The sequence below is a fragment of the Somniosus microcephalus genome, chromosome 2 (genome assembly GCF_052327205.1).
Source record: "Somniosus microcephalus isolate GS21.2 chromosome 2, FLI_Smic_1.0, whole genome shotgun sequence".
In the NCBI taxonomy this organism is placed as follows: Eukaryota; Metazoa; Chordata; class Chondrichthyes; order Squaliformes; family Somniosidae; genus Somniosus; species Somniosus microcephalus.
Genome location: NC_140988.1, coordinates 81,870,876 through 82,015,054, shown reverse-complemented (window position 1 = coordinate 82,015,054; position 144,179 = coordinate 81,870,876).

Below are 144,179 nucleotides of genomic sequence, written 5' to 3'. Positions count from 1 at the left end.
TAGATGTGCAGTATAACCCTGCCAATCCATCATTGGTTTGGAGTTGGGCTTCATTTGCGAGACCACATGGAAGGCTTGCATCACTGCTAGTCGCGCTGCTCACCTGCTATAGTATAAGTCCAGCCAATAAGCCAAATTTCTAGAGAACCTCACCAACATGGACTCTGCCATGTATATTAACAACAAAACATCAAACTGCAGACTGCTCGGCATTTGCTCTTTAACTCCTAATTTAATTCTAATAATGGTTTGGAAACCTATATCACATTATCGCTTTCTGTTTAGATTGTTGTGGAGCAATGCAAGGCAAATAACTAAAACTAAACCAAACATAAAATACTGTGGTTGCTGGAGATCGGAAAAAGAAACAGAAAATGCTGGAAACATTTAGCAGATTATGCAGCATGTGTGGAGAGAGAAATAGAATTAACATTTCATATTAATGACATTTGATCATTAAGGGGGCCACACCAATAATTTTTTGCCATGTTTTACACCAGAATTCTTCAAACAATGACCTTTTGGCATTAGCACGCTTACCTTCTTCTCAGTGTGGGCACAAATACATATGTCTGCAACCACCTGATGTGACAACTTCAGCACTGCTCTTCCAAGAGATCAAGGAAGCTGAGCCCCTGTCCGTAAACTCTATGATGTGAGTAGTGCCGCCTGTGACCTTGGTCTCCCTCCAGTGCACCTCCCTCCAGTGCACCTCCCTCCAGTGCACCTCCCTTCAGTGCACCTCCCTCCAGTGCACCTCCCTCATGTGCCCCTCCCTCATGTGCCCCTCCCTCCAGTGCACCTTCTTCCAGTGCACCTCCCTCCAGTGCACCTCCCTCCAGTGCATCTCCCTCCAGTGCACCTCCCTCCTGTGCCCCTCTCTCCTGTGCCCCTTCCTCCTATGCCCCTCCCTCCTGTGCAACTCCCTCCAGTGCCCCTCCCTCCAGTGCCCCTCCCTCCTGTGGTCCTCCCTCCTGTGCACCTCCCTCCTGTGCCCCTCTCTTCTGTGCCCCTCTCTCCAGTGCACCTCCCTCCTGTGCACCTCCCTCCTGTGCCCTTCCTGTTAAGTCTGTGTGTTATATTGCGAATTACTACACAGACCACAAGAGTAAACTTTAACAGGACTTTACTGGTTGAAGGTCAGGGCGGAATTGCCCAATAAATCATTACACAGCACTTATATACCGGTGTGGTCACCACCGGTATTACAGTATACAGCAGCCAAGATAAAGTAGTGCAACCCTTAAAATAGTTCTCTTAAAGGTGGAACGGTTACATACACTACAATCCTCCCTTTTTAGGTTAACAGTATATATTCCCATTAAACATAACATCATAACATATATACACAACTTAATGTAAAAACAGTTCACAGATTCAATCTCTCTGGAGGCTTCCTGACTCGGTCCGGATAACGCCTTGGTGGTGTAGTAGTTTTCGGTGGTGTAGTAGGTTCTTTTGGCAAGGTCGATTCGGCTTGAATGCCAGTGTCTGGTTCATCTGCTTCCAGTATCACCGGATCGGAGGTAGATACTATGGGTATCGCTGCTTCATCATTAGGCGTATAGAGTTGTGGAGTAGGTTGTTCCTTTTCGGATGACTCTATGATCTGGTCAACATGGCGCCTTATTATGCTTTCACCAATGTCCACAGTATACATCAGCGGTCCTAGTCGTTTGCAAATAGTTGCAGGCTGCCATTTCTCGGTACGGTAGTCCCGGGCCAAAACTGGTTGACCTATCTGGAAGGTTCTAGTTGGCCTTTCATTCATGCCTTGAAATTGCCGGTTCTCTACGTCCCTTCTGACGTTTGGCTTGATCAAATCCAGCCGGCATCTTAGTCTTCTATTGAAAAACATCATGGCGGGAGTTTGGTTCGTAACCGCATGTGTTGCATTCCTGTACGCCAACAAGAAGTTATCTACCTTATGTTGTAGATTTATGTCTTCATTACCCATGGCCTTTATGGCCTTCTTGAAGGTCTGGACAAACCTTTCAGCTAATCCATTGGTGGCGGGATGGTATGGGGCGGACGTGTAGTGCTTAACTCCATTGTTTTTTAAGAACTTCCTGAATTCTTCGGCCACAAATTGCGGTCCATTATCAGAACAGATCTGTTCCGGCAGCCCATTCCTGGCAAATATGGTCCTTAATACTGTGATGGTTTTTTCCGTGGTGGTGGAGGACATCTTTATTACCTCCGGCCACTTGGAGTGTGCATCCACCGCGATTAAGAACATTGAGTCCATAAATGGACCAGCAAAGTCGATATGTACCCTTTGCCATGGAGATGAGGGCCACTCCCATGGATGCAGAGGAGCTTGTGGTGGGGCGTTTTGGACCTTCTGGCATCCTACACAGCTCTTGGTCATTTCTTCGATGTCTCCATCGATACCTGGCCACCACACGAACGCTCTGGCTAGGTTCTTCATTTTCACTCCACCCAGATGCCCCTCGTGAAGCTCCTTTAGCACTTTTTGCTGGAGTTTGGGTGGAATCACCACTCTGGATCCACACATCAAAGTTCCTCGGCACACTGATAGCTGTTCTCTTCTTTGCGAAAATGCTGGCAACAGTGGTTCGCCATGTGCTGGCCATCCCTTCACCGTTAAATCGTAGACTCGTGAGAGAGTCAGGTCATTTCTTGTTTCTTTTTCGATCGTCGAATTTGTTACTGGTAGACATTCCACTATTGTTGAGTGGAACATCTCCACTGGGTCCACTGTAGGCGCCTCTTCTACCGTTGGCAACGGTAGGCGTGATAAACCGTCAGCATTCCCATGCTGTTTTGATCCTTTGTATTCTATGTCATATTGGTGTGCCCCTAGGAAAAGGGACCACCTCTGTAGCCTTTGCGCTGTCATACTGGAAACGCCCTTTTTAGGGTTGAATATGGATACCAACGGCTGGTGGTCTGTCAGCAGTGTAAACTTCTGGCCCTGCAGGTAATGATGAAACTTCTTTACTCCCCACACCAGGCTGAGAGCCTTCCTATCTATCTGACCTTAGTTGCGCTCAGCGGAGGTCAATGATCTGGACGCAAATGCGACTGGCCTTTCCGAGCCATTTGGCAACTTGTGTGAGAGTACTGCTCCAATACCATAAGGGGAAGCGTCACAAGCTAAACGAATAGGTAACGTTGGGTTGAAGTGAGCCAACACTTCCTCTGAGGTGATCAATGTCTTGCTTTTGCGAAAGGCCTTCTTACAGTCCTCGCTCCACTTCCATGGTACTTCTTTCTGTAAAAGAGCATTCAGCGGGTGCAGCACCGTGGATAAATTTGGCAGAAACTTATGGTAATAGTTAATCAACCCTAGGAACGATCTCAACTGGGATACATTTTCCGGAGCGGGAGCCTTCACAACAGCTTCGATCTTGTCAGGTGACTTGTGCAGCCCCTCCTGGTCAATGACATGACCACAGTACGAGATCCGTTCCTGAAAGAACTCACATTTCTGGCGATTAACTCGAAGGCCATATTCCTTCAACCTGGTGAGCACCAGTTTCAAATTTGCAAGGTGTTCCTCATCGTCATCTCCTGTAATCAGGATATCGTCCAAGTAGCATTGAGTGCTTGGAATTCCCTGTAATACCTGTTCCATGGCCCTCTGCCAAATTGCCGGAGCCGAAGCCACTCCAAAAACCAGCCTATTATATCGATACAAGCCTCTGTGCGTGCTGATTGTGAGATACTGGCGCGACTCTTCCTCAACTTCCATCTGTAAGTACGCTTGCGCCAGGTCTATCTTGGTGAAGCGTTTCCCGCCAGACAATGAAGCAAAGATATCCTCAATCCGTGGAAGCGGATATTGCACCGTGTGAAGCACCGGATTAACTGTGATCTTGAAGTCTCCACAGATGTGGACTTTCCCCGGTTCCCCTGGCTTGTTACTCGATGAACGCTTCATGACGGGCACAATGGGCGTGGCCCACTCACTCCAGTCCACCTTAGACAGTACTCCTGAACGTTCCAGCCCTTCCAGCTCAGCTTCCACAGCGGGTCGTATCGCATACGGTACCGTTCTGGCTTTGAAAAATTTTGGGTTTGCATGTTCTGCAATCTTGATTTTTGCCTTAATTCCTTTCAGTGTTCCCAGTCCCTGTTGGAACACCTCTTTAGCCTCATCCAATATTCTGGACAATCGTTCAGGTTTGACATCTTTCTTTTCGGAATCTATCGTTATTGCGTTTAGGGAGTGCCAGTCCATATTTATTTTCCTGATCCACTCCCGTCCCAGAAGTGGTGGACCTCCCTCAGGTAGTTCATATAAGCCCATTCCTTGGTGTTCTTTGCCCTTGTGTATCACCTTGACTTTTATCTTTCCGATGGGGTATACTTTTTGCCCCGTATATGTCTGCAATACTATCTCCGTATCCCGTAGGGGAATATGTTTGAATAACTTTTTGTAATCTTGCTTATTCATGACCGTCAACGCCGAACCGGTGTCCAATTCCATCTTCACTTGGACTCCTGCTATCTGTAGTGTGACCCAGATAGTTTGTCGGTCAGCTTCCTTACTCACGTTGTGAATTCTGAGACTACCCAGTTCCTTGCTGTTGGAGTCTGAATCCGAATTCTGTTCATCCGAACTCTTCTCAGCCACCTTATGTACCTTTCTGCACTTTTCCTGTGGTGACTTTTTGTTGCTGGTCTTCTTCCCTGACCAGCATACTTTAGCTATGTGACCAAGCTTGCCACATTTTCTACATTCCTGGTTTTTAAACCAGCATTGGTTCTTATCGTGTGTTGTCTTCCCACAACGATAACATTTCGTTGTACCCGAAGCCATTTGATCTACGCTGAGTACCGCTGCCTTCCGCTGCATTTCCGCGGTGCCTCTCGCTGCGGCTTCGTGCGATGCTGCAATAGTGACAGCCTTATCAAGTGTAAGATCATTCTCTTCAAGCAACCGCTTTTGTGTTCCTTCTTTCGACAATCCACACACGAATTTGTCTCTCAGTGCCTCTGTCAGGCTTTCCCCAAACTGACAGTAATTCGCTAGCTTGCGCAGTTCAATTAAATACTCCGCGTTGCTTTCCTCTTTCAGTTGCGTTCTCGCATAAAATTTAAATCGTTCCGCTAACATCAGCGGTGTGGGGTTCAAATGATTCTTCAGGACAGCAACAATATTAGCGAAAGTCTGATCCACCGGTTTAGCTGGTGATAGAAGATGCTTCAATAGCCCGTATGTCTTCGCACCCATTGAGTTTAGTAAGGTTAGTGCTTTATCTTCATCTGATATTTTATTTGCCTTACAATATATCTCTATGCGTTCTACATAAGTAGCCCAATCTTCAACATCGGGATCGAAATCGTTGATGTTACCACGCTTAGGCATCCTCGTGATCTTCTTGAGAAACAAAAGAATTATTATTATTTTTTTTTTTTACAAAATGGCGGTTTCCCGCGCTCGTCTTCTTCCCCCGCCTCCGAAAATGGCGGCTTCCCGCGTTTGCCTTTCTCCCCCGCTGGCTGTAATGGCGATTGCCGATTTGCTGCGTTTGCCCTCCCCCAGCGGTTTCAAATCGTGCCTCCCAGCCCCTCTTGCAGTCCGGTCCTTTCCCCCCCGGCTGCGGCTGAGTTCTCTGCGGTTTTATTATTTTCTCCCGTGCCTTACGATCCCGGTCGCTGCGCCTCGCGGCCTCGGTAGCTGCCCGGCCTTATTCACCGGTCACGGTCGAGCTCTCTCTCTCGACGCTGTTGTGTCTCCCAGCCCGCTATTTTCTCCCGCGCCTTACGCTGTCCCGGTCGCTGCGCCTCGCGACCTCGGTAGCTGCCCGGCCTTTTTCACCGGTCGTGGTCGAGCTGTCTCTCGACGCTGTTGCGTCTCCCAGCCCGCTTGTAGCCCGGTCTCTCACACTGGCAGCGTTCCCGCTTGTAGCCCGGTCTCTCACACCGGCTGCATTCCCGCTTTCACCGCGGCTTCCATGCCCTACGCTGCCCCAGTCTCAGCGCCTCTGGCCCCGACTTCTGTCCGGCTCTTTTCCCCGGCCGTGGTCGAGTTCTCCGCCCTTATATCCTCCATTTTTGTTTTTGTTTTATTTTCTCCCCTTCTCACAGTCAACGTGGCCGACTAGCTGCTCGTCGCTGATCGGCTTACCACCACCGTGATAGAGGGATGATCACTGCCTGTTGCTGATGGAAGGCTTCGTGTCAGAATTCTTCCTTCTTCCTTTGCTCTGCAGACCCGAGTCTTTTCTCAGCAGAATGATGAGGGCGGATGCCTCCTCTCGACGCCCGTTAAACTGCCTTGGATGTATCTCTGCCGCAGGGTAAGATCGAACTCGTCGCCATTGTTAAGTCTGTGTGTTATATTGCGAATTACTACACAGACCACAAGAGTAAACTTTAACAGGACTTTACTGGTTGAAGATCAGGGCGGAACTGCCCAATAAATCATTACACAGCACTTATATACCGGTGTGGCCACCACCGGTATTACAGTATACAGCAGCCAAGATAAAGTAGTGCAACCCTTAAAATAGTTCTCTTAAAGGTGGAACGGTTACATACACTACACCTCCCTCCTGTGCACCTCCCTCCTGTGCACCTCCCTCCTGTGCCCCTCTCTCCTGTGCCCCTCTCTCCTGTGCACCTCCCTCCTGTGCACCTCCCTCCTGTGCACCTCCCTCCTGTGCACCTCCGTCCTGTGCCCCTCTCTCCTGTGTACCTCTCTCCTGTGACCCTCCCTCCTGTGCACCTCCCTCCTGTGCACCTCCCTCCTGTGTACCTCTCTCCTGTGACCCTCTCTCCTGTGCACCTCACTCCTGTGCACCTTCCTCCTGTGACCCTCCCTCCTGTGCCCCTCTCTCCTGTGCCCCTCCCTCCTGTGCACCTCACTCCTGTGCCCCTCCCTCCTGTGACCCTCCCTCCTGTGCACCTCTCTCCTGTGCCCCTCCCTCCTGTGCCCCTCCCTCCTGTGCCCCTCTCTCCTGTGCACCTCCCTCCTGATCACCTCCATTCTGTGCCCCTCCCTCCTGTGCACCTCACTCCTGTGCATGTGCTGATCCCACCGCAGCACATTGCCACTGCCGTGGATTGTGATGGTCTTCCTCTTCTGATGTGCTGTCAAACACATCCAACGTGCCTCCCATCCTGATCTTATCAGTTTGAAAGCCTCCAAAGTTTATAAAAATCTGTATCCGCACAAGAACTCTCTGCCAAACGCTTGCCAGAGGGAACTGAGATACCAGCTGTAATAAGTGAGCTTTTATTCAGATGGGGCAACCACAAGTTTAAATACACAACTGGACTGTGGCTCAATCTCGCCTCGGTTTCACTGGTCAGTTTCCCGAGTCACAGGAAACTGTCGCTGGAGAGGTTAAATTTAAACCAAATAAAATTCAATTTAAAAACACCTCATTAACCTCCCCCAAGGACGTTAATTGCGACAATAACTACCCACCATCCTGCAATAATGAAGGTCCCGACTGCGAAAACTAGTTTACTCACAGTTATCCAAACGCACATCCGTTAATCACAGAAGTGGGTGCATTGGAGCCAGGTTGCAGTCATGATCCAAAAATAATTATTTTAACTACCCACCAGCTCCCAACCCACCCGTTCTTGGGGGTTAAAATTCCCCCCAATAATCTTAGTGATTCTGTCATTAAAATTGTGTAAAATTATACTGTGGCCTTTATCATGGATTAATGTTTACATTTTGGAAACATTTTCATCAAAAGCAGTTCAGCACTGACTAGTCCCACAGCAAATCCACCATTTTGGAATTCTATCAGCAGAGGAATGTGACAAGGACAAACATAGCTGCACACTCCACTACATCCTTTCCACAACAAGCAGACACACATATTCCCGTTGTAAGATATGCTGCAGAGAAAAATGGGCCTCTGACCCTGTGTGAGTGCATAGCTAATGGGATCAGCCATTTAAGTGTATATTTAAGTTTTTAAAAAAATAAACCTCTCTTAGAAAGAAATGTGAGTAGCAAATCGTGAAGGCATGAAGTACAATGCATGTAAATGAGTATTTTATTTTTAGAATGATGGATTTTTCTCAAAGAGAGCAGACAGGGGGACAAATTCAGTGAACAGTAAAAAATTGCCCACTTAGAGGGAGAGCACCAATAGCATTGTGATCTAAATGTGAGTGGAAAGGTTAATTTGGAGAAAATGTTCAGTCAAAGCAACTCAATGTTAGGATAACATTGGACCTGATTGTATATTGTGAGCACCAACACTGAAAGAAAATGGCCCAGGAATTCAGGTCGGGGGCTTCCCGCGGGTGCAAGCCCCCGACCTGCACTTACCTAGCACGCCGGCCGTTGAGCTGTGGGCCCCTGTGGAATTCCGATCCGGGGCCTGGTCCAGCTGCCGGCGCGCAGTGCTTGCGTATCCCAGGGGCGCAGTTAGTTCGATGCGTCCCCTGGGATCACGTGGGCCATGGGCAGCCAATCGGAGCAGGGAATGCTCCATTCATAAGTCTGACAGGAAGTGCTGTCAAACTTAGAAATACTACAGGCCCTTTTTTCTTACAAAACATCACTAAATCTTCAAATAAATTTTTTAAAAATCACATTTTTTAAATGAACTATAAATTAAATGAAATAACTATTTTAAACAATAATTTAAATGTTTGAAAAAATGTTTTTATTTTCTAACGGGGCTAAAAATAAACTTACCTTGCTTTAAAGTATTTAAAAATAAACCTATGGAAAAATTGTTTTAATTTTAATTAATTCACCACTTACCTTGTAAAAAGCAGGCCTTACAACTACTTTTTACATTTCTAAATTCTGCAGGCTTACATTCCGGGGAAAACCTGTAAAAAAGACCAAAGTTCGATGCGCACATGCAGCCCCTCCTGCGCACACGTTCGACCTCTGAACCCCTTCGTTCAGAGGAACGGAAGTGCCGGTTTCCCGCGCATATTGGAAGAAAAAAAGGCCTTCACTCGTCCTAAATTAAACTATTGTATACAAAGCCATTCAATACACAAAGACAAGAAGCTTGAGCTTTTTAAAAAATGTTGCTGCATGTCTTTAGGCATTCATGCATCGACACATTTTGGATGTGCATTGTGACACATTGTAATTCAGTTATTCAGGTCAGAGCACATTGCATCATCTCATATATGCTTTTGATAATTGTGTATGAAATATAAATAGGGTGAAAAGAGATTGAAGTGTTTGTTAATGGTGCAATAAAATACTGCAGTCAACACCGGGGTCTCCAAACTATGACGCAGCTAAAATGTCAGAGCATTTCAGTGGTGATAATGAAAGGTCAAGCAGCAGAAAGGCATATTTTTAATCATTCTGAACTGCTATTTAATGCAGCAAGAATGCGGGCCAAAAGAAAAACTGCATAAGAGTGTTGTCTAAAATTCAGGCAGCTATACCCTGCTGTCTGAACATGGGCTTTGAAGTGCAAAGAGAGAGTAACGATAAATCAATCTAGTGGAATGACTTGAATCTAGTGGAGAAAAGTCAAATTAGTCTGTGCCAAGTACAACTATTGGAGAGCCATGTTACCCTCCACCAAAGAGAGTGACGCCATCTGATGCTAAAACAGATTAAGCAGTTGGTCACCTGACTCTTCTGTAGGGCCAGTCACAGTGGATCAGATAAACATAGAAACATAGAAGATAGGAGCAGGAGTAGGCCATTCGGCCCCTCGAGCCTGCTCCGCCATTCAATGAGATCATGGCTGCTCATCCAAATTCAGTACCCTGTTCCTGCCTTCTCTCCATATCCCTTGATCCCTTTAGCCTTAAGAAATATATTCAACTCCTTCTTGAATATATTTAATGAATTGGCCTCTACTGCCGTCTGTGGTAGAGAATTCCACAGGTTCACCACTCTCTGGGTGAAGAAATTCCTCCTCATCTCTGTCCTAAATGGCTTACCCCTTATCCTTAGACTGTGACCCCTGGTTCTGGACTCCCCGACCATCGGGAACAACCTTCCAGCATCTAGTCTGTCTAGTCCTGTTAGAATTTTATAAGTTTCGCTGAGATCCCCTCTCATTCTTCTAAACTCCAGCGAGTACAAGCCCAATCGACCCAATCTCTGCTCATACGTCATTCCTGCCATCCCAGGTATCAGCCTGATGAATCTTCGCTGCACTCCTTCCATGGCAAGAACATCCTTCCTCAGATAAGGTGACCAAAACTGCACACAATACTCAAGATGTGGCCTCACTAAGGCCCTGTACAACTGCAGCAAGACATCCTTGTTCCTGTACTCAAACTCTCTCGCTACAAAGGCCAACATACCATTTGCTTTCTTAACCGCCTGCTGCACCTGCATGCTTACCTTCAGCGACTGGTGCACAAGGATGCCCAGGTCTCGTTGCACTTCCCCTTCTCCCAATCTATTGCCATTTAGATAATAATCTGCCTTCCTGTTTTTGACACCAAAGTGGATAACCTCGCATTTATCCACATTATATTGCATCTGCCATGCTTCTGCCCAATCACCCAACCTGTCCAAATCATACTGGAGTTTCTCGGCATCCTCCTCACAGCACACACGCCCATCAAGCTTTGTGTCATCTGCAAACTTGGAGATATTACATCTAGTTCCCTCATCCTGATCATTAATATATATTGTGAATAGCTGGGGTCCAAGGACCGATCCCTGCGGTACCCCACTAGTCACTGCCTGCCACTTGGAAAAAGAGCCATTTATTCCAACTCTTTGCTTTCTGTCTGCCAACCAGTTCTCTATCCAAGTCAATACTTTGCCCCCAATCCCATGTGCCTTAATTTTACACCTTAATCTCTTCTGCGGGACCTTATCGAAAGACTTTTGAAAATCCAAATACACCACATCCACTGGTTCCCCCTTATCTATTTTACCAGTTACATCCTCAAAAAATCCCAGTAGATTAGTCAAGCACGATTTACCTTTTGTAAAGCCATGTTGACTTTGTCCGATCAGGTCACTTTTTTCCAAGTGCTCTGCTATTACATCCTTTACAATGGACTCTAGCAATTTCCCCACTACCGATGTCAGGCTTACCGGTCTGTAATTCCCCGTTTTCTCTCTACCACCCTTTTTGAACAGTGGGGTAACATTAGCTACCCGCCAATCCATGGGTACTGTTCCAGAGTCTATCGAATTCTCCACATAATATCTCCACATAGCTCCCTGTTTCCAGCAGTCACACTCCAGTCATGACACAACTGTTGAGCAAGCTAAACAAAAGAGAGTGACAGTTGTCACCACTGAGATAATGCCTAACTATACAGCATATGGTCAACATAAGAACATAAGAATTAGGAGCAGGAGTAGGCCATTCGGCCTATCGAGCCTGTTCCGCCATTCAATAAGATCATGGCTGATCTGATCTTGGCTTCAACTCCACTTTCCTGTCTGTTCCCCAAGTATTTCCAATTGTCAAATGCCTTTTTACTGATAGAGACAAAAAAAACGTAGCACAGTTCATGCAGACTAAAGAGCGTTGACTTTGTAATCCGTAGGGTACTAGGTGCCAGCACACAGCAGCCATTTGTAGGATTCGCAAAATTTCCACATTTCCCCAAAGTTATTAATAAAAGGGAACCTGCATGGACATTTTAAAAAGGGTACCCAAAAGATGGCGTCCACACCTCGTGGCCAAAAGCCTGCAAGATTTTTAAAGCTTGGACTCTATGGCAGCACAAGCAGCCTGTGGGGAAATCGAAACCTAAAATGCAGTTTCTGTGAAAAGGACTTTGTGTTTACAAAAAGCAGACAGCAAACTTGTAGGGGGTTTCTCTTGCTCTTTCTGGTCTCCTGCCAGGCTTCGTGCAATAATTACCCTTGAGTGGTTCGACCCACTCCCCCCTACGGTTCTAGACCTTGGACTTAGGTGCAGAGAACAGTAGTGCAGAGAAAGAACTCAATAGACCGGGTTGAATAGCACGAAATGGATGCTTTTATTTTTAAACAGTTTGAAGCATTACAAAATACATGTCATAGGCACAGATTAAAGTTACTACAATCATGCACAAATTTATGAACTTGACTCTATGGAAATGGGGAACACACGGCACATCGAAAAAGGGGAAACACATTACGATTTCCCTTAACTCCCTCCCCTATACCTAAACTAAGTTTCGACCTGGGGAACTTGGGATCATGCTCACCACTCTCGAAATCGCGAGAAAGGGGGTTCGCAGCCTTTTTGGCACCGCTTTCCGTCGTCACGTGGATTTGGAAACTTCTGGCGCAGTCGATATTCTCTCCTCCCTCGAGGCGGTGGGGTAGACCCAGCCTCGATGAGCGCTCGTTAAGGTTGAGATCCACTAAGTCAATTTGGGTTCATGGAGCAGACCCAGATGCAGGCTATGCACTTGGGAGAATCTTGTGGCATCGATCGCCGGTTCTCCAGAGGGTTTCTTCGCCGTCGGCCTGGGTCGTCGATGATCTCCCGACCCCAGTACCCGGGCCACCCTCGTCGTCTTCTCGTCGTGGCCGAGCCTTGTTTGGCTGAACACCGACCACGTTGTCCTTTTACCGAAACCGTCCGTCTTTAAAAAAAAGACGAAAACGTTTTCATCGATCTGCCGAAGTGGAAGAGGCGCCGATCCGGGCACCGTCCGCCCTTCGTTCGTTCCTCGTAGAAGAAAGTTCTTGAAGAAATGGAAGCCTGAAGTCGCCCAACAAGAAGCCGTGACAGTGAAGAAGAAGTTGTTCAAGTAACCCGGAGTCCGAAGTAACTTAGATGGACTTTCAATCCATAGTTATACTCTTTTGGGACAGTCTTATCTCCCGCCAAATCATAGTCCTGTCTTTGTATTAATTTTGGCGGGCAGAAATCTCTGCAGGGGCGCTTTGTCTTGTAACGGAGCCGGTGATAACTTAAACTGGCCTTCCTGGCCGATAATGTCTTTCAATGTCTTTTGCATTGTCACCGTGGCTCGGTTCGCATATTGATCGGTCCGGACATTTTCCTTGATGGCTGCTAAACGGTTTTTCCTTTGTACGATAAATGGGTATAAGTGTTTTTACATTGTCCGCCCATATCTTGATGGGCCCCATCCTGTACTTATAATCCATTGAATATGTATGCTGTTGCCCTGAGTTTCGGTTCCCAGAGACTGGCTTTCGTGGGCTCACTGTCTTCAATCCACAAGCCTGTCTGGCTTGCAGTAACAGAAATAAAATGGTTCATAAACTGATCACGGGGCCTGGCGGCCATTTTGTATGCCCTTTTATCAAAGGTTTTTCTGTGCAAGCTTACTTTGGTCAATAAACAGTCTTATTTTATCCAGTTTTCTTGCGTGATTTTTGCTGAAAATTGCGAATCTTACAGGCCCCCCTGTGATACTGATAGCTTGCTTAATGTATCAATAATCCTTGATGAGCAAATTTTCCCTGATTCCCCGCATCCAAACATTCCTGGCACTTAACTATCTATGCCCCTCACGACACATGCAGTTCCCATTTCCGGAGAAAATGAAAATTACCTCATGCACATTTGGAATCATAGACAGCAAAACTTAAACTATAACATCTTCACCTGTCAGATGGGCAGGGGTTGATACCCTTTTGCGCCATCTGCATGCATCTTTTATTAATCCAAAAAACTTACTAACAACTAATAACATAACCATACTTATTTCCTTATAACCCAAAACAATCAAAAAAAAAAAAAAAATTTTAAATGGAGGGACGCTTAATCTTATACTAGCAGCTTAGAGTGGGGTATCTGCTTCCCCCATCTGCACATAGCGTTCTCTCCATTCTCCTGTGTTCTCGTGCCTCTGGAGGCGTTTGCCTCTTTTGCAATGCACGAAGAGCAAAAATATCACAATCAGAACCTGACATACTACTAGGATATGGGATGCTATTCTAATCCAGGCGGGGACCTCTATGTTGGTGAACAAGTCCCACCATGGTGGGATGGTTATGTCCAATATGTCTTTTCCTATCTCTAAAGTCTTCTGCTCCAGTGTATAGAAATGTTTCTGCGAAACTATAACGGCTTTTAAAACCTTGGTGAGGTGTTCGGGAAGAGGGGGAATGACATAACCAAAATGCGCGACAAATCGTTGTAAGTCTGTGAAATTCTCTTTGATAGTGATGTGTACAGTGGAGGGTGCAGGAATGGGAACAATTCGTTGTTGTGCCACTTGAACCTCGGCCCTGGGTTTGAAACAGAAACTGCTATCACCGACCGAACACCACTCGTGTTGTCCATATCGGTACTGAGGCGCTGCAGTGGTGACGCAGTATGTCCCACCCCCGATATATGCTACCTGTGGGGGCACATGGTCCTCTGCCATTGCCTCCATGGTGCAATTCACCGGCTTCGCGCTAGCGGTTCTGAACCCGCACTGTGGTTTCAAAAAGGCATTCAAGTGCTGGGGACACAGGATGATGTGTGCTCCCCGGCTCCGACATCCCGAGAGGTCGGTGCCTGTCATCGTACGCTCCCATCTGATGACGTAAGGCGGGACCACTGCGTAACGAATGTGTGCGCCCCCCTGAATGACTCCAATGTTCTCTACTCTGTATACCGGGGCGGGCTTTGCTGCGGGACCCAACACCGGCATTCTTACTACTATTCCCATAATAGTGTGATTCGAATGTCCGCAGTCCACTGGAACTGGGTATGCTTCTGCGGCTAGTCTGAGCTGGCACGGGCTTAATGCATTCTCAAAAGGGTGGAGCGCTTGCAAGTGCTTGTTGCTGATCCAGGACGGGACCAAACCCTGTTTTAAATCCTCAAGATTACTGCGGCCCTCGCCCAATAACCACGCCCCGTACAGCACACAGGCCTCGTTTTGCGCAGCTTGATCGGACGCATTCCGATCCTCCTTAATGAGTGCATTTACCGTTCTCGCGTGTTTCTCCAGCTCAGCAATTATGTCCTTAAAGTGTAGTGTCATGGCCTGGTCCTCATGCAACTCAGAACCCACGACCTTGTTTTCGTCTGTCAATATGTTCCTTAACTGGGCTTTTAAACCGTTGATCTGTGTCTGCAGTTCCACGTTATCTAGAGCGTTGACAACAGATGTCCCGGTATTAAAAGCAGTGAATATGTCATTTACAGTACCCCTTCTTTGCCTCCCGACTCGATCCAAAACTTCTGGCGGTGTGGTGTATAATTTGTCTCTGTCGATGTCGGCAAAGTCAAATTCGTAAAATTGTCTAAACATACTGGTTAACAGGACCTGGTATAATTGTTCCGTTTCTTTGGGACACCACTCCGGCAATCTTACCTCAGTGAGATTTAAAATCACTGAGGCCACCGCGTAGTGTACCCCTTGGTACAGCACCTGACCGGTGGGTACCAATACTAAACCGTTCCCGGGTCCCTTGGTGGTGGTTGGGCACCCTCCTTTCTGGGCTAGTGCTACCGGAAGCGTGGGCAGGGGCTTGCGTGGGCGGGTGATGAGTTCAGTGGCGTTCACCGGAATAGGGGAGTATGGGGCTCCGCACGCTCGAGTGCTAACATCCCATCTCATCCCCTTCCCTTCATCCTGCCACTGCCTCTGGAAGAAGATGGACACGCCCTTGGGGCAGACGCGTCTCGAACCCCACATACAGACATATATTCCCTCATCCGGTTCCCACCATTTGTCCCAACACACACGTAATTGTCCGTGAGTTCCCGTAATAGTCCGATGGGTATTATTACCCAGTCGCTCCCACTCGACCGTAGAGTTTCTCATGTCCTTTCCCAGCTTTCGTAGCCACCACCATCGCCTTGGTGGTACGTTCCCATTGCACACCAGACAAATCCTCTTTCCCACGGTGACGCTGACTCTGGGCGCTAGGATCCTCACTCGAGGGCACGTTAATGAAGTCTCTTGGTAGGCAAAACCAAAATTGCTGGAATATTCCGTAGAATTCGTTCCCAGCCAACCTGGCCATCTCCCTTGGTGGAAGTAGGTGGCGGTTTCCTCTACCTCTCGCTCCCCCGTCCCATCCGTTGCGATGGGGGCCGTGTCCCCGGAGCACCCGAAAATGATGACGTCCTTGGTGCGGCCTCGGTAGGCCCACCCGCACCCGATCGCCATGAACGCGACGACAATCCTTTCCATCGTATCCCAGGTTTCTGTAACCAACAAAATGATGTAGCCGGGCTCCCGATAGGTGCTGGCCTAAATTAATTGGACGCGCGGGTTCCTGGACCCCGCTCCCTAACAAACACACATACCGGGCAGACTTCAAAATTGTACTCTTAACACCATATACTTTACATTCCTTAAACTATGACCATAATTACCTATCTTAACTTATGTACAGCGCCGCCCTCCGTGGGGCGGCTTTCCGAATCCCTGTGAGGTCTGTCGTGTGCCACACCCTGCGGTGGGGCTGCATTGATCTTTGGCCTTGATCCCCCGCAGCCTGTCGCTGCTGAACGGGGATCATGTCTTCCTGGGGCTGCTTTAAACCGTGGTTGGGGAGGATGGGGAGAATCTGGCCAAAATTTTCTGGGCTGGGGCGCTCGAGCTGACCTACGAGGGGCTGCTTTGGGTTGGGCTCCCGGGGCCGATGGACCTGGGGTCGTGACTGTTACCGTCACAGCCTGTGGTTCCTCCACAGCTGCCGGCTCCAGCTCCCCTTCCTCAGGCTCCGGCCCCCGGGGTCGGGATCTGTGGCTTCCGACTCCACCTCACCTGTCCCTACAGGTAACGAGTCTCCGCCCCCACTCCCTACCTCCCCCAAGCTTGAGTCGAGGGCGGGACTGCCGTCCTCTGACTCTTCCTCCTCCGTGATTGGGTCTAAAGCGAGGTTGAGCTGTTCGGGCTCTCCCCTGCCTAAATCCCACTCAAAAGATGAGACCTCCCACTCCAATGGGATGGCCTCTCCCTTCACGCAGGCTACTGCTCCAGCCTGTGTGGTCTGTGACTCTGTTACAGGCTGAGGATCTTTGTTCTCAGACCTGGTCCCCTTTGGTGGCCCTGGTGTACCCGGTTTAAACAGTTTACACTGGTTGATGTGAAACCATTTGGTACGTCGGGGCGTCTTCACTGCATAAACCATGGGGCTGGCTTTGTCTACAATGCTGTATGGCCCCATGTACAGTGGTTCAAAACTCCCTACCCTGGCGTAGTTTCGGACCATGACCTGGTCCCCGACTACCCACTCTTGTTGTTTCCGAGGTTCCAACAACAGTTTATTTCCCTGGTGCTGTCTTCCCATGTTCCCAGCCGCCTGCCCATAAATCTGTCTCAGGCGCTCCAAGAGGTTTTGGGCGAATTTGTCCCGTTTCACCTCTCGGAGCTGGCCCTCAGTGAGCACCGGGGCTAGCACATGGGTGGGTGTTCGCATGATCCTTCCAGTCATTAACTCGTGCGGGGAATACCCCGTGCTTTTGGACTGGCTGGCTCGGATCCCCATGAGGACTAAAGGCAGGACCTCCGCCCATTTCTGGGGCGAGCCCATTGTCTCTTTCCTCAGCTTTTCCTTGAGGGTCCGATTCATACGCTCAACAATCCCGGATGACTGGGGATTGTATGCTACGTGCCACTTTCCCTCAATGCCCAAGAGCCTGAGGGCGTTCTGCATTACTTGACCGGTGAACTGACTCCCTTGGTCGGACTCTACAAAACGGGGGAGTCCCCACCGTGAGAACACTTCCCGAATCAAGATCTTAGCAGTACCCAGTGCCGTAGCTGTTCTGCACGGGAAGGCTTCTACCCATTTGGTGAACACATCTACCAGGACAAGGCAGTACTTATAGCCTCCCTGGGCGGCGGGCAGGGGCCCTATGTAGTCGACCTGAATCGACTGCCATGGTCCCTCTACCCTCCTGATGTGCCCCATGGGCACCTTCCTTTTGTGGGGGTCTGGGTTGTTAGCAGCACACACAAGACAGCTTGCGCAGAACTCGCGGACATCGTCCCGAAGTCCCGGCCACCATCCCGCCTGCTCCACCCGTTGCCAGGTGACCTCAGGTCCGGGGTGTCCCGCTCCTGGACCCTCGTGGGCCAATTGCAGGAATTCCCTTCGGTGCTGCTGCGGCACAACCCACTGCTCCTTTCGGAACAGCATACCTTCTTTGACTGTGAGGGCTGCCGTACTGTACGGACCTTCTACCTGTTTGCCCTCTGTGATGGCTTTTAGGACTGCTTTTAGGGCGGGATCCAGGGTTTGGACGGTCTTTAGGTCTGGGGGCGGTGTCACCCCTGTGTTCCCGGGAATTCCCTCCCTGCCTTGGATCGCCGCCACGGGTCCGGGTTCGTATGGGTCCCAGAGAATGCCGCTGCGGGCACCCTCCCTGGCTAGCGCATCCGCCTGCTGGTTGCCCTGACTGCGGGGTTCTGTAATGGAGTGAGCCTTCACCTTATGGATGAACACCTCTCCTTTCTCCCCCACAGCTCCTAGGATCTTCTCCAGCAAGGGCTTAACTGTTAAAGGCCGCCCGTCCGCGGAGGTGTACCCGCGTCGGGACCAGATGGCGATGTACTCCGTACACGAATTGCACGTGAACATGCTGTCTGAGCAAATCGTGTATGGGGTTGGGAAAATCTCGGGGTGGGTAACCACGTACGCCACCGCGGACAGTTCAGCCTGCTGCGCGCTCATAGTGCTGGGGAGCTTAATTGCCAGGGCAATGTTTGCCGCAGGGTCATAAACTCCACACCCTGTGAGTCGCTTGCCGTCAGCTACAGTGCTAGAACCGTCTACGTAGATCTCGCGGCCCGTGGGATGTATCCCGGCCCGTAAACCTATGTTAACTTCCCATACCCCTTCTACGGAACATTGATGGGCTGTCCCGGGATATGCCATATTGGCTGCGAGCCTTGGCGCGCAGAGGCCTTTAACTTTGAGATCCATCTGGGAAAGGAGGAGGGTCCAGCGCGCAATCCGAGCGCTGCTTACGGTCCCATCCTTAATCCTCCCGTCCAGAAGCATCTTCGTGGGGGTGTGATGGGTGAGGAGCGTAATGGGAGAGGTCCCTGTGAAGATCACTGATCTGTTCACAGCCCAATGCGTGGCCAGGAGATGCCGTTCGCAATTGGAGAAACTCCTCTCCACATCCGTGAGCACCCTGGAGGAATAAACTACTGGTCTTAGCTTGCCGTGCCGCTCTTGGAGCAGTACTGCGCTCAGGCTGTCCCCACTAGCGGCTACCTCCAGAAAGAACTCCTCTCCCCCATCTATGGCCCCTAGGGCTGGCGCGGTCTGCAGATCTCTTTTCAACTTCTCGAATGCTGCCTGGCACCCCTCGTCCCAAGACCACTCGACTCCCTTGTGTAAGAGTCGAAGTAGCGGGGCCGCTGTGGCAGCATAGTCCTCGATGAAATCTCTGCAGTACCCGGTCAATCCCAAAAAGGACCTTACACCCGTTACTGTGTTGGGAATCGGCAGATCTTGTATAGATTCCCGTCTGGCCTTATCTATGGCTCTTTCCCCAGCGCGGATGGCCAGACCCAGGAATTTAACTTCCTGCTGGCCGATCTGGGCTTTCTTTGGGTTTACTTTGAAACCCTTCCTTTCTAACAGTTCCAACAATTCGGCTAACAGTGGGCCGTGCTGCTCCCTTGTATCTGTGAACAGGAGTAAGTCGTCCACATACTGCACTATCTGGTTGGGCTGGCTGAACTCTTTCAAACTCCCCGCCATACACTGATGGAAAATGCTGGGGCTGTTGTGAAAACCCTGTGGTAAGCAGTTCCAGGTGTACTGTTGCCCTTTGAAAGTAAAGGCAAACTTGTACTGGTCCTCCCGCCGCAGCGGAATGGACCAAAAACCATTCGAGATGTCCAGCACCGTGAATGTGGTCGCCGATGCTGGAATACTCCCTATTAAGTCTGCAACTGCTGCTACCGTGGGCGCGCAGGCTGGGATATTACTATTGAGGACTCTATAGTCCACCGTGGCTCTCCACGAGTTGTCCGGTTTCTTTACCGGCCATAATGGGGAGTTCACGTGGGTGGCTATCGTCCTCAATACGCCCTGCTGTACCAATGAAGATATTGCTGTCTCCATGTCGGGTTCTGCCTCCTTGGGGAAATTATACTGCTTTTGGGGTCGGATCATGGGGTCCCCGTCTACGCTGACTTCGAACCCAGTGACTCTCCCGCAGTCGTGCTTGTGGGTGGCGAACGCGGTCAGATTTTCTGACACACGCGCCTGCAAGTCCGTTGGGACGTTTGTTATCATGAGCTCGAGATCGTAACCTCCTGATGGCTTCATAGTGCACAGGGCCCCCTTTTCTTCCTTCCCCGGGATTACGACTACCTTACCTAAACCGCCCTCGGCTCCCCAGAGACAGTGATTTCTCAGGTCCACGAGGATCCCGTGTTCCACCAAGAAATCAGCCCCGAGGATGCCTTTCCCCCCCCCCTCTTTCCACTTCAATAGGATGCACGTCCATGTGGTGTGGAGCGCTCCCAACTGAATGGAGAGCGGGAGGGAGTGCGCGCCAGCCTGTGCTCTACCTGTGAAACCCGCTACTAAATATGGAGCCTGGGCGGACAGAGGTGAGGCAAAAGGTTTGTCCGTGTGGATCAAGGTACACGAAGCTCCCGTATCCAACAGGTAACTACCCCTTTGTTTCTCCACCTCCATCTCCACCACAGGTCTTCTCCAAGCGTCATAGCGGAGCGGACACAAGTAGATGGGCTGCGCGGGCGTCAGTCATTTAGGTGTTTCGGCTGGGGTCTCGGGGGCGATAGGGCTGTTAGCAACCGCTACCTTCCCCTGCCAGGTCATCAGAGACCGCATAGTCTCCAAGACTGACTCGATCGCAGCGGGGTCCACAACCGCACCACCCCCTTCATTCGGGGCAAAGGCTACGGTTGGGTTCTGGACTGGTGTTGGGGCAGCGGCCTGCACTTGTGGTTGTGCTGGTGTTGGGGAAACTCTTGGGCCGTTGGCGACTCGGGCTTGGGCTCGATCTTGGGCTGCGGCGAACGCTCTCTCCCTCTTATCCTTCCAAGGATTCCTACAGTCCTTGCGCCAATGACCCTCCTTCCCACACCCGTAACAACTGCTATTTGCTTGGGGATGGCGATTTCCCTCCTGACGCCATTCCTTTTTAGCAGAGGCTGCGGGTCTCACCTCATGCACCTTTCCTTTCACAACAGGCGTTTTCTTGCCCTTGTTGTTTCTATAACTGATCGTGAGCTGATCTAGTACTACTTCCTCCGTGGAGCGGGCGTTAGTGGGGTCAAACCATGCTTTGGCCTGTTCCTTCACTACTGGCAGGCAACCTGCTACCAGGCACCGAAGCCAGTGAGCCCTTTGTTCGCCATCCAGCCCGGCCCGGGCCGGCCCGCCCGGGCAGCTGCGCCGATACACTGGCCACAACCTGTCGGCGAAAACCCGTGGGGGTTCTCCCTCTAGCTGCACTGTCTTTTCTAAACGGAGGAACGGAGTTCCGTCCCCCTCTCCCATGATCTCCAGAATCTCATCCCGTAGCAACTCATAGTCCCTGTGCCCTCTCTTGCTCTCGTCAGGGAGACACTGGAGGAGCGAACTGTCCAGGGAGAACAGCAGCATTTTAGACTGTTCAACCCCGTCGCAGTCATTGACTGCTGCGGTCTGCTCCACGTCCCTGAAATGCACGGAGGGATCTCCTGACTCGGAGAGTTTTGGGATGTGACTTATCATCTCTCTTAGCTGTCGTGCGCTATGAGGCATTATGATCTGACTCTCAAGGGGTCCGTCATCGCCATTTTCTTCATTTGGACCGATCCTCCGGTGTCTCATTGGACACATTGGCGCCGACCCCGACTCTACTGTCTGGGGTTGCTCTACCTCAGGGCTCTCTTCCTCTACCATCTCCGTCTCCTGTCCCGGAGTCCAAGACTCCTCATAGGCAGGAGGCGCAGAAGGTTCGGGGGTTGGTACCCCAACTGCCTCTTGTGGAATCGGTCTTTTGGATTCCTTGGCTAGCAACAGCTGACTCGCTGGTGGATTTATGAGACACACCAACCCGTTTGCCTTCGCTAGGGCCTTTCTCAGGTCCTCTAGCTCCCGGCGGCAAGTGCTGTGGTCGGTGTTCTCAGATCTATCCTCCATGGCCATTTTATATGCTGCCCTGGCTCCCAGGAGCTTTTCCTCTTGGGCATCTACTTGTTTGGCTAGACGGGAACACCTCTCTCTCATTCTACCTTCACTGGCCTTGGCCTCAACGACCTGACATTTTAAATATTCTACCCGGGTTTCGTGGCAGCGAATTACAGAGCGGCGTTCCTGGTTCAGCGCGTCAAGCGATTCAATCAGTTTTTGACCTCCCGCAACCTTTTCCTCCACGCCTTTAAGCAAGCCGTTGATCTGGACTGTCTGTGCTGCAACTACCTGGTCCAAAAGCTGGACTTGCTTTTTGTAGCACATCAGCCAGACCGCCTTTTCTACAGAATTCTTATGCTCTCTACCCGCTGTCCACTTGATGGCTGCGTCTAGCGGGCGCCTATCCCTTAGTAGATCAGATATCCATTGTTTTGTGAGGTTGACTTTTCCGAAAACATAATCTGCTATTCTTTCATCCATCACATTTCGTTTATTCAGATCTTGATCTAACACACTACTTTCCTGCTGCCAAGGTCCTGCCGCGGTCGCCATTTCTGCAGGGGGTTTCTCTTGCTCTTTCTGGTCTCCTGCCAGGCTTCGTGCAATAATTACCCTTGAGTGGTTCGACCCACTCCCCCCTACGGTTCTAGACCTTGGACTTAGGTGCAGAGAACAGTAGTGCAGAGAAAGAACTCAATAGACCGGGTTGAATAGCACGAAATGGATGCTTTTATTTTTAAACAGTTTGAAGCATTACAAAATACATGTCATAGGCACAGATTAAAGTTACTACAATCATGCACAAATTTATGAACTTGACTCTATGGAAATGGGGAACACACGGCACATCGAAAAAGGGGAAACACATTACGATTTCCCTTAACTCCCTCCCCTATACCTAAACTAAGTTTCGACCTGGGGAACTTGGGATCATGCTCACCACTCTCGAAATCGCGAGAAAGGGGGTTCGCAGCCTTTTTGGCACCGCTTTCCGTCGTCACGTGGATTTGGAAACTTCTGGCGCAGTCGATATTCTCTCCTCCCTCGAGGCGGTGGGGTAGACCCAGCCTCGATGAGCGCTCGTTAAGGTTGAGATCCACTAAGTCAATTTGGGTTCATGGAGCAGACCCAGATGCAGGCTATGCACTTGGGAGAATCTTGTGGCATCGATCGCCGGTTTTCCAGAGGGTTTCTTCTCCGTCGGCCTGGGTCGTCGATGATCTCCCGACCCCAGTACCCGGGCCACCCTCGTCGTCTTCTCGTCGTGGCCGAGCCTTGTTTGGCTGAACACCGACCACGTTGTCCTTTTACCGAAACCGTCCGTCTTTAAAAAAAAAGACGAAAACGTTTTCATCGATCTGCCGAAGTGGAAGAGGCGCCGATCCGGGCACCGTCCGCCCTTCGTTCGTTCCTCGTAGAAGAAAGTTCTTGAAGAAATGGAAGCCTGAAGTCGCCCAACAAGAAGCCGTGACAGTGAAGAAGAAGTTGTTCAAGTAACCCGGAGTCCGAAGTAACTTAGATGGACTTTCAATCCATAGTTATACTCTTTTGGGACAGTCTTATCTCCCGCCAAATCATAGTCCTGTCTTTGTATTAATTTTGGCGGGCAGAAATCTCTGCAGGGGCGCTTTGTCTTGTAACGGAGCCGGTGATAACTTAAACTGGCCTTCCTGGCCGATAATGTCTTTCAATGTCTTTTGCATTGTCACCGTGGCTCGGTTCGCATATTGATCGGTCCGGACATTTTCCTTGATGGCTGCTAAACGGTTTTTCCTTTGTACGATAAATGGGTATAAGTGTTTTTACATTGTCCGCCCATATCTTGATGGGCCCCATCCTGTACTTATAATCCATTGAATATGTATGCTGTTGCCCTGAGTTTCGGTTCCCAGAGACTGGCTTTCGTGGGCTCACTGTCTTCAATCCACAAGCCTGTCTGGCTTGCAGTAACAGAAATAAAATGGTTCATAAACTGATCACGGGGCCTGGCGGCCATTTTGTATGCCCTTTTATCAAAGGTTTTTCTGTGCAAGCTTACTTTGGTCAATAAACAGTCTTATTTTATCCAGTTTTCTTGCGTGATTTTTGCTGAAAATTGCGAATCTTACAAACTTTAGAATATGCATTATGCCAGATCGTAGACAGATCAGAACTAGTTGGGCCTATACTTGAGGCCATTAAGTCATCTGCATAAATAATCAGAAACAGCTTAAGGAAGCCATCGAGGCCGGACAGGCTGATTAGAAGGCATTAATAACAATATAGCTTGGACATCAGGCCATTAGCTGCGATAAACGGCCATCTAAAAACAGCTCATTTAGATTGCTGTAATTATTTAAAACAGCCCGCCAAAATTGGAACAATGAACTAACCTGATTTGGCGCACAGATAGGGGATGAAACAATGGGTATAACTGCAGGCCCCGGGTAGCAATCTAGCTCTCTCTGCTCTCTCTTGCGCTTGGCCCTCGCTCTTGGTTCCTGGCTCACTCGTGCCCTGGCCTCGTGGCGGGTCTCTCCTCGCTCCCCGCGGTGAGATTTCAGCAGTGAAGTACACCATACCAACAGCCGGGGAGGAGAACGAGACCCGAGTCCCTCATCATCTGGGACGCCCAGGCCGCAAAAAGGGGGCGAGATGAAATTCGGGCAGGTAGCCCGAGATGAGACGAATAGAAACGACGAAGACGATAAAACTCAATAAGGGCAGAGCAGGGCAGCGAAAAACATATCGATAAAGACCAAGCGCCGAGTTATAAGCTGGCGCTTGGGAAAACGAACATCTTGTTGAACATTGTGATAACGCAGGTGTCTACACCACGATGAATATATTGGTGTTTGACGCATGGGTAACAAAATCTAAACGACAAAGACTGTTAACTGTCCGATAAACATAACGTTACCACCGACGACTGCCCGAGGGAGAAGAAGAGGAGTACCCATTGGGACGCGACGGCGACAACAGTAGCGGAGGAGAAGAAGGTGCATCGCAGTAGCAGCTCCCGCACCATGCCCCTGGAGACCACGTGGCGACGGGGTACCTAAGAGGACAGAGAACCAAACCTCAAAATCTGCATTTAGTTACCAGTTGGCTTTGCTTTGGATTGGTGAGCATGAGTTCTGGCCCCTCATAGCTTAATCTAGATAGGTATAGGGGGTGGGATAAGGATAAGGGGATTGTTAATATAGTTTGTCTTCCCTCGATGTGCCATGTGTTCCCCATTCCCTGTATAAGTATAGTTATTTTGTATTTGCCTGTATTTTATGCTAGTAATTTCTCATAAGACTGTTATTCTCTGTTTTAATAAAATCTTGGTTTCCTTACATCCAAATCACCTGTCTACTCGAGTCTTTCTGTATCGCCGCCTGTACCTAAATCCGGTGTCTAGAACCCAAGGGGTGTGGGAGCGATCCGAACCACTCACAAAACAGTCAGGGGCATAACTGACTGGGCGCACACACCACACCCACCACCCCCCTTACAGAATAACGACCGCGGCAGGACACCGGCAACAGGGTTGCGATACGGTAGACAATGGCTCGGATGAGCAAACCATGATGGAAGAAAGGATTTCTGATTATGTGTTTAGCAAGGTGAATATCACTAAGAAGTGGATCACCACTCTGTTAAAGGCTGGGCGTCTGGTAGATGCAGCAGCGAAGTGGACGGAGGGAAAGGAACACAAGAGGACCTTAGAGAAGGCAGATTGGCTGATGTGTTTAAAAAAGCATGTCCAACTTTTGGACAGGCTCATTGCAGCACAGGCAGTCGAGTTAAGGGAGACAGCCCTGGAGATCCAGGTTAAGGCTCTAGCAGGGGAGAAGTTATTAGTAGCTTTGCAGGCCCTAAATCAGGAGAGAGGACATTTAATGGGGGAACACAAGGCTCAGTTGGAATACCTATGGTGACAAATCACCGAGGCCAAGGGAAATGAGTTAAGGTTGCAGGAGAAGAACGCCCACTTGGCAAGGCAGATTAGGGAAAAGGAAGAGAAAGTATAGGAGGTAAAGGCCGCTTACAAGCTAGCGAGCAGGGGTTTGAGGAGGCAGGCCACAGCCCCTGTAAAGAGAGGATAGAAAATCTGAGCCGGGCCCTCCGGAAGGCAAAAGCCCAAAGGCAGGCCAGGCAGATTTTATGGGGAACGAGGGGAGGACAGTTCCAACGTCACCGGTAGTGCCCAGGGACGACCCGGTTGAGAGAGAGGAGGTCTCACGACCACCACCCATAGCGCCAAGTTTCAGCGAGGTTTGGCAGCAATGGGGGGTGGAGCCAGAGGTGGAGGCGGAGGTGGAGCAACCCCCGCCAGAGAGGTCGGAGCCAGGGCCGATGTGCCCAGCACGGCATCGGAGGTTCAGCCCACCCGCCAACGGCGACAATGAGGGACCCCTCCAAAACCAGTTCGTATTATCCTTTAACACCCAACAGCTTAGGGTTATGGTCAACCATATCCCGAGGCTCTCCAAAAAGGGAGACCCCTCGATCCACTTCAGGGAAGTAGAGCAGACAGCCAGCGTCAACGACTGCAATGGCCCTGAGAAGGCCAAGATGCTGCTATTCTCCCTGGAGAGTAGTCTCCGCCAATCCATCTTTGACGAGTGTAAAAGGGGGCAGAGCGGGTACGAGGAACTTAGAGATGCAGTTCTGGAGGCCATGGGGATGAATGAGGGAAGTCCTTTCTCCCGTGTGGAGAGACGATCCAGATCCCAGGGGAAACCCCGCAGGCTTTTGCGGACCGGCTGTGGCCAGTGTACCGGAGGGCCTGTCCGGGGACGCCGGACCGAGTGTTCCTGAACGGGGATCTCCTGGCCCATTGGCTTCGTTGCCTGGTGGCGAACAGCTTGCCACAGGTCCGGGCCAAGACAGAAGTCTGGTTCGACCCCAAAAATCCCCAGACCACAGAACTCACGGTAATTAGGCAGCTCACTCTGGCCTAAAAACCGGTAGGGGAGCCGATGCACACCCACCCAAGGGAAAGGTGCATGAGGTAAAACCCAGACCGGGTAGGAAAGAGTGGCACCAGGAAGGGAGTAACCCCCCCAACACAAAGACCAATTGTTACGGGTGTGGGAAGGATGGTCACTGGCGGAAGGAGTGCAAAAACCCTTGGAAGGATAACAAGGAAAAGCATTCCACAGCCCCAGCCCAAAAGGCGGGGGCAGGGATCCCTTCCGCAGAGGTCGAGTCACTTTTGGACACCATGAGGTCCTTATTGACTGGCCAGGGGAGAGTAGCAGCCGCCACCGGTGCTCTGACCCCAACAGCCCCATCCAACCCGCAGCCCTGACTAGAGCCAGCGCAGCCTGTTTACCTGTGTTCTCTCCGGTATGATGAGTGGAAAAGACCCCTTTTGGAGGTGGAGGTAGAGAAGGTGATGGGGACCTATCTGTTGGACACGGGGGCATCATGCACTGTGGTCTACTCAGCTAATCCCAGCACCTCACCTCCCTTTAACGGGGTCCCATACAGTCTATCGGGGTTCATGGGTAAAGAACAGGCTGGCTCGTTTTCCATCCCGCTCGCCATTCGGTTAGGACCGCTCCGTTCCAAGTGGACCTGTGTCCTGATGAAATGAGAAGTGGAGGGTGGAAGAGGGGTCCTGGGGGCCGACTTTATTGTGGGCCACGGGGTCCTAGTGGATTTGAGAAATCATTGCCTATGGGGGGCAGGTAAAGTTAAGAACGGAGAGGTAGTAGTAATCCCAGGAAAGGAAGGGAAGGGGACCCTCTGCACCATGAAGCCCAAAGAGAATTATAACCTCGAGCTTATGGTCAGCAACACCCCACAAGAATTCCAGGCATTTGTGCAGGCCCACCTGGCCACATTTGCCACACACAAGCACGACTGCGGGAGGGTCAACGGGTTTGAGGTCAGCGTAGACGGGGACCCCATGGCCCGACCACAGAAACAGTATAACTTCCCCAGGGAAGCACTCCCATGTCCTCGTTAGTGCAGCAGGGAGTTCTGAAACCGATAGCTACCCACGTGAACTCTCCATTATGGCCGGTCAGAAAGCCGGACAATTCCTGGAGGGCCACGGTGGACTATTGGGTGCTCAATAGTAACATCCCAGCCTGTGCACCCACAGTAGCAGCAGTTGCCGACCTCATAGGGAGTATTCCAGCATCCGCGACCACTTTCACGGTGCTGGATATTTCCAACGGGTTTTGGTCCATCCCTCTAAGGAGGGAGGATCAGTACAAGTTTGCCTTTACGTTTAAAGGGCAAGAGTACACGTGGAACTGTTTGCCACAGGGCTTCCACAACAGCCCCAGCATTTTCCATCAGTGCATGGCCAACAGTTTAAGGGAGTTTAGCCAGCCCAGACAGTTGGTCCAATATGTGGATGATCTGCTCCTGTTCAGCGATTCGAAAGAGAAGCATGGCCCGCTATTGGCCGAACTGCTGGAGCTGCTAGGGCAGAAGGGTTTCAAGGTAAATCCAAAGAAAGCACAGATCGGCCAGCAGGAGGTAAAATTCCTAGGCCTCACCGTGCGCGCTGGAGAAAGGGCCATAGATAAGGCTAGGAGGGAGGCGGTACAAGAGCTACCAGTCCCCAACACAGTAACGGGTGTGAGGTCATTTCTAGGGCTAACCGGGTACTGCAGAGACTTTATTGAGGACTATGCAGCCACCGCAGCCCCTCTGCTCCGACTCTTACAAAACGGAGTGGAGTGGCTTTGGGATGAGGGTCGCCAGGCAACATTTGTCAGGCTCAAGAAAGACTTGCAGACCGCGCCAGCTCTAGGGGCCATAGATGGGGGGAAAGAGTTTTTCCTGGAGGTAGCTGCCAGCGGAGACAGCCTGAGTGCTGTGCTGCTCCAAGAGCGGCACGGCCGGCTGCGGCTGGTGGTCTACTCCTCCAGGATACTCACGGATGTGGAGAGGAGCTACTTCAACTGTGAGCGGCAGCTCTTGGCCACACATTGGGCTGTGAAGAGATCACTGATCTTCGCAGGCACCTCTCCCATCACCCTCCTCACCCATCACACACCCACCCAGATGCTTCTGGATGGGAGGATCAAAGATGGGACAGTGAGCTGTGCCCGCATTGCCCGCTGGACCTTGCTCCTCTCACAGATGGATCTGAAGGTGAAAGGTCTCTGTGAGCCAAAGCTCGCAGCCAACCTGGTATATCCTGGAACAGCCCACTGGTGTTCCAGCGAAGGGGGTTGGGAAGTAAACATAGGTTTACGGGCCGGGATACATCCCACAGGCCGCGAGATCTATGTAGACGGTTCTAGCACAGTATCTGCTGGTGAGCGTCTCACAGGGTGTGGAGTTTATGACCCAGCGGCAAACATTGCCCTGGCGATTAAGCTCCCCAGCACCATGACTGCCCAGCAGGCTGAACTGTCCGCAGTAGTGTACGTCGTTACACACCCCAAAATCTTCCCCACCCCCTACACGATTTGCTCGGACAGCATGTTCACGTGCAATTCATGTACAGAGTACCTGGCCATCTGGTCCCGCCGCGGATCCACCTCCGCCGACAGGAGACTCCTCACAGTAAAACCCCTACTGGAAATTATCCTAGCCGCAGTGGGGGATGAAGGGGAGGTCTTCATCCACTAGGTGAAAGCCCATTCCTCCACAGAACCCCGCGGCCAAGGCAACCAGCAGGCTGACTTGCTCGCCAAGGAGGGTGCCCGCACCAGCACTTTCTGGGACCCATTTGGGTCCAGACCAATGGCGGTGGTCAGAGGTAGAGACGGGACCCAAGGGAGTGTAGGGGTAGCTTTAGCCCCGGACCTTACGACAGTCCAAGCCCAAGACCCCATCCTCAAAGCAGTCCTCAGGGCAGTAACTGAGGGAAAAGGGGTAGAGGGTCCGTACGGCACTGCAACCCTCTCCGTAAAAGAGGGCATGCTGTTCCGGGGGGAACAGTGGGTTGTGCCGCAGCAGCACTGGAGGGAATTCCTTCAACTGGCCCACGAGGGTCCAGGAGCGGGACACCCCGGGCCTGAGACCACCTGGCAGCGGGTGGAACAGAAGGGATGGTTGCCGGGACTCAGGGACGATGTCCGCGAGTTCTGTGCAGGCTGTCTTGTGTGCGCTGTGAATAATCCTGACCCCCACAAAAGGAAGGTACCTATGGGACATGTCAGGAGGGTGGAGGGACCATGGCAGTCGATACAAGTCGACTACATCGGGCCCCCTGCCCACCGCCCAGGGAGGCTATAAGTACTGCCTAGTCCTGGTGGATGTGTTTACCAAATGGGTAGAGGCCTTCCCCTGCAGGACAGCCACAGCTCTGGGTACTGCCAAGATCCTGGTCCAGGAAGTGTTCTCGAGGTGGGGACTACCACAGTATGTGGAGTCCGACCAAGGGAGTCACTTCACCGGACAGGTGATGCAGAACACCCTTATGTTGTTAGGCATTGAGGGGAAATGGCACGTGGCCCACAGCCCGCAGTCATCGGGAATTGTGGAGCGTATGAACAGGACCCTGAAGGAAAAGTTGAGGAAGGAGATGGTGGACTCGCCCCGTAAATGGGCCGAGGTCCTACCGTTGGTTTTGATGGGGATCCTGGCCAGCCAGTCTAAAAGCACGGGGTATTCCCCGTACGAGCTAATGACTGGCAGGGTTATGTGGACCCCCACCCATGTACTAGCCCCGGTGCTCATGGAGGGTCAGCTCAGAGAGGTAAACCGAGACAGGTTCGCCCGAAATCTCTTTGAGCACCTGAAGCAGGTCCATGAGCAGGCGGCTGGGAACATGGGAAAGCAGCATCAGAGTAACCGATTGCTGCTCGAACCCCGAAAGCACCACGAGTGGGAGGTAGGAGATCAGGTTATGGTAAGAAACTATGCCCGAGTAGGAAGTTTGGAACTATTGTACATGGGGCCCTGCAGCATTGTAGATAAAGCCAGCCCCATGGTATACGCCGTGAAGATGCCCCGGCGTACAAAATGGTTTCATATCAACCAGTGTAAGCTGTTCAGACCTGAAAGGGGAAAGCAGCCAGTTGGGGTAAGGTCTGAGGATAAAAGTCCTCAGCAGGAGCGAGTTCACAGACTGCACAAGCAGGCGCTGTGGCTTGCTTAAAGGGAGGGGCCATCCTGCCCATCGATTGGGACACTCCCCCACTCTTCTGTGATCCAGATGAGGGGGAGGGACCTGAGGGCGAAAACCCCGCCCCTATCCCAGGTGAAGAGAGGGAGGGACCTGAGGTCGAAAACCCCGCCCCGGACCCAGCCACGGGACTTGGGGGCGGAGACTCTCAGCTCGCATCAACAGGCTGCGAAGAGTTACCTGCCCCGGCCCAGGTTCGGGAGAGGACAAGCCTGAGGGAATGGCGGTTCGGGCTAAAGGCCCATCGGCCAAGAAGGCCCCACCCACCAAGGCCCCCAGAAGGTTCCCACGGACGCCCCAGCCGAGAAAGCCCTGGTCACCAGCTCCCCAGGCACCAAGGGCCACCACTCAAGTTAGGGGGAGGTCCAAGGACAGAGGTCCTCATCTAGCAGCCACGGGCTGCGAGGGACCAACGGTGCAGGACGGTGCAGCCACGTTGGAGGTAGTGGTGAGCCGCAGTCCAACCAGGAATTAGCCTGGCCGCCCCGAAACGGGCGGCGGATGTACATAGTTTAGGTAATATAAGTTTATATTGTTAAGTTTAAATATTTAGCTTAAGTTTGGGTGTTTTAGCTTAAGTTAAATAAGGTGATAGGTAGTTTTAGGTTAAGTAGTAATCTGCCAAGAGTGTATATATTTGGGTCGAGGTCGCGAGACCCGACCATGCTTCACCAAGCCAGTGAATCTCTTGGGGACCTGGCTGCATGTTTTTGTATCTTTTTGCAGAAAGACTGTCGGGATGAAGGGGATCGTAGTCCTATTCGCCCTGATTGGGATGAGCTTCGGAGGGCGAGGCGATGTGCAAGATTCCCACATCTACGGGTGCTCGGGAGATAGGGCGCCCATAGCGACCGACGGAAGCAGTGAACGGGATGCGGAGGAGACCGCCGTCTACGTCCACGAGGGAAGGTGGCCAGGATGGCTGGGGTCTAATTCGTCTCAGTACTCCAGCCAAACCGGGTTCACGTACGGGGAAGCCTCCGTCCTGTGCCCCAGGGTACGGGTTGTTACCACAAGGGTCAGCGTCACCGTTGGAAAGTATATATGTTTAACGTGTAAAGGACACATTCCTCTGGATAAGAACATAAGAACATAAGAAATAGGAGCAGGAGTAGGCCAATCGGCCCCTCGAGCCTGCTCCGCCATTCAATAAGATCATGGCTGATCTGATCCTAACCGCCAATCCACTATCACAGAACCATCTCCTGAATCTAACAGAATTAGACACACAAAATAGGAGCAGGATCAGGCTACACGGCCCCTGGGCCCGCTCCGCTACCCACAGGGCCATGACCGATCCGAACCAAGACTCATGTCCAAATTCCTGCCCGCTCCCCGTAACCCTTAATTCCCTTTACTTCTAGGAAACTGTCTATTTCTGTTTTAAATTTATGTAATGATGTAGCTTCTACAGCTTTTTGGGGCAGCATATTCCATGGACCTACCACCCTCTGAGTGAAGTAGTTCCTCCTCATCTCAGTTTTGAAAGAGCAGCCCCTTATTCTAAGACTATGCCCCCTAGTTTTGTTTCACCCATCATCGGGAACATCTTCCCCGCATCCACCCGATCCAACCCCTTCACAATCTTATATGTTTCAATAAGATCGCCTCTCATTCTTCTGAACTCCAATGAGTAGAGTCCCAATCTACTCAACCTCTCCTCATATGTCCATCCCCTCATCCCCGGGATTAACCGAGTGAACCTTCTTTGTACTGACTCGAGAGCAAGTATGTCCTTTCTTAAGTATGGACACCAAAACTGTACGCAGTATTCCAGGTGCGGTCTCACCAATACCTTGTACAACTGAAGCAATACCTCCCTATTTTTATATCCTATCCCCCTAGCAATGAAAGCCAACATTCCATTGGCCTTCTTAATCACTTGCTGCACCTGCATACTAACCTTTTGAGTTTCGTGCACCAGGACCCCCAGATCCCTTTGTACTTCAGTACTTTCCAGTTTCTTGCCATTAAGATAATAACTTGCTCTACGATTTTTCCTGCCAAAGTGCATAACCTCACACTTTCCAGTATTGTATCCCATCTGCCAAATCTCTGCCCACTTACTTAGCCTGTCGATGTCCCCTTGCAGGTTTTTTATGTCCTCCTCACTCACTACTTTCCCTCCCATCTTAGTATCATCTGCAAACTTTGATATGTTACACTCGGTCCCCTCCTCCAAATCGTTAATATAGATTGTAAAGAGTTGGGGACCCAGCACTGACCCCTGCGGAACACCACTAGTTACTGATTGCCAGTCTGAGAATAAACCATTTATCCTAACTCTCTGCCTTCTGTTAGATAGCCAATCCTCTATCCATGCCAGAATATTACCCCCAATCCCGTGATTTTTTATCTTAAGCAATAATCTTTTGTGTGGCACCTTGTCAAATGCCTTTTGGAAGTCTAAATACACTACGTCCACTGGTTCCCCTTTATCCACCCTATACGTTACTTCCTCAAAGAACTCCAGCAAATTTGTCAAACATGACTTCCCCTTCATAAAACCATGCTGACTTTGTCCTATTAAATGATGATTATCCAAATGTCCTGTTACTGTCTCCTTAATAATGGACTCCAAAATTTTACCTACCACAGATGTTAGGCTAACCGGTCTGTAGTTTCCAGCCTTCTGTCTACTGCCCTTTTTAAATAAGGGTGTTACATTAGCAGTTTTCCAGTCTGCCGGGACCTTTGCCGAGTCCAGGGAGTTTTGGAAAATTATTACCAATGCATCCACAATCCCTACCACCACTTCCCTCAAGACCCTAGGATGTAAGCCATCAGGTCCAGGTGATTTATCTGCCTTGAGTCCCATTATTTTACCGAGTACCACTTCCTTAGTGATTTTGATCGTGTTTAGCTCCTCCCCCCCTTTAGCCCCCTGTTTGTCCAGTGTTGGGATATTCTTAGTGTCTTCTACTGTAAAGAATGATGTAAAATATTCATTCAGTGTTTTTGCCATCTCCATATTTCCCACCATTAATTTCCCGGTCTCATCCTCTAAGGGACCAACATTTACTTTAGCCACCCTTTTTCGTTTTATATAACTCTAAAAACTCTTACTATCTGTTTTTATATTTTTTGCTAATTTACTTTCATAATCTATCTTCCCTTTCTTAATCAATCTTTTTGTTATTTTTTGCTGTCTTTTAAAGTTTTCCCAATCCTCTATCCTCCCACTAGATTTGGCTACCTTATATGCCCTTGTTTTTAGTCGACTATCCTTAATTTCTTTACTTAGCCATGGATGGCTGTCTTTTCTTTTACACCCTTTTCTTCTCAGTGGAATATATATTTTTTGGAAGTTGTAAAATAACTCCTTAAATGTACACCACTGATCATGTATCGTCTTACCCTTTAATCTATTTTCCCAATCCACTCTACTCAATTCCGCTCTCATACCTTCATAGTCTCCTTTATTCAAGATTAGCACGCTTGTTTGAGATCCAACCTTCTCACCCTCTAATTGAATATGGAATTCAACCATGTTATGGTCACTCATTCCAAGGGGATCCTTTACTCGGACATTTTTAATTAATCCCGTCTCGTTACACAGGACCAGATCTAAGGTTGCTTGCCCCCTGGTCGGTTCAGTTACATACTGCTCAAGAAACCCATCCCTAATACACTCAATGAACTCATCCTCAAGGCTGCCCTGCCCAATTTGATTTGTCCAATTAATATGATAGTTAAAATCCCCCATAATTATAGATGTTCCCTTATTACAAGCCTCAACTATTTCCTGATTGATACTCCGTCCAACAGAGTTGCCACTGTTCGGAGGCCTATAGACTTCGCCCACTAGTGTTTTTTTCCCCTTATTATTCCTTACCTCCACCCAAACTGTTTCATTATCCTGATCTTTTGACCCAATATCATTTCTCTGTATTACAGTGATTCATTCCTTTATTAACATAGCCACCCCACCTCCCCTTCCTTCCTGCCTGTCCTTCCTGATCGTTAAATAACCTGGTATGTTTAATTCCCAGGCATTGTCACCCTGCAGCCATGTTTCTGTAATGGCCACAAGATCATACCCATATGTAGTTATTTGTGCCATTAACTCGTCTATTTTGTTACGAATGCTACGTGCATTCAGATAGAGAACTTTCAAAGATGTTTTGTGACACTTAGTTCCTGCTTTTGCCCTTTTTATTACTTTACCTTTTACTCCATACCTTCTGCCCCTTCCTGACATGCTCTGGTTTTTAATTTCCCCACTGCTACCTAAGTCTATGACCTTCTCTGTTGTCATTTTTATTATTTGCTCTCTAGGAACCTCCCCCCCACTAGTTAGTTTAAAGCCCTCTCTACAGCCCTAGATATATGATCCGTCAGGACTCTAGTCCCAGCACTGGCCAAGTGAAGCCCGTCCCAACGGAACAGCTCCCTCCTGCCCCAGTACTGGTGCCAGTGTCCCAGGAAGCAAAACCCATTTCTCCCACGCCAGTCTTTGAGCCACGCATTTAACTCTCTAATTTTATTTGTCCTAGCCAAATTCGCTCGTGGCTCAGGTAATAATCCAGAGATTATTACCCTTGTGGTTCTGCTTTTTAATTTGGCCCCTAGCTGCTCAAACTCCCTCAGCAGAACCTCCTTCCTTGTCCTATCTATGTCGTTGGTACCAACATGGACCACGGGAACTGGATCCTCCCCCTCCCACTCCAAGTTTCTCTCCAGTCCAGAGGAGATGTCCTTAACCCTGGCACCGGGCAGGCAACACAGCCTTCGGGACTCTCGCTCTCGGCTGCAAAGAACTCTATCTATCCCCCTAATGATACTATCCCCTACCACTACAACATTTCTTTCAACTCCCCCCATTTGAATGGCCCCCTGCTCCACAGTGCTGTGGCCAGGTTGCTCATCCTCCCTGCAGTCCCTGCTCCTGTCCCCACAGGGAGTAAGAGCCTTGAACCTGTTGGACAAGTGCAAGGGCTGCGGCTCCTCCAACACTACCTCCTGGATCCCCGTACCTGCCTCACTTCTAGTCACACCATCCTGACCCTGGCCACGGACTACATCTGAATTAATTAATCTAATTGGTGTGACTACCTCGTGATACACAGAGTCCAGGTAACTCTCCCCCTCCCTGATGTGTTTCAGTGTTTGAAGCTCGGACTCCAGCTCTTCAACACGGAGCCAGAGTTCCTCGAGCAGCCAACACTTACTGCAAATGTGATCACCGTGAGCATCAATGGTGTTCACCAGCTCCCACATATTGCAGCAGCAACACATCACCTGATCTCCCATTCTATGTAATTAATTAAATTTATTAATATTATTCTTAAATATCCTCTGCCCCGATTCTAGATGGTGAATATCACACCTTAGAACTATAAACCAAAGAGATTTAAGCTTAAAAGGGAGAAATACTCACCAATCAATCACTTACCCGCTTTCTGGTGACGTCACACTTGGATTACTTTTTACCTCTCTCCTTCCAGACTGGAGACTGGTACGCCTTACCTGGTCTCTGGGGACTTTTATACCCCGCTCTGCCGCTCAGGATTCCCGCCGACGCTGTGAGGCCTTACCTGGTCTCTGGGGACTTTTATACCCCGCTCTGCCGCTCAGGATTCCCGCCGACGCTGTGAGGCCTTACCTGGTCTCTGGGGACTTTATAGCCCCGCTCTGCCGCTCAGGATTCCCGCCAACGCTGTGAGGCCTTACCTGGTCTCTGGGGACTTTTATACCCCGCTCTGCCGCTCAGGTTTTCCGCCGACGCTGTGAGGCCTTACCTGGTCTCTGGGGACTTTTATACCCCGCTCTGCCGCTCAGGTTTCCTGCCGACGCTGTGAGGCCTTACCTGGTCTCTGGGGACTTTTATACCCCGCTCTGCCACTCAGGATTCCCGCCGACGCTGTGAGGCCTTACCTGGTCTCTGGGGACTTTTATACCCCGCTCTGCCGCTCAGGATTCCCGCTGACGCTGTGAGGCCTTACCTGGTCTCTGGGGACTTTTATAGCCCCGCTCTGCCGCTCAGGATTCCCGCCGATGCTGTGAGGCCTTACCTGGTCTCTGGGACTTTTATAGCCCCGCTCTGCCGCTCAGGATTCCCGCCGACGCTGTGAGGCCTTACCTGGTCTCTGGGGACTTTTATACCCCGCTCTGCCGCTCAGGATTCCCGCCGACGCTGTGAGGCCTTACCTGGTCTCTGGGGACTTTTATACCCCGCTCTGCCGCTCAGGTTTCCCGCCGACGCTGTGAGGCCTTACCTGGTCTCTGGGACTTTTATAGCCCCGCTCTGCCGCTCAGGATTCCCGCCGATGCTGTGAGGCCTTACCTGGTCTCTGGGACTTTTATAGCCCCGCTCTGCCGCTCAGGATTCCCGCCGACGCTGTGAGGCCTTACCTGGTCTCTGGGACTTTTATAGCCCCGCTCTGCCGCTCAGGTTTCCCGCCGACGCTGTGAGGCCTTACCTGGTCTCTGGGGACTTTTATAGCCCCGCTCTGCCGCTCAGGATTCCCGCCGACGCTGTGAGGCCTTACCTGGTCTCTGGGGACTTTTATAGCCCCGCTCTGCCGCTCAGGATTCCCGCCGATGCTGTGAGGCCTTACCTGGTCTCTGGGACTTTTATACCCCGCTCTGCCGCTCAGGATTCCCGCCGACGCTGTGAGGCTTTACCTGGTCTCTGGGACTTTTATAGCCCCGCTCTGCCGCTCAGGATTCCCGCCGATGCTGTGAGGCCTTACCTGGTCTCTGGGACTTTTATAGCCCCGCTCTGCCGCTCAGGTTTCCCGCCGACGCTGTGAGGCCTTACCTGGCCTCTGGGGACTTTTATACCCCGCTCTGCCGCTCAGGTTTCCCGCCGACGCTGTGAGGCCTTACCTGGTCTCTGGGACTTTTATACCCCGCTCTGCCGCTCAGGTTTCCCGCCAACGCTGTGAGGCCTTACCTGGTCTCTGGTGGGTGGTGGTGGCTCAGGAAGCTGAGCAAAGATATGAGGAACCCCGAAGTCGAGTGGGAATGGTTGGGGAAAAATACCCACCGGACGATTACAGGGACTCATGGAGGATTAAGTGTGTGTTGGGACAAGTGGTGGGAGCCGGATCAAGGGATTTATATCTGTATGTGGGGGTCAGAGAGAGTCTGCCCTGCGGGCATATCCATCATTTTCCACCAGCAGTGGCAACACGCCGGGGAGGGGATGAAGTAGGATACCAGCCTGAAGGCGTGCGCAGTCCCATTCTCCCCGATCCCAGTCAATGCCACTGAGCTGGTAACCCACCCCCGTAAGCCCCCGCCCACAGCGCAGGTGGCGAGGTTACCCAGGGAAGGTTGCCCCACCACCACCAAGGGACCAGGGAATGGGTTGGTACTAGTACCTACTGATCAGATGCTGTACCAGGGGGTACACTACGCGGTAGCCTCCGTGATTTTAAATCTCACCGAGGTACATTTACCGGAGTGGTGCCCCAAAGAAACAGAGCAGCTATACCAGGCCCTATTAAAGGACATGTTCAAAAATATTTATGAGTTCAATTTCGCCCATGTGGACAAAACCGAACTGTACACCACACACCGAGAGTTTTTGGGTAATGCAGGGAGACAAAGAAGGGGAGTATGGAATGATGTTTTTACTGCGTTTAATACTGGGTCCTCTGTCATCAACAGTTTGGATGACATAGAGCTGCAGACCCAGATAAACGGTTTAAAAACACAGTTAAAGAAGATATTAATGGATGAGATTAAAGTAGTGGGCTCAGAGTTGCATGAGGACCAGGCCATGACGGTCCTTTAAAGGAGATCATAGCAGAGTTGGAGAAGCATGCAAAGACAGTAAATGCCCTCATCAGGGAGGACAGAAATGCTTCTGACCAGGCTGCGCAGAATGAGGTGTGCGTGCTATATGGGGCGTGGTTACTGGGCGAGGGCCGCAGTAATCTGGAGGATTTAAAACAGGGTTTAGTCCCCTCCTGGATCAGCAACAAGCACCTTGCAGCCCTCCACCCATTTGAGAATGCATTGAGCCCATGCCAACTCCGGCTAGCCTCTGAAGCCTATCCAGTCCCCATGGACTGTGGACAGTCCAACCACACAATCATGGGAGTAGTAGTTAGGATGCCGGTCATGGGTGGGACAGCCCGACCCACGCCGGTATACAGGGTAGAGAACATTGGAGTCATTCAAGGGGGTGCACACATTCATTTCACAGCGGTCCCACCTCACATCATAAAGTGGGAGCGCGCTATGACAGGTACTGACCTCTCAGGGTGCCGGAGCTGGGGAGCACACATAATCCTGTGTCCCCAGCACTTGAATGCCTATTCAAAATCACAGTGTGGGTTCAGAGCTGCTGGCATGAAGCCTATAAATTGTACCATGGAGGCAATGGCACAAGGCCGTGTCCCTCCGCAGGTAGCATATATAGGAGGTGGGACATATTGTGTCACTACCGGCGCATCCCACTACCAGCATGGACAGCATAGCTGGTGTCCGGTTAGTGACAGCAGTTTCTGTTTTAAACCCGAGGCAGAAGTTCAAGTGGCCCAGGAGTGAATTGTCCCCATTCCTGAACCCTCCACTGTTCACCTCACTGTGAAGGGGAATTTTACGCATTTGCAAAAGTATGTAGCGCACTTCGGCTACGAAATTCCCCCTCTCCCAGAACACCTTACCAGAGTACTCAAAGCTGTTATAGTTTCGCAGAAACATTTTTACACTCTAGAGCAGAAAACCATAGAGATAGGAACTAAGATATTGGATATTGTGATTCCACCCTGGTGGGACATTTTCAATAACATAGAGGTCCCTTCGTGGATCAGACTGGCTTCCCACATTCTCGTGGTTTGCCAGTTAGGGATAGTGTTGTATCTAGTTTGTATTCAATGTAAGGGAAAAGGGCAGTTGTTAGAGTTCCGAAACCAGAAGATCTGAAAGGAACATTAAGTGAAAGTGGAGGGAGATACGCCTTTTTAAGCCTTTTCCTTGTATTTTTGATTAAAGATTGTTGTTGTTTTGTTTGTTGTTTTTTTGTTTGTTGTTTTTAATAAAGATTCTTGCGATGAGTTGTTATTAAAGATGTATGTGTACCAAGTGGTGCAGGGGTGTAGGACCCCCTCCATGCTTGGATGTGTGTAAGCGACTGTAATTATTCTATGTATCCTTATGTACACTACATTTTCGCGGAATGGCAAGTGCATGTGTCGTGGGCATGTTAGATAGGTAATTACAGGGGAAGGTTGACTATGGAGGGTCAGAAAAATTTTGCTCACCTTGTAAGAATCATACTTCAAGCAAGTTTTAGTATCACAGGGGGGAGTGTAGGATTCACAAAATTTCCACATTTCCCCAAAGTTATTCATAAAAGGGACCCTGCATGGACATTTTAAAAAGGGTACCCAAAAGATGGCGTCCGCACCTCGTGGCCAAAAGCCTGCAAGATTTTTAAAGCTTGGACTCTGTGGCAGCAGAAGCAGCCTGTGGGGAAATCGAAACCTAAAATGCAGTTTCTGCGAAAAGGACTTTGTGTTTTGGAAAAGCAGACAGCAAACTTTAGAATATGCATTATGAATATGCATTAAGCCAGATCGTAGACAGATCAGAACTAGTTGGGCCTATACTTGAGGCCACCAAGTCGTCTGCATAAATAATCGGAAACAGCTTAAGGAAGCCATCGAGGCCGGACAGGCCGATTAGAAGGCATTAATAACAATACAGCTTGGACATCAGGCCATTAGGTGCGATAAACGGCCATCTAAAGATAGTTAGTTTAGATTGCTGTAATTACTTAAAACAGCCTGCCAAAATTGGAACAATGAACTAACCTGATTTGGCGCACAGATAGGGGATGAAACAACGGGTATAACTGCAGGCCCCTAGCTCTAGCAATCTAGCTCTCTCTGCTCTCTCTTGCGCTTGGCCCTCGCTCTTGGTTCCTGGCTCACTCATGCCCTGGCCTCGTGGCGGGTCTCTCCTCGCTCCCCGCGGTGAGATTTCAGCAGTGAAGTACACCATACCAACAGCCGGGGAGGAGAACGAGACCCGAGTCCCTCGTCATCTGGGTCGCCCAGGCCGCAAAAACGGGGCGAGACGAAATTCGGGCAGGTAGCCCGAGACGAGACGAAGACGATAAAACTCGATAAGGGCAGAGCAGGGCAGCGAAAAATGTATCGATAAAGACCAGGCGCCGAGTTATAAGCTAGCGCTTGGGAAGACGAACATCTTGTCGAACATTGCGATAACGCAGGTGTCTACACCACGACGAATATATTGGTGTTTGATGCATGGGTAACAAAATCTAAACGACAAAGACTGTTAACTGTCCGATAAACATAACGTTACCGCCGACGACCGCCCAAAGGAGAAGAAGAGGAGTACCCATCGGGACGAGACGATGACGGTAGCGGAGGAGAAGAAGGTGCGTTGCAGTAGCAGCTCCCGCACCGCGTCCCTGAAGACCATGTGGCGACGGGGTACCTAAGAGGACAGAGAACCAAACCTCAAAATCCGCATTTAGTTAACAGTTGGCTTTGCTTTCGATTGGTGAGCATGAATTCTGGCCCCTCATATCTTAATCTAGTTAGGTATAGGGGGTGGGATAAGGATAAGGGGATTGTTAATATAGTTTGTCTTCCCTCGATGTGCCGTGAGTTTCCCATTCCTTGTATAAGTATAGTTATTTTGTGTTTGCCTGTATTTTATGCTAGTAATTTCTCATAAGACTGTGTTATTCTCTGCTTTAATAAAATCTTGGTTTTCTTACATCCAAACCACCTGTCTACTCGAGTCTTTCTGTATCGCCGCCTGTACCTCAGTCCGGTGTCTAGAACCCAAGGGGCGTGGGAGCGATTCGAACCGCTCACAAAACAGTCAGGGGCATAACTGACTGGGCGCATGCGCCACACCCATCACCCCCCTTACACATTCATATCACAAAAGCAAAATACTGCGGATGCTCCTTATTTAATTCTAATAACGGTTTGGTAACCTATATCACATTACCGCTTTCTGTTTGGATTGTTGTGGAGCAATGCCAGGCAAATAACTAAAACTAAAACAAAAACGAAATACTGCGGGTGTTGGAGATCGGAAATAAAAACAGAAAATGTTGGAAATATTCAGCAGGTCAGGCAGCATCTGTGGCAAGAGAAACAGAGTTAATGCTTCATGTTAATGACCTTTCATCAGTAAGGAGGCCACACCAATAATTCTTTGCCATCTTTTACATTCGAAATTTTCAAACAATGACCTTTTGGCATTAGCACACTCACCTTCTTCTCACTGAGGGCACAAATGCATATGGACATCTTTGAAAATGAATAATATTGGCCCAGAAATTCGGGTCGGAAGCTTCCCGCGGATGCAAGCCTCCGACCTGCCCTTACTTAGCGCGCCGGCCGTTGAGCTGTGGGCCCTCGTGGTATTCCGATCCTGGGCCTCCTCCAACTGCTGGCACGCAGTGCTTGCGTATCCCAGGGGCACAGTTAGTTCGATGCGTCCCCTGGGATCACATGGGCCATGGAGAGCCAATGGTAGCAAGGAAATGCCCATTCATAAAATTGACAGGAAGAGCTGTCAAAACTATAAATACTATAAGCCCCAAAAATCACTAAAACTTCAAATAAATTTTTAAAAATCACATTTTTAAAATAACTATAAATTACATAAAATAACTATTTTAAACAATAATTTAAATTTTTGAAAAAATTAATTACATTTTCTAACGGGGCTAAAAATAAACTTACCTTTCTTTAAATATTTAAAAATAATAAACCTGTGGAAATTTTTTTTAATTTTAATTAATTCACCACTTACCTTGTTAAAAGCAGGCCTTGCGTCTGCTTTTTATATGTGTAACTTTTGAAGACTTACCCTCCTGGAGAAACCTGGAAAAAAAACATAGGTTCCATGCGCACGCGCTACCTCTCCGGCGCACGCGTTTGACCTCTGAACCCCTTCCTTTAAGGGAACAGAAGTTCCAGTTTCCCACGCATGCGCAGTGCATGCACAAAACCGGCACTTCCGTTGGGCCTATGGGTGAGTACCCCATGCGTACTCACCCGTGGAGACCCGAATTTCTGGGCCAATTACTTTTTAAAAAACAAGCATATCACAGAATCACAGAAACCCCACAGTGCAGATAGAGGCCATTTCGGCCCATCGAGCCTGCACCGACACATATCCCACCCAATCCCCGTAACCCCAACACCAACACATATCCCACCCTATCCCCGTCACCCCACATATTTAATCCCCCTAACACTAAGGGTCAATTTATCACAGCCAATCAACCTAACCCGCACATCTTTGGAGAAATATATGACTTGGGCATTAATGGGTAACAGTGCAAGGACTAAGGTTGATTATGGACCACGATCGAAACTGGCCCAGAGACTGCATTGACCATGACATATGTTACTTGGTATCTCAGAGTCGCAATGTGGATTCCACCCACTAAGGGGCACAATGGACATGATCTTCACCGCACGCTAATTACAAGAGAAATGCAGGGAACAGCACCAACCGCTGTACATGGCCTTCTTTGACCTCACAAAGACCTTTGACACAGTCAACCGTGAGGGATTATGGAGTGTCCTCCTCAAATTCGGCTGCCCTCAAAAGTTTTTCACCATCCTCCGCCTGCTTCACGATGACATGCAAGCTGTGATCCTGACCAACGGTTCCACCACAGACCCAATTCTTTTACGGACCAGGGTCAAGCAAGGCTGTGTTATCGCACCAACGCTCTTCTTGATCTTCCTTGCAGCAATGCTCCATCTCAGCCTCAGTAAGTTCCCCGCTGGAGTGGAGCTTATTTACAGAACAAACGGGAGACTGTTCAAACTCTATCGCCTCCAGTCCAGATCCAAGGTCGTCCCATTCTCTGTCATCAAATTACAGTATGCAGACAACGCTTGCACCTGCGCACACTCAGAGGTCGAACTCCAAACCATCGTCAACACCTTCACTGAAGCATACGAGAGCATGGGCCTTACACTAAACATCTGTAAGACAAAGGTCCTCTACCAACCTGCCCCCGCCACACAGTACTGCCCCCTGATTATCAAAATCCATGACAAGGCTTTGGACAAAGTGGACCACTTTCCATACCTCGGGAGCCTACTGTCAACAAGGGCAGATGTCGAAGACAAAGTCCAACACCGCCTTCAGTGTGCCAGGACAGCCTTCGGTCACCTGAGGAAGAGAGTGAATACCAGGACCTGAAACCCGGCACCAAGCTCATGATCTACAGAGCAGTAGTAATACCCGCTCTCCTGTATGCCTCAGAGACATGGACCATGTACAGCAGGCACCTCAAAGCACTGGAGAGGTACCACCAACGCTGCCTCCGCAAGATCCTGCAAATCCATTGGCAGGATAGGTGCACCAACATCAGTGTTCTCGCTCAGGCCAACATCCCCAGCATCGAAGCTTTGATAACATTCGATCAGCTCCGATGGACGGGTCACATCGTCTGCATGCCCGATACGAGACTCCCAAAACATGCGCTCTGCTCGGAGTTCTGACATGGCAAGAGAGCCCCAGGTGGGCAGAGGAAACGCTTCAAGGACACCCTCAAAGCTTCCTTGAAAAAGTGCAACATCCCCACCGACACTTGGGAATCCCTGGCCCAAGACCGTACAAAGTGGAGTAGAAGCATCCGGGAAGGCGCCGAATACCTTGAGTCTCTTCGCTAGGAGCAAGCGGAAGCCAAGCGCAAACAGCGGAAGGAGCGCACGTCAACCCAAGCACCCCACCCACCCGCCCCTTCAACCATCGTCTGCCCCACCTGTGACAGAGACTGTAGATCCCGTATTGGACTCATCAGTCACCTGAGAACTCATTTTTAATGTGGAAGCAAGTCATCCTCGGTTCCGAGGGACTGCCTAAGAAGAAGACTTGGTATCTATCTCTTGTATGACATGGAGGGCTAATTTTAACCCCCAACAACGAGTGGGTTTGGGTCTTGAGGGATGTAAATTTAAAAAAAATCTCAAACCCTAACCCAACCTACCTCGAACCCGCCCACCTTTGGTTTTAACGGAGGCGGCATAGTGGTTAGCACTGTTGCCTCACAGCGCCAGAGACCCGGGTTCGAATCCGGCCTCGGGCGACTGTCTGTGTGGAGTTTGCACATTCTCCCCGTGTTTGCGTGGGTTTTCTCCGGGTGCTCCGGTTTCCTCCCACAGTCCAAAGATGTGCAGGTTAGGTTGATTGGCTATGATAAATTGACCCTTAGTGTTAGGGGGATTAAATACGTGGGGTTACAAGGATAGGGTGGGATATGTGTTGGTGTAGGGGTTACGGGGATTGGGTGGGATATGTGTCGGTGCAGGCTCGATGGGCCGAAATGGCCTCTATCTGCACTGTGGGGTTTCTGTGATTCTGTGATTCTGTGATAGGATGGGGGGCAGGTAACAAAACAGCTCCCAGGGGCAGGTGGGTCATTTAAATATTTTAATGAGGATGCGTGCCTCAGATTTTATCTCTCAGGTTTAAAGCTGGCCGGCCGAGTTTCCCGGCATCTAAAGGGAGGTGAGGACTGCTGTGTGGAGCAGGTAAGTGCTTTTCCAGCTCGTGGGCAAGGAGGAGCAGGAGTGCTTCCCCCAGTACACCAAGCAAACCTGCTTCCCTACCTGCGATTGGACCCCCCCGCGATTGGACTCCCCATCCTGCGATCGGTGCCCCCACCTCGTGATCAGACACCCCCGCGATTGAACACCCAATCTCGCGATTGGTCCCCCCACCGCGCGATCAGACCCCCCTGCGATTGGACCCCCCACCCCGTGATCGGACACCCCGCGATCGGACCCCCTGTGATCTGAAACCCCACGGTCACTGACCCCCCACCAGGATCACCAAACACCCCGTGATCACTCAGCCCCTCCACGATCAATGGTCACCCTGCGATCATCGATTCCCCCACAAACGCCAACACCCGCTGTGATCACCAGCCCACCCGTGATCACCGAGCGCCTCCCCGTGGTCATCGAACCCACCCCCCCCCGCAATCACCAACCACCCATCTCTGACCCCAATCTCTCTCTGACCCCCGGTAATTACCACCTGAGCCTCCAAACCACTCTGCACCCTCTCCCCCGCACCTCGCGATCTCCATCCCGCCTGCCTGCTCCTGGGCTGCGGCCTCTTCTGGAGTATTTCCCACCAGACAGGGAGTCAAGCCTGTCAATCAGGCTGACTTCTGTTCGTGGAATCTGCTAAAATAAAAAGCACACATGGTGTGGAGTTAAAACTCCACAGCGTTCAGTCCCAACCACAACTCCTTACCCCTCTCTTGGAAATCCCACACAGTAAATATCAGGCCATGTTCTCTGCCCTCATCAGGAGCAGATCCAGCTCTCTTATGAAGGAATAGAGTGAATCAGCACTCACCGAACAAGCTGGCAACTTGTTCCACAGGTCTGGGTAAAGAAGAATCATCTAGCATCTGGGTAGCTAGCGTGTTTTTAAGCTGGGAATCAAACTCATGACCCTCCTCTGAACCTTTTCCAAAGCCTTAATAAGTCTAGGCTTAAATATTTGCATACGATCTGGATGTTGCACTGTAATCTGTTCTTTGTGTCATCAAAATGTCTGAATCCATTTCTTAAATATTGAGTGCATGTTCTGTTACTGCCCTTGTGGCAATAGAACCATAGAAACATAGAAGATAGGAGCAGGAGTAGGCCATTCGGTCCCTCGATCCTGTTCTGCCATTTAATGAGATCAGCCTCATCATCCAAATTCAGTACCCTTTCCCTGCTTTCTCCCCATATCCCTTGATCCCTTTAGCCTTAAGAAATATCCTTCTTGAATATATTTAATGAACTGGCCTCAACTGCCTTCTGTGGTAGTGAATTCCACAGGTTCACCACCCTCTGGATGAAGAAATTCCTCCTCATCTCTGTCCTAAATGGCTTACCCCTTATCCCAACACTGTGACCCCTGGTTCTGGACTCCCCCGCCATCGGGAATATCCTTCCTGCATCTAGTCTGTCTAGTTCTGTTAGAATTTTATAAGTTTCAATGAGATCCTCTCTCATTCTTCTAAACTCTAGCGAATACAAGCCCAATCGACCCAATCTTTCTACATACATCATTCCTGCCATCCCAGGTATCAGTCTGGTGAATCTTCGCTGCACTCCCTACATGGCAAGAACATCCTTCCTCAGATAAGGCAACCAAAGCAGCACACAATACTCAAGGTGTGGCCTCACCAAGGCCCTGTACAACTGCAGCAAGACATCCGTGCTCCTGTACTCAAATCCACTCGTTATGAAGGCCAACATACCATTTGCCTTCTTAACTGCCTGCTGAACCTGAATGCTTACTTTCAACGACTGGTGCACAAGGATACCCAGGTTTTGTTGCACTTCCCCTTTTCCCAATCTATTGGCGTTCAGATAATAATCTGCCTTCCTGTTTTTGCCATCAAAGTCGATAACCTCACATTTATCCACATTATACTGCATCTGCCATGCATCTGCCCTATCACACAACCTATCCAAATCATACTGGAGTTTCTCTGCATCCACCTCACTGCACACACGCCCACCCAGCTTTGTGTCATCTGCAAACTTGGAGATATTACATCTAGTTCCCTTGTTTAGATCATTAATATATATTGTGAATAACTGGGGTCCTAGCACCGATCCCTGTGGTACCCCACTAGTCACTGCCTGCCACTGGAAAAAGACCCGTTTATTCCAACTCTTTGCTTCCTGTCTGCCAACCAGTTCCCTATCCAAGTCAGTACCTTATCCCCAATCCCATGTGCTTTAAATATGCACGCTATTCTCTTATGCGGGAACTTATCAAAAGCCTTCTGAAAGTACAAATACACCACATCCACTGGTTCTCCCTTATCTATTCTACAAGTTACATCCTCAAAAAATTTCTGTAGATTAGTCAAGCATGATTTACCTTTTGTAAATCCATGTTGACTTTGTCTAATCCTGTCACTGTTTTCCAAGTGCTCTGCTATTACATTGTTTATAATGGACTCTAGCATTTTCCCCACTACCAATGTCAAGCTTACCAGTCTATAGTTCCCCATTTTCTCTGTACCACCTTTTATAAATAGTGGGGTTACATTAGCTACCCTCCAAACCAATGGGAACTGTTCCAGAGTCTATAGAATTTTGGAAGATGACCAGCAATGCATCTACTATTTCTAAGGCCACTTCCTTAAGTACACGAGGATGTAGATTATCAGGCCCTGGGGATTTATCGGCCTTCAATCCCGTCAATTTCCCTAACACCATTTCCCTACAAACACTGATTTCATTCAGTTCCTCCCTTTCCTTAGACCCTATTTTCCCCGACATCTATGGGAGGCTATTTGTGTCCTCCTTTGTGAAGACAGAGCCAAAGTATGTTTTTAATTGGTCTGCCATTTCTTTGTTCCCCATTATAAATTCCCCTGGTTCTGACTGCAAGGGACCTATGCTTGACTTCACCAATCTTTTTCTCTTCACATATCGATGAAGCTTTTACAGTCAGTTTTATGTTCCCTGAAAGCTTACTCTCATACTCTAGTTTCCCCCTCTTAACGAATCCCTTTGTCCTCCTTTGCTGAATCCTAAACTGCTCCAAATCCTCAGGTTTGCTGCTTTTTCTGGCAAATTTATATGTCCTCTCCTTGGATCTTATGCTATCCCTAATTTACCTTGTTCGCCACGGTTGAGTCACCATTTTTGTTTTATTTTTATGCCAAACTGGGATGAACAAATTCTGTAGTTCATCCATGCAATCTTTAAATATTTGCCATTGCCTATCCACCGTCAACCCTTTAAGTAACGTTCCCCAATCCATCCTAGCCAGCTCACGCCTCATACTAGTGTAGTTTCCTGTATTTAAATTCAGGACACTCGGCTCTAAGTCAAATGCTTCACACTTCATCTTAATGAAGAATTCTATCATATTATGATCGCTCCGCCCCCAGGGGCCTCGCACAACAAGATTGCTAATGAATCCTTTCTCATTACATGATATCTAGTCTAAGCTGGCCTGATCTCTAGTTGGTTCCTTGACATATTGGTCCAGGAAACCATCCCATATATACTCTAGGAATTCCTCCTCCACAGTATTGTTACTAATTTGGTTAGCCTGGAGCCATGTCTCCGTAATCCCAATTATATCATATCCATTTACATCTATTTGCACGGCTAATTCATCCACCATATTACGAATGTTCCTCGCATTAAGACACAAAGGCCTAGAAATTCATTCTAGCCACTTTTGGGGCGTTAAAGTCGGGCGGCCGCTAAAGTTTGCGCCCGTCGCCAAATCGAGGCCACTTCTGCGATATTCATTAGCTTCGCCCTAAGAGTTTGCTCGAGCGCTAAAACAGGTGCTGGATGCCTCTCTTTAGGCGCTAAGCCGGAGGTGCTGAGCGAGAGCGCCCAGGCCAGGCGCAGCGCAGGTGCGGCCATCTTGTGATTGACAGCAGACACCCTGGCGCCGGCCAGCTCTTAAGGGGGAAGGGTCGACTTTGTCTGCTGCCACGCCCTGGATAGTGGAGCCCTCCAGCTAGGCCTGAACACTGCTGCTGGACCCAAATAGCGCCTGAAGTCATGCAGAGGGCCCGTGAACGAGCGCAGCGCTTCTCAGAGTGTGATCTGAGTGTGCTGGTTGGTGGTGTGGAGAAGAGGCACCATATTTTGTACCCGGGCAATGGCAGGAAGGCGCCGGTCCGCGCCTACCGGAGAGCCTGGAGGCATGTCGCCAGCAAGGTGTCAGCCAACAGCGAGGTCCCCAGGACCGGTGTCCAATGCCGCAAAAAGTTTAATGACCTCACGCGGATTGTCAGGGTGAGTACCCTTTCCAGTGACCTCCTCATCCTTGCATGTGCACCTCACATTATGGGCAAAGGGACCTGAAAGCCCTAATGGCCAGCCCTCATCCAGCAGCTATGGGACAGGCATGAACATCAATTGCACATTCTGCACTTAACACACTGGCCAAGCTATTCCACCATGGGAGGCAGTGCACACAAGATCAGGGCAACACACTGGCCAGGCTATTCAACCATGGGAGGCAGTGCACACAAGATCAGGGCGACACACTGGCCAAGCTATTCCACCATGGGAGGCAGTGCACACAAGATCAGGGCGACACACTTGCCAGGCTATTCCACCATGGGAGGCAGTGCACACAAGATCAGGGCGACACACTGGCCAGGCTATTCCACCATGGGAGGCAGTGCACACAAGATCAGGGCGACACACTGTACTTAGAGGCCATCCTTTCTCTTGCAGGCCGAGCTGGCTAATAATAGGAAGAGCCGGACTGCGACCGGGGAAGGCCGACCCCAGATCCAGCCGCTGACCGAGCTTCAACATCGCATGGAGCGCATCATGGGAGCCCGGGTGATTGGCCCCGTTGCATGTGGAGATGCCGACCCTGTTCTGGGCACCAATGGTAAGGACATCAACATTTGGACCTCTCTCGTCCCACTTACGCATCAGATCTACATCCTTTGCCACTGTCCGACCAATGCGCTGAATGCCACCACTCATGCATCCCTCGCTGACACCCTCTCCTCACTCTAAAGCTACTCTTGTGCCTTCCTGCTTTCAGATGGTGAGGAGGAGGTCCCTGAACTTGCCAGTGACAGCCCCTCAGAGGAGGAGCAAGAGGAAGGCGGCCCATCAGGGGAACCCTCAGCCGTGGCAACCCATGCCAATGTAGGGGACACGTCTTCCCTGGAGGGGAGCGTCGCGGAAGTGTCGGAGGGGAGGGGAGCTCATGGGACCTGCGGCCTGCAGAAATGCGGGAGGGGGGTGCCAGCTCGGCGGCCTTCTCCCCAGAGGGGGGAAGGGTCAGAGGGGAGTCCAATTGCTGGGCCCAGCGGCGTCCAGCAACGCAGGAAGGGTCGGCAGCTCGGCGGCCTTCTCCCCAGAGGGAGAGTCCAGCCTCCAGTCCGGAGATGGTCTTCGCCAAGGAGATGGAACGCCTCGAGGACTTGTCCGCGGACTCGGAGCGCCGGCACACGGAGCTCATGGGGGTAGTGGCATGGTTGCCTGAGGCCATTGAGTCCCTCTCTCGGAGTGTCACCGACGTCGGGGCCTCACAGGCCATCAGTTTGGCGGAATTCGGGGCAGAGCAGGCAGCGAGTCGTGCGGCATTCGGGGCAGCTCAGGCAGCGAGTGGGCAGCTGATCAGTGGTGCCGTGCAGTCACTGGGTGCTCTGATGAGGTCACTGAACAGGTCAACACGGGCACTCACTGCTGCCACACTTGCTGTGTCAGCCAGGCATCGCCAGGGCACCCGGCGCGCTGCAGCAGCACAGCGGTCTGTCCCTCGGCAGATTGGTGCGCATGCTGCAGTGCTGGCCCGGGCAAGTGCCAGTGTCTCAGGCGACCAGCGAGCGCCTGCCATCCGCCAGCTTGCCCCCATTCCTCCAGCCGCCACTGCCACTCCCCCAGTGGAGCTGCCAGGAGCTGCTGCAGCGACTGATGCTGGCCAGCCACAGCTGCAGCATTCAACAGCCGCCCGCTCGACGGCCAGACCTCGACTAGGCCGACCCCCAAGGGCATCTGCCGTCACGACATGTGCCCCTCTGGAGCCTGCCCCCAGCCTTGCAGCAGCCAATGGCCTTACTTTGAGGAGGAGCAGCAGGGCGGGCAGGGGCCACACAAAGATGGCCAAGGCATCGCCCTAGTGGGCCAAAAAGTCGAATGTGTGGCCAGTTGTGTTTGTTTTTTGAGGCCGAGAATTGGATGTTTGTTTTTTGAAGGCTGAGAATTGGATGTTTGTTTTTTGAAGGCCGAGGATGTGATGTTTGTTTTTTACGAAGGCCGAGGATGACGGCCATTTTAGTTGCACTGTTTTGTTAATCCTCTCCAGGTAGTGGGAGCGAGTAATGTGTTTGAGTGTTTTTTGGGGGTTCCGTCTGTTTTTGGTTTTCATGTGGGAAGGGCCCTGAGTTTGTACAATAAAGCATTTTATTTATTAACATTGTCCATGTTTGATCTTTGAAGGGTTTGTTGCCTTAACCGGCTGAGGGCTTGCGGAGCGGCTGCAATCATGTTCTTTCATTGGCACAAGCCATTCCCTGACAGGGGGCCTAGAAGTGATGTTCAATAAGTCGCCGACGGGCGGCCCTTGGATCTTGTGCCTCCCTCCTGGGCTGGTACTCCTCGTCCTCCTCCTCCTCATGCTCCTCCTGCTCCTCCTCCTGAGGTGGGGGTCCAACGTGAGGTGGCAGTGCCTGAGTCCTGCGGATGGCCAGGTTGTGCAGCATGCAGCAAACGACGACGAATTGGGAGACTCGGTCCTGCGAATACTGGAGGGCTCCCCCGGAGCGATCGAGACAGCGGAACCATTGCTTGAGGACGCCGATTGTTTGTTCTATGATGTTCCTAGTCGCTTGATGGCTCTCGTTGTATACCTCTTCAGCAGGGGTCGTGGGCGCGCGGAGCGGGGTCATGAGCCAGGTACACAAAGGATAGCCTTTGTCCCCGATAAGCCATCCTCTTGGGGGAGGCTGTGCCTGGAACATGTCAGCCACAGTTGTCTGTCGCAGGATAAAGGCATCGTGGCTGCTGCCTGGAAAGCGGGCATTGACAGCTAGGATGCGCTGCCTGTGGTCACACACCAGCTGTACGTTGAGGGAATGGTAGCCCTTCCGGTTGCGGTAATCCTCGGCATGCTCCAGAGGTGCCCGCAAAGCCACATGCGTGCAGTCAATGGCGCCCTGCACCATGGGGAAGCCCGCTATTCTTGCAAATCCCACTGCATGCTGCTGCTGCTTGTCCAGGGTCATGGGGAAGGAGATGAATTGATGTCTCCTTCTGAAAAGGGCTTCGGTCACCTGGCGGATGCAGCAATGCACGGCGAACTGGAAGATGTTAGCGATGTCCCCAGCAGCGGATTGGAAGGAGCCGGTGGCATAGAAGTTGAGAGCCACCGTCACCTTCACTGCCACCGACAGAGACATCCTGCGCATCAGCTGTGGCTGCAGATCTCTCTGAAGCAGCTGGCAGATGTCTGCAACCACCTCCCTTCTGAATCGCAGCCTCCTTACACACACCGCGGCAGACATGGTCAGATAGGAGGGCTGCTGGCAGTATATCCTGGGTGGGTAAGGCCTCAGTTGGCGACGCCTGTTGCCCCCTCTGCGTTTAGCCAGGGCTGCCACTCTCTCACGGCGTCTGTAAGCCCTTCTGGCATAAGGCTGAAAGTCAGCGTTGTCACCCAATGCAGCCCCCATTATATGCTGGCAAACAATGAGCTCTCAATGAAGGCAAAGATAATTGCTAAGCTCTGGCCTGAGCCAAAAAGACCTGTCCTAGTGTTGGTCCAAACCAGTAAGCTCTCCTCCTTGGTCTCTCTCCAAAAAACCGTTGCACAAGAGTGAATGCTGCAAAATGGCTGGCCTTTATAGTGCAGGGTAAGTGCCCTTTAATTAGCACTCCCCGCGGCCCGCCTCGGCTGTGCACCATTCCACTTCACAGTCGTTAGGGCCGCCCGGCGCACAATGGGCCAGCGCGAGTGAAGTTCTGGTTCGGGGTGCACAAAGGGCGTTGCACTAGTAAATGACGTCATGATCTGCGCGCGCAGCAGGGCGCGCGCTAAGACTTTGCGCTGGCGCTAAATGTGTCCTGAAGTTGGGGCGAGGTGCAGATCACGCTGCGCCCGGGCGCTAAGCGCCTAGCGCTCGAGATCTACTCCTCCTAAGGTGCTAACGGCTGGCGTGCCCAACTGAATTTCTGGGCCAAAGCCTTCCGGCTTGTTTTTTAACACTCTTAGACCTTTTTGAATTATTATTTACTGTGGCCATGTTTGATTTACACCCTTGATTTCTCTGACTGCCACTTTTGCTTTTCTCCTGCCTGTTTTTTGCTTCTATCCTTGCTTCCCTTTCCTCTGTCTCCCTGCACAGGTTCCCAGCCCCCTGCCATTTTAGTTTAAACCCTCCCCAACAGCACTAGCAAACACACCCCCTAAGACATTGGTCCCAGTCCTGCCCAGGTGCAAACCATCCAGTTTGTACAGGTCCCACTTTCCCCAGAACCAATTCCAATGTCCCAGGAATTTGAATCCCTCCCCCTTGCACCATTCCTCTAGCCACTTATTCATCTGAACTATCTTTCTATTTCTACTCTGACTAGCACGTGGCACTGGTAGCAATCCTGAGATTACTACCTTTGAGGTCCTATTTTTTTAATTTACCTCCTAACTCCTTATATTCAGCTTTTAGGACCCCATCCCATTTTTTACCTATATCATTGGTACCTATATGCACCATGACAACTGGCTGTTCACCCTCCCACTCCAGAATGCCCTGCAGCCACTCTGAGACATCCTTGACCCTTGCACCAGGGAGACAACATACCATCCTAGAGTCTTGTTTGTGGCCGCAGAAGCACCTATCTATTCCCCTTACAATAGAATACCCTATCACTATAGCTCTCCCGCTCTTTCCGCTCCCGTCCTGTGCAGCAGAACCACCCATGGTACCAGGAAGCTGGCTGCTGCTGCCTTCCCCTGAAAAGCCATCTTCCTCAACAATATCCAAAGCGGTATATCTGTTTGAGTGGGGGATGGCCACAGGGGACCCCTGCACTACCTGCCTGCGCTTACTACTCTGCCTGGCGGTCACCCATTCACTTTCTGGCTGTGCAGCTTTTACCTGCGGTGTGACCAGCTCATGGTATGTGCTATCCACGATGTCCTCAGCATGGCGAATGCTCCAGTATGTATCCATTTGCAGCTCCAGCGCCACAATGTGGTCTGCCAGTAGCTGCCGTTGGATACACTTCCCGCACACATGGTCGTCAGGGACACAGGAAACTATAACCACAAAAATTAAGACCTTCTAAACTTTATAAACTATTAACCTAAACTGTCAAACTATAGAGTAGTATAAGTACTCACCTGGCCGTACTCACCCAATCAGCTGCTTCCTCTTGCCCATGTCACTTTTTGAATCGTGATGTGGCTCTGGAATGTGTAAACCATTATACCTTTTTAGTTTGGGGGATTTATTACACCAGTCAAGGTACATTGCTTCAGGAACACCTCTCTATTCATTTTGGATGCTCTTAGAATAACTGGCATACACATCTAAAATGATATTCCTGGTATCATATACCACCTGCATGCCTTCCAATACACATAGATGTATACTCTCCATAGATGGGCATGTCTGTGCAGGTTTAACCCAAATTTTTGTCAGGTTAAGCGTAACAAAGAATGGCTATAGATTGTTGGAAAGCTGATATAAAGTAATTTCTCCTCAGCAAAAGCAACAATGACATTGGAAGATTACTGGAGGCATGTTATTGGTTTAAGCCTGACATTCTATATGCTCTCTTAACTCATCACGCAGGTCACAAAGCATTTACTTATTAGATTTAAATCTCTTAAAATATTGCATGTCAGAGCAAATCTATAAAACTGCCGCAACATCGATAAATTCAAATAGATTGCCTTTCCTGGGGCAGTACAAGCATGCTACTTATAGTCAGTTTACATTGTGAAGGAAGCAAAATAACATAACACTAGTAGCCACTTATATCCTGCGCCATCATGTAGTACACTGCAGGCTGGAATAACGATTGACACAAAAATCTAAGGCCTTATTTACAAGTTTGTGTGCTCATCAAGGCAAGATATTTTAATATTGGGGAATGGAACACCTCCCATCTCAGGCATCACGCATTATGCATCACCAGGTCAGGTAAAGCCTGGTTGGAGGCAATGTATAGCTCATCCTATTCAGCCCCAACAAGGTGACTCAGCTCCGAACAGCATCCTCTGGTGCACTCGGGTGATATTTTGCCATTTCTCACACCAACCATCCAATAGTTTCTCTGAGTGTCATTGTTATTTTGTGCCATTTAAATCATAGAATCATAGAAATTTATGGCACAGGAAGAGGCCATTCAGCCCATCATGTCTGCAGCGGTCAAAAAAGGGCTATCCAACCTAATCCCACTTTCCAGCTCTTGGTCCGTAGCCTTGTAGGTTACGGCACTTCAAGTACATATCCAGGTACTTTTTAAATGTGATGAGGGTCTCTGCCTCTACCACCCTTTCAGGCAATGCGTTCCAGACCCCCACTGCCCTCTGGGTGAAAATCCTTTTCCTCAACTCCCCTCTAATCTTTCTACCAATTATTTAAATCTATGGCCCCTGGTTATTGATCTCTCTGCTAAGGGAAATAGGTGCTTCCTATCCACTCTATTGAGGCCCTTCATAATTTTATACACCTCAATTAAGTCTCCCCTCAATATCCTCTGTTCCAAAGAAAACAACCCCAGCCTATTCAATCTTTCCTCGTAGCTAAAATTCTGTAGTCCTGGAAACATCCTTGTAAATCTCCTCCATACTCTCTCTAGTGCAACCACATCATTCCTGTAATGTGGTGACCAGAACTGTACGCAGTACTCTAGCTGTGGCTAAATTAGTGTTTTATACAGTTCTAGCATATACTCTCTGCTCTTATATTCTATGCCTCAGCTAATAAAGGAAAGTATCCCTTATGCCTTCTTAACCACCTTATCTACCTGTCCTGCTACCTTCAAGGATATGTGCACTCCCAGGTCCCTCTGTTCCTCTACATTTCTCAGTATCCTACCATTTATTGTGTCTCCTCTTACCTTGTTAGCCCTCCCCAAATGCATTATCTCACACTTCTTCAGATCGAATTCCATTTGCTACTTTTCTGCCCATGTGACCAGTCCATTGATATCCTTGTGCAGTCTAGAGCTATCTTTCTCGCTATCAACCACACAGACAATGTTTGTATCACCTGCAAACTTCTTAATCATGCTCCCTACAGTGAAGTCTAAATCATTGATATATACCACAAAAAGCAAGGAACCTAGTACTGAGCCCTGTGGAAACAGCCTTCCAGTCACAAAAACATCTGTCGATCATTACCCTTTGGATCCAACTTGCCACTTTCCCTTGGATCCCATGGGCTTTTACTTTTTTGACCAACCTGCCATGTGGGATCCTCTCAAAGGCCTTGCTAAAATCCATGTAGACTACATCAAATGCACTACCTTCATCGACCCTCCTCGTTACCTCCTCATTGATATCGACAGAAAGTAATGTTCAACAGTTCCCTGATAAGAAAGAGGTACCATGCTGCACTCAATTGTTGTCATGAAAAGAACTTGCATTTATATAGCGCTTTCACACCCCCAAAATGTCCCAAACAGCCAATTAATTACTTTGGTCCATTCACTGTTATGTAGGTAAACATGGCAGTCAATTTACACATAGCAAGGTTCTACAAACAGCAAATGAGATGAATGACAAATTATTTGTTTTGGTGGTACTGGTTGAAAGAGGAATGTTAACCAAGAATTTGGGAAACTTCCTGCTGTTCTTCAAACAGTGCCATGGGATTTGTTACATACACCTGAAAAGACAGATGAGGCTTCAGTTTAACTGCACAAATGTGAGTGACAACCTTTTGCCTCACTTCCAAGTAACATTTGTTTTATCGAATATATTCCATTTAAACTGTTGTTTTTCAGTGAAATCTCAATATAATTTTCAGGAGAGTTTCAGTAGGCCTTGTGATTGAACTTCCATGGAGGTTTTCCAGCTTGTCCATAGCATGTGGGGAAACCCAGACTTCCCGCGCTCTACTTGCCCCCCCCAGCCCCCACCACCCCGCTCCCAGTAAGTCAAAAACTTAAAATTACGGCCAATGCTCAAACAACATTGACGGACTCTGCTATTTATCTTAAACATTTTACCACAAACACACAAAAAGGTTAACGGGCCCTTGCATACACCGTGAGAATCTGAGTATTGAGACGACCAGCAACGGTGTCCACTCATTTTTTATTTACTAATCAAAAATGCAATTAGCCACATGTGGCTAGAGGCTAATGTATGGGAAACATGTTGTAGAGAGCCCATGAAGTCTGCTCCTGTGTTACTGAGTTTGGGTAGAGTAATTCTCATGAATTCTATATTTTAAAAAATGTGTAGTAGAGGAGTGAAATATTCAATACAGATGTAAGCTGTGGTCAAAATTGGTTGGATTCAGGTAAATATTTTAGGAGTTTGAAGTATTTTTTTAAATTTACATTCATCTTATGCAAAATCTAAATTATTGAGGTGAGGCAATCAATGCACACATGCAAATTCTGTAAGCACCTGTTAATTGTCATTTTACACTATTTTGGGAGACTGCTGACCTTTAACAGAGGGTTTGCCACCATTTTGGGGAGTGAAAGTCTGGAATGGTAATGTGTGCGGCGTTTACGGCATTAATACTGTAAGCAAATTTTAATTCTGACATCATGACACAGATTGTATCATCATATGAGTTTCTCAACAAAAGTAGGAAACTTTCCTCATCACTTTATAGGAGTAGTCATTCCTCCTTACCGTCAAATTGCAGAATTGCTTTGTTTTGTTTTCACTTTTTAAAAAAATGACTAACGGCCTGTCATTTCTTTCTTTTTGTCACGGACTCAGTGACTGACAAACTGTTTTCCAGAAGTGAATGAATGACAGACTAACTGGCAAGTTCTGTGTTTCAAACATTTTCTTCTACTGACTGAATAATTGCAGCCATAGAGCAAAAAAAATCAGACAGTGGCAATCAGAGGAAATGATAAACAGAGTTATGGAGAGGTGCAGACAAAGATTTAAAAGAACAGAAAGAAGGATAGATACAATCAAAGAAAGATGCAGCAACAAAGATTGTGTCAGCCTTGGCTCAGTGGCAGCTCTGTCAGCTCTGAGTTAAAGGTTGTGGGAACAAATGCACCGCAGAGACTTGAACACATACTATACAGCACTACAAATAGAAGCACACAGGAGAGGACAAACAGAGATGCAGAAAGATAAAGAAACACAGAAATAGCAAGGGAGGAATTTTCTAGTTCTTTTCTCCCCTAATTGGACTGGATTTTTTAATGTTTTTTTGCCTCTTCCAGAGGGTTACATGGTTTTGGGTGGGGTGGGGAGTGTACGCAGTGTGGGGCAGGCTGGATGGGCCAGTCGGTCTTTTCTTGTCCATCATTTTTGTATGTATATCAGACACTGACACTGATGCAGAAAAGAAAGAAAGAAGAAAGACTTGCATTTATATAGCGCCTTTCACAACCACCGGACGTCTCAAAGCGCTCTACAGCCAATGAAGTACTTTTCGAGTGTTGTCACTGTTGTAATGTGGGAAACATGGCAGCCAATTTGCGCACAGCAAGCTCCCACAAACAGCAATGTGATAATGACCAGATAATCTGTTTTTGTTATGTTAATTAAGGGATAAATATTGGCCAGGACACCAGGGATAACTCCCGTGCTCTTCTTCGAAATAGTGCCATGGGATCTTTCACGTCCACCTGAGAGGGCAGATGGGGCCTTGGTTTAACACCTCATCCAAAAGATGACATCTCCAACAGTGCAGCACTCCCTCAGCACTGCACTGGAGTGTCAGCCTAGATTTCTGTGATCAAGTCTCTGGAGTGGGGCTTGAATCGACAACGTTCTGACTCAGAGGTGAGTGTGCTACCAACTGAGCCACAGCTGATAGAAACAGAGGTAGATCACACAGAAATGTGCAGACCTGGAAGTAGGGTAAGATGCGGGGCAGAATTTTATTGTGTTTTTCTGCATTAGTGGCTACATTGAAGTACTGTGTTCTTTATGGGTGATTCCATTAAAGACATATTTTACTTGACAGTGCAATATAACAACTTGAAGCAACAGATTGATATTAATGGTTTTGTTCAAGTGTGTTTCCACATACATTTGTACGAAAGCCAGAGAATTACATTGGCATGTCAGGCAAACAATGACAAACCCGTACTTCTGGGTTTCCCAGCTGCTATACCTCCCCCACTCCGCTCCCTCCCCACCTCCCCATAAATATCAGAGCCCATATGTTCATTCAACCGTAAAAGACCAAAAATGGGGTCCTAGATGAATGTGCACACTTGCGACGGGAAGTGCGCCAGATGCCATCTTGGTACAGTAGCTTGTGCACGCGCACACCTAAGGACCACTGGCAGCATGCAGAGCAGGCAGATTATGAAGTCAATCAGTGAGCAACGCTGATTTGATGCCAACGCTGCCATTTTCAAATGCCAAGCTCCAGCCTACGCCATTCTCTTAACCTCCCACAGCTGAACAAGCGTTCAATGGCATCTGAACAAGCGTTCAATGGCATAAAGAACTGCACCCTCCCCACCACCCACCCCCCTCCCCCCCCCCGACCAGCGCTACTTAAAGCGATCATGAACTACTTACAGATTAGTTGCTGAATAATTTCTTCTGGATGCTGGTGCAATTGTACACATTTTTGGAGCTTTCCTATACTTGCATAAAGTTTGAATAGTCTACAGGGAGTTGTCTGTCTGGGGCTGAAGTACTTTTCTGTTGATTTAAAACCTTGTGCTAAAACAAGTTCCTTCCAAACATGGGTAGCCTAGTCGGCCTTCCTCTTGGAATTGAGCATGAATGGAAGAATGAAGAGAGGCATGCAGAGCAGGACAAGCTGTTAGAAGAGGGAGGAGGGGGAGGAGGAGGGGGGAAGGGCTCTCAGCAGGAGGCCATACCTGCCCAGGGTCTTTAGGGAGCAATTCTCTTACCTGAACTTCAGTGAGGACCATTGTATGAGATGTCTTCACTTCACTAAAGAGGTTGTGTCTGAAATCTGCCAACTGCTGCCGCCACAACTCCAACCTCAAAGCAGGGCAAGGACCGCATTGCCTGTGGCTGTCAAGGTGACTGTGTCTCTTACCTTTTATGCATCAAGCTCCTTCCAAGCTGCTGCTGGAGATATAAGAAACTTCTTGCAGTTTGCAGTGCTCTGCTGCATAAAGGAGGTCATTGAGGCACTCTATACACAGAGAGACAGCTTCATCTCATTCCCTCTTGCCAGAGACCAGCAGGCAGAGCAAGCACAAGGGTTTGCATGGATTGCAGACTTCCCATGGTGCAGGGTGAGATTGACTGCAGGCACATCGCCTTGCGGCGACTCATGTCAACTTGGTCATTTTCCTAACCAAAAGTGATTCCACTCCCTCATTGTGCAGCTGGTGGGCGAGCACAGGCAGCACATTATGCAGGTCAATGCCCATTATCCTGGCACTAGTCATGATGCCTTCATTCTGCGGCAGTCCTCTGTGCCAGCTGCATTTGACCCACCACGGCAAGTCAAAGGCTGGCTACTGGGCGACAAGAGTTATCAGCTGATTGGGTGGCTCATGACTCCGGTCCAGAACCCATACACACGTGCACAGCAGCCATACAATGAGAGCCATGCTGCCTCAAGGAACATGTAACAACACATCAATGGCATCCTCAAGCAATGCTCCTGATGCCTGAACCACTCGGGAGGAGCCCTGCAGTATTCAGCTTAGCGGGTATCAAGATTTGTGGCAGCATGCTGCACAACCTGATCATTATGAGGGAACAGTCCTTGCCACCACCTATCAGGTGAGAAGCTGAGGAGCAGGAGCACAAGGAAGAGGACGAGGAGGAGGAGGAAGTGGAGGAAGCACAACAGGAAGTTGAGGAACAGGAAGAGGAAGGGAGGATACAATGTAGACAGCCCCTTTCTGCCCAGGCTCTAAGTGAGCAAATAATTCATGAGTGATACCAATATACTGAACCACACCTTCCCATTCACCAACAGTCCCACACTTCTTATCTTTCCTCTCTCACTGACCATCAAATCGTCCTCTTTCCAACAATACAAAAATAAAAGCCAACAGAAAATGCACATTCCAATCAAATTTTAAAACATAATGCATACAAAAATAAACTAATCACGCTTGTGCATTCCCTTAGGACCTGTCTGTCATGTGCCTTTGTCTATCATAGAGCTTCTGCGAGGTTCTTCCCCAGTGGCTGCAGCATGGCTGGTAGAAGGCAGCTGGCCTTCAATTGAGGAGACGGCAGATGGCCTTGGAGGGCAACCTTGAGCAGCTCTGGGCCGAGAGGGCCTCGCTTCAGACTGCACTATCTTGGTCTGGGCTGCAGCAGTCTGGGCTGGTTGGATAACAAGCAACAGCAAGGGCACTGGCAGAGTGGTAGTGGTGGGAGCAAGAATGCTGTCACCCTGAGAGAGGACAGAGGGTTCGTGCTCCACAGAGCTACTGACATTCCCCCGGGGCTGCACCTCAGCAACCCTACTAATCTGTTGGAGAAGAGATTGATGGACTGCTCTGATGTCCTCGAAGCCCCTTTCAAAGCACGCAAAAGTGAGTTTTCAAGGCTTTCTTGCACAGGCTGGTGTCAGGAGCAGTGAGACTGGAGACCCAGTGAGTATTTAAATTCGCTTTCGCTGGCTTTCTTACCAATCTCAGACCGGCGGCGGTGTTCCAGAGCCATGTCATGATTCAAAACATGACGCAGGCAGGAGGGAGCAGCTGATTCGGTGAGTAAGGCCAGGTGAGTACTTATACTAATCTATAGTTTGACAGTAAGGTTCATGGTTTATAAAATTTAGAAGGCCTTAAATTTTTTGTGGGTATACTTTCTAGGGCTAGTAACCAAGGGCCCTTGAGTATATTATTTAAATGTGGTGTAATTAGTGGTATTGATTTGATTTAAGTTAATTTAAATTAATTGAAGGGTAAATCATGGCAGGACAGCTTGGTGCTGTGGTATGCTCCTCCTGCACTATGTGGGAAATCAGGGACACTTCCTGTGTCTCTGACGACCATGTGTGTGGGAAGTGTATCCAGCTGCAGCTACTGGCAGATCTCATTGCGGTGCTGGAGCTGTGAATTGATACAGACTGGAGCATTCGCGATGCTGAGGACATCGTGGATAGCACGTTTAGGGAGTTAGTCACACCACAGTTAAAGGCTGCACAGGCAGGAAGGGAATGGGTGACCGCCAAGCAGAGTAGTAGGCACAGGCAGGTAGTGCAGGGGTCCCCTGTGGCAATCCCCCTCTCAAACAGATATACCGCTTTGGGTATTGTTGGGGGGGATGGCTTATCGGGGGAAGACAGCAGCAGCCAACTTCCTGGCACTGTGGGTGGTTCTGCTGCACAGGACAGGAGGAAAACGAGTGGGAGAGCTATAGTAATAGGGGATTCTATTGTAAGGGGAATAGATAGGTGTTTCTGCGGCCGCAAACGAGACTCCAGGATGGTATGTTACCTCCCTGGTGCAAGGGTCAAGGATGTCTCAGAGCAACTGCAGAGCATTCTGGAGGGGGAGAGTGAGCAGCCAGTTGTCGTGGTGCATATAGGTACCAACAATATAGGTAAAAACTGGGATGAGGTCCTATAAGCTGAATATAGGGAGTTAGGAGGTAAATTAAAAAATAGGACCTCAAAGGTAGTAATCTCAGGATTGCTACCAGTGCCACGTGCTAGTCAGAGTAGAAATAGAAGGATATTTCAGATGAGTACGTGGCTAGAGGAATGGTGCAAGGGGGAGGGATTCAAATTCCTGGGACATTGGAACCGGTTCTGGGGGAGGTGGGACCAGTACAAACTGGACGGTTTGCACTTGGGCAGGACCGGGACCGATGTCCTAGGGGGAGTGTTTGCTGGTGCTGTTGGGGAGGGCTTAAACTAAAATGGCAGGGGGTTGGGAACCTGTGCAGGGAGACAGAGGAATGGGAAACAAGGATAGAAGCAAAAGACAGGAAGGAGAAAAGCAAAAGTGGCAGGCAGAGAAGTCAAGGTTTTAAATCAAACATGGCCACAGTAAATAATAGATCTAAAAGGTCTGTAAGATTCGCAAAATTCTGCAGATCCCCCAAACCAAGAAGATTACCCCAAAAGAAGAGATTTTTGGACTGTTTAAAAAAACTATGTCAGAATGGTGAAAGAATATTGGGCCTAAAAGGGCCTTAAAGTCCAAACCCCAGGATTTTTGGTTATTTTAAAAGGCATGTTCAAGCCTGTGAAAGGCTGCGACAAAGGGATTGGGATGGACCTCTGTAAAATGAGCAGTTTGGATATTGGCATAAGCCAAACTGTCTGAGAATGTTCTGGACTGTCTCAGTCATTTTACATAATGATAAAAGACCAGCAGAAGAGCCATTCCCACCAAAAGCTACAGAGCCATCCAAAGTATGCATAATGCAGAACTTGCCACTGACCAACAAAAGGGACCCTGACCCCAGCAGGAAAATACAAATCTTACTAATCAAACCAGAGATTAAACAGTCATTTAAAACCAATTTAGGTTTTGATAGACCATCCCGAAACTAATTCACACAAACTTAAACCAATTAATATAGATGGGACCAGCTCGAAACCCGTTAAAGAATTCAAAAACTATTAATGTTAACGAGCCCGCCAAAAATGACAATGGGCCAGAGAAAATTTGGCGGGCAGATAAGCAAGGCCTCAAACGGTATAATTGGGGCCTGCTTTTTCAGTTGGTGGAGGGAGTCGGTTCGGTCGGTCAAGGAGTTCGGTTCAGTACAGTCCGGAAGAGGAGAGCAGTTTGGTTTCAGCCCGTTCGATACAGCACAGCTCGTTTAGAAGAAGAGGACTTCACAATCCACGTCAAGTCACATAAGTATTCGGAGTCCGAGCCAGGAAAAGACATCATCAAACGCCTCGCGGCAACCGAAGGCCCCAAGAAACAAACAACCGAAAATATTACCAGCAACTCGGTAACAGTGTTAAAAAACTAGCCTGAAGGCTTTGGAGAAATTCAGTTGTTAGCGCCACGGATTAACGCCTAAAGAGGCCGAGAAGTGGGGCGCTAGCCAATTTCCAGGTGGGCGCAAGGCACCTAGTGCCTCGCCCCATATTGAGCATGCATTTAGCGCCGGCTTTAGCGCCCGCTCATGGGCGCAGGCTGATTATGACGTCATTTGAGTGTGCAACGCTTTTTGGGCGCACCGGACCGGAAATTCAGTGGCGCCCCCCTCTGTAGCGCCTGGCGCTAATAGTGACAGCTTACTTGGGTCTAACCAAGTCACTCTCAGGCTGGAGGAGCGTTATTTAAAGGGGACTGATGTGGTTTAAAAGCGGCAGCCATTTTTGGAGCACAACTTCCTCGAGAGCTACAAAGAGTTGCTGAGCTGCACACTGAGAGCCACTTGACCACTGAGCCAGCGCAGGCAGACGATCTTCAGCCTTCTGACCATCACCTTGCTGTTGGTGAGTCTTGACAATGGGGGACCTTCCTGTGGGCACTTAATATGGGGGCTGCATTGGAGGGGAACGTCCTGCTGCTGCATCACCTGGAAAGGGCACTGAGATGCTGGGAGAGGGGGGCGGGCATGGCCAGACGGAGGAGGGCCAACAGACATCACCACACCAGACCTTACGCTGCCAGGGTTTACCGACAGCAGTTTTCCTACATGAACATGCCAGAGGAGCAGTGTGTCAGAAGGCTGCAATTTAGAAAGGAGGTGGTGACTGAGCTGTGCCAGCTGCTTCAGCTAGATCTGCAGCCTCAGATAAAGTGCAGGGCATCTCTGTCGGTGGCTGAGAAGATGCCTGCTGACCTGAACTTCTACGCGAGCGGCTCTTCTCAGGCTGCGCGTCAGAGGCTGATCAGAAGTAGCTTCTAGGCCCCTCTCACGGAATGCTTGCTGCCATTCCAAGAACAGGAATGGAACCGGTCTGATACCCCCAAGCCTGTGAAGGGCAAGATGCATGTAAATAGCAGGCATGGCCATTGTAAATGAAGAAAGTGTTTCATTACACAAAATGTGGTTCCTTCAAACTTGAGAAAGCTATGGCAACAGAAAGCAAAACTAATGCACTGACACATAACCAGCTCTCACACCCGGGAGACTGTCCAAAACATAAATCACATACCGACCATCTTCCTTGGCCTTGATTCCACTGCGCCAACCAAAGCATCCAATGCCCCATCAGTGAGGCATTCTGCCCTCTGCCTCACCCTTTCCATGTCTTGCTAGGCTGGTGCGCCACAGGTAGGCTCCCACCGCTTTGAAGGCCTACAAGGCAGTGAGTGTGTCTGGTGATGCCAATTGACCTGCCCCTTTAAGAGCTGGCCGGCGCCAGTGTGTCTCAGGGAAAGTGATTATTGACAGCACCCTCGCTGCGCCCCACCGCTGCAAAATTGGGTTGCGCCGCCGGGTTAGCATCTTAAGAGTAGCGTGCAGCGCCTGATTTAGCGCCGCAATCATCTTTAGGGGCGCTGCAACCCAATATCGCGCGAGGTGGCGCTAAATTGCGCCTGGCACTAAACTTTGCGCATCGCCAGGACTAGCGCCCCAAACGTGACTATACCAAATTTCTAGGCCACAATGTCTTAATGCGAGTAACATTCATAATAAGGTGGATGAATTAGCTGCACAAATAGATGTAAATGGTTATGATATGATTGGGATTATGGAAACATGGCTCCAGGGTGACCAAGGCTGGGAATTCAACATCCAGGGGTATTTAATATTCAGGAAAAGGAGGTGGCATAGCATTGCTGGCTAAAGAGGAGATTAACACAATAGTAAGGAAGGATATTAGCTCTGATGATGTGGAATATGTATGGGTAGAGCTGAGAAATACCAAGGGGCAAAAAAACGTTAGTGAGAGGTGTATATAGACCCCCAACCAGTAATGCCGAGGTTGGGGATGGCATTAAGCGATAAATTAGAGATGCGTGCAATAAGGGCACAGCAGTTATCATGGGTGACTTTAATCTACATATAGATTGGGCTAACCAAATTAGTAACAATACTGTGGAGGAGGAATACCTGGACTGTATACGGGATGGTTTCCTGGACCAATATGTCGAGGAACCAACTGGAGACCAGGCCATCTGAGACTGGGTATTATGTAATGAGAAAGGATTAATTAGCAATCTTGTAGTGCGAGGCCCCTTGGGGCGGAGCAATCATAATATGATAGAATTCTTCATTAAGATGGAGAGTGAAGTATTTGACTCAGAGACTAGGGTCCTGAATTTAAATAAAGGAAACTATGATGGTATGAGGCGTGAGTTGGGTTAGATGGATTGGGGAATGTTACTTAAAGGGTTGACGGTGGCTAGGCAATGGCAAACATTTAAGGATCGCATGGATGAACTACAGAACTAGTTCATCCCTGTTTGGCGTAAAAATAAAACAAAAAATGTGACTCAACCGTGGCTAACGAGGGAAATTAGGGATAGCATAAGATCCAAGGAGAGGACATAAAATTTGGCCAGAAAAAGCAGCAAACCTGAGAATTGGGAACAGTTTAGGATTCAGCAAAGGAGGACAAATGGATTAATTAAGAGGGGAATAATAGAGTATGACAGTAAGCTTGCAGGGAACATAAAACTGACTGTAAAAGCTTCATAGATATGTGAAGAGAAAAAGATTGGTGATGTCAAGTGTAGGTCCCTTGCAGTCAGAATCAGGGGAATTTATAATGGAAAACAAAGAAATGGATGATCAATTAACTACATACTTTGGTTCTGTCTTCACAAAGGAGGATACAAATAAGCTCCCAGAGATGTCGGGGAACATAGGGTCTAATGAGAGGGAGGAACTGAATGAAATCAGTATTTGTAGGGGAATGGTGTTAAGGAAATTGACGAGATTGAAGGCCGATAAATCCCCAGGGCCTGATAATCTACATCCAAGGGTACTTAAGGAAGTGGCCTAGAAATAGTAGATGCATTGCTGGTCATCTTCCAAAATTCTATAGATTCTGGAACTGTTCCCATGGATTGGAGGGTAGCTAATGTTACCCCACTATTCAAAAAAGGTGGTAGAGAGAAAACGGGGAATTATAGACCGGTAAGCCTGACATCGGTCGTGGGGAAAATGCTACAGTCCATTATAAAAGATGGAACAGCAGAGCACTTGGAAAACAGTGGCAGGATCGGACAAAATCAACATGGATTTACAAAAGGTAAATCGTGCTTGACTAATCTACTGGAATTTTTTGAGGATGTAACTGATAGAATAGATAAGGGAGAACCAGTGGATGTGGTGTATCTGGACTTTCAGAGGGCTTTCGATAAGTCCGCGCATAAGAGATTAGCGTGTAAAGTTAAAGCACATGGGATTGGGGGCAAGGTACTGACTTGGGTAGAGAACTGGCTGGCAGACAGGAAGCAAAGAGTTGGAATAAATGGCTCTTTTTCTGAGTGGCAGGCAGTGACTAGTGGGGTACCGCAGGGATCGGTGCTAGGACCCCAGCTATTCACAATATATATTAATGATCTAGACGAGGGAACTAGATGTAATATCTCCAAGTTTGCAGACGACACAAAGCTGGGTGGGCGTGTGTGCTGTGAGGAGGGTGCCGAGAAACTCCAGTATGATTTGGACAGGTTGGTTGATTGGGCAGATGTATGGCAGATGCAGTATAATGTGGATAAATGCGAGGTTATCCACTTTAGTAGCAAAAACAGGAAGGCAGATTATTATCTGAACGGCAATAGATTGGAAGAAGGGGAAGTGCAACGAGACCTGGGTGTCCTTGTGCACCAGTCGCTGAAGGTAAGCATGCCGGTGCAGCAGGCAGTTAAGAAGGCACATTGTATGTTGGCCTTCGTAGCGAGAGGATTCGAGTACAGGAACAAGGATGTCTTGCTGCAGTTGTACAGGGCCTTGGTGAGATCACACCTTGAGTATTGTGTGCAGTTTTGGTCGCCTTATCTGAGGACGGATGTTCTTGCCATGGAGGGAGTGCAGCGAATATTCACCAGACTGATACCTGGGATGGCAGGAATGGCGTATGAGGAGAGATTGGGTCGATTGAGCTTATGCTCACTGGAGTTTAGAAGAATGAGAGGGGATCTCATTGAAACTTATAAAATTCTAACAGCACTCGACAGACTAGATGCAGGAAGGATGTTCCTAATGGCAGGGGAGTCCAGAACCAGGGGTCACAGTCTAAAGATAAGGGGTAAGCCATTTAGGACAGAGATGAGGAGGAATTTCTTCACCCAGAGAGTGGTGAACCTGTAGAATTCTCTACCACAGAAGGCAGTTGTGGCTAATTCATTAAATATATTCAAGAAGGAGTTAGATATATTTCTTAAGGCTAAAGGGATCAAGGGATATGGGGAGAAGGCAGGGCCAGGGGACTGAATTTGGATGATCAGCCATGATCTCATTGAATGGCGGAGCAGGCTCGAGGGGCCAAATGGCCTACTCCTGCTCCTATCTTCTCTGTTTCTATGCTTCTCTGTTAACAGTTTTATCTGGAGCCATGATGGCAGCAGTTTGAGCTTTCACTGCAGCACTCAGACTTTTGGTGGAAGCTGCTTGTGCTGCAATGGAAGCTGAGAAATCGGCCATGAGACGCTGCATCACGGTGGGTTCCACAGGTGTGCTGATGGAGGTGACCGCCCATTCCATGTTGGAAAGGATGGGCTCCAAGCTCTGCATAAAGCCCTGTGCCAAGTTGATGCTGGACTCCTCCATGCTCCTTGACATTGAACACAGGCTTTCTGCTGGCTTTCTAGTGCACCAAGCATTTGGGTGTATACACCCATCAACCTTCTTCTGTAGCCTGGCCCATTGAAGTTCTCATCTGACTCCTCTGTAGCAGAACTAGCGTGCGACCTCGCCCTCCGGCGAGCTGACACCTGCGCTATCCTTTACCCCCACTCTGGCTCCTGCACACCTGTGCCTGGTATCTCACCATGTGCAGATTCCTCCTTTATCCTAACCTCTAAAGTAGGTAAAGGGATTGAGGAATGAGGGAGAAGTAGGATGAAAGGAGGATTAGCTATGTTGATACTTTCATCATCATTCATTTCAGCCCTGCCAGTGGCCACAGCCTCAGTGATGCCCCTTCCCAAGAGGGCCAGCACTGTCTCCTCCATGGGGACAAGAACATGCAGGTGCGCTTGTCCTCCTCCAGTACTTTGCTGCTGCCTCCTCTTATGCGCTTCCTTCTCCTGCAAGAAAGAGTGAAGTGTGTCAGTGAGTGTCCTGCAATATGTTTGGGTGATGTGGCTGTAATGGTTGAATAGCTGGCAGTGTGTGCGAGCTGTGAGTTGTGGGTGCTAGGCTTGCAACCATGCTAAATGTGTGAAGGTGAGGTAAAGCATATGAATGTTGGGGTTGAGTCCTGATTGATAGAGATTGTTGGTAGATGAGTGATGGGGGTGTAGTGAATTGAGCACTGGATGAGGCTAGTGGTGCAGTTGGTAGGATATGCCATTTGAAGATGAACTCATCTTGACAACTTGTGTGAGATCATTAAACTTCTTCCTGCACTGCATCCATGTTCTTGGAGCAACACTCCTGTCATTGATACCCACCACAACTTGTTCCAAGTGCCTCCTCTGTATGTGACTGGAGGGCCTCCTGCCCCCCTGCAGATACAAGATATCACTCCTCCTGCCATCTCTTCCACCAGGGCTTCCATTGCATTGTCTGAAAACCTCAGTGTTCACTCTCTCGCCTGGTCAGCCATTGTTTAAAGTATCACAGGACGGATTCAGTTTTGAAAAAACTCCCACCACTTGTTGTAGCCACAATGTACCTCCCGTTTAAGAAGTGCTGGCTGCCTTTAGGTAGCACTAGAAACTCATGATATTGGGACGCCTGCTGATGCATGCAGCCAATGAATATGGCAGGGAGCGCTGGCTGTTTGCAGAAATGATTTAAAAGAGCAGGTAGCGTGTATTTAACATACTGCCAGAAATACTATTAACGGACGCAGGTCAATCGCGAACCATGTAGAAAAGGGGGGAGGGGGAGAAAGAAGGGTTTGGTCTGCCCCTGGGGTTTATGTCTGGCCAGTCAGGCATGTCTGAGCTGCTCCAGGCCCCGTGCGGTTTTGAATCGCTTCCCTTTTCTGGTTCTGACCGCCGGACTTATTTCAGTAGCGATACAGACAAAATGAGACTCGTGGTTGGGTGCAAAGAAGACCAACGTTTATTGAAAATAAAGAATAAATTGCTATACAGTGAAAATAATTATGAATACAGCACACTTGCACAGGGACTGGAAAAGTGACTCGATCGCAGCGGGAGGGATATCTGGCCCTGCCTTTTGGGCTGGGGCTGTGGGATCCTTTCCCTTATTATCTTTCCAGGGATTCTTACAGTCTTTTCTCCAGTGACCGTCTTTCCCGCACCCATAACAATTTAACTTAGCCTGGGAGGGACGGTTCCCCTCCTGGTGCCACTCTTTCTTACTCTGGTTCCCAGGTTTAACCTCATGGACTTTTCCCTTGGGTTGGGGCATCTCGATACACCTCATGTTTCTAAATGCTGCTGTGAGCTGATGGATCACCGCTTCTTCGGTGGTCTGGGGGTTTCGGGGGTCAAACCAAGCCGCGACCTGGGCTTGGATCTGGGGTAGGCTGTTTGACATAAGACAACGGAGCCAGTGAGTCAATTGGACTGGGTTCAGTGCTGCCCGCCCTGGCATTCCCGGGCATGTGCTCCGGTAGACTGGCCACAGCCTGTCTGCAAACGCCTGCGGGGACTCCCCTGGGAGCTGCACCGTTCTTTTTACCCGGGCGAACGGACTACCATCATTGAGTCGCATGGCCTCCATATCTCATTCCACAGATCCTCATAATCCTTCTGCCCCCTTTTGCACTCGCCAGATAGGGTCTGGAGGAGATCACCTCCCAGGGAAAACAGCAGCATTTTTGCTTGCTCTGCGTCATCGCAGTCATTAACACAAGCAGCTTGTTCTTTCTCCCTGAAGTGCAGTGAGGGGTCTCCCTTTTTAGTGAGCTTGGGGATGTGGCTAACCATATCCCTGAGCTGGTGGGTGCTATACGGCACCAGAAACTGTTTCTGGATGGCCCCTGGGTCATCGTCATCAACGGGCGGACCGTACCTCCGTTGTCGGAGAGGGTACACTGGTCCTGGTCCCGGCCTATCTAGCGGGGCCTGCTGTGCTTCCTCTACCGCCTCATCATCCACCCCCCTTGCGGCCAGAACTCCTGAAAGCTCAGAGCTGTGGGTGGCGGCTGTGGGACCTCTGATTCCCTAACCAAATTTGTTCTGGGTGTTGCCTGTGGGACGGTTCTATTTGGGTTGCCGGTAAAGTCTGACTGACCTGTCTTCGGGCTGATAAGACATATCATCCCCTTTGCCCTCTTTAAAGCCATATTCAAGCTTTCTATCTCTTCCCTACAGGAGCAATGATCTGCTTCCTCAAACCCTTGGTCGCAGGCCAGCTTATACGCTGCCTTTACCTCCCGAACCTTTTCCTCCTGCTCTCTTACTACTTGTATGAGGCGGGCGTACTCCTCCTGCACTCTCATCTCATCACTCTTGGCCTCTGTAACTAGGCACTTCAGGTACTCTAACTCGTGCCTCGTGTGGCTTTTGCCCTCACTAAACTGGTCCACCAGGCGCTCTATCTTTGCCTGGTATTCTTCAATCACCATTTCCTTATCCCAACTCTCTGCTTTAACTTCACTAAGCCTGCGGGAACCTAAACACAGACAGATCAGTGGTGTGATAAAGAGAAAACCAATAACTGCTGCTCTCTCCAGACCCAGACCACTGTCTGCTACATCGCATACTGTTGCCGACGGTCCTGCCGCGGTCGTCACTCTGTAGAAAAGGGGGGGAGGGGGAGAAAGAAGGGTTTTGGCCTGCCCCTGGGGTTTATGTCTGGCCAGTCAGGCATGTCTGAGCTGCTCCAGGCCCCATGCAGTTTTGAATCGCTTCCCTTTTCTGGTTCTGACCGCCGGACTTATTTCAGTAGCGATATAGACAAAACGAGACTCGTGGTTGGGTGCAAAGAAGACCAACGTTTATTGAAAATAAAGAATAAATTGCTACACAGTGAAAATAATTATGAATACAGCACACTTGCACACTTTTACTTAACGGGGAGGAGAGAAAAGGGACACATCGAGGGAAAATTGACTAAAAATGTCAATTTAACAAAATTCCCCTTTAATTCCCACCCCTTATACCTATCTAGGTTGCCTTGTAATGGGCCAGAAAATTTATGCTCACCAGTAAATGACTGCTCCATGCCCCGGCAGTCTGCCTTGGATTCTTCTCTGCCCTGAAGTAGAGATACCCCAGTAATTCAAAAGTAACTGCTGGTATTCCACTTCTTTGTCGGGCTGTGGCGTTCTTCTTGCAAGCAGGGCACCAGAGTCGAGGCGGTAGAGAGAAAGAGAATGGCTTCCTGAGGGGCTATCTTTATACCCCATTAGGAGCCCTTATCGTCGCGCCCAAATCTGGATGTATCTGGGCTCACACAAAAGGAACCAATCTGTCCCCATTGACTGTAATGGGTTTGAATGCATTTCCCATTCATTTAACTGGTTTGAATGGAGCTATCTCAGTTTAAAATGTCCCACTGATTTCTCAAGTGCTGGACAAACAAATCCTTAAGTGTTCAGTAAACAGTCCTTTGTCCTGCGGTTACCTTCCAACTGCAATTGATTGACAGCTTCAAGTGCTTAAGCCCTTGAGTCAACACTGTTGAGAGCTCAGGTAAACAAAGTTCTTTGTTCCATGTTGACTTCCTAAACCGCAGTTAATTGACAGTTTAAGTACCTAAACACATTCACACAGGCTGGCATTTCTTCCAATCCTTTGTCAGCCAGTGATGGGAGATATTCATACAAGCTGTCTTTCTCCTTTGCCATGAGACCTGACAGCCATCTTTGATGCCCTGGCTTTTTAAGGTACATTCCAACCACGATTTCTTTAATCAAATAATCTTCGGGGGCTGCTGAAATTTTCTGAAATTTTGTGAACCTTACAACCATGATTCCTGCACCCATTTTCAGGTCTTATCCAAGTTCTCCGACTTGGCCCATACACATAGGCTGCGATTTTACTGACCTCGTCTGGTCCGTGGCAGGCGGTATCGGTGGCAGATCCCGGTCGCACTGCTGTCTCCATCCCGGCCTCTGAATTGAATTTCCCTTGATTGGGCTTGTTAAGCCCGCCCAGAGTGCCTGCCAGCCAATTAGAGGAAGCAGGCCTGGTGACACATTATCAGCCGGTTTCCTTAATGGGACCACGGCCATCTTTACTTTGACATTTGTGCTGTCAGTGTTCTACAGCATTGAAGTGCTGCAAACACTGACAATCACTGCACAGGGGTGCAGGGCTGCACCCAGGTTCTCCCATGACTCCCTCCATATGCTTATGGAGGGAGTCACAGCATGCAGAAAGGTCCTCTTCCCTTCCCATGGGTGGAAGAGACCTCCCCAGGAGATCAACGCAGCCTGGTTGCACATTGCAGAGGAGGGCACCAACAGGGATGTGGTCAGGGGGACCTGGGTACAGTGCCACAAATGTTTCAATGATCTCAGTAGATCACAAAATGTTAGTACAAAGCTACACTCAACCTTTTCCTGCTGTGACTCTCATTGCATCCCCATCACTCTGCCTTCCCTACCCTACTCCTGCACATCCTTACTCACACCAACTTACCTTGCACCTCCACCCCGTGCCTCTCCATTGTGAGGTTCGCAAAAATTTCAGAGGATTTCTATAGCCCCCGAAGATTATTTTTGATTAAAGAAAACCTGGGTGGAATATGCCTTAAAAACCCAGGGCATCAAAATGGCTGTCAGGCCTCGTGGCAGAAGACAAAAGGCAGCCTGCCTGTATGTCTCCCATTGCTGGCTGACAAAGTATTTGAAAAAAATACCAGCCTGTCTGAATTTGGTGAAGTAGTTGAAACTGTCAATCCACTGCAGTTTAGGAAGTTTCACTCACAGGACAAAGGGTTGTTTGTTTATAAGCCCTCAACAATGTTGACTCAAGGGCTTAAGTACTTAGGCCTAGAAATTCGGCATAGCCCCGTTTGGGGCGTTAGATCTGGCGAAGCGCTAAGAATACCGCCAGCTGCGACTTAGCGCCACCTGGCGCGATATTGGGTCGTTGCGCCCCTGCTGGTGTTTGCGGCGGTAAATCAGGTACTGCACGCGACTCTTAAGGCGCTAACGTGGAGGCGCTACCCAATATCACTGCGGCGGGGCGCAGCGCAGGTGCTTTCAATAATCACTTTCCCTGAGACACACTGGCGCCGGCCAGCTCTTAAATGAGCAGGTCAATTGGCATCACCAGACACACTCACTGCCTTGTAGGCCTTCAAAGCGGTGGGAGCCTACCTGTGGCACACCAGCCTAGCAAGAAATGGAAAGGGTGAGGCAGAGGGCAGAACGCCTCACTGATGGGGCATTGGATGCTTTGGTTGGTGAAGTGGAATCAAGGCCAAGGAAGATGGTCGGAATGTGATTTATGTTTTGGACAGTCTCCCGGGTGTGAGAGCCAGTTATGTGCCAATGTATTAGTTTTGCTTTCTGTTGCCATAGCTTTCTCATGTTTGAAGGAACCACATTTTGTGTAATGAAACACTTTCTTCATTTACAATGGCCATGCCTGCTATTTACATGCATCTTGCCCTTCACAGGCTTGGGGGTATCAGACCGGCTGCAGATCTGGCTGAAGTAGCTGGTACAGCTCAGTCACCACCTCCTTTCTAAATCGCATCCTTCTGACACACGGCTCCTCCGGCATGTTCATGTAGGAAAACTGTTGTTGGAAAACCCTGCCAGCGTAATGTCTGCTGTGGCGACGTCTGTTGGCCCTCCTCCGTCTGTCCATGCCCGCCCCCCTCTCCCAGCATCTCAGTGCCCTTTCCAGATGATTCAGCAGCAGGACGTTCCCCTCCAATGCAGGCCCCATAATAAGTGCCCACAGGAAGGTTCCCCGTTTTCAAGGCTCACCAACAGCAAGGAGATGGTCAGAAGGCTGCTGTTCCTCTGCCAGCGTGGGCCCAGTGGTCAAGTGGCTCTCAGTGTGCAGGTCAGCAACTCTTTGTAGCTCTCGAGGAAGTTGTGCACCAGAAATGTGTGCTGTTTTTAAACCACACCAGTCCCCTTTAAATAACGCTCCTCCAGCCCGAAAGCGACTTGGTAAGGCCCAGGAAAACTGTCACTAATAGCGCCAGGCGCTACGGAGGGGGGCGCCACTGAATTTCCCGTCTGGGGTGCTGAAAAGGCGTTGCATACTCAGATGACATCATAATTAGCCTGCGCCCATGAGCGGGTGCTAAGCGTTAGCGCCGGCACTAAATGCATACTCAATATGGGGCGAGGCGCTAAACGCCTTGCGCCTCACCAGAATTTGGCCAGCGCCCCAGTTATTGCCCTCTTTAGGCGCTAATCCCTGTCGCAACCAACCCAATTTCTAAGCCTTACAGCTGTCAATCAGTTGTAGTTGGGCAGTGACCGCAGGACAATGGATTGTTTACAAACCACTTGAGTGCTGTTGACTGAACACTTAAGGATTCAGTGGGACATTTCAAACTGGTCGCATACCAGTTAAAATGAATGGGTAACACATTCAAACCCATTACAGTCAATGGGGATAGTTCGGTCCATTTTGTATAGCCCAGATACATCCAGATTTGGGTGCGAAGACAACGGCTCCCAATGGGGTATAAAGATAGCCCCTCAGGAAGCCATTCTCTCTCTCTGCCGCCTTGCCTCCGTGCCCTGCCTACAAGGGGAACAGCTCAACAGGCCGCCCAAAGAAGTGGAATACCAGCAGTTACTTTTGAATTACTGGGGTATCTCTACTTCGGGGCGGTGAAGAATCTAAGACAGACCGCCGGGCCATGGAGCAGGCATTCACTGGTGAGCATAAAACTTTCTGGCCCATTACAAGGCAACCTAGATAGTTATAAGGGGTGGTATTAAAGGGGAATTTTGTTAAATTGTAATTTTAGTCAATTTTCTCTCGATGTGTCCATTTCTCCTCCCCTATTAAGTAAAAGTGTGCTGTATTAAGCAAAGTGTGCTGTATTAAGCAAAGATGTGCTGTATTAAGCAAAGGTGTGCTGTATTAAGCAAAGGTGTGCTGTATTAAGCAAAAGTGTGCTGTATTAAGCAAAGGTGTGCTGTATTAAGTATAGGAGTGCTGTATTCATCATTATTTTCAATTTATTCTTTATTTCAATAAATACTGGTCTTCTTTGCACCCAACCACGAGTCTCGTTTCATCTACATCGCTACTGAAATAAGTCCGGCGGTCAGAACCAGAAAAAGGGGAGCGAATCAAAACCGCACGGGGCTCTGGAGCAGCTCAGATACTTCTGACTGGCCAGAGACAATAACCCCATTACACCAAAAACACCCCCTGTATTTTCTACAAAATGACGACCGCGGCAGGACCGTCGGCAACAGTATGCGATGTAGCAGACGGTGGTCTGGGTCTGGAGAGAGCAGCAGTTACTGGTTTTCTTTTTATCCCACTGATCTGTTTATGGTTTGGTTCCCGCAAGCTCAGGGAAGTTAGAGCAGAGAGTTGGGATAGGGAAATGGAGATTGAAGAATACCAGGCCAAGATAGAGCACCTGGTGGACCAGCTTAGTGAGGGCAAAAGCCACACGAGGTATGAATAGAGTACCTGAAGTGCCTAGTTGTAGAGGCCAAGGGCAATGAGATGAGGGTGCGGGAGGAGAATGCCCGCCTCATACAAGAAGTAAAAGAACAGGAGGAAAAGGTTAGGGAGGTAAAGGCAGCATATAAGCTGGCCTGCGACCAAGGGTTTGAGGAAGCAGATCATGGCCCCTGTAGGGAAGTGATAGAAAACTTGAATATGGCTTTAAAAAGGGCAAAGGGGATGATATGTCTTATCAACCCGAAGACAGGTCAGTCGGACTTTACCAGCAACCCAAATAGGGCCGTCCCACAGGAAACACCCAGAACAAGGTTGGTCAGGGAATCAGAGCTCCCACGACTGCCACCCACAGCTCCAAGAAACATGAGGGGTATCGAGACGCCCCAATCCAAGGGTAAAGTCCATGAGGTTAAACCTGGGAGCCAGAGTAAGAAAGAGTGGCACCAGGAGGGGAACCGTCCCTCTCAGGCTAAGTTAAATTGTTATGGATGCGGGAAAGACGGTCACTGGAGAAAAGACTGTAAGAATCCCTAGAAGGATAACAAGGGAAAGGATCCCACAGCCCCAGCCCAAAAGGCAGGGCCAGATATCCCTCCCGCTGCGATCGGGTCATTTTTACAGTCCCTATGATCTCTCCTCCTGGCCAGCCAGGGAAAAATAGCTGCCACCACCGGTGCTGTGGTTCCCTCGGCCCCCTCTGCCGCCCCACTATGACTAGAGCCAGCGCAGCATGTCTACCTGTGTGACCTCCGGTATGACGGATGGAAGAGACCGCTTGTACAGATGGAGGTAGAGACGGTTAAAGGGACCTATATACTAGATACGGGAGCATCATGCACCGTGATCCACGCGGCTAGTCCCACCACCTCACCTCTGTCTAGCGGGGTTCCATATGCCTTATTGGGGTTCACCGGTAAGGAACAGGCGGGAGTATTCTCCAAGCCGCTCTCAATCCGCCTGGGCACGATCTGAACCAAATGGACGTGCATCCTAGCAAGGTGGGAGGCGGAGGGAGGGAAGGGGATCCTAGGAGCCGACTTCCTGGTGGGCCACGGGATCCTCGTGGGTCTCCGCAATCATTGCCTGTGGGGAGCCAACACGGGTGAAGAGGGAGGTGTAGTAATCATCCCGAGCAAGGAAGGGAAGGGGATCCTGTGTACTGTGAAGCCTAAAGAAGGTTACGACCTCGGGCTCATGGTCGATGGTGTCCCGGGGGAATTTCAAGCAGTCGTGCAGGCTAATCTAGCTGCGTTTGCCATGCATAAACACGACTGCGGGAGGGTCACAGGGTTTGAGGTTAGCGTGGATGGGGACCCCATGGCCTGGCCCCAGAAGCAGTATAATTTCCCCAAAGAAGCAGAACCCGAAATGGAGGCAGCCATGTCCTCTCTAGTACAACAGGGAGTGTTGAGGCCCATAGCCACCCATGTTAACTCTCCGCTTTGGCCAGTCAGAAAACCAGACATGCATGGAGAGCCACAGTGGACTATCGGGTGCTTAACAGCAATATCCCAGCCTGTGCACCCACGGTGGCAGCAGTTGCCGACCTGATAGGAAGTATTCCAGCATCCGCGACCACTTTCACGGTGCTGGATATTTCAAATGGGTTTTAGTCCATCCCTTTAAGGAGGGATGATCAGTACAAGTTTGCTTTTACCTTTAAGGGGCAACAGTACACGTGGAACTGCTTGCCACAAGGTTTTCATAACAGCCCCAGCATCTTCCACCAGTGTATGGCAGATAGTTTAAAAGATTTTAGCCAGCCCACACAGTTGATTGTTCACTGATTCAGGAGAGGAGCATGGCCCACTATTAGCTGAACTGCTGGAGCTGCTCGGGAGAAGGGGTTTCAAGGTAAACCCAAAGAAAGTGCAAATCGGCCAGCAGGAGGTCAAATTCCTGGGTCTGACCATCCGCGCTGGAGAAAGGGCCATAGGTAAGGCTAGGAGGGAAGCGGTACAAGAGTTGCCGGTCCCTAACACAGTCAGGGGTGTGAGGTTGTTTCTAGGGCTAACGGGGTACTGCAGAGAGTTAATTGAAGACTATGCAGCCACAGCAGCCCCTCTGCTCCGACTCCTACATAAGGGAGTGGAGTGGCTTTGGGAAGAAGGTTGCCAGGCAGCATTTGTTAAACTCAAGGGAGACTTGCAGATCACACCAGCTCTAGAGGCCATAGATGGAGGGAAAGAGTTTTTCCTGGAGGTAGCGGCTAGCGGGGATAGCCTAAGTGCAGTGCTGCTCCAAAAGCGGCACGGCAGGCTGAGGCCGGTAGTCTACTCTTCCAGGGTACTCTCGGATGTGGAGAGGAGCTACTCCAACTGTGAGCGGCACCTTTTGGCCACACATTGGTCTGTGAAAAGATCTTTGATTTTCACAGGCACCTCTCCCATCACCCTCCTCACACACCACACACCCACCCAGATGCTTCTGGATGGGAGGATTAAAGATGGGACAGTGAGCAGTGCCCGCATTGCATGCTGGACCCTCCTCCTCTCGCAGATGGACCTGAGGGTGAGGGGCCTTTGCGAGCCAAAGCTCGCGGCCAATATGGTATATCCTGGAACAGCCCATCGGTGTTCCATAGAAGGGGTATGGGAGGTGAACATAGGTTTACGGGCCGGGATACATCCCTCAGGCCGCGGTTCCAGCATGGTATCTGCTGGCAAATGACTCACGGGTTGTGGAGTCTATGACCCAACGGCAAACATTGCCTTGGCAATCAAGCTCCCCAACACCATGAGCGCCCAACAGGCTGAACTGTCCGCGGTGAGGTACGTGGTTACCCACCCCGAAATCTTCCCTACCCCGTACACGATTTGCTCTGACAGCATGTTCACTTGCAACTCGTGTACGGAATACCTGGCCATCTGGCCCTGTTGCGGGTATACCTCCACCGATTGGAGGCCTTTAACAGAAAAGCCCCTGCTGGAGAAAATCCTGGCAGCCATGGGGGAGGAAGGCGAGGTCTTCATCCACAAAGTGAAGGCCCATTCCTCCACAGAACCCCGCAGCCAGGGTAACCAGCAAGCCAACATGCTGGCCAAGGAGGGTGCTCACACAGGCACTTTCTGGGACCCGTATGAGTCCGGGCCCGTGGCGGCAGTCAGGGGCAGGGATGGGACCCAAGGGAGCTTAGGGGTAGTATTAGCCCCAGATCTTAAAACGGTCCAAGCCCAGGACCCTGTCCTGAAAACTGTCCTTAGTGCAGTAATGGAGGGCAGGAAGTTAGAAGGCCCTTACGGCACAGCCCCCCTCTCCATAAGAGAAGGCATGCTGTTCAGAGGGGAACAGTGGGTAGTACCCCAGCAACACCGGAGGGAGTTCCTTCAACTGGCCCATGAGGAGCCGGGAGCGGGACACCCTGGGCCTGAAGCCACCTGGCACCTGGTGGAACAGGCGGGATGGTGGCCAGGACTCCGGGAAGATGTCCACGAGTTCTGTGCTAGCTGTCTTGTGTGAGCCGCAAATAACCCCGACCCTCACAGAAGGAAAGTGCCCATGGGACACGTTAGGAGGGTAGAGGGACCATGGCAGTCGATCCAGATCGACTACATTGGGCCCCTGCCCACCGCCCAAGGAGGCTACAAATATTGCCTCATCCTGGTAGACGTGTTTTCCAAGTGGGTGGAAGCCTTCCCCTGCAAAATGGCCACAGCACTAGGGACTACAAGGATCTTGGTGCGAGAACTGTTCTTGCAGTGGGGACTACCCCAGTTTGTGGAGTCCAACCAGGGAAGCCACTTCACCGGCCAGGTCATGCAGAACACCCTTATGCTACTCGGCATCAAGGGGAAGTGGCATGTAGCTCACAATCCACAGTTCTCAGGGATTGTGGAGCGCATGAACCGCACCATTAAGGAAAAGTTGAGGACGGAGACAGTGGAGTCACCTCAAAAATGGACAGAGGCCCTGCCTCTAGTCCTCATGGGGATCCGGGCCAGCCAGTCCAAAAGTACAGGGTATTCCCCGCACGAACTCATAACTGGTAGGGTTATGAGGACCCCCACCCATGTCCTAGCCCCAGTCCTTACTGAAGGGCAGCTTTGAGAAATAAATTGGGACAAATTCGCCTGAGCACTCCTCGAGCACCTAAAACAGATTTATGGGCAGGCAGCAGGTAGTATGGGGAAGCAGCATTGGAATAACTAGTTGCTGCTTGAGCCTAACAAGAGTCATCAGTGGGAGATAGGGGACCAAGTCATGGTTAGGAACTACGCCTGGGTGGGGAGTTTGGAGCCACTGTACATGGGACCCTATAGTATAGTCAATAGAGCCAGCCCCATGGTTTATGCAATAAAACTGCCCCGGCGCACAAAATGTTTCCACATGAATCAATGCAAGTTGTTTAAGCTGGAGACAGGGAAACGGGCAGCTGGGATTGAACCTGAGAATAGAAATCCTGAGCCCGCAGCGGGTACAAGCTCACAGGCTGCACAGGCAGGCGCTGTGGCTTGTGTTAGGGGAGGAGCCATTCATGACCAGTGTAAGTTGTTTAAGCAGGGGGACAGGGAAGGAGAGTTCTGGGACCCCTGTAGAGCAGGCCCGGTAGCAGCAATCCGGGACAAGGGAGGCACACAAGGGATAGTTTTGGTCCCGGACCAAAAGCAGGTCCAAGCCCAAGATTCCGCCTTTAAGGCCGCCCTGGTAAGGGAAAAGGATTTGGAACAGGGTTACTGGCAGGCTGCCAGTTATATTAAACAATGCAGGTTGTTTAAGCCGGAGGCAGGGAAACGGGCAGCTGGGATTGAGCCTGAGAATAGAAATCCTCAGCCTGCAGCGCGTACACTCACACAGATTGCACATGCAGGCGCAGTCACGTGCGTGAGAGGAAAAGTTCCCCAGCACTTGGCCCGAACGATTCCCCCTCTCTTGTGGGACACTGGGGAGGAGCCTGAACCAGGTTTTAAACCTGAAGGGGTAGACTCTCAGCCACTGGCAGCCAGTGGCAAGGGATTGCCTGTCCCCAGCCCAGGTTTGGGAAGGGAGGGTCCCGAGGGAGAAGGTCCCCAGACAGCAAGGACTGTGACCTGAGCTAAGGGTCTGCTCACCAGGGTAGCCCCACCAGCGACACTCCCTAGGAGGTCTCTTCGAGTACCCCAGCCTAAGAAGGTATGGTCACCAGCTTTCCAGAGGAATAGGGCGGTCTTCCGAGTCAGGGAGAAGCCAAAAGACTGAAGTCCCCAACCAGCAGCCATAAGCTGCGAGGGACTAGAAGTTGGGACCAGTCCAGCCACGCCGTAGGGAGTAGCCTGCAACAGTCCAAACAGGGATTAGACTGGCCGCCCAGAGACGGGCGGCGCGTGTATATAGCTTTGTTCAAGTAATATGTATAGAGGATTAAGTTAGAATGTGTTAATTTTAATCTTATATTGCAATTCGGTAGTGTTAATTATTAGAGTATAAGTTTTAAGTATGGTACCGTTCCAGAGTGATGTCTATGTGAGCCGAGGTCGTGGGACCCGATCACATTCCCCCGAGCCAGGGAACCTGGCTAGATGTATATTTTTTAAAGTCTTTTTCAGTGTTTCGGGAGGTACAGAGGACCATCGTGTCTTTGGATGCTCGGGGAAGGGAGCACCCCCAGCCCATGAAGGGAGGGGTCTGCAGGAGTCAGATGCCCACAGCTATTAAACTGTTATTGGAATTCCAGATTAAGATTATGAGTTTACAAAAAGCTTGTTAATTATTTTATGTTTTGTATTATGTACTGGTCCCAACTCCAAAGAAAATAATGTGTGAATTTAGTTCCTAACTGTGAGATTGTACTATTTGTTTAGAGTCAATTGAACAAATTGGATATGCCTGTGAATTGTTGTGTTTGCAGATTGTGAAAGTTTGAAATACATTTATGGCTGAAGAAAGGTGCCATTTATTAAAGTGTCAGGCAATTGCATTAAAAAAAAAGGAAAAGGAAGCTCGTTTTCTTCCATTTGTATTTTTAACAGATATGTTTTGGCTTGGCTCTTCTAAAAAAATAAGAGAAAAGGAGGAAGCTCGTTTTCTTCCGTTTGTATTTTAAACAGATATGTTTTGGCTTGGTGGTAATCCCATTAAAGATGTTGTATCATGTTAAAACTATGTCACAAGTGGTGCAGGGGCATTGGACCCCCTCCATGCTTGAATTATTCTAAGTACTCAGTGGTGCAGGGGCATTGAACCCCTCCATGTTTGAATTATTGTATGCCTACCGTACTGCGATTCTGTCTGGGTAGGGGAGATGGGGGTGTCGGGGGATCAAAGATAGATATAGATAAGTATAAGGGAAGGTTGTTTGTGGGGGGTTAGAAATTATTGCTCACCTTTAAACAGGATACTACAAGCAAGTTTTAGTATCCGATGGGGGACTGTAAGGTTCACAAAAATTTCGGAGTATTTCTACAGCCCCCAAAGATTATTTTTGATTAAAGAAAACCTGGGTGGAATATGCCTTAAAAACCCAGGGCATCAAAATGGCTGTCAGGCCTCGTGGCAGCAGACAAAAGGCAGCCTGCCTGTATATCCCCCATCGCTGGCTGACAAAGGATTTGAAAAAAATACCAGCCTGTCTGAATTTGGTAAAGTCCTTGAAACTGTCAATCAACTGCAGTTTAGGAAGTTTCACTCACAGGACAAAGGGTTGTTTGTTTATAAGCCCTCTACAATGTTGACTCAAGGGCTTAAGTCCTTAAAGCTGTCAATCAGTTACGATTGGGCGGTGACCGCAGGACAATGGATTGTTTACAAACCACTTGAGTGCTGTTGACTGAACACTTAAGGATTCAGTGGGACATTTCAAACTGGTCGCATACCAGTTAAAATGAATGGGTAACACTTTCAAACCCATTACAATCAATGGGGATAGTTTGGTCCCTTTTGTACAGCCCAGATACATCCAGATTTGGGCGCAAAGACAACGGCTCCCAATGGGGTATAAAGATAGCCCCTCAGGAAGCCATTCTCTCTCTCTGCCGCCTTGCCTCCGTGCCCTGCCTACAAGGGGAACAGCTCAACAGCCCACCCAAAGAAGTGGAATACCAGCAGTTACTTTTGAATTACTGGGGTAGCTCTACTTTGGGGCGGTGAAGAATCTAAGACAGACCGCAGGGGCACGGAGCAGGCATTCACTGGTGAGCATAAAACTTTCTGGCCCATTACAAGGCAACCTAGATAGGTATAAGGGGTGGTATTAAAGGGGAATTTTGTTAAATTGTAATTTTAGTCAATTTTCCCTCAATGTGTCCATTTCTCCTCCCCTATTAAGTAAAAGTGTGCTGTATTAAGCAAAGTGTGCTGTATTAAGCAAAGGTGTGCTGTATTAAGTATAGGTGTGCTGTATTAAGCAAAGGTGTGCTGCATTAAGCAAAGGTGTGCTGTATTAAGCAAAAGTGTGCTGTATTAAGCTAAGGTGTGCTGTATTAAGTATAGGAGTGCTGTATTCATCATTATTTTCAATTTATTCTTTATTTCAATAAATACTGGTCTTCTTTGCACCCAACCACGAGTTTTGTTTTGTCTACATCGCTACTGAAATAAGTCCGGCGGTCAGAACCAGAAAATGGGGAGCGATTCAAAACCGCACGGGGCCTGGAGCAGCTCAGATACTTCTGACTGGCCAGAGGCAATAACCCCATTACACCAAAAACACCCCCTGTATTTTCTGTACCATCTATCTACATTATCACATCTCCATCTCACTAGCCACTCGTCACACTCACCCTCATCCTAGTGCAATCATACCAACTAACAACACACAAGGGTAGGCACTTGGGTGTTTTATGCAATGTTCATGTAAAGTTTCTGTTAATGTGGTGTCAAACATTGAAACCTTTACTTTCAAAGCTTTGTGTTCCTGGACAAATTTGTGTGCAGCTTTGGAAGTGGCTTTGTGAGTTGCAGTTAATTGGGAGACATAACGGTAACCTTCACATTGGTGATGGGTTTGAAAGGAATGGCATGGACATTGTAGGGATGCTTTATGGTGTTGGTGTAGGGTGGCAGCTAGGGTGTACAGTGTCAAGTGAAGTAAATCTGGCCATGGTGGGGCCATCCCTGGCTTCCCGGCCAGCAATGTGCTCAGGTGCTGATTCCCTCTGTCCTGTGCAGCATTAGTTGATTGCAGAGAAGGTTAGTGTTGTTGGTGCTGATGGTGTGCCTGGTGCTGCTGGTGTTGGGGCTGATTCTGATGCTGAGAACCAAGGTGAGAGAGTATAAAGGGCACTCATGCTGATGGAATAAATGGCAGGTGAAGTAGAGTTGACAGAAGCGATCTTTCAATGGTGAGAGAGGTAATGAGGTCAGACTGGATGGAGACTTGTGTACAGACTTGCAGCATGGTGAATAAGTTGTGGAAATGCAGTGAGCAATTGTTTATAAGAATATAAGAAATATGAGCAGGAGTAGGTCATTCGGCCCTTCAAGCCTGCTCCGCCATTCAATGAGATCATGGCTAATCTTCTGCCTCAATTCCATTCACCGGCCCAATCGCCATATTCCTTGATGCCTTTACTAGTCAGAAATCTATCGACTTCTGTTTTGAATATACCCAATGACTGATCCTCCACAGCCCTCTGGAGTAGAGGATTCCAAAGATTCACCACCCTCTGTGTAAAGAAATTTCTTCTCGTCTCAGTCCTGAATGGCCTACCCTTAATCCTGAGGCTGTGGCCCCTGGTTCTAGACTCCCCAGCCAAGAGAAACATTCTCCCAGCGTCCACCCTATCAAACCCTGTAATAATTTTGTATGCTTCAATGAGATCCCCTCTCATTCTTCTGAATTCAAGAGAATACAGGCCTAGTTTACTCAATCTTTTCTCATACGACAGTCCCGCCATCCTAGGAATCAATCTTGTGAACCTTCATTGCACTCCCTCTGTGGTAAGTATATCCTTCCTTAGGTAAGGAGACCAAAATTGTACACAGTACTCCAGGTGTGGTCTCACCAAGGCCCTATATAATTGGAGTAAGACTTCTTTACTCCTGTACTCAAATCCTCTTGTAATGAAGGCCAGCTTACCATTTGCCTTCCTAATGGCCTACTGCACCTGCACATTGACTTTCAGTGACTCATGTACAAGGACACCCAGGTCCCTTTGAGCATCTGCAATCTTTCACCATTTAGGAAATACTCTGTCTTTCCGTTTTTTCTACCAAAGTGGATAACTTCACATTTATCCACATTATATTCCATCTGCCATGTTCTTGCCCATTCACTGAGCCTGTCGAGATCCCCTTGAAGCCTCTTCACATCCTCTTTGCAACTGACACTGCCACCTAGCTTTGTATCATCAGCAAATTTGGAAATGTTACATTTAGTCCCCTCATCCAAATCATTGATATAGATTGTGAATAGCTGGGGCCCAAGCACTGATCCTTGCGGTACCCCACTAGTCACAGCCTGCCATCCCTACTCTTTGTTTTCTGTCTGTTAACCAATTCTCAATCCATGCTAGTATATTACTCCCAATTTCATGTGCCCTAATTTTGTTCACCAACCTCTTGTGTGGGACCTTATGAAAGGCCTTCTGAAAATCCAGATACACCACATCTGCCGGTTACTCTTTGTCTATTCTACTAGTTACATCCTCAAAGAACTCCAATAGGTTTGTCCAACAGGATTTCCCTTTCATAAATCCATGTTGACTCTGCCCAATCTTACTATCAGTTTCTAAGTGTCCAGTTATTGCATCCTTTATAATAGATTCCAGCATTTTCCCAACTACTGATGTGAGGCTAACAGGTCTGTAGTTCTCAGTTTTCTCTCTCCCTCCTTTCTTAAATAGCAGGGTTACATTTGCTATCCTCCAACCTGCAGGAACCGTTCCAGAATCTATAGAATTTTGGAAGATGACAACCAATGACTATTCCAAAGGTGACCTCTTTCAAAACCCTAGGATGTAGGTCATCTGGTCCTTGGGATTTATCGACTTTTAGTCCCATTAATTTTGCTAGTACTGTTTTTTTACTAATAATAATTTCTTTAAGTTCCTCATTCTCACCACACCCTTGGTTTTCTCGTATTTCTGGGAGGTTTTTTGTGGCTTCCTCTGTGAAGACAGAAACAAAATATTTATTTAATTTCTCTACCATTCCCTCATTCCCCATTATAAATTCTCCCATCTCTGACTGTAAAGGACCTACATTTACCTTTGCCAGTCTTTTCCTTTTCACATACCTATAGAAGCTTTTACAATCTATTTTTATATTTTTCGCTAGTTTGTGCTCATATTCCATTTTCCCTTTCTTTATCAATTTTTTGGTCCCCCTTTGCTGATTTCTAAAAAGCTCCCAATCCTCAGGCTGACCACTTTTTCTGACAACTTTATAAGCTTCCTCCTTTGGCTTAATACTAGCTTTAATTTATTTTGTTAGCCATGGTTGGATCACTTTTCCATTTGGGTTTTTATGCCCTAGAGGAATACATTCTTGTTGCAAATTATGCATTATTTTCTTGAAAGTTAGCCATTGTATGTCCACCTTCATACCTTTTAGTGTAGTCTCCCAATCTACCATGGTCAACTTGTCCCTCATACCCAGATTGGGCTACATCACTCTCAAACTTAATATAAAATTCAATCATATTATGTTAAAGGGGAGGGGCCTAGCGCAGCATGACCTGAGGCCCAACTGAGCCACCAGGGATCGGGAGAGCTGGCAAATGAGCCTGGCACTCAAGAGGAGTGCTGGGCTCATGGAGAGCAGCCAGCACCCCATGGTGTGGCTTCACGGGGGCCGGGGATGGCAATGGGTGCAGGTGCTGGCAGGCAGCCAGCAACAAAAATGGCCGCCCGCCACCTCCCCTTTAACTAGCGCCACCCCAGCCGCAGGTGGGCCACTCTGACCCCGGCGGACATAGTGTCCGGTGGTAAGTCGGGGGGGTGTGCCACCCAATATTGCAGCCAGGGCGCGAGCGGGCACTGCGCCGCCGGCGATGACGTTGTCGCCGGCAGCACTAACGGTTAGCGCTGCTGCTAACCTCCCGCTTAATTTCACGGGAGGCATTAGCGGCACCACACCCAGGTGCTAGTTGATTTGTGCCCCCTTAGCGCCCTCCTAGGGCGCTAACGGGAGGTGCAAATCAACCAAATTTAGCCCCCTTAATTTGTTGCAAACAAGGTCATATTTCAAGTCAATGGGGCTGTCACATCCATGGGGCTGTGGTGGAAAGGGTGGACAGCTTTAAGTTCCTCGGAGTCCACATCACGGAAGACCTCTCTTGGTCCCTCAATACCTCCTCTCTAGTGAAGAAGGCCCAGCAGTGCCTATATTTCCTAAGGAGGCTGAAGGGATGTAACCTGTCACCCCTGATCCTCTCTAACTTTTACCGCTGCACAATAGAGAGCATCCTGACGAACTGTATCACAGTATGGTATGGCAGCTGTAGCTACTATGACCGGAAAGCCCTGCAGCGGGTAGTCAAAACTACCCAACGCATTACTGGCACCCGGCTACCGACCATAGAGCACATATACCAGAAACACTGTTTACGGAGGTCACAGATCATCATCAAAGGCCCTACCCACTCCAGCCACAGTCTGTTCGCCCCCCTGCCATCTGGGAGACGCTACAGATGCATTCGCACCCGAACGACCAGATTTAGGAACAGCTTCTTTCCCAGGGCTGTCATCCTACTGAACTCCACAAATAAACTATAAAGCCTGCACATCTGCCAATGCACTTTATTATGGTTATGTTTATGTTAATGTATTACAAGCCAAATTAATGTTGAATGTTTAAATGTCTCAATCTAAATGTACACTCTCGGGAGCCGCAAGCCTACATTTCGTTGTACTGCACTTGTGCACTAACAATGGCAATAAAGTTGATTATTATTATTATTATTAATATGTGGTTACCACAGTCAGAAGAGCTATAAAACTGGCAGAAGACAGTGTGAAACATTAACAGCCTATATTCTCTTCATATCAAGCAACTATTCTGTTTGTTCACTGCTCTGAAGCATCATTTACAGCATTGCCGTAGCAGTGCTAATTAAAACTTAAGTTTGAAAAGTAGCCCAAGAGACCCAACGCATGAAGAAACCCAATGATTTGGACTGTGAAAGTGATCCAAGTGAGTTAATAGGCTACCTCCTCATACATTGAATTGAATTACCTAATGAAAACTATTGGGTAAAGAGAACGGGAATATTCCTTTCATTGTGGTAATGTACCACCTACTGGGGTAGACATTGGACCTTGTTGCGTCCATTTTATGTCCCGCGCCCCAGGGACACCTGAAAAACATCTGACTCGATATTGGGTCAGGCCATTTTTCAGGCGTGCAGGCCAGCTGCCTAATATATACATTAGGCCCTTTGCATGTGGTAATGATGGCCATAATGCCTGTTTTAGGAACCCTCAAGGAAATGAGGCTGCCCTGAGCAGAGCACTGGTCATGTTTTCAAGCCTTGGATATGGCCTAGCAAGCAGCCACCACCAAAAAGGTGAGGTTTTTTTTAGGTTTGATGCTGTGTCAGGAGGATCAGGAGTACTTCAGAGCACTGACGAGGGCCATTGCCAGCCCGCAATCAACTTCACTCTCGTTCTCCTCCCCCACTGGGACTTACTGTTATGCCGCTGCTGGCGAGGCAAGCAGCCAGACATTGATCTCCATAAATGGATGAGCTGCCAGTGGAGGTGTGGGCCCGTTTTTAAGCACAATCGAATTTCTAGGCCACTGTCAGTGTGCGGCTGTTTAAATTGCTTATGTGATATTCCTCTGTCACTTTTAGCAGTGTCGTGAGCCCATTTCAAATAAAATCTGTTGCTGTAAAATAACAGAAAAAGGAATGTCATATGAATATATTAAGGGGGAGAAATTCGTGTTAGCTGTTGTGTATGTACCTTTAAGAGAATAACTGGTCTCAGACTGCAGTACCGGCAGTGAGCACCCCTGTATAAAAGGCGCTAGAGAGCCTCTGTTGGTTAGTTTCGTTTATGCCTTTCACCAGTAAAGACTTGTTTGTTTCTCTCCTGCTAGTCCGTGTCTCAATCATTCACGGACTTAACACTGGCGACGAGTTAGAAACGAACTTACCTGCAACTCAGCAGCAGCTCCGACGACGTGTTGAAGGTCGGATCAAGAAAAAAAAAAAAATAGGCCATTGAAACTCGAGAAACGGGCGTCGACCATCAATCATTGATTTCAAAACTTGCAGGAGAGACTGTCCAGAGCCAGGCTGGGTTCCTCGGTCCGTGGTTTCCCAGCTAATCGGGCTGGTGGCAGGTAGTGCTCTGATCCTTCCTGGGCTGCAACGGGGCCGGGCAGTGAGTCGGGAAGCAAGGAGAGAGAGAGAGGGTGGAGCATACAGGGCGCAGCCGGTGTTTCGAAGCTGGGCAGCGTTCGGACCTCAGAAGAGGGAGGGAAGTGTTCCAGAGGGTCCGCTCCACGACGGGAAAATAATAAAAGAAAAAGAATACGCGCAAGAAACCGTGGAAAGCAGCGCTAACAACAGCGGGGAAGAAGGCAAAGCACGGGAGGCGCCATTTTAGATTTGCAAGATGCCGAAGACTGGCTGTATCACTGCTTTTGATAATACATTAGAGGACTGGGCCACGTATGTGGAAAGAGTCGAGGTATATTTCGAGGCAAAAGAAATAGCGGAGGGGAAAAAGGCATCATTATTGCTAAACGTAATGGGCGCTAGAACGTACGGCCTATTGCGGGATCTGATTACTCCAGCCAAACCAAAGACGAAGAGTTTTAACGAAATTGTTGCTGTTCTACAGGAGCACTTAAACCCTGCACCGCTGTTGATAGCAGAAAGATTTAAATTCCACAGGAGAACTCAGCACAAAGATGAGAGCAATGCTGAGTATCTTACGGAACTACGCAAGCTATCAAAGCACTGCCAGTTCGGAGTAGGACTGGCAGATACCCTACGGGACAAATTTGTCTGTGGACTCCTGAGTGAAGGAACACAGAAGAAGTTACTCGCAGAAAAAGAGCTGACGCTAGATAAGGCTTTCAGCGTGGCAGTATCGTATGAAGCAGCAGCCAGGGGAGCTGCAGAAATTCAACAAAAACCACAGGAATACGGCACCCACGAAATGACACGGGGATTTGCAAAATGTTATCGCTGCGGCAGAACTAACCATGACCAGAAGGACTGCTGGTCCAAAGACAAAATATGCAGACAATGCGGGAAGATTGGACACATTGCACGAGTTTGTAGGTCTGGGAAGAAGACCAGCGACAACAAAAAGGCTACTAAGGAACCGTACAAGAAAGTACAAAAGATGAGCGATAGTGAATCCGAGAACAGGGGATTAAGCTGTCTCAAACTTCACAATGTAATCGCAAAAGAGGATCACTGAACCATTTGGGTCACCCTCACGATAGCAGGGTCCCAAGTTAAAATGGAATTGGATACAGGATTAGCGCTAACCGTCATGAATCGACGAGACTATGAGCGGCTATTTTCACACATACCCTTGAGAGAGACATCCATCGTCTTGACGACGTATACGGGGCAAAAAGTATACCCCAGAGGAAAAATAAGGGTGCCTGTCGAATACAATGGCAAGAAAATACAGACATTGTATCTCTACATACTGCCAAATGGTGGACCACCGTTATTGGGACGGGAATGGATCAGGAAGATAAACTTAGATTGGCATTCCATTCATGCAATGACGGTGGACGGTAAAAAAGATGAAGACGTCACTCCTGGACGATTGTCAACAATCTTAGCTAACGCCAAAGAGGTATTTCAACAAGAACTGGGCACGCTTAAAGGCGTAACCGCCTCGTTAAAAATAGAAGAGAATGCAGTTCCCAAGTTTTTCAAAGCGAGATCGGTACCATATGCAATTCGTCCAGCCGTCGAGGCAGAGCTGGAGAATCTGGAGAAGGCGGGCGTGTTGTCTAAGGTCGACTGGAGCGAGTGGGCGACACCCATCGTTCCTGTCATGAAGAAAACGTTAAGCAATAAGTCCGGAGAGCCAAGGAAGATTCGCATCTGTGGGGATTTCAAGGTGACGGTGAACCCAGTCCTTCACACAGTACAATATTCTCTTCCATGAATAGAAGACATCTTCGCCTCACTGTCTGGAGGGAAGCGTTTTACAAAAATTGACCTAGCACAAGCATATTTGCAGATGGAGGTTGAAGAGTCCTCTAGGAAGTATCTCACGATAAACACTCACAAAGGTCTTTACCAGTATCATCGATTGGTATTCGGAGTAGCATCGGCTCCGGCGATATGGCAAAGAGCGATGGAACAAGTCCTGCAAGCGATTCCGGGGACTCAGTGTTACTTGGACGACATCCTTGTAACAGGTGAAGATGACAGTGAACACCTTAACAACCTAGAACAGGTGCTCACTAGACTACGGGAACATGGGCTGCGAGCCAACCGCCCCAAGTGCGGATTTTTTAAGAAACAGATATCGTATTGTGGCCACGTGATTGATGAAGAGGGGTTACATAAGTCCCCTGACAAAATTGAAGCGGTTGTTAAGGCCCCAGCGCCTGAAAATGTGTCGCAACTGAGGTCATTCCTCGGGTTGGTGAATTACTATCATAAGTTTTTGCCGAATTTGTCGACAATTCTGCATCCACTGAACACCCTGCTATGAACGGGGGTAGCATGGAAATGGAGCGATGATTGTAAACGTGCTTTTCAGAAGAGTAAGGACTTAATCACTTCGAAGGAAGTATTGGCTCACTACAACCCAGCACTGCCAATCAGGCTGGCGTGTGATGCGTCTCCCTACGGCATTGGAGCGGTACTGTCACATAAATTCCTTGATGGCTTGGAGAGGCCGTAAGCTTTTGCGTCACGCTCGTTAACTTCTGCCGAGCGTAACTATGCCCAGATTGACAGAGAGGCCCTCAGCCTAGTGTGGGGGGTGAAGAAGTTCAATCACTATCTGCACGGTCAAAAATTTACTCTACTAACCGATCATCAACCTCTTGTCTCCATTTTCAACCCTCAGAAGGGCGTACCGATAATGACAGCACAACGGCTGCAGAGATGGTCCCTTTTCCTAGGGGCACACCAATATGACATCGAGTACAGGGGAACTAAACAGCATGGAAATGCTGATGGATTGTCACGTCTACCGCGTCCGACGGTGGAAGAAGAAGACCTTGCAGTGGATCCAATGGAATTATTCCACTCGACCATAGTCGAATGTCTCCCTGTGACGAATGCAAACATAGAAAAGGAAACACGGAATGACCCGACACTATCACGGGTCTATGATTTAACGGTGAAGGGATGGCCAGCACATGGCGAACCACTGCTGCCAGCATTTTCGCCAAGAAGAGAACAGCTGTCAGTGTGCAAAGGAACCTTGATGTGTGGATCCAGAGTAGTAATTCCACCTAAGTTGATGGATAGAGTGCTCAATGAGCTTCATGAGGGTCATCTGGGAGGGGTAAAAATGAAGAGCTTAGCCAGAGCGTTTGTGTGGTGGCCGGGAATCGATAGAGAAATCGAAGAGATGACCAAGAGCTGTGCAGGATGCCAGAAGGTCCAAAACGCCCCACCACAAGCTCCTCTGCATCCATGGGAGTGGCCCTCATCTCCATGGCAAAGGGTGCACATTGATTTTGCTGGTCCCTTCATGGACTCGATGTTTTTAATTGCGGTGGATGCACATTCAAAGTGGCCAGAGGTAATAAAAATGTCCTCAACCACCACGGAAAAAACTATCGCAGTTTTACGAACCATATTCGCCAGGAATGGGCTGCCTGAACAGATTTGCTCTGACAATGGACCACAGTTTGTGTCTGAAGAGTTCCGGAGGTTCTTAAAGAACAATGGTGTTAAGCATTACACATCTGCCCCATATCATCCAGCCACTAATGGATTGGCCGAGAGGTTTGTCCAAACATTCAAGAAGGCTAACAAGGCAATGTGTAATGAAGATATACCCCTACAACACAAGGTGGACAACTTCTTGTTTGCCTACCGGAATGCAACACATGCGGTTACCAACCAAACTCCAGCCATGATGTTCTTCAATCGAAGACTACGATGCCGCTTGGATTTGGTTAAGCCAAACGTCAGAAGAGATGTGGAGAACAGACAGTTTCAGAATATGAATGAAAGGCCGACCAGGAGTTTTAAGATAGGTCAACCAGTTTTGGCCCGGGACTACCGCACTGAGAAATGGCAGCCAGGAATGATTTGTACACGACAAGGACCTCTCATGTATATCGTGGACGTTGGGGAGAGCATTGTAAGACGCCATGCTGACCAGATTCTAGAGTCACTGGAAAACGTCAACTCCACACCACGATCTGATGCACCTGGTAATGAAATCGACGTTCCAATTGCAGCTACCGCAGAACCGGTAATATTGGAAGCAGATGTACCAAACAACGACATTGATTCCGACTCAACATTGCCAGAAGAACCTGATACTCCAAAGAGGCGTTATCCAGACAGAATCAGGAAGCCTCCTCAAAGACTGAACTTATAATTGCTTAAACTTAACCAATGTATCTAGCAACAGTAATTGTGATTGTAATTCGTTATCATTAGTTGTTAAATGAATGTTATGTACTGTTTATCTAAAAGTGGAGGAATTGTTGTGTATGTACCTTTAAGAGAATAACTGGTCTCAGACTGCAGTACCGGCTGTAAAGTCTGTGGGTATATGGTGAATTAATACACAGACTACAAGAGTAACTTTAACAGGACTTTACTATTCGAAGGTCAGGGCGAAAATGCCCAATAATCCTTACACAGCACTTATATACCGGTGTGGTCACCACCGGTATTACAGTATACAGTAGCCAAGATAAAGTAGTGCAACCCTTAAAATAGTTCTCTTAAAGGTGGAACGTTACATACACTACAATCCTCCCTTTTTAGGTTAACAATATATACATATTCCCATTAATATACATCTTAACATATATACAACTTTATGTGAAACAGTTCACAGATTCAGTCTCTCTGGAGGCTTCCGGACTCTGTCCGGATAACGCCTCGGTGGTGTAGTCATTTTCGGTGGTGTAGTAGGTTCTTCTGGCAAGGTCAATTCGGCTTGAAGGACCGTTTCAGGTTCATCGGATTCCAGTATTACCGGATCGGAGGTAGATGCTCTGGGTATCTCTGCTTCAACATTAGACGTATAGAGTTGTGGAGTAGGTTGGGCCTTTGTGGATGATTCTATGATCTGGTCAACATGGCGCCTTATTATGCTTTCACCAATGTCCACGGTATACATCAACGGTCCTAGCCTTTTTCCAATAGTTCCCGGCTGCCATTTCTCGGTACGGTAGTCCCGGGCCAAAACTTGTTGACCTATCTGAAAGGATCTAGTTGGCCTTTCATTCATGCCTTGAAATTGCCGGCTCTCTACGTCCCTTCTGACGTTTGGCTTAATCAAATCCAGCCGGCATCTTATTCTTCTATTGAAAAACATCATGGCGGGAGTTTGGTTTGTGACTGCATGTGTTGCATTCCTGTACGCCAACAGGAAGTTATCTACCTTATGTTGTAGATTTATGTCTTCATTACCCATGGCCTTTATGGCCTTCTTGAAGGTCTGGACAAATCTTTCAGCTAATCCATTGGTGGCGGGATGGTATGGGGCGGACGTATAGTGCTTAACCCCATTGCTTTTTAAGAACTTCCTGAATTCTTCGGACACAAATTGCGGTCCATTATCAGAACAGATCTGTTCCGGCAGCCCATTCCTGGCAAATATGGTCCTTAATACTGTGATGGTTTTTTCCGTGGTGGTGGAGGACATTTTTATTACCTCCGGCCACTTGGAGTGTGCATCCACCGCGATTAAAAACATTGAGTCCATAAATGGTCCAGCAAAGTCGATATGTACCCTTTGCCATGGAGATGAGGGCCACTCCCATGGATGCAGAGGAGCTTGTGGTGGCGCGTTTTGGACCTTCTGGCATCCTGGACAGCTCTTGGTTATTTCTTCGATGTCTCCATCAATACCTGGCCACCACACAAACGCTCTGGCTAGGTTCTTCATTTTCACTCCACCCAGATGCCCCTCGTGAAGCTCCTTTAGTACTTTCTGCTGGAGTTTGGGTGGAATCACCACTCTGGATCCACACATCAAGGTTCCTCGGCACACTGACAGCTGTTCTCTTCTGTGCGAAAATGCTGGCAGCATTGGTTCGCCATGTACTGGCCATCCCTCCACCGTTAAATCGTAGACTCGTGAGAGAGTTGGGTCATTTCTTGTTTCCTTTTCGATCATGGAATTTGTTACTGGTAGACATTCCATTATGGTTGAGTGGAACATCTCCACTGGGTCCACTGTAGTCGCCTTTTCTTCCACTGGCAACGATAGGCGCGATAACCCATCAGCATTTCCATGCTGTTTGGACCTTTTGTATTCGATGTCATATTGGTGTGCCCCTAGTAGAACGGACCACCTCTGTAGCCTTTGTGCTGTCATAGTGGAAACGGCCTTGTTAGGGTTGAATATGGACACCAACGGCTGGTGGTCTGTCAGCAATGTAAACTTCTTGCCCTGCAGGTAATGATTGAATTTCTTTACTCCCCACACAAGGCTGAGAGCCTCCCTATCTATCTGAGCATAATTTCGCTCAGCAGAGGTTAATGATCGGGACGCAAATGCGACTGGCCTGTCCGAGCCATTTGGTAACTTGTGTGAGAGTACAGCTCCAATACCATAAGGGGAAGCATCACAAGCTAGACGAAGAGGTAGCGTTGGGTTGAAGTGAGCCAACACTTCCTCAGAGGTAATCAACGCCTTGCTTCTGCGAAAGGCCTTCTTACAGTCCTCGCTCCACTTCCATGGTACTTCTTTCCGCAACAGAGCATTCAGCGGATGCAGCACTGTGGATAGATTTGGCAGAAACTTATGGTAATAATTAATCAACCCCAGAAACGACCTCAACTGTGATACATTTTCCGGAGCGGGGGCCTTCACGACCGCTTCGATGTTGTCAGGTGACTTGTGCAGCCCCTCTTGGTCAATGACATGACCGCAGTACGAGATCCGTTTCTGGAAGAACTCACATTTCTGGCAATTAACTCGAAGGCCATATTCCTTCAACCTGGTGAGCACCAGTTTCAAACTTGTGAGGTGTTCCTCCTCGTCTTCTCCCATAATCAGGATATCGTCCAAGTAACACTGAGTGCTTGGAATACCCTGTAAGACCTGCTCCATGGCCCTCTGCCAAATTGCTGGAGCCGAAGCTACTCCAAAAACCAGTCTATTATATCGATACAAGCCTCTGTGCGTGTTGATTGTGAGATACTGGCGTGACTCTTCCTCGACCTCCATCTGCAAATATGCTTGTGCCAGGTCTATCTTGGTCATAGAGTCCAAGAGGGTGCAGAGGAGGTTCACCAGGATGTTACCAGGGCTGGAGCGCTTCAGCTATGAAGAGAGACTGGGCAGGTTGGGTTTGTTTTCCTTGGAGCTGAGGAGGCTGAGGGGGGACATGATTGAGGTGTACAAAATTATGAGGGGCATAGATAGGATGGATGCTGAGGAGCTTTTTCCCTTAGTAGAGGGGTCAATAACTAGGGGGCATAGATTCAAGGTAAAGGGCGGGAGGTTTAGAGGGGATTTGAGAAAGAACTTTTTCACCCAGAGGGTGGTTGGAGTCTGGAACTCACTGCCTGAAAGGGTTGTGGAGGCAGAAACCCTCACAACATTTAAGAAGCATTTGGATGTGCACTTGAAATGCCATAGCATACAAGGCTACGGGCCAAATGCTGGAATATGGGATTAGATTAGACAGGGCTTGATGGCCAGCGTGGACACGATGGGCCGAAGGGCCTCTATCCGTGCTGTATTACTCTATGACTCTATGACTATGACTATGACTTCATGACGGGAACAATGGGCGTGGCCCACTCACTCCAGTCCACCTTTGACAGTACCCCTGCACGTTCAAGCTCTTCCAGTTCTGCCTCCACAGCAGGTTATATCGCGTAAGGTACCGATCTGGCTTTGAAAAATTTTGGGCTTGCATGTTCTGCAATCTTGATTTTTGCCTTAATTCCTCTCAGTGTTCCCAGTCCCTGCGGGAATACCTCTTTAGCCTCGTCCAATATTCTGGACAACCGTTCAGGTTTGACATCTTTCTTTCCGAAATCTACCGTCATTGTGTTTAGTGAGTGCCAGTCTATCTTTATTTTCCTGATCCACTCCCGTCCCAGAAGTGGTGGACCTCCCTTGGGTAGTACATATAAGTCCATTCCTTGGTGATCTTTGCCCTTGTGTCTCACCTTGACTATTATCTTTCCGATGGGGTATACTTTATGCCCCGTGTATGTCTGCAATACTATCTCCGTATCCCGTAGGGGAATATGTTTGAATAACTTTTTGTAATCTTGTTTATTCATGACCGTCAACGCCGATCCAGTGTCCACTTCCATCTTCACTTGGACTTGTGCAATCTGCAGTGTGGCCCAGATAGTTTGTCGGTCAGCTTCTTTACTCACATTGTGAATCCTCAGACTACCCAGTTCCTTGCTGTTGGGGTCTGAATCCGAATTCAGTTCATCTGGACTCTTCACAGTCACCTTATGTACCTTTCTGTACTTCTTCTGCGGTGACTTATTGTTGCTGGTCTTCTTTCCTGACCGGCATACTTTAGCTATGTGACCAAGTTTGCCACATTTTCTACATTCCTTGTTTTTAAACCAGCATTGGTTCTGGTCGTGTGTTGTCTTCCCACAACGGTAACATTTCGTTGTACCCGAAGTCATTTGATCCACACTGAGTACCGCTGTCTTCAGCTGCATTTCCGCCGTGCCTCTCACTGCGGCTTCGTGCGATGCTGCAATAAGGACAGCCTTATCAAGTGTAAGATCGTTCTCTTTGAGCAGTCGCTTTTGTGTTCCTTCCTTCGACATTCCGCACACGAACTTGTCTCTCAGTGCCTCTATCAGATTTACCCCAAACTGACAGTATTTTGCTAGCCTACGCAGTTCAACCAGGTACTCCGCGTTGCTTTCCTCCTTTAGTTGCGTTCTCCCGTAAAATGTAGCTCGTTCCGCTAACATCAGCGGTGTGGGGTTCACATGATCCTTCAGGACAGCAACAATATTAGCGAAAGACTGATCCGCCGGTTTAGCTGGTGATAGAAGATGCTTCAATAACCCGTATGTCTTCGCACCCATTGAGTTTAGTAAGGTTAGAGCTTTATCATAATTTGCTATCTTATTGACCTTACAATATATCTTGATGCGTTCTACATACGTGGTCCAATCTTCCACATCAGAATCGAATTCGTTGATGTTGCCACGCTTAGGCATCTTCACAATCTTCCTGAGAAACAACAATGAAATTTTTCTTAAACTTTTTTTTTCTTTTTTTTTCCAAAAATGGCGGTTTCCCGCGCTTGTCTTCTTCCCCGCCCACTTTCAAAATGGCGGTTTCCCGCCCCTGTCTTCTTCTCCGCCTACTGGCGGGAGGGGTAAGCTTTTCCCTCGGGCGACGACCGCTGGCTTTCGGGGTTCGCAGCCTGCGCGCCGGCTTCAGTGCGTTCTTTGTTCCCTTTTCTCGGCAGGGCAACCGGCGCTGGGGACAACCCGTTGACGGCGAACAGTTCCAGCCGCTGGCTGAATCTCCTCGGTCTCCCTCGCTCGGCTCTGCCTCTCCCGCTTGCTCGGGCTCTGTCTCTCCCTCAGCGGCTTCCAATCGCGCCTCCCAGCCCTCTCGCAGTCCGGTCCTTTCCTCCCCCGGCTGCGGCTGAGTTCTCCGCGGTTTCTTATTTTTATTTCTTCCCGCGCCTTACGATCCCGGTCGCAGCGCCTCGCGGCCTCGGTAGCTGCCCGGCCTTTCGCCGGTCGCGGTCGAGCTGCCTCACGACGCTGTTGTGTCTCCCAGCCCGCTTGTAGCCCGGTCTCTCACACCGGCTGCGTTCCCGCTGGTAGCCCGGTCTCTCACACCGGCTGCGTTCCCGCTTGCACCACGGCTTCCGTGCCCCACGCTGCCCCAGTCTCAGCGCCTCTGGGCCCGACTTCTGTCCGGTTCCTTTCCCCCCGACCGTGGTCGAGTTCACCGCCCTTCCTCCGTTCTTTTTTTTTTTAATTTTCCCCCTACTCACAGTCAACGTGGCCGACTTGCTTCTCGTGGCTGATCGGCTCACTCACCACCGTGGCAGAAGGGACGATCACTGCCTGTTGCTGATGGAAGGCTTCGTGTCTGAATTCTTCCTTCTTCCTTGCTCTGCAGACTCGAGTCTTCTCTCAGCAGAATGACGAGGGCGGGTGCCTCCTCTCGACGCTCATTAACTGCTTCGGATGTATCGCTGCCGCAGGGTAAGATCGAACTCGTCGCCACTGTAAAGTCTGTGGGCATATGGTGAATTAATACACAGACTACAAGAGTAACTTTAACAGGACTTTACTATTCGAAGGTCAGGGCGAATCTGCCCAATAAATCCTTACACAGCACTTATATACCGGTGTGGTCACCACCGGTATTACAGTATACAGTAGCCAAGATAAAGTAGTGCAACCCTTAAAATAGTTCTCTTAAAGGTGGAACGTTACATACACTACACCGGCAGTGACCACCCCTGTATAAAAGGCGCTAGAGAGCCTCTGTTGGTTAGTTTCGTTTATGCCTTTCACCAGTAAAGACTTGTTTGTTTCTCTCCTGCTAGTCCGTGTCTCAATCATTCACGGACTTAACATTAGCCAGTAAAGTTGCAGGTGTCACAGGCAACTGCAGTTAATGGCCGCTGAAAATGGTCGCAAAGCTAATGGGGCAAAATTCATCTGAGGGTCTGGAGATTGTTGGCGCAGCACTTACATTCCGTGCATCGCCATCCTGGTGGCATTAGTGGAGGCATCTGGGACAAAGTTCGTGTCCAGGTGCGGCATTCGAGCTTCCCACAGTCTCTGGAAGTGAGGCTTTGGAGTTCGCAAGTAATTGTGGGCAACGAATAGCCCTGAGAATTAAAGGGGCCATGCACACTGAAGCAATACAAATTAAAATCCAGGGAAACAATGCAATTTTCAGCCCTTTCCGCCTTTCAAAAAAAAGTTACGTTAAAAAGAAGCCCAAAATGTGAATATTCAGTTCTTAAAGCTGAATTCCCTTCTTAACCTCGAAAAATGAGAAAAATGCTTCAGTACTAACACAAATGGCCCAGCAAGCCAGGGAAGGGGTACCCAGGGTCTCGCACACAGCACTTCCGCTTTGTGCAGGGGGTCAAAACTGCAAGACAGGCCCTCTACCCACAGGGGTCAGGAGACCCTCCAGAAAGAACGATGTGGGAGTACATCACCGAGGCCGTCACTGCCAGCAGTGTTGCCCCCACCACCTGGCTCCAGTGCCCAAAGAAGTTTCATGACCTCAGACCAGTGGTCAAGGTCAGTGAATGCATCTTCAAAAGCCGTCTCCTACCAACTGTACCATTAGCCTCACACACTGCTCAATGCACGATCCCCAATCACTCACCTACCAACAATCTGCACCAATCACAAGACACATCTCCCATTCCTAATCTCGCCCACCCCCTTGGAGGAGACAGTGTGGGCCATTCTTGGCAGGGGCATGGCTGAGCCCTTGGCCAGCAGTGGGGCTGAAAGGATACAAGATGCTGATATCCTCATACGTTATCCTCCTTCTGGCATGCACCTCTTGCTTTCCCGCCTTCTCAACACCACAACTCCTCCCTTGTGCCTGCCTCATTTCACACACCCAAGCAATGCAGCCTGCCCAGCCAGTGGGTCAACAAGAAGAGGGAGGGGAAAGAGAAGAACAAGAAGAAGAAGATTGATTTCACACTCCCAGCCAACAGCTCCTCAAGGTCAACCAGCAAGGACATCAGCAGCCTTCCACCAGCCATGCTGTAGCCATTGGGATAGCATTGCGTGACATCAGCAGGATAGGCAAAGGCACACACAAGACAGTCACTAAGAGAATGCATACGGGTGATGAGTTGATTTCTTAATGTCACATTGGATGGATAGACGTATATAGTTGCGTTGGAAACTTTGCTTTGTGGTGGCTTTTATTTCAGCTTTGTGGCCAAGAGGACGTTATGATGGTCAGTAACAGAGGGAAGGTAAGGTGTGGGACAAATGTTGAAAGGGGAATTGGGGTTGTGGTCACTGGTACCACAGGTGGATGATTCCATTCCTGATATCCCGGCCACAAAAGGGCTTTCTGGGATGCATCCTTCCGTCTGCTTTCTCCTCTTCTGTTTCTTCCTCTTCCCTCTGTGAGTGGATGCTGTAAATTTGAAATGCCAGCATAAAATGCTGGAAATACTCAGCTTGTCAGGCAACATCTTGACCTAAGGCGTGAACTCTGTTTCTCTCTCCACAGGTGTTGCCTGCCCTGCTGAGTATTTGCAGCATTTTCTGTCTTCTCAAAGGCCTTCATTTACCATCCAAGCCCTTGCAAGCATCCAGCGACACTCCCTACACACATAAAAAATGTTTAACATCTATTGCAGTAAGCCACTACTTCAATAAAAATTTTAAAAACCAGTCCAAAAGCTTAAATACAAACTTACCTGAAAGAAGTGTGTGTCCCTTTAAGAGGTGCTGACATTGCTACTGTCAGCCTGTTTGCACGCTAGGTTTACCTGGCGTGCTTAGGACCACCTAGGGTCGAAGTCTGCATGCTTAGGACCACCTAGGGCTGATTGATATCACAACGCCGCCATTTTGTTCGGGGTGGCACTGCCAGTTACCAGCAGCGCAAGGGTAGGTACCAAAACGGCATCCGCCATAAGGACCGCCTCCAGCTGGCGAAAGAGCGGCTGCCGGCATTTTAGCGTTATTTAATGGCGCTATGGAGTGGCGCTAAGGCCACGAATTTCTAGCCCCAAGTATCCATCCACTGCTGAGGGCAACAGCCATTCCTAGGCTATTGTGAGTTCTCAGTCTCTGTAAGCCACATCCCAATTGAAAGAAAGGGAACATTGAAGATCTTGTCGCCTCAAGCCATTTTTGCACATATCCAAGTAGTTGGATACAGAGATTTAGGAACAGATTATAAACACGGCCATAGATTGTTGTATGCTGTAGAGGGAACTAAAAGAGGTGAAGAAAACAGATGCATGAAAAATAAAAGCAAATAATGAAGAACCTCCAAAGTATGCATTTAGAAAAGGCTGTAAGATTCGCGAAATTTTCATTAAATAATCACGTAGGAAAATAGGGTTAATAAAACAGCTTTATTGACCAAAAGAAGCTTTTACAGAGAAACCTTTGATAAAAGGGCACACAAAATGGCCGCCAGACCTCGTGACCAGCTTCTGGGACCATTTGAATTTCTGTTACTGCAAGCCAGACAGGCTTGTGGATTGAGGACATTAAAAGCCCGCGAAAACCAGTTTCTGGAAGCCGAAACTCATGGAACTGAGTATACATATTGATTAGATTACAAGTACAGGACAGATTTGGGTGACAGGATGAGACCCATCAAGAAATGGGCGGACAATTGAACGAACGCTTAAGCCCATTACACTGTACAAAGAGAAGCCGTTTAACAGCCATCCAGGGCAATCTCCAGACCGATCAATATACAAACCAAGTTACGGTAGCAAAGCAAAGACATTATCGGCCCAGGAAGGCCAGTTCAACTACCACCGACTCCCGTTATGAAGACAAAACACCCCTGCAGAGAGTTCTGCCCGCCAAAATTATTACAAAGACAGGACTATGATTTGGCGGGAGATAAGAATGGTCCAAAAAGTATAACTGTGGATTAAGTAAGGTCCATCAGTGAGTTCTCCATCGGTACGCTTCGGGACAGACTCCATCGGAACCAAGCAGCACTTCGGTTCGGACCGTGTTCGGTGTTCGGCCAGGCAAGGCCCGGCCACGACGAGAGGATGACGAGAAGATTTCGGCTTGGAAGCCAGCTCGGCCAGGCAAGGCCCGGCCACGACGGGAAGACGACGAGGGAGGCCCGGGTACTTTTGTCGGGAGATCATCGACGACCCAGGCCGGAGAAGAGGACACTCAGGGCCCAGGTACCCCAGTTCTCAGAAGGACAATGATGACTGTATAAAGAGTCATCGGGAGATCATCGACGACCCAGGAAGACACCCAGGGCCCGGGACTCCAGTTCGTCAACATCGGCGAGCGCCCATCGCAGGAGAACCAAAAGGCAAACAAGCTGCGCCAGAAGCTTCCAAACCCACGTGACGACGGAAAGCTGTGTCGAAAGGCTGCAAAGCCTTTTTCGCAATTCTTAAAGTGGTGAGCATGATCCCGAGTCCCTCAAATCGAAACTTAGTTAGGTTATAGGGGAGGGGGTTAAGGGTAATTGTAATGTGTTACCCCTTTTACGATGTGCCGTGTGTTTCCCATTTCTATAGAGTTAAGTTTATAGATGTGTGCATGCTTGTAGTTGCTTTAATCTGTGCATATGACATGTATTTTATAATGCTGCAAACTGTTCACTAAAGGCATCCATTTTGTGCTATTCGACCTGGTCTATTGAGTTTTTCTGCACTACAGCTCCCTGCACCTAAGTCCAAGGTCTAGGACCGTAGGGGCGAGTGGGTCAAACCACTCATGGGTAATTATTGCAAGAAGCCTGGCAGGAGACCAGAGCAAGCAAGAGAAACCCCCTACAGAGATGGCGACCGCGGCAGGACCTTGGCAGCAGGAATGTAGTGTTTTAGATCAAGGTCTGAATAAACGAAATGTGATGGATGAGAGAATATCGGATTATGTTTTTGGGAAGGTAAACCTTACAAAACAGTGGATATCCGACCTATTAAGAGATAGGCGCCCGCTAGACGCAGCCATCAAGTGGACAGAAAGCAAAGAGCACAAAAGATCTGTAGAAAAAGCGGTCTGGCTGATGTGCTACAAGAAGCAAGTCCAGCTTTTGGACCAAGTCGTTGTAGCACAGATGGCCCAGATCAAAGGGTTACTAGCAGAAGTAGAGGAAAAGGTTGCGGGAGGAAAGAGACTGATTGCATCGCTCAACGCGCTGAATCAGGAACACCACTCCGTAACCACTCACCATGAGACCAAGATAGATTACTTGGAGTGTCAGGTCACTGAGGCCAAGACCAGTGAAGGAAGAATGAGAGACAGGTGTGTCCGCCTAGCTCAGCAGGTAAAAGCACAGGAGGAGAGTATTCTGGGAGCTGGAGCAGCGTACAAGATGGCCATCGAGGATAGGTCTGAGAACACCGACCATAGCGCTTGCCAAAGGGAGCTAGAGGACCTGAGAACGGCCCTAGCGAAGGCAAACGGCTTGGTGTGTCTCATAAACCCACCAGCGAGCCATCTACAGTTAGCCAGGGAATCCAAAAGACCGATTCCGCGAGAGGCAGTTAGGGTACCAACCACCGAGCCCTCGGCACCTCCCAGCTATAATGAGTCTTGGGTTGATGGGGAGGAAACGGTGGAGTTAGTCGAAGAGATTCCTGAGTTAGAGCAACCCCAGGTAGTAGGGTCGAAGCCGGCACTGATGTGTCCCGCTCGACACCGGAGGCTCGGTCCGAATGAAGACAATGGCGATGACGGACCACTCGTGAATCAGATCGTAATGCCCCACAGCGCACAACAGCTAAGGGCAATGATAAGCCACATCCCAAAACTCTCCGAGTCAGGATATCCCTCCGTCCATTTTAGGGACGTGGAGCAGACCGCAGCAGTTAATGACTGCGATGGGAGAGAGCAGTCCAGAATGCTGCTGTTCTCCCTGGACAGCTCGATCCTCCAGTGTCTCTCTGACGAGAGCAAGAGAGGGCACCGAGAGTATGAGGTTTTACGGGACGAGATCATGGAGGTTATGGGGGAAAATGACGGAAGTCCGTTCCTCCGATTGGATAGGACGGTACAGCTAGAGGGAGAGCCCCCACGGGTTTTCGCCGAAAGGTTGTGGCCAGTGTATCGGCGCAGCTGTCCGGGCGGGCCGGCCCGGGACGGGCTGGACGATGGTCAAAGGGCTCTTTGGCTCCGGTGCCTGGTCACCAATTGCTTGCCACAGGTGAGGGAGCAGGCCAAAACATGGTTTGACCCCAATAACCCCCGCTCCACGGAGGAGATAGTACTTGATCAGCTCACGATAGGTTACAGGAACAGCAGGAGTAAGGAAGTGCCTCCCCCGAAGGGAAAGGTGCATGAGGCGAGGCATGCAGCTCCTGTTAAAAAGGAATGACATCAGGAGGGGAATCGCCCTCCCCAAGCCAAGAATAGTTGTTACGGGTGTGGGAAGGAAGGTCACTGGCGCCGGGACTGTAAAAATCCCTGGAAGGATTTAAAGGGAAAAGCTCCCTCAGCCCCAGCCCAAACGCCCATCCGGGAGAAAGGAGCCGATGTGTCGATCCATCCCGATGCGATCGAGTCAGTCTTAGAGGCAATGCGGTCTCTAATGACCTCGCAGGGGAAGGTGGCAGTTGCCAACGGCCCTGTTGCTCCCCCAGCCCAAACCGCAGCGCCCCAATGACTAAAGCCCGCGCAGCCCGTCTACCTGTGTCCGCTCCGGTATGACGCGTGGAGAAGACCCCTTGTGGAGATGGAGGTAGGGAAGGAAAAGGGTAGTTACCTGTTGGATACGGGGGCATCATGTACCGTGATCCACACAGCTAAACCTTTTGCCTCACCTCTGTCTACCCAGGCTCCATTCTCAGTAGCGGGTTTCACAGGCAAAGAACAGGCTGGCGCGTTCTCCATCCCACTCTCCATTCATTTGGGAGCACTCCACACCACATGGACGTGTATCCTGATGAAGTGGAACGAGGGGGGTGGTAAAGGCATCCTCGGGTCTGATTTCTTGGTGGAACACGGGATCCTCGTGGACCTTAGAAATCACTGTCTCTGGGGAGCCGAGAATGGGTTAGGCAAGGTAGTCGTGATCCCAGGGAAGGGAGAAAAGGGGACCGTGTGCACCATGAAGCCGTCAGGAGGTTACGACCTCGAGCTTATGGTCGCGGACATCCCAACGGACTTGCAAGCGTTTGTGTTGGACAATCTGACCGCGTTTGCCACCCACAAGCACGACTGTGGGAGGGTCACCGGGTTTGAGGTCAGCGTAGACGGGGACCCCATGATCCGACCCCAAAAGCAGTATAACTTCCCCAAGGAAGCAGAACCCAACATGGAGACAGCAATATCTTCATTGGTGCAGCAGGGCGTGTTGAGGCCGATAGCCACTCACGTGAACTCCCCATTATGGCCGGTAAGGAAGCCGGACAATTCATGGAGGGCCACGGTGGACTACAGAGTCCTCAACAGTAACATCCCAGCCTGTGCGCCCACGGTAGCAGCAGTTGCCGACCTAATAGGGAGTATTCCAGCATCTGCGACCACTTTCACGGTGCTGGATATCTCGAACGGTTTTTGGTCCATTCCGTTGCAGCGGGAGGATCAGTACAAGTTTGCCTTTACTTTTAAAGGGCAACAGTACACTTGGAACTGCTTGCCACAGGGTTTTCACAACAGCCCCAGCATTTTCCATCAGTGCATGGCAGGAAGTTTAAAGGAATTTAGCCAGCCCAATCAGATGGTGCAGTATGTGGATGACTTGCTCCTGTTCACGGATTCAAGGGAGGAGCACGGCCCACTATTAGCCGAATTATTGGAGCTACTGGAAAGGAAGGGTTTTAAAGTAAACCCAAAGAAAGCACGGATCGGCCAGCAGGAGGTGAAATTCCTGGGTCTGACCATCCGCGCTGGGGAAAGAGCCATAGATAAGGCTAGGCGGGAATCGGTGCAAGATTTGCCGATTCCTAACACAGTAACGGGTGTGAGGTCCTTTTTGGGACTGACCGGTTACTGCAGAGACTTCATCAAGGACTATGCAGCCACAGCAGCCCCACTACTCCGACTCTTACACAAGGGAGTCGAGTGGTCTTGGGACGAGGGTTGTCAGGCAGCATTCGAGAAGTTGAAAAGGGACCTGCAGACCGCGCCAGCCCTAGGGACCATAGATGGGGGAGAGGAGTTTTTCCTGGAAGTAGCCGCCAGTGGAGACAGCATGAGCGCCGTGCTGCTCCAGGAGCGACACGGCAAGCTGAGGCCGGTGGTCTACTCCTCCAGGGTGCTTACGGATGTGGAGAGGAGTTTTTCCAATTGCGAACGGCATCTCCTGGCCACGCATTGGGCTGTGAACAGATCAGCGATCTTCACAGGAACCTCTCCCATCACTCTCCTCACCCACCACACACCCACAAAGATGCTTCTGGATGGAAGGATTAAGGATGGGACCGTAAGCAGCGCTCGGATTGCGCGCTGGACCCTCCTCCTTTCCCAGATGGATCTCAAGGTTAAAGGTCTTTGCGAGCCGAAGCTCGCGGCCAACCTGGTATATCCCGGAACAGCCCATCGGTGTTCCGTCGAAGGGGTATGGGAGGTCAACATAGGTTTACAGGCCGGGATACACCCCACAGGCCGCGAGATCTATGTAGACGGTTCCAGCACGGTATCTGCTGGCGAACGACTCACAGGGTGTGGAGTTTATGACCCCGCGGCAAACATTGCCCTGGCGATTAGGCTCCCCAGCACTATGAGTGCACAGCAGGCTGAACTGTCCGCGGTGGCGTACGTGGTTACCCACCCCGAGATCTTTCCAACCACATACACGATTTGCTCGGACAGCATGTTCACATGCAATTCATGTACAGAATACCTGGCCATTTGGTCTCGTCGCGGATACACCTCCGCGGACGGAAGACCTTTAACAGTTAAGCCCTTGCTGGAAAAGATCCTGGCAGCAGTGGGGGAGGAAGGGGAAGTGTTCATCCACAAGGTGAAGGCTCATTCCACCACAGAACCCCGCAGTCAGGGTAACCAGCAGGCGGATGCGCTAGCCAGGGAGGGTGCCCGCAACGGCATTTTCTGGGACCCCTATGGACCTGGACCCGTGGCAGCGATCCGAGGCAGGGAGGGGACTCCAGGGAACACAGGGGTGGCACTGCCCCTAGACCTAAAGACCGTCCAAACCCTGGATCCCGCCCTGAAAACAGTCCTCAATGCTATTGCTGAGGGCAAGCAGGTAGAGGGTCCGTACAGTACGGCAGCCCTCTCCGTCAAGGAAGGCATGTTGTTCCGGGAGGAACAGTGGGTTGTGCCGCAGCAGCACCGGAGGGAATTCCTTCAACTGGCCCATGAGGGTCCAGGAGCAGGACACCCCGGGCCTGAGGTTACCTGGCAACGGGTAGAGCAGGCGGGATGGTGGCCGGGACTTCGAGATGATGTCCGCGAGTTCTGTGCAAGCTGTCTTGTGTGCGCTGCAAACAACCCAGACCCCCAGAAAAGGAAGGTGCCCATGGGGCACATCAGGAGGGTAGAGGGACCATGGCAGTCGATACAGGTTGACTACATAGGGCCTCTGCCCACCGCCCAGGGAGGCTATAAGTACTGCCTTGTCCTGGTGGATGTGTTTACCAAGTGGGTAGAAGCCTTCCCGTGTAGAACAGCTACGGCGCTGGGTACTGCCAAGATCTTGGTCCGGGAAGTGTTCTCACGGTGGGGGCTCCCCCGGTTTGTTGAGTCCGACCGAGGGAGTCATTTCACTGGCCAAGTGATGCAGAACACCCTCATGCTCTTGGGCATTGAAGGGAAGTGGCACGTAGCGCACAATCCCCAGTCATCCGGGATTGTTGAACGCATGAACCGGACCCTCAAGGAAAAGCTGAGGAAAGAGGCAATGGGCTCGCCCCAGAAGTGGGCGGAGATCCTGCCTCTAGTCCTCATGGGGATCCGGGCCAGCCAGTCCAAAAGTACGGGGTACTCCCCGCACGAGTTAATGACTGGGAGGATCATGCGAACACCCACCCATGTACTAGCCCGGGTGCTCACTGAGGGCCAGCTCCAAGAGGTGAATCGGGACAAGTTCGTCCAAACCCTTTTGGAGTGCCTGAAACAGGTTTATGAGCAAGCGGCTGGGAACATGGGGAGACAGCATCAGGGCAATCGACTGTTGCTGGAACCCCGTAACAAGCAAGAGTGGGAAGTCGGAGACCAGGTCATGGTTAGGAACTATGCCCGAGTAGGGAGTCTCAAACCACTGTACATGGGGCCCTACAGCATTGTAGACAAGGCCAGCCCCATGGTCTACGCAGTGAAGGTGCCCCGACGTACTAAATGGTTTCACATTAACCAGTGTAAACTGTTTAAGCCGGGTGCACAAGGGCCAACAACAGGGGCCAGGTCTGAGGACAGAAATCCTCAGCCTGAGGCGGAGTCACAGACCACACAGGCTGGAACTGTAGCCTGCGTGAGGGGAGGAGTCTTCCCATCGGAGTGGGAGGTCTCCCCGTTAGTTTGGGATTCGGACGAGGAAGAGCCCGAACAGCTCGACCCCGTCCCTGAACCGATCACGGAGGAGGAGGAGTCGGAGGATGAAGGTCTCGCCCCCGACTCGAGCTTAGGGGAGGTAGGGATTGGGGGCGGAGACTCACCACCTGTGGAGACAGGTGGGGTGGAGTCGGATGCCACGTATCCCAGCCCCGGGGCGGCGGAGCCTGAGGGAAGGGAGCCGGAGCCGGCAGCTGTGGTGGGACCACAGGCTGCGATGGTGAAGGTCCCGATCCCCGGTCCGTTAGCCCTGGGAGCCACGCCCAAGGCGCCCCCTCGTAGGTCGGCTCGGACGCCTCAGCCCAGAAAGTTTTGGTCAGATTCTCCTTACTTCCCCCAACCTCGATCCAGGGTAGCCCAGGAAAGACACGATTCCCGTTCAGCAGCGACAGGCTGCGGGGGATCAAAGCCGAAGGTCAGTGCAGCCCCGCCACAGGGAGCGGCACGCTGCAGCCCTCACAGGAATTAGGTAGGCCGCCCGAAGGAGGGCGGCGCTGTACATAAGTTTAGGTAATGATAAGTTAAGTTAAGTAATTTTAATGTTAGTTTAAGGCATGTAAAGTTTAAGATGGTGGGGATGTTTTAAAAGGTAGTTTTCGAAGTCTGCCCAGTATGTGTGTTTGTTTGGAAGCGGGGTCAGGGGACCCGAGCGTCCGTTTAATTAGGCCAGCGCCTATTGGGAGCCTGGATACATCATCTTATCAGTTACAGAAACCAGGAATACAATGGAGAGGATTCTCGTGGTGCTCGCGGCGATCGGGTGCGGGCTGGCCTACCGAGGCCGCACCAAGGACGTCGTCGTGTTCGGATGCTCCGGGGACACAGCCCCCATCGTGACGGATGGGACGGGGAAGCGAGAGGTTGAGGAAACCGCCACCTACTTCCACCAAGGGAGATGGCCAGGATGGCTGGGGTCGAATTCTACAGAATACTCCAGCAAATCCGGGTTTGCCTACCAAGAGACTTCGTTACTGTGCCCTCGGGTGAGGATCATTGCACCCAGAGTCAGCGTTACCGTGGGAAAGAGGATCTGTTTGGTGTGTAATGGGAACGTACCGCTAAGTAGATGGTGGTGGCTCCGAAAGCTGGGAAAGAATATGAAGAACTCTACAATCGAGTGGGAGCGACTGGGTAACAATACCCATCGGAAATTACGGGGACTCACGGACAATTACGTGTGTGTTGGGACAAGTGGTGGGAACCAGATGAAGGGATATATGTCTGCATGTGGGGTTCGAAGTACGTTTGCCCCAAGGGCATATCCATCTTTTTCCAGAGGCAGTGGCAGGATGAAGGGAAAGGGATGAGGTGGGACGTCAGCACCCGGGCGTGCGGAGTCCCATTCTCCCCGATTCCGGTAAACGCCACTGAACTCATCACCCGCCCACGCAAGCCCCTGCCCACGATTCCGGTAGCACTAGCCCAGAAGGAAGGGTGCCCCACCACCACAAAGGGACCCGGGAACGGTTTAGTATTGGTACCCACCGGTCAGATGCTGTACCAAGGGGTACACTACGCGGTGGCCTCAGTGATTTTAAACCTCACTGAGGTACGATTGCCGGAGTGGTGTCCCAAGGAAATGGAGCAATTGTACCAGGTCCTGTTAACCAGGATGTTCAGACAATTTTATGAATTTGACTTTGCCGACGTCGACAAAGCCAAATTGTACACCACACCACAGGAAGTTTTGGATCGGGTAGGGAGGCAAAGAAGGGGTACTGTAAATGACATTTTCACTGCTTTTAGTACCAGGACGTCTGTTGTCAACGCTCTAGACAACATGGAGCTGCAGACACAGATTAATGGTCTAAAGGCCCAGTTAAGGAACATACTGACAAACGAAAATAAGGTAGTTGGTTCTGAGTTACATGAGGACCAGGCCATGACACTACACTTAAAAGAAATAATCGCTGAGCTGGAGAAACATGCTAGAATGGTAAATGCACTCATTAGGGAGGATCGGAATGCATCCGATCAGGCTGCACAGAATGAGGCTTGTGTGCTATACGGGGCGTGGTTACTGGGCGAGGGCCGCAGTAATCTGGAGGATGTAAAACAAGGTTTGGTCCCATCCTGGATCAGCAATAAGCACTTGCAAGCGCTCCACCCTTTCGAGGATGCATTAAGTCCGTGCCAGCTCAGTCTAGCTGCAGAGGCGTACCCAGTCCCAGTGGACTGCGGACGCTCGAATCACACTATCATGGGAATAGTGGTGAGGATGCCGGTGTTGGGTCCCACAGCAAAACCCGCCCCGGTATACAGGGTGGAGAACATTGGAGTCATTCAGGGTGGTGCGCACATTCGTTACGCAGTGGTCCCGCCTTATGTCATCAGATGGGAGCGTACGATGACAGGCACCGACCTCTCGGGGTGTCGAAGCCGGGGAGCACACATCATCCTGTGTCCCCAGCACTTGAATGCCTTTTTAAAACCACAGTGCGGGTTCAGAGCCGCTAGCGCGAAGCTGGTAAATTGCACCAGGGAGGCAATGGCAAAGGACCATGTGCCCCCACAGGTGGCATATATCGGAGGTGGTACATACTGTGTTACCACTGCAGCGCCTCACTACCATCACGGACAGCACGGGTGGTGTCCGGTCAGTGATAGCAGTTTCTGTTTCAAACCCAGGGCTGAAGTTCAAGTGGCACAACAGTGAATTGTCCCCATTCCTGTACCTTCCACTGTTCACCTCACTGTAAAAGAGAATTTCACGGATTTGTAGCGATTCGTTGTGCATTTTGGTTATGTCATTCCCCCTCTCCCCGAACACCTCACCAAGATTTTAAAAGCTGTAATAGTCTCACAGAAGCATTTTTACACACTAGAGCAGAAGACATTGGAGATAGGGAAAGACATATTAGACATAGTCACCCCACCATGGTGGGACCTGTTCACTAATATAGAGATCCTGCCCTGGATTAGAATAGCATCCCACATCCTAGTAGTGTGTCAGGTTTTGATTGTAATATATTTACTGTTCGTGCATTGCAAGAGAGGCAAACGCCTCCAGAGGCACGAGAACACAGGAGAATGGAGAGAACGCTATGTACGAGTGGGTGAAGAGACCCCCGCTTAGGCTGCTATGTATTAAAGGATAAAGCGTCCCTCCACTCTTGGTTTTGGTTACTATATGATTTAAGTGCATGAATACTGTTGTGTTATAACTGTTGATTGGTTTTTCTATTTTGATTAACAAAATGTGTATGCAGGTGGTGTAAAGGGTATCGGCCCCTTTCACATCTGAAAGATGAATGTGTTATAGTTTGAGGTAGTACTGCCTATGGTTGTCCAACTGTACACAATGTAATTTTTCTGAAATGGGAACTGCATGTGTCGTGGGGGTTATAGGTAGTTAATTACCAGGAATGTTTGGGTGTGAGGAATCGGGAAAAATTTGCTCACCAAGGGTTATTGATACTTTAAGCAAGCTATCAGTATCACAGGAGGGACTGTAAAATTCACAAAATTTTCATTAAATAATCACGTAGGAAAATAGGGTTAATAAAACAGCTTTATTGACCAAAAGAAGCTTTTACAGAGAAACCTTTGATAAAAGGGCACACAAAATGGCCGCCAGACCTCGTGACCAGCTTCTGGGACCATTTGAATTTCTGTTACTGCAAGCCAGACAGACTTGTGGATTGAGGGCATTAAAAGCCCGCGAAAACCAGTTTCGGGAAGCCGAAACTCATGGAACTGAGTATACATATTGATTAGATTACAAGTACAGAACAGATTTGGGTGGCAGGATGAGACCCATCAAGAAATGGGCGGACAATTGAACGAACGCTTAAGCCCATTACACTGTACAAAGAGAAGCCGTTTAACAGCCATCCAGGGCAATCTCCAGACCGATCAATATACAAACCAAGTTACGGTAACAAAGCAAAGACATTATCGGCCCAGGAAGGCCAGTTCAGCTATCACCGACTCCCGTTATGAAGACAAAACACCCCTGCAGAGAGTTCTGCCCACCAAAATTATTACAAAGACAGGACTATGATTTGGCGGGAGATAAGAATGGTCCAAAAAGTATAACTGTGGATTAAGTAAAGTCCATCAGTGAGTTCTCCATCGGTACGCTTCGGGACAGACTCCATCGGAACCAAGCAGCACTTCGGTTCGGACCGTGTTCGGTGTTCGGCCAGGCAAGGCCCGGCCACGACGAGAGGATGACGAGAAGATTTCGGCTTGGAAGCCAGCTCGGCCAGGCAAGGCCCGGCCGCGACGGGAAGACGACGAGGGAGGCCCGGGTGCTTTTGTCGGGAGATCATCGACGACCCAGGCCGGAGAAGAAGACACTCAGGGCCCAGGTACCCCAGTTCTCAGAAGGACAATGATGACTGTATAAAGAGTTATCGGGAGATCATCGACGACCCAGGAAGACACCCAGGGCCCGGGACTCCAGTTCGTCAACATCGGCGAGCGCCCATTGCAGGAGAACCAAGAGGCAAACAAGCTGCGCCAGAAGCTTCCAAACCCACGTGACGATGGAAAGCTGTGTCGAAAGGCTGCAAAGCCTTTTTCGCAATTCTTAAAGTGGTGAGCATGATCCCGAGTCCCTCAAATCGAAACTTAGTTCGGTTATAGGGGAGGGGGTTAAGGGTAATTGTAATGTGTTACCCCTTTTACGATATGCCGTGTGTTCCCCATTTCTATAGAGTTAAGTTTATAGATGTGTGCATGCTTGTAGTTGCTTTAATCTGTGCATATGACATGTATTTTATAATGCTGCAAACTGTTCAATAAAGGCATCCATTTCGTGCTATTTGACCTGGTCTATTGAGTTTTTCTGCACTATAGCTCCCTGCACCTAAGTCCAAGGTCTAGGACCGTAGGGGCGAGTGGGTCGAACCACTCACGGGTAATTATTGCAAGAAGCTTGGCAGGAGACCAGAGCAAGCAAGAGAAACCCCCTACAAGGCGGCAACTGCAATTCTGGACATAAATATTTTAGTACGTTTGCTGAATCTCAGTATGAATCGAACTAATTTGGATGATTTGAGGCAAAAAACAGTTTTTCTCTGGATATTTTGATTTTTTTTTTCAAAAGGATGGACGTCTTACATTTGACCAAAATTTGTTGGCCACTTTCCAGCAGCTGATGTATTCTGTCCTGAAGGAAGCTGGGGATTACACAGTGATGCACGTACATAACATTGACATGGGACAAACCTCCCATTCATGTCACAGAGATACTGGTATGATTACAAGAGGCAGAGTTAACAGAAAAAAATGAAAAATGTCACATCGGTGTAGCTGAGGTATTGTACCTCAGTTACTGTATTGGTGTGAGTAAACAGAAACTAGTTCTTTGATAAAATAAACTGGTATAAGCATCCCCTGGCACAGCAGATTCTTACTGAAGCTACACATCAAATTATAACAACATAATCACATTGATAACAGACCTCACCAGAAAATAGCTTCCAAACAGGTAGTCTGGTCATCAAACTGTGAGGACACTTTTAAAACCTTGAAGGAGGCTGCTTTAGTTAGTACTACTTATAGCCAGGAGTCACTGAGTACACAGTCACCTCTCAAAGGGAGTTGGAGTGGGCTGAGTCAGGTCAGTGTCTGAGTCAAAGAGCACCATTTTGTTTACCCGCACCGCAAGCTAATCCCAGGAGAAATATTCCGTGACTGAGAAAAATGTCTTCACCTCATAGTGCTTGCTTCAGAGTTGCATTGGGGCAGGTCACCTGGTTGGCCTCTTCAAGCCTCTCAACACTTCTGCATTTGTCAGGAGTCCCACACATGGGATTGCAATCTCAAGCCCTTCCCGGCTAAAGACTGCAATCCCGTTCCTGCACTATGCTACACTGTGCAGACAGAAGCAGAGTAAAGGAGAAATATAAAGGAGGAGAAAATAAAATAGGAGAGGTAAATAAAAAAGAAAATGTGAGAGGATAAAGAAACAAGAAAAAGAAAATGAGAGTAAAAGGAAGTGCAGAATAAAAGACAGTAAAACAAATATATTAATGCCCAATTTATAGTCATCTGAAGAATGCATTATTAATCCCAATTTTATTCTAGGCTGCCTTGTGGGAACGTTGGGGGCGGGCAGTTAATATGGTGGTCGATCATAATTCACTGCATTCCTGCCACATAGCTGCTACCCGCCATTTTAAATCCCAGTTTTTCGGGAGCTTCGAGGCCACCTGCCGCAGATTGATGGGGCCCTCATTCGGATCCCAATGCAACTTTAACTGTGGAGTGTCACTGCAGGCCCATTGCCGAAGTTGCCAGGAAAGCTGGCGATCGACAGGATCCCGGGCGAGAAGAAGCTTGGGTAATGAGTTTAATTTTTTTTACAAGTTTCCTTGTGCACATGAGTGCTCCTCCTGATGCCACAATGATACCTTGGACCTCCACTATCCTTGGCTTCCCCCCTTCCTCGGCCTTGATTCCCCCCACCCCCACCGCAACTTACCTCAGTGCCGGAGATCATTCCTTTGGGTCCCTGGCAGTGGCCTCCTGCTACCCAAAACCCCATACCTGTACGCAGGCTGCCACATCATCCCCATTGGCTTCGGGTGGTGACATTTAAATGAGGCCCGGGAGTTAAAATTGCCACGGCCTTGTAGGATTCTCAAAATTCCCACATTTCCCAAGTTATTAATTAGGGACCCTGAAGGACAAGTTATCGATAAGGGAACCCTAAAGGGAATGGCTTTTGGACTTTATGGCAAAAACTGCAAGGTTAAAGTAGGACCCTGCAGACAGGAGGCCAGGTTCAAAACTTAAAACTTGACATGCCTGGGCCTGCAGGCTTGTTATTTTGAAACCAGACAACTGGATGAGACAGAATATGCATGCTTCCCTTCTTTTACAAATCAACCCAGGAAAAGACTTAATCTTGCACAAACCTAAAGCCCATCAAAACTCTGCATAATTAATCGCCTACAGTTCGAACTAGCTACCAAGCCAGGAAGACACCGATTAACATTATGCATAACAAACACCCAAGACATTAAAAGCCATTTAGCAATGAGACAACCGCCCAAAACCCAGTTAAGGTGAATGGTTATAATCACCTTAACGAGCCTGCCAAAATCAGACAAAGAACTAACTCTGATTTGGCGCGCAGATAACAAACTCAAAAACGGTATAACTATAGGCCAGGGACCCAAAGGAACCAAGGAGTGCATCTTCATTCGGAAGCCAACAGGAAGGCTCACGCAACATCATGGTGAGGGGGCACGGTGGGGCAGGCTCGACCGAAGACAACAAGGCCGCAACCGCAGCCCTACACGAGGACCGACCATGAGCACCGTCGTAACAAAAGGGGCTGGGTAAACCATACCTTCAGATCATTACCACGACACAGGTAATGATCTAGGCCACCGCGACCGAGCTGACACCGAAGACCGCCAACCGAACCCCAACCGCAACAAAACTCGACCACCAGACCACCACCGGAAGAACAAAACCCGAAGTTTTCCACTCTACAAGCTAAAGTACCCAACAAAGACTTTATTCTCCCTATTTCTAACTGAGAAAAGTGGGTACTCACCAGACAAATCCACAACCGCGCCCAAACCGCATCAGCGGACTCCACCAAACTGAAAAACCTTTGCAGATTCTAAGACTAGTACCACGTGGAGACGGCAGCCCCAAAGGACGCAAAGAGCAAATCCCAAAATGCAACCAGCTTGACTGACAGGATTCGAACTGTCAAGAAACCCCTATTGGTAAGCATAGAAACATATAAACATAGAAGATAGGAGCAGGAGTAGGCCATTCGGCCCTTCGAGCCTGCTCCGCCATTCAATGAGAACATGGCTGATCATCCAAATTCAGTACCCTGTCCCTGCCTTCTCCCCATATCCCTTGATCCCTTTAGCCTTAAGAAATATATCCAACTCCTTCTTGAATACACTTAATGAGCTGGCCTCCACCGCACCCCATGGCAGAGAATTCCACAGGTTCACCACTCTCTGGGTGAAGGAATTCCTCCTCATTTCAGTCCTAAATGGCTTACCCCTTATCCTTAGACTATGACCCCTGGTTCTGGACTCCCCGACCATCGGAAACATCCTTCCTGCATCTAGTCTGTCCAGGCCTGACAGAATTTTATAGGTTTCGATGAGATCCCCTCCCAATCTTCTAAACTCCAGTGAGTATAAGCCCAATCAACACAATCTCTCCTCATACATCATTCCTGGCATCCCAGGTATCAGCCTGGTGAATCTTCGCTGCACTCCATCCATGGCAAGAACGTCCTTCCTCAGATAAGGCGACAAAAACTGCACACAATACTCAAGGTGTGGTCTCACCAAGGCCCTGTACAACTGCAGCAAGACATCGTTGTTCCTGTACTCGAACCCTCTCACTATGAGGGCCAACATGCCATTTGCCTTCTTAACCGTCTGCTGCACCTGCATGTTTACCTTCAGCGACTGGTGCACAAGAACACCCAGGTCTCTTTGTACTTCCCCTTCTCCCAATCTATTGCCATTCAAATAATAATCTGCCTTCCTGTTTTTGCCACCAAAGCCTGGCCCCTTTTAGCACAATTTAGTTAGATATTGGGGGTGGGACAAGGGTAGGGGGATTCTTAATGTGATTTTTCCCTCGTTGTGCCGTGTGTTCCCCATTCTTAATCAAGTGTACTCTTGAATGTCTGTAACTACTCCAGTAATCTAAGTGTAATTTTTCAATGTTATTATTTTATTGTGAATCTAATAAACACAGTTTTCTTGCACCAAGCCAGTTGTCAACCCCAATTTTGTATCGCAGCCTGTACCTAAGTCCAGAGTCTAGAACCAAAGGGTGTGGGAGTGATTCGAACCACTCAAAATGGTCAGAGGCAAAGCTGACTCAAAACACCACCCCCTACAGCCTGACGCTGGTGCTGTCGTGGTCGCTTCTCGCACGTCCCAGTCACTGCAGGTCGCACTCCCACCCCAGGTCAAAATCAGAGCTATTGTCAGTATCTTCATAGCAGGGGAAGAAGAATCCATGTTTTCACAGCCTACTCAAATAATTGTGCAGAAGACAGGGCACTGAGTGCTGCTCACTGTGATATCTAAAAATAGCTGAATAGATTGTCAGTTCTTTTCAATGCCTAATAATGTGAATGGTGGTACAGCAGGCTACCAGAATTTATTTGTACTTTAAAAGCTCAGCCTTATTTTGATGAAGCTTTACAAGCAGCAGTTTTCTTATTACAGCTAAGGCCCATCCATTTCCAAATGCGACGTAAGAAAAAGCTTTTTTATGCAGCGAGTGGTTAAGATCTGGAATGCATTAACTGAAAGGGTGGTGGAGGCAGATTCAACCTTATCTTTCAATAAGGCGTTGGATAAGTATCTGAAGGAAAAAAAATTGCAGGGCTACAGGGAAATGATGGGGGAGTGGGACTAGCTGAGAGTTGGCATGGGCTCGACGGGCCGAATGGCCTTCTTCCGTGCTGTAACTATTCTATGATTCTATGTGGGATCACCTTGCCCATAGCTAAGTGGTGACTGGCTGAAAGTGCTTCTTGCAATAGTTACCAGGAGGTGTAATTAATTCACTCTGAATTACTGAAGCTACCAGCAGCTCAAAGCAGCAGTAACTGCTATACTAGGATAGCGAACATAGATTAAAGCACAGGCAGGTAGTCATTTTATTTTTATTCGTTTACAGGACGTGGGCGTTGCTGGCAAGGCCAGCATTTATTGCCCATCCCTAATTGCCATTGAGAAGGTGGTGGTGAGTCGCCTTTTTGAACCGCTGCAGTCCGTGTGGTGAAGTTATTCCCACAGTGCTGTCTTTGTCGCAGCTGTTTGGTATAACTGAGTGGCTTGCGAGGCCATTTCAGAGGGCAGTTAAGAGTCAACCACGTTGCTGTGGGTCTGGAGTCACAAAAAGCCTTGACCAGGTAAGGACGGCAGGTTTCCTTCCCTAAAGGGCCTAAGTGAACCAGATGGTTTTTTTTACAACAATCCGATAGTTTCATGGTTACCATTACTGATGCTAGCTTGTTAATTCCAGATTTTTTTTTTATTAACTGAATTTAAATCCCCCAGCTGCCATTTGAATTCATGTCCCTGCATTAATACTCCAGGCCTCTGGATTACTAGTCCAGTAACATAACCACTATGCTACCATACCCCCCTCTTGTCCTTCTTATGATGGCTTGCCATTTGTAACCACATAATTTTGGTGCAAAGGGTTGCTTCGAGTATATGACTGACTGAAAACCTCATAACTAGAATTCACCGAATGTTAACAGATTTGTCCCTCATCTGTAACTTCTGTGTGTGAAGGATAGACCAGAGCAGAAAAATACACGGAATCTATCAACCAAAAGAAAAGTCTGAGATTTAGCTATTCCATACCAACAGCGTGTGCATGATGATTGGGGATCATTCTGTTTGCAGTGATTCATTGGGCTGACAGCAACTATCATTGTGGTTGGTATCTGCTCAACTGAACAGCCCAATAGCCATGTTTCATAAACAATAACATTTGTACTTATCTGTGAGCCCAGTCTACAAATCTCAGTGATGCTTTCCTTGACTAAATCCCCCACTGATTCATCTACTCTCACGGATTGTACTATCAATTGTGTCTCTTTCCTTTTTTTTATTCGCGTTACCCAGAGCAGATTGGTGCAGAGATTTATTGATGGTAAGGTGCAAGCAATAATGAGGGAATTTAGTTGAATTATTCAGATGACATCATAACCTACAAGAGCAAAGCTCAAGTGGTGTGCAGATGTTATAAGAACCCAGAAAGTAGACCACTCTCTTTTTTACTATCTACCATCTATTATTTGTCTATAATGCACACACGTACACCTATACATTATATATATATATAAATAAACAAAAACAGTGCCAATGGATTGAATAGTCCTGAATTTATACATGTTGCCCCAGACTTCCTTGGGGTTTTTGGCACACTGGGGTATTATCAAGGTGGGCAGGGTCTACTGGGGGTGAATATTTGTGCAGGGCCCATGCAAACCAGGTCACCATCCTCTTTTGAATGCGCTGGTGTTTCCTGGAGAGGAGAGGGTGGCAGGTGATTCTTGCATCCACTCCCTTTGGAAGAGAACAAGGTGGGACTGGTGAGATGACACCATCATGCGGAATTCCTGCAAGTTCCATCTCTACCCCCAGCATACTGCACATCTGAATGAATTGGACATACAGCACTGGCAGGTGGAAAAAATGGGCCTAACAAACTTGGAAAGGCTGGTTCCTTTACAGCAGCCAGTTACGAAGTGATGGGATGCTGTAAAAAAAAAAGTAACCTTCTTAGAAAATGGCCAATTCCTTACTGTTTAAAGCTTATTCAGCCAGACCGCAGCACTCAGGCCAGCAGCTGGCCACCACCTATCAGTTGTCTGTCCACTTTATTCAAATATCCTGACCACAAGAATACGAAAGGGGTCAGAGCCACCTGGGGACGGTGTGCGGTAGTTCTGTCTCTCCATGGTTACAGTGCTGGAGTGGGATTGTGAATTTTGGGCCTGGTATATGAGCAGGACTAAGTACTGTTGAAGGGTTGTTGGCAAGGAAGAAAAGATGCCAATCACAGCCAAAATTCCTCAAGGGTTCCACCAATCTCCCACTGTAACTTACACAGATAGTCATGGAGGTCACAGCTGGGGTCAGGTAGGGGGGAGCCATAGCAAACTCCTCCCTATGATGGGCAGACACCAGAGTTTCCTGCTGCATGGGGAGGACAGAAGCGAAAGATGCTTCCATAGTAGCATTTGTACTGCCTCCCCCATACAAATTAGCTGCCCTCGGACTGACCCTGCAAACTCCATTTTTATTGCATTTTGGGGTTTTGGTTCTCAAATAAAAGGATATAGAAGCACTGAAAAAGGTGCAAGAAGATTTACAAGGATGATCAAATGTAAAAAGTCACACAACACCAGGTTATAGTCCAACAGCTTTATTTGAAATCACAAGCTTTCGGAGCGCTGCTCCTTCTTCAGGTGAAGTGGAGAAATGCATAAAGACACAGCTTATATAGTCAGAGAATCATGTCAGCCTTTCCAACTGCCATTAATCACACCTCGGCAGAGAGATAATCACAGCAGTCAAAGGTGTGAATGGTGTCCAAACAGGTCAGTCAGGGAAACATTACATCAAAGAACAATGAGGTGGGGTCACAAGGGGTCAAATATTGCAGATGCTGGGGTCTGTATGAAAAACAAAAAAACAGACAAAAAACATTTTTTTTTTTTTTTTTTTTTGGCTGGAAATCACAGCAGGCCCGGCCGCATCCGTGTAGAGAGAACAAGCCAATGTCGACTCAAGTCTGGATGACCCTGCATCAGGTGGGGTTACATGTAGCGTGACATGAACCCAAGATCTCTGTTGAGGCCGTCCTCATGGGTGCGGAACTTGGCTATCAGTTTCTGCTCGACGATTTTGCGTTGTCGTGTGTCTCGAAGGCCGCCTTGGAGAATGCTTACCCGAAGATCGGAGGCTGAATGTCCTTGACTGCTGAAGTGTTCCCCGACTGGGAGGGAACACTCCTGCCTGGTGATTGTTGCGCGGTGTCCGTTCATCCGTTGTCGCAGTGTCTGCATGGTCTCGCCGATGTACCATGCTCCGGGGCATCCTTTCCTGCAACGTATGAGGTAGACAACGTTGGCCGAGTCACATGAGTATGTACCATGTACCTGGTGGGTGGTGTCCTCACGTGTGATGATGGTATCTGTGTTGATGATCTGGCATGTCTTGCAGAGGTTGCTGTGGCAGGGTTGTGTGGTGTCGTGGTCGCTGTTCTCCTGAAAGCTGGGTAATTTGCTGCGAACGATGGTCTGTTTGAGGTTAGGCGGCTGTTTGAAAGCGAGTAGTGGAGGCGTGGGGATGGCCTTAGCGAGGTGTTCGTCGTCATCGATGACATGTTGAAGGCTGCGAAGAACATGGCGTAGTTTCTCCGCTCCGGGGAAGTACTGGACGACGAAGGGTACTCTGTTGGTTGTGTCCCGTGTTTGTCTTCTGAGGAGGTCTATGCGATTTTTCGCTGTGGCCCGTCGGAACTGTCGATCGACGAGTCGAGCGTCATATCCTGTTCTTACAAGGGCGTCTTTCAGTGTCTGTAGGTGTCCTGCGAATACACAGGATCTGCTCAGACGAGGAGGAACGCGATGGACACCTACAGACACTGAAAGACGCCCTTGTAAGAACGGGATATGACGCTCGACTCGTCAATCGACAGTTCCGACGGGCCACAGCGAAAAATCGCATAGACCTCCTCAGAAGACAAACACGGGACACAACCAACAGAGTACCCTTCGTCGTCCAGTACTTCCCCGGAGCGGAGAAACTACGCCATGTTCTTCGCAGCCTTCAACATGTCATCGATGACGACGAACACCTCGCTAAGGCCATCCCCACGCCTCCACTACTCGCTTTCAAACAGCCGCCTAACCTCAAACAGACCATCGTTCGCAGCAAATTACCCAGCTTTCAGGAGAACAGCGACCACGACACCACACAACCCTGCCACAGCAACCTCTGCAAGACATGCCAGATCATCAACACAGATACCATCATCACACGTGAGGACACCACCCACCAGGTACATGGTACATACTCATGTGACTCGGCCAACGTTGTCTACCTCATACGTTGCAGGAAAGGATGCCCCGGAGCATGGTACATCGGCGAGGCCATGCAGACACTGCGACAACGGATGAACGGACACCGCGCAACAATCACCAGGCAGGAGTGTTCCCTCCCAGTCGGGGAACACTTCAGCAGTCAAGGACATTCAGCCTCCGATCTTCGGGTAAGCATTCTCCAAGGTGGCCTTCGAGACACACGACAACGCAAAATCGTCAAGCAGAAACTGATAGCCAAGTTCCGCACCCATGAGGACAGCCTCAACAGAGATCTTGGGTTCATGTCACGCTACATGTAACCCCACCTGATGCAGGGTCATCCAGACTCGAGTCGACATTGGCTTGTTCTCTCTACACGGATGCGGCCGGGCCTGCTGTGATTTCCAGCCAAAAAAAAAAAAAAAAAAATGTTTTTTGTCTGTTTTTTTGTTTTTCATACAGACCCCAGCATCTGCAATATTTGACCCCTTGTGACCCCACCTCATTGTTCTTTGATGTAATGTTTCCCTGACTGACCTGTTTGGACACCATTCACACCTTTGACTGCTGTGATTATCTCTCTGCCGAGGTGTGATTAATGGCAGTTGGAAAGGTTACCTGTAAACATCTGACATGATTCTCTGACTATATAAGCTGTGTCTTTATGCATTTCTCCACTTCACCTGAAGAAGGAGCAGCGCTCCGAAAGCTTTTGATTTCAAATAAAGCTGTTGGACTATAACCTGGTGTTGTGTGACTTTTTACATTTGTCCACCCCAGTCCAACTCCGGTATCTCCACTACAAGGATGATAGCAGATCTGAGAGGTTGTAACTATCAGGAATGTTTGAACAGCTGGGGCTTTTTTCTCTAGAAAAGAGAAGACTGAGGGGTGACCTGACAGAGGTCTTTGGGATTATGAAAGGGTTTGATAGGGTAGGTGTAGAGAAGATGATTCCACTTGTGGGCAGTCCAAAACTAAAGGCCATAAATATAATATAACATGAGGGTGAAAGGAATAGAGTGTTAGGTTGACAGAGTTAGTTGAGGAAGGATGGGAGGAGGCTCAAGGAGATTATTAACGTCAGCATGAACTGGTTTGGTGGAATGGCATGTTTCTGTGCTGTATACTCTATGTAATTCTATGTAATTCTGAAACATACAATATAATTTTTTATGAAAATAGATTCACCAATAGGTGATCCATCAAATTGAAACTGTTTAGTTCCTGGTGCTCACTCTTCTCAAACATTTTACAATTTTTTTACTCATTCTTAGGATGTGGGTGTTGCTGGCAAGGCCGACATTTATTGCCCATCCCGAGTAGCATTGAACTGAATATAAAAGAACATAAGAAATGTGGCTTACATTTGTGTGGGACTGGAGTCACATGTCAGCTAGACTGGATAGTGATAGTAGGTTTCCTTCCCCTAAAGGACATTAGTGACCCAGTTGGATTTTCATGACAATCAGACAGTATCGTAGTCACTCTTACTGATACAAGATTTTTTTAACTGAATTCAGATTCTAAAATTGCCATGGTGGGATTTGAACTCACATTTTACTGGATTATTAGTCCAGGCCTCTGGATTACCAATTCAGTAAAATAACAACTACATTACCTAACCTCAACATAAAGATCTATATAGCAGAGTCATTGGGTGTGGAGTTGTATGTTGTCTATATCGTGGGATTACAATAATGAGCCCAGGAGATTGTAGAGTACTGCACTTTTTGAAGTGCATTAAAAAGCATTTTGATCTTATCAGGGTATATTTTAGGTGAGTTGCACTGAAAAGAAATTCTTGTTATATTGATTAAGGGCCAAAAGTTAGCAATTCACTTCCGAATGCTAACTTACATTTTGTGCTGGTGAAAGAATGCTTAAGAGCAGGAACATAAGAACATAAGAATATTAGAAATAGGAGCAGGAGTAGGCCCTTTGAGCCTGCTCCACCAATCAATAAAATCATGACTGATCTTCACAGAATCACAGAAACCCCACAGTGCAGATAGAGGTCATTTCAGCCCATCGAGCCTGCACCGACACATATCCCACCCGATCCCCGTAACCCCTACACCAACACATATCCCACCCTATCCCCGTAACCCCACGTATTTAATCCCCCTAACACTAAGGGTCAATTTTATCATAGTCAATCAACCTAACCCGCACATCTTTGGACTGTGGGAGGAAACCGGAGCACCCGGAGGAAACCCACGCAAACACGGGGAGAATGTGCAAACTCCACACAGACAGTCACCCGAGGCCGGATTCGAACCCAGGTCCCTGGCGCTGTGAGGCAACAGTGCTAACCACTATGCCACCGTGCTGCCCCACTATGCCACCGTGCTACCTCATCTCCCTTAGTATCCAAAAATCTATTGATCTCTGCCTTGAATATACTCAACAATTGAGTATCCACAGCCCTCTGGGGTAGAAAATTCCAAAGATTCACCACCCTCTGAGTGAAGAAATCTCTCCTCATCTCAGTACTAACTGTCCAACCCCTTATTCTGAGGCTGTGACCCCTGGTTCTAGACTCCCCAGCCAGGGGAAATATCCTCCCAGCATCTACCCTGTCAAGCCCTTTAAGAATTTGATACACTTCAATGAGATCACCTCTCATTTTTCAAAACTTTAGGGAATATATACCTAGTCTACTCAATCTCTCCTCATAGGCAGGAATCAGTCTGGTGAACCTTTGTTGCGCTCCCTCTAAGGCAAATATATCCTTCCTCAGGGAAGGAGAACAAAACTGTATACAGTACTCCAGGTGTGGTTTCACCAAGACCCTATATAATTGCAGTAAGACCTCTTTGCTCTTATACTCCAATCCTTTTGTAATAAAGGCTTATGGTAGCATCGTAGTTATGTTACTGTGAAGGGATAATTACTAGTCCTAGCCCCTTTAATGCTACCCCAGATCAGGTGTATTCCTCAGACGTTCACTTTCAACTAAAGTTTGAGGTAGCCGAATCCTAAAGATGCTTAATTGGGTCTAAAGGTCTGGACTATCTCTCCCTAAAGGAAAGAAACAACCTGAAAATGTTACTGTCCTCCAGATAGCACTTTTAATAAGTTTAGCTAGACTGTAACATTCCGGATATTATGAGGGTCCGGAAAACTTCCCCAGTATTCTGCAACTCCTCAGCAAAGAGCGTACAGAGATTGAGTTCATGAATTTGATACAGAAGTCTTATGTGAGACAATTCTAAAAATATATAGATTTATTAAAGAACCGTCATGTAATTTACAGTTGGTGAGTCAATTGCAACACAAACAGTTCCAAAAAGAGAAAGCTTATAATTCTATTATCAGAGAACCCTACTCTCAAATCTTAACTTCACTACAGTTTTACAGTTCTTAGTTTTCTACAGGATATCCACCAAAATCAAATACAGTACCTTTGATCACCAAGGTACAAAGAGTTGGAGACTTACAGAGCCGCCTCTGAAGCTGAGAATCACTTTGCCTCTTTACAGCGAGTCTACTATCCCATTTGGAGAGTTCAATATTTATACTCTTTTCCAGTGGTATTTCCTTTAAGGTTTTCTGCTGATGTAAGCTAATTATCTCTAGTCATTTTTCTGCTGACCCCTGTAATTCTTACAGTCACCTCAGCTGGTAGCATTACAGAATTATATCTCTTCTCTAGGTGTTCTAAATTTACCATAAAAAATGGTGTAATGGCAGGTGCGTTTTACGTGATGTCATTTTTATGAAGGCAGATATTTCTTACTTTTATGTGCTTCTTTATGAAGTGTAAATTAGAACACCTTGTACAAACCATTGTTTACTTCTGAAAGGTTCAGACTCCGTTCTGTTTCAATAAGGTTATTGATTCAGTGTCAACAACTATCTTATCTCTATAGCCAGAATGCTATCACAGCTTTTTCATAGTTAGGTTTCGAGATTTCCAGACCCAGTTTGTCATGTTGGTCTGGTAGGTTGTGTGACCTCAGCGCAAGATGAACAGCATTCCAAATGATAGCGTTGTATCTCTCAACCTGTCTGTTACTGATGGGATGGTACGGTGTCGTTTTACTTGTGGCGATTCCCCGTTGGGAGAGATAACTTTTGAGTTTGCTTGACATGAAGGAGGGACCCCGATCAAAGTGGATGAAATTGGCGGTACCGCAAAGGGAAAAGACTTGATCAAGGCATTTGATCACTTTGGAAGTAAGCATATTGGGACAAGGGAAAGCAAAGGGAAAGCGTGAATATTCGTCCACCATAGTCAGTAAGTAGGTGTTTCGCGTTGAGGAAGGCAATGGCACTTTAAAGTCTATGCTAAGTCGCTGCATAGGCTGCATAGTGTGTATGAGAGAGCCATCCGATGGATGGAAGAATTGCGGTTTTAATTCCGCACAAATTCTACAGGAGCAGCATGTTCTTTTCACATCTTCCGTAGAAAATGGGAGATTTTTAGATCGCACAAAGTGCAACATAAGGGTAACGCCAGGATGGCATAAGTCAGTATGAAGATCCGCAAGAGTCGAAGTTGACATAGAAGAGCAGAATGCCCATGTGTGGGTATCCGGGGCCACATTCTCTTTGCTGGGTCGATAATGTATGGTGTGTCCAAAGGCGGCCAATTCCATCCTCCAGAGTTGTATTTTGTTATTCTTGATCTTAGTGCGTTTCCAGTTATCCAGCATAAAGGACACGGAGTGCTGATCGGTTATAAGTGTGAAATGGCAACGAGCGAGAAAATGACTCCATTTACGTACAGCTTCGATGATGGCCATAGCCTCCTTCTCGACAGGAGGATAATGGACTCGCTACCCTGCAAAGTTCTGGACAGAAATACAACGGGTCGACCACCTTGATTCAAGGTAGCAGAGATCGCCACATCCGATGCATCGCACTCAACCACGAAAGGAAGATTTTCATCAATGGAACGAAGCATGGCTTTTCCAGTTGTCGCTTGAGGAGGTTGAAAGCTGAAATAGCCATTGCCTCCAATGGAAAGGACTTTGCGTGAAGCAGGGGCCGGATCTTGTCGGAGAAGTGGGGCATCCATTTCGCATAATAGGCGAACATGCCGAGTGCCCGACGAAGAGAGCCGAGATTCATAGGGGGAGGGAGCTCCTGAAGTGGATGAAGTCACTCCGGATCCAGTTTGATGACACCGTTGCCCACCCAATAGCCAAGGATGTTGACTGATGGTACTGATTTAACAGATTTGGACTCATTTAAGGTTAAGTTGCGACGACGGAGAACATCAAAAAATTTCTGGGGGTTGGCATCATGATCCTTCTGGCCATGACTGTTGTGTATGTACCTTTAAGGGAATAACTGGTCTCAGACTGCAGTACCGGCAGTGACCACCCCTGTATAAAAGGCCCTAGCAGGCTCCTGTAGTTTCAGTTTCCAGGTTGTCTCCATTCAGTGAAGACTTGTTATAATCAACTCCTGCAGTCCGTGTCTCAATTATACACGGACACAATACTGGCGACGAGTAAGAAACGAACTTACCTGCAACTCGGCAGCACCTCAGACGACGTTATTGAAGGTCGAAGCCAGAAGAAAGAAAAAATAATAATAATCCAAAGAAACTCGAGAAACGGGCGTCGACCGTGGGCAACCGCCCTCCAAATCATCGAATTGAAAAGTGCAGGAGAGACTGTCGAGAGCCAGGCTTGGTCTCCAGTCTGTGGTTTCCCAGCTAATCGGGCTGGTGGCAGGTAGTGCACTGATCCTTCCTGGACTGCGGCAGGCTAGAGCTCAATCGGGTGGCTCTGCAATGGGGCCGGGCAGCGAGTCGGGAAGCAAAGAGAGAGAGAGAGGGTGGAGCACACAGGGCGCAGCCGGTGCTTCGCAGCCGTGCAGCGTTCGGACCTAAGAAGAGGGAGGGAAGTGTCCCAGGGGGTCCGCTCCACGACGGGAATGGTTCTTCAATTAACGGAGCAAATATTGAAGCACGATAGAAAAATAAAAATACCGCGGAGAGCGGCGTTGGCAGCAGCGATCGGGGAGGCGCGAAGACCATAGGGCGTCACCATTACAGGATAGTAAAATAAATATAATCGCCAGCAACAGCGTTGGCAGCAGCGGCAGCAGCGGGAAAGCGTGGGAGGCGCCATCTTAACTCAGCGGGAAAGAAGGAAAAGTGCAGGAGGCACCATTTTGATCCATCGGGGATGAAGGCAAAGCGCGGGAGGCGCCATCTTAGATTTTCAAGATGCCAAAGACTGGCGATATCACTGCCTTCGATAATGCAATAGAAGACTGGACCACGTATGTGTGAAGAGTTGAGGTATATTGCGAGGCAAACTAAATAGCCGATGAGAAAAAGACGTTGGTATTGCTAAATTTAATGGGCGCAAGAATGTACGGCCTATTGCGGGACCTGATTACTCCAGCCAAACCGAAGGCGAAGAGTTTTAACGAAATTGTTGCTATCCTACAGGAACACCTAAATCCTACACCGCTGCTGATAGCAGAAAGATTTAAATTCCACAGGAGAAATCAGCATAAAAATGAGAGCAATGCTGATTACCTTACGGAACTATGCAAGCTATCAAAGCACTGCCAGTTCGGAGCAGTATGTAACTGAACTGACCAGGGGGCAAGCAACCTTAGATCTGGTCCTGTGTAACGAGACAGGATTAATTAAAAATGTCCTAGTAAAGGGTCCCCTTGGAATGAGTGACCATAACATGGTTGAATTCCATATTCAATTAGAGGGTGAGGAGGTTGTATCTCAAACAAGCGTGCTAAGCTTGAATAAAGGAGACTATGAAGGTATGAGAGCGGAATTGAGTAAAGTGGATTGGGAAAATAGATTAAAGGGTAAGACGATACATGATCAGTGGTGTACATTTAAGGAGTTATTTTACAACTTCCAAAAAAGTATATTCCACTGAGAAAAAAAGGGTGTAAAAGAAAAGACAGCCATCCGTGGCTAAGTAAAGAAATTAAGGATAGTATTCAACTAAAAACAAGGGCATATAAGGTAGCCAAATCTAGTGGGAGGATAGAGGATTGGGAAAACTTTAAAAGACAGCAAAAAATAACAAAAAGATTGATTAAGAAAGGGAAGATAGATTATGAAAGTAAATTAGCAAGAAATATAAAAACAGATAGTAAGAGTTTTTATAGTTATATAAAAAGTAAAAGGGTGGCTAAAGTAAATGTTGGTCCCTTAGAGGATGAGACCGGGAAATTAATGGTGGGAAATATGGAGATGGCAAAAACACTGAATGAATATTTTGTATCAGTCTTTACAGTAGAGGACACCAAGAATATCCCAACACTGGACAAACAGGGGGCTATAGGGGGGGAGGAGATAAACACGATCAAAATCACTAAGGAAGTGGTACTCGGCAAAATAATGGGACTCAAGGCGAATAAATCGCCTGGACCTGATGGCTTACATCCTAGGGTCTTGAGGGAAGTGGCGGTAGGGATTGTGGATGCATTGGTAATAATCTTCCAAAACTCCCTGGACTCAGCAAAGGTCCCGGCAGACTGGAAAACTGCTAATGTAACACCCTTATTTAAAAAGGGCAGTAGACAGAAGGCTGGAAACTATAGACCGGTTAGCCTAACATCTGTGGTAGGTAAAATTTTGGAGTCCATTATTAAGGAGACAGTAACAGGACATTTGGATAATCATAATTTAATAAGACAAAGTCAGCATGGTTTTATGAAGGGGAAGTCATGTTTGACAAATTTGCTAGAGTTCTTTGAGGAAGTAACATATAGGGTGGATAAAGGGGAACCAGTGGACGTAGTGTATTTAGACTTCCAAAAGGCATTTGACAAGGTGCCACACAAAAGACTATTGCTTAAGATAAAAAATCACGGGATTGGGGGTAATATTCTGGCATGGATAGAGGATTGGCTATCTAACAGAAGACAGAGAGTTGGGATAAATGGTTCATTCTCAGACTGGCAATCAGTAACCAGTCGTGTTCCGCAGGGGTCAGTGCTGGGTCCCCAACTCTTTACAATCTATATTAACGATTTGGAGGAGGGGACCGAGTGTAACATATCAAAGTTTGCAGATGATACTAAGATGGGAGGGAAAGTAGTGAGTGAGGAGGACATAAAAAACCTGCAAGGGGGCACAGACAGACTAAGTAAGTGGGCAGAGATTTGGCAGATGGAATACAATACTGGAAAGTGTGAGGTTATGCACTTTGGCAGGAAAAATCGGAGAGCAAGTTATTATCTTAATGGCAAGAAACTGGAAAGTACTGAAGTACAAAGGGATCTGGGGGTCCTGGTGCACGAAACTCAAAAGGTTAGTATGCAGGTGCAGCAAGTCATTAAGAAGGCCAATGGAATGTTGGCTTTCATTGCTAGGGGGATAGAATATAAAAATAGGGAGGTATTGCTTCAGTTGTACAAGGTATTGTTGAGACCGCACCCGGAATACTGCATACAGCTTTGGTGTCCATACTTATGAAAAGACATACTTGCTCTTGAGTCAGTACAAAGAAGGTTCACTCGGTTAATCCCGGGGATGAGGGGATGGGCATATGAGGAGAGGTTGAGTAGATTGGGACTCTACTCATTGGAGTTCAGAAGAATGAGAGGCGATCTTATTGAAACATATAAGATTGTGAAGGGGTTGGATCGGGTGGATGTGGGGAAGATGTTCCCGATGATGGGTGAAACTAGAACTAGGGGGCATAGTCTTAGAATAAGGGGCTGCTCTTTCAAAACTGAGATGAGGAGGAACTACTTCACTCAGAGGGTGGTAGGTCCATGGAATATGCTGCCCCAAAAAGCTGTCGAAGCTACATCATTACATAAATTTAAAACAGAAATAGACAGTTTCCTAGAAGAAAAGGGAATTAAGGGTTACGGGGAGCCGGCAGGAATTTGGACATGAATCTAGGTTCGGATCGGTCATGGCCCTGTGGGTAGCGGAGCGGGCCCAGGGGCTGTGTAGCCTGATCCTGCTCCTGTTTTGTGTGTCTAATTCTGTTAGATTCAGGAGATAGTCCTGTCATAGTGGATTGGCGGTTAGGATCAGATCAGCCATGATCTTATTGAATGGCGGAGCAGGCTCGAGGGGCCAATTGGCCTACTCCTGCTCCTATTTCTTATGTTCTTATGTTCTTATACCTTACAGGACAAATTTGTCTGTGGACTCCTGAGTGAAGGAACCCAGAAGAGGTTACTCTCAGAGAAAGAGCTGACGCTAGATAAGGCTTTCAGCGTGGCAGTATCGTACGAAGCAGCAGCAAGGGGAGCTGCGGAAATACAACAAAAGCCACAGGAATACGGCACCCACGAAGTGACACGGGGATTTGCAAAATGTTATCGCAGCGGCAGAACAAACCATGACCAGAAGGACTGCTGGTCCAAGGACAAAATATGCAGGCAATGCGGGAAGATGGGACACATTGCACGAGTTTGCAGATCTGGGAAGAAGACCAACGACAACAAAATGGCGACTAAGGAACCGTACAGGAAAGTACAAAAGATGATGGACAGTAGTACCGAAGACCAGATGAGCGATAGTGAATCCGGGAACAAGAGACTAAGCTGTCTCAAACTTCACAATGTAATCACAAAAGAGGATCACCGAACCATTTGGGTCACCCTCACGATAGCAGGGTCCCAAGTCAAAATGGAATTGGATACAGGATCAGCTCTAACCGTCATGAATCGACGAGACTACGAGCGGCTATTCTCACACATACCCTTGAGAGAGACATCCATTGTCTTGAGGACATATACGGGGCAAAAAGTATACCCCAGAGGAAAAATAAGGGTGCCTGTCGAATACAACGGCAAGAAAATACAGAAATTGTATCTCTACATTCTGCAAGATGGTGGACCACCGTTATTGGGGCGTGAATGTATCAGAAAGATAAGTTTAGACTGGCACTCCATTCAGGCACTGACGGTGGCTGGTAAAAAGGATGACGACGTCACTCCTGGACGATTGTCAACAATCTTAGCTGACGCCAAAGAGGTATTTCAACAAGAACTGGGCACTCTTAAAGGCGTAACCGCCTCGATAAAAATAGAGGAGAATGCAATTCCCAAGTTTTTCAAAGCAAGACCGGTACCATATGCAATTCGCCCAGCTGTCGAGGCAGAGCTGGAGAATCTGGAGAAGGCAGGCATGTTATCTAAGGTAGACTGGAGCGAGTGGGCGACACCCATCGTTCCTGTCATGAAGAAAACGTTAAACAATAAGTCTGAGGAGCCAAGGAAGGTTCGCATCTGTGGGGACTTCAAGGTGACGGTGAACCCAGTCCTTCACACAGTACAATATCCTCTTCCAAGGATAGAAGATATCTTCGCCTCACTATCTGGAGGGAAGCGTTTTACAAAAATTGACCTAGCACAAGCATATTTGCAGATGGAGGTTGAAGAATCCTCTAGGAAGTATCTCACGATAAACACTCACAAAGGTCTTTACCAGTATAATCGACTGGTATTCAGAGTAGCATCAGCTCCGGCGATATGGCAAAGAGTGATGGAACAAGTCCTGCAAGGGATTCCGGGGACTCAGTGTTACTTGGACGACATCCCAGTGACAGGTGAAGATGACAGTGAACACCTTGCCAACCTAGAGCAGGTGCTCACTAGACGACGTGAACATGGGCTACGAGCCAATCGCCCCAAGTGCGAGTTTTTTAAGAAACAGATATCGTAATGTGGCCACGTGATTGATGAAGAGGGGTTTCATAAGTCCCCTGACAAAATTGAAGCGGTAGTTAAGGCACCACTGCCTGAAAATGTGTCGCAACTGAGGTCATTCCACGGATTGGTGAATTACTACCATAAGTTTTTGCCGAATTTGTCCACAATTCTGCATCCACTGAACGCCCTACTACGAACGGGAGTAGCATGGAAATGGAGCGATGAATGTAAGTGGGCCTTTCAGAAGAGTAAGGACCTAATCACTTCAAGAGAAGTATTGGCTCACTACAACCCATCACTACCGATAAGACTGGCGTGTGATGCATCTCCCTACAGTGTTGGGGCGGTACTGTCACATAAATTCCTTGATGGTTCAGAGAGGCCGATAGCTGTTGCGTCACGCTCGTTAACTTCAGCCGAGCGTAACTACGCCCAGATTGACAGAGGGGCCCTCAGCCTGGTGTGGGGGGTGAAGAAGTTCAATCACTACCTGCACGGTCAGAAATTTACTCTACTAACTGATCATCAACCTCTCGTCTCCATTTTCAACCCTCAGAAGGGCGTACCGATAATGACGGCACAACGGCTACAGAGGTGGTCCCTTTTCCTAGGGGCACACCAATATGACATCGAGTGCAAAGGAACTAAACAGCATGGGAATGCTGATGGATTGTCGCGCCTACCGTTGCCGACGGTGGAAGAAGAACTGGCAGTGGATCCAGTGGAGTTATTCCACTCGACTATAGTCGAATGTCTCCCTGTGACAAATGCAAACATAGAAAAGGAAACACGAAATGACCCGACACTCGCCTGGGTCTATGATTTAACGGTGAAGGGATGGCCAGCACATGGCGAACCACTGCTGCCAGCATTCTCGCCAAGAAGAGAACAGCTGTCAGTGTGCAGAGGAACCTTGATGTGTGGATCCAGAGTAGTAATTCCACCCAAATTGAGGGATAGAGTGCTCAATGAGCTTCATGAGGGTCATCTGGGAGGGGTAAAAATGAAGAACTTAGCCAGAGCGTTTGTGTGGTGGCCGGGAATCGATAGAGAAATCGAAGAGATGACCAAGAGCTGTACAGGATGCCAGAAGGTCCAAAACGCCCCACCACAAGCTCCTCTACATCCATGGGAGTGGCCCTCATCTCCATGGCAAAGGGTGCACATTGATTTTGCTGGTCCCTTTATGGACTCGATGTTTTTAATTGCGGTGGATGCACATTCAAAGTGGCCAGAGGTAATAAAAATGTCCTCAACCACCACAGAAAAAACTATCACAGTCTTACGAATCATATTCACCAGGAATGGGCTGCCTGAACAGATTTGCTCTGACAATGGACCACAGTTTGTGTCTGAAGAGTTCCGGAGGTTCTTAAAGAACAATGGTGTTAAGCATTACACATCCGCCCCATATCATCCAGCCACTAATGGATTGGCCGAGAGGTTTGTTCAAACATTCAAGAAGGCTATCAAGGCAATGTATAATGAAGATATACCCCTACAACACAAGGTGGATAACTTCTTGTTTGCCTACCGGAATGCAACACATGCAGTTACCAACCAAACTCCAGCCATGATGTTCTTCAATCGAAGACTACGATGCCGCTTGGATTTGGTTAAGCCAAACGTCCGAAGAGATGTGGAGAACAGGCAGTTTCAGAATATGAATGAAAGGCCGACCAGGAGTTTTAAGATAGGTCAACCAGTTTTGGCCCGGGACTACCGCACAGAGAAATGGCAGCCTGGAACGATCTGTACACGGCAAGGAACTCTAATGTATACCATGGACGTTGGAGAGAGCATTGTAAGACGCCATGCTGACCAGATTCTAGAGTCACTGGATAACATCAACTCCACACCACGATCTGATACACCTGGCGATGAAACCGAAGTACCAATTGCATCTACCGCAGAATCGGTGATATTGGAAGCAGACGAACCAAACAACGACATTGATCCCAACGCAACCTTGCCAGAAGAACCTGATATCCCAAAGAGGCGTTATCCAGACAGAATCAGGAAGCCTCCTCAAAGACTGAACTTATAATTGCTTAACTTCAACCAATGTATCTAGCAACCGTAATTGTAATTGTAATTAGTTATTATTTAGTTGTTAAATGAATGTTATGTACTGTTTATCTAAAAGGGGAGGAATTGTTGTGTATGTACCTTTAAGGGAATAACTGGTCTCAGACTGCAGTACCGGCAGTGACCACCCCTGTATAAAAGGCCCTGGAAGGCTCCTGTAGTTTCAGTTTCCAGGTTGTCTCCATTCAGTAAAGACTTGTTATAATCAACTCCTGCAGTCCGTGTCTCAATTATACACGGACACAATAATGACCAGCAATGGTGATATTACCCAGATATGGAAAAGTGTCCATTAAGTTCTCCTGTTTGACTAGGCTATCCATTGCCCATTGAAAGACGGCCACCCCATTGGTGACCCCAAATGGAAGGTGACAAAACTGGTAAAGCTGACCATTGGCCTCAAAGGCCGTATACTTTTTGTCAGAGTCCTTTAACGGTACTTGATGATATGCGCTCTTTAAATCAAAAGTTCAAAATACCTTATAGTTGGCAAGGTTATTGACCATGTCACCGATGCTTCGTAGTGGATAGGCATCCAGGTCGGTATACTGGTTAATAGTTTGTGAGTAATCGATGCAAAGACGTTTCTTGTGTTGCTTCAGAGGATTTTTAACAACGATGACTTGAGCCCGCCAGGAAGATGAACATGGCTCAATGATACCATCAGCTAGAAGGTGAGTGATTTCTGCCTTGATAAATAATCGATCATCTTGGCTGAAATGTCATGATTTAGTGACTATGGGCTTACATCGGGGGGAAAGATTGGCAAACAAGGAGGTCTCGTCGAGTGAAGCCGCCGAAAGCACACAAAACGGTACTTTGGAAATAGTAAGCTCCAGCTTTGACCCTCCAAACTCGAAAGTGAGTCTTTTGTGTTGTTTCTGGAAATCCTTTCCCAGGAGCACATCACTGCATAGGTTCTTGAGCACCCCGAGCCAGGTGGAGAAATAAGTGCGGCCATTGAGAATAAGGTCGACAAGGCAAAAGCCGGAAGAATTGGTGGTCAGTGTCGTCAGAGCCATTGCAATTTCCCTGTCCGAGGGGTAAATACGCAGTTTTCACTTACTGACAGCCCGCTCACTAATGAAGCTGTCAGAGCTGCATGAGTCGATTAGTGCACTCAAAATGTGTCCATTTACCGAAACCTTCAAAGCTGCATGGGACAGACTTTGGGGAAAAACAGCTGTGATGGGAGGAGGGGCAGTTTTACTCTTGACAGCTGTAACCTTAGTAGTGGTTCTTGGGCGAGGAGCAGTTTTATAAATTGCAGCTGTAACCTTAGTAGTGGCTCTTGGGGGAGGAGCAGTTTTATAGATAGTAGCTACAAAACTAACAGGAGCTCTCGACCGCTCTACCTTAGAAAAATGACCTTTCTTACTAACAGCGGCTCTTGACTGGCATACCGTGGAAAAGTGACCTTTCTTGCTGCAATGATTGCAGGCTGCGTGACGAGCAGGACAACATTTCCTTTAATGGAACACACCTCCACAAAAGAAACACTTCCTTTCAGATTGCCAAGATGCCGCTAGGGCGGGGTCGTCATCAGTGTAGGTTTCTAGGGTAGGGTTGTCATCAGCCAGGTTGGAGTCGTCATCCGTGAGGGCTTCCGCATGAGGCCTATCGAAGGAGTCACTAAATGTGATAGCAGCAGCCCGTGCATGTGGTGAAAGATAGGTATCTGCATTCCTCTTTGCTAAGTCCAGAGAACATGCCTGGTCATAGGCAGCCTGTAACTTGAGGGTTTTACTCTCCAACAGACGCTGACGTATGAAGGGAGCCGCAATCCCATTAATAAAGGAATCACGAATTAACTCCTCCTGGTACTGCTCAGCTGTAACAGCTTTAAGATTACAATCCTTGCTGAGCCTGCGAAGTTTCTGAAGGAATTCGTTGAGTGATTCCCCCAGTTGTTGTCGAGTTGTGGCCAGTAGATGCCGAGCAAAAATTTTGTTTGGGGACTTGACATATAGCTGCTGTAGTATTTGGATAGCGGCATCATAGTCTACACAGTCTTCGATATAATCAAACTCATGAGGGGATACATAATTAGCAAGCATTCGTAACTTATTAGGAACATTCTCACCACACTCCTCAAGGAGTAAGTGAATTCTGGTCCAGGACGAGACGGGCGGGTCTGAGTAGTTTCTCCATGATGGATCGATTACTTGTCTGAGTTCCCTTCTATGGTTCGAGTCGTAGCTGGCTGTTCCCGAAATCACCCAAAGCGTGGAGTCGATATCAAGTTGATTAAATTGACGTAATAAAACTCACTACGCACTTGGTTTGAGTATAAAGCAAGGCTTTAATCAACTTGTTTCAAAACATGGAGGTCTAGTTGTACTTCACTAGTTCCTGTCTTACAAAATATCCCTGGCAAGCTGGGCCCATGCCCAAGTATTTATACTCCTTGGACGGCGCCACCAGCTGGCCGTCCAGCGTTATTTCATGAGTAGTTTCATGATGATGATGAGTTTTATAACAGCTTATTCCTTCACAACTGGACTAGTAATCCAGAGGCCTGGACGAATGATCCAGAGATGTGAGTTCAAATCCCACCACGGCAGCTGGAAAATTTGATGACAATTAATTAAATAAATCTGGAATAAAAAGCTAGTATCTGTAATGTATATACCTTTAAGGGGGGAACTATCTTTTACAGCTCATGTACACTGCAGTACCAGCAGTGACCACACCTGTATATAACAATGAGTAGTAATCTGTACAGATCAGTTCCCGTGTGAGCCATGTTGAGTAAACACCTGTTTTACCGTTCTCCTGCAGTCTGTGTCTTATTATACACGGACACAACATTGGCGACAAAGCAAGTTCGAACCTACCTGCAACTCTGCATCACCTCCTGGGGATTCGTTCCTGGAGATCAGTGGATTGGAGGTCAAGGCAAGAGACTCAGGCATCGACCACGGGCAACACGGTGGCATAGTGGTTAGCACTGTTGCCTCACAGCGCCAGGGACCCGGGTTCGAATCCGGCCTCGGGTGACTGTCTGTGTGGAGTTTGCACATTCTCCCCGTGTTTGCGTGGGTTTCCTCCGGGTGCTCCGGTTTCCTCCCACAGTCCAAAGATGTGCGGGTTAGGTTGATTGGCTATGATAAAAATTGACCCTTAGTGTTAGGGGGATTAAATACGTGGGGTTATGGGGATAGGGTGGGATATGTGTTGATGTAGGGGTTACGGGGATCGGGTGGGATATGTGTCGGTGCAGGCTCGATGGGCCGAAATGGCCCCTATCTGCACTGTGGGGTTTCTGTGATTCTGTGAACCGCCCAGTCATCCAGCAGAGACTCGAGAATTGCGGGGGAGGCTGTCAAGAGCCAGGCTTGGCTTTCCAGTCAAGGTGGTCCAGTGAAATGGGCTGGCACCAGGTAGTGCGCAGGCCCTTCCCGGACAGCGGCGTGCTAGAGCCCGACCGAACAGCACAGCAAAGGGCCAAGCAGTGTCGACGGGGGAGAGAGAGAGAGGGCAGAGCGCACAGGGCACAGCCAGTGTTCAGGGGCCGAGCAGCATCAAAAAGAGGGAGAGAGAGTCACGCAGAAACCCACGAGGTGCCGTCATTGCCACGAGGACCGCCGAGAGCGGCATTGGCAGAAGCGCAGGAGAAGCGCGCGAAACCTACAGGGCACCGCCATTGCCACGAGAACCGCCGGGAGCAGCGTTGGCAGCAGCGGGGGAGGAAGGAAAGCACAGGAGATGCCATTTTAAGCCATTGGGAGACGCCATTTTAAACCACACCCAAAATGCCGAAGAGTGGCAGTATCACCGCATTTGACAATGAAGTCGAAGATTGGACTACATATGTCGAATGAATAGAGGTATACTGCAAGGCAAATGAGGTGTCAGATGACAAGAAAGCGTTGGTATTGTTAAATTTAATGGGTGCAAAGACGTATGGTTTATTACAAAATCTAGTAACCCCAACGAAGCCAATGGAAAAGAGTTTTGAAGACATAGTAACGATACTACAGGAACATTTAAACCCCACACTGCTGCTGATAGCAGAAAGATTCAAGTTTCACAAATGGAACCAGCATAAGGATGAAAGCAATGCTGATTATTTAACAGAACTGCACAAACTATCGAAACACTGCCAGTTTGGAGCGGGACTGGCAGATACCTTAAAGGACAAATTTGTGTGTGGGCTTCAAAGTGAAGGAACCCAGAAATGGCTTTTACCTGAAAAGGACCTTACGCTGGAAAAGGCTTTCAGCATTGCGGTATCATATGAAGCAGCAGCACGGGGCGCTGCAGAGATATAACAGAGACGCAAGAATATGGCACAAACGAAATGTCATATAGAACAGAGAAGTGTTATTGCTGTGGCAGAACAACACACGACCAGAATGATTGCTGGTTCAAAGACAAAGTGTGCAGACAGTGTGGAAAAGTAGGACACATAGCACGAGTCTGCAGGTCAGGAAAGAAAACCAGCAATAAGAAACCTACCAAAGAAAAGTACAAGAAGGTACATAAGATGACGGAGAATAGTTCAGACGAACAAAAGAGTGATAACGACTCCGAAAGCAGGGAACTGAGTTGTCTGAAACTACATAACGTGATCACAACGGAGGATCACCAAACCATTTGTGTCACTCTCAAGATAGCAGGAATCCAGGTAAAGATGGAATTGGACACAGGATCAGCCCTAACAGCTATAAACTGACGGGACTACGAGCGGCTATTCTCACACATACCCTTGAGAGACACAAAAGTTATTTTGAAGACGTACATGGGGCAAAAAGTCTACCCCAATGGGAAAATAAGGGTGACCATTATATATAACGATAAGGAAACACCAAAACTAGACCTGTATGTATTGCAAGATGGAGCACCACCATTACTGGGATGTGAATGGATCCGGAAAATACAACTGGATTGGCATTCCATACAGGCACTGACTGTGGCTGACAAAAAGGATGACGACGTCACACCTGGGCGAGTGTCAAAGATCCTAACTGACGCAAAAGAAGTGTTCCAGCAAGGACTCGGAACACTAAAAGGTATGACAGCGATGATTAAAATTGAAGAAAATGCAAGCCCAAAATTGTTTAAGGCCAGACCGGTAGCTTATGCGATCCGCCCAGCCGTCGAAGCAGAGCTGGAGAGTCTGGAACGTTCAGGTGTACTGTCCAAGGTAGACTGGAGCAAGTGGGCTACACACATCGTCCCTGTGATGAAAAAGCCATTGAGCAGCACGCCTGGGGAACCAAGGAAGGTTCGCATCTGTGGGGACTTTAAGGTAACAGTGAACCCGGACCTTCACACCGTACAATATCCACTTCCGCGGATTGAAGATATTTTCGCCTCGCTATCTGGAGGGAAACGCTTCACTAAGATTGATCTGGCCCAGGCGTATCTGCAAATGGAGGTAGAAGAAGCATCAAAAGAAAACTCACAATCAACACCCATAAAGTACTCTACTAATACAACCGGCTGGTATTTGGGGTAGCATCAGCTCCGGCTATTTGGCAGAGGGCAATGGAACAAGTTCTGCAAGGGATCCCAGGGACCCAGTGTTATTTGGACGACATCCTGGTCACGGGCAAAAATGACAGTGATCATCTTGCCAACCTGGAGCAGGTGCTCACTAGATTGCAGGAATATGGGCTCCGAGCTAACCGCCCCAAATGCGAGTTTTTTAGAAAACAGATCTCGTATTGTGGCCACGTTATCGATAAAGAGGGGTTACATAAGTCCCCAGAGAAGATTGAGGCAGTAGTCAAGGTTCCAGCACCGGAAAATGTGTCACAACTGAGGTCGTTCCTCAGGCTGGTAAACTACTACCATAAGTTCTTGCCAAATTTGTCTTCAATACTACACCCACTGAACACCCTACTGCAAACTGGGGTGCTATGGGAGTGGAGTGACGAATGTAGACGAGCTTTCCAGAAGAGCAAAACACTAATCACATCGAAAGAGGTATTGGCCCATTACAACCCGGCATTACCAATTCGGTTGGCATGTGATGCGTCACCCTACGGCATTGGAGCGGTGCTGTCGCACAAATTCTTGGACGGCTCAGAGAGGCCAATAGCCTTTGCGTCATGATCACTAACCTCAGCCGAGCGTAACTATGCCCAGATTGACAGGGAGGCCTTCAGCCTAGTGTGGGGAGTGAAAAAGTTCAATCACTATCTGCACGGGCAGAAATTCACCTTGCTGACTGATCACCAGCCTCTTGTCTCCATTTTTAATCCGAAGAAGGGCGTTCCGGTGATGACTGCGCAATGACTACAAAGATGGTCACTTTTTCTAGGGGCGCACCACTATGAGATTGAATATAAGGGCATGAAACAGCATGGAAATGCTGATGGGCTATCACGCCTGCCACTGCCTACTGCGGAGGAAGCACCAGCAGTGGATCCTGTCGAAATATTCCATTTGACTATAGTTGAATACCTACCGGTAACTAACGCTTGTATCGAAAAGGAAACCCGAAATGACCCGACACTGTCTCGGGTATATGATTTGATGGTGAAGGGATGGCCAGCACATGGCGACTCACTGTTGCCAGCATTATACATCCGCCCCGTATCTTCCAGCCACAAATGGATTGGCTGAGAGGTTCGCACAAACCTTTAAGAAGGCAATAAAGGCTATGTACAATGACAACATTCCGCTGCAGCACAAGGTGGACAATTTCCTGTTCGCCTACCGGAATGCGACACATGCAGTCACCAACCAGGCCCCAGCCATGATGTTCTTTAACCGAAGGTTAAGATCTCGCCTGGATTTGCTCAGACCAAACGTACGAAGAGATGTTGAGAGTAAGCAATTCCAGCACATCTATGAGAAGCCAACAAGGAGCTTCAATGTAGGGCAACCAGTCTTGGCCCGCGACTACCGAACAGAAAAATGGCAGCCAGGAATGATATGCACACGGCAGGGCCCACTAATGTACACACTGGACGTTGGGGAGAGCATCGTGAGACGCCATGCTGACCAGATCCTAGAGTCACAGGAACAAGTCAACCCCATGCCTCACCCATACGTACCTGGTGATGAACCCGACATACAGGTCGCATCTACCCCAGAAACAGTAGCATCGGAAGCTGATGAACCAACCGACGACAGGGGGCCAGAATTGCCTCCGCACCAAGAGCAAGACACTCGGGAAAGGCGCTATCCAGAAAGGATCAGGAAGCCTCCCCAAAGACTGAATATATAAATAGACTATTTTCAGCTAATGTTGCATGTTAAAAGTGTTAATTGTAATTAGTTTGATATTTAATTGTTAAATGAGTGTTATGGTACTGTTAATCTAAAAGGGGAGGAATTGTAATGTATATACCTTTAAGGGGGGATCTATCTTTTACAGCTCATGTATACTGCAGTACCGGCAGTGACCACACCTGTATATAACACTGAGTAGTAATCTGTACAGATCAGTTCCCGTGTGAGCCACGTTGAGTAAACACCTGTTGTACCGTTCTCCTGCAGTCTATGTCTTATTATACACGGACACAACAGTATCAGTAATGGTGAAGCTATCGGATTGTCGTAAAAAACCATCTGGGTCACTAATGTTCTTTAGGGAA